Source organism: Periophthalmus magnuspinnatus, chromosome 8, assembly GCF_009829125.3.
Source record: "Periophthalmus magnuspinnatus isolate fPerMag1 chromosome 8, fPerMag1.2.pri, whole genome shotgun sequence".
Lineage (NCBI taxonomy): Eukaryota > Metazoa > Chordata > Actinopteri > Gobiiformes > Gobiidae > Periophthalmus > Periophthalmus magnuspinnatus.
In genome coordinates this window covers 28883548-29026639 of record NC_047133.1, presented here as the reverse complement: position 1 = coordinate 29026639, position 143092 = coordinate 28883548, and the positions used below count along the sequence as shown (strand labels likewise).

General features: G+C 38.1%; 11 protein-coding genes across 14 annotated transcripts; 8 read left to right on the top strand and 3 right to left on the bottom strand.

The window, feature by feature from the left end:
* Window positions 1-12143: 12143 nt before the first annotated feature.
* tlcd4b (TLC domain containing 4b) lies at window positions 12144-29317 on the top strand. The gene is made up of 6 exons (XM_033971389.2): window positions 12144-12295; window positions 18950-19039; window positions 24299-24357; window positions 24681-24775; window positions 24959-25032; window positions 25120-29317. Exons 1-6 carry the CDS (start codon window positions 12150-12152, stop codon window positions 25460-25462), a joined length of 807 nt encoding a protein of 268 aa, XP_033827280.1. The 5' UTR covers window positions 12144-12149; the 3' UTR covers window positions 25463-29317.
* Window positions 29318-37487: 8170 nt separating this feature from the next.
* Window positions 37488-47338, top strand: cnn1b (calponin 1, basic, smooth muscle, b). Its single transcript, XM_033970771.2, has 7 exons — window positions 37488-37760; window positions 43405-43526; window positions 43637-43703; window positions 44427-44564; window positions 44645-44761; window positions 45070-45216; window positions 45948-47338. The coding sequence occupies exons 1-7, from the start codon at window positions 37701-37703 to the stop codon at window positions 46191-46193; spliced, it is 897 nt and encodes a 298-aa protein (XP_033826662.1). The 5' UTR covers window positions 37488-37700; the 3' UTR covers window positions 46194-47338.
* An 87-nt stretch (window positions 47339-47425) lies between these two features.
* elof1 (elongation factor 1) lies at window positions 47426-49233 on the bottom strand. Its single transcript, XM_033971273.2, has 4 exons — window positions 49150-49233; window positions 48714-48830; window positions 48573-48643; window positions 47426-48018 (listed from the first exon to the last, which is right to left on the bottom strand). The coding sequence occupies exons 2-4, from the start codon at window positions 48827-48829 to the stop codon at window positions 47954-47956; spliced, it is 252 nt and encodes an 83-aa protein (XP_033827164.1). The 5' UTR covers window position 48830; window positions 49150-49233; the 3' UTR covers window positions 47426-47953.
* A 590-nt stretch (window positions 49234-49823) lies between these two features.
* tmem205 (transmembrane protein 205) lies at window positions 49824-58134 on the top strand. Its single transcript, XM_033971601.2, has 5 exons — window positions 49824-50060; window positions 50305-50335; window positions 51462-51566; window positions 51652-51815; window positions 55819-58134. The coding sequence occupies exons 1-5, from the start codon at window positions 50022-50024 to the stop codon at window positions 56119-56121; spliced, it is 642 nt and encodes a 213-aa protein (XP_033827492.2). The 5' UTR covers window positions 49824-50021; the 3' UTR covers window positions 56122-58134.
* A 4607-nt stretch (window positions 58135-62741) lies between these two features.
* On the top strand, window positions 62742-78768 carry rab3db (RAB3D, member RAS oncogene family, b). Of its 2 annotated transcripts, none has more exons than XM_033971003.2 (5): window positions 62742-63020; window positions 70056-70292; window positions 75845-75963; window positions 76126-76250; window positions 77114-78768. In XM_033971003.2, the coding sequence occupies exons 2-5, from the start codon at window positions 70056-70058 to the stop codon at window positions 77299-77301; spliced, it is 669 nt and encodes a 222-aa protein (XP_033826894.1). In that variant the 5' UTR covers window positions 62742-63020; the 3' UTR covers window positions 77302-78768. The 2 variants fall into 2 exon arrangements, with proteins under 2 accessions (XP_033826894.1, XP_055079568.1); XM_055223593.1 differs by having other exon boundaries at window positions 62811-63024; window positions 77114-78713.
* A 2704-nt stretch (window positions 78769-81472) lies between these two features.
* epor (erythropoietin receptor) lies at window positions 81473-85276 on the top strand. 2 transcript variants are annotated; one of them, XM_033971002.2, is made up of 9 exons: window positions 81673-81779; window positions 81866-82000; window positions 82239-82371; window positions 82520-82689; window positions 82768-82919; window positions 83270-83426; window positions 83505-83592; window positions 83673-83760; window positions 83921-84698. In XM_033971002.2, the coding sequence occupies exons 2-9, from the start codon at window positions 81976-81978 to the stop codon at window positions 84593-84595; spliced, it is 1488 nt and encodes a 495-aa protein (XP_033826893.1). In that variant the 5' UTR covers window positions 81673-81779; window positions 81866-81975; the 3' UTR covers window positions 84596-84698. The 2 variants fall into 2 exon arrangements, with proteins under 2 accessions (XP_033826891.1, XP_033826893.1); XM_033971000.2 differs by lacking the exon at window positions 81866-82000 and having other exon boundaries at window positions 81473-81779; window positions 83921-85276.
* A 13-nt stretch (window positions 85277-85289) lies between these two features.
* Window positions 85290-86917, bottom strand: swsap1 (SWIM-type zinc finger 7 associated protein 1). Its single transcript, XM_033971342.2, has 2 exons — window positions 86540-86917; window positions 85290-86296 (listed from the first exon to the last, which is right to left on the bottom strand). The coding sequence occupies exons 1-2, from the start codon at window positions 86810-86812 to the stop codon at window positions 85715-85717; spliced, it is 855 nt and encodes a 284-aa protein (XP_033827233.1). The 5' UTR covers window positions 86813-86917; the 3' UTR covers window positions 85290-85714.
* A 229-nt stretch (window positions 86918-87146) lies between these two features.
* On the top strand, window positions 87147-93120 carry znf653 (zinc finger protein 653). Of its 2 annotated transcripts, none has more exons than XM_055223588.1 (10): window positions 87147-87461; window positions 87540-87583; window positions 87814-88134; window positions 90130-90518; window positions 90828-91005; window positions 91227-91311; window positions 91518-91626; window positions 91706-91820; window positions 92045-92144; window positions 92290-93120. In XM_055223588.1, the coding sequence occupies exons 1-10, from the start codon at window positions 87166-87168 to the stop codon at window positions 92465-92467; spliced, it is 1815 nt and encodes a 604-aa protein (XP_055079563.1). In that variant the 5' UTR covers window positions 87147-87165; the 3' UTR covers window positions 92468-93120. The 2 variants fall into 2 exon arrangements, with proteins under 2 accessions (XP_055079563.1, XP_033827641.1); XM_033971750.2 differs by having other exon boundaries at window positions 87160-87461; window positions 91233-91311; window positions 92290-92934.
* Window positions 93121-93978: 858 nt separating this feature from the next.
* On the top strand, window positions 93979-99713 carry tspan34b (tetraspanin 34b). Its single transcript, XM_055223592.1, has 8 exons — window positions 93979-94046; window positions 96430-96507; window positions 97562-97777; window positions 97886-97960; window positions 98477-98584; window positions 98659-98793; window positions 99356-99448; window positions 99519-99713. The coding sequence occupies exons 2-8, from the start codon at window positions 96451-96453 to the stop codon at window positions 99570-99572; spliced, it is 738 nt and encodes a 245-aa protein (XP_055079567.1). The 5' UTR covers window positions 93979-94046; window positions 96430-96450; the 3' UTR covers window positions 99573-99713.
* Window positions 99714-100447: 734 nt separating this feature from the next.
* Window positions 100448-108101, top strand: zgc:158403 (tetratricopeptide repeat protein 39A). Its single transcript, XM_033971081.2, has 18 exons — window positions 100448-100746; window positions 101559-101663; window positions 102386-102517; window positions 103404-103459; window positions 103785-103852; window positions 103983-104047; window positions 104738-104837; window positions 104918-104983; window positions 105059-105167; window positions 105238-105305; window positions 106133-106192; window positions 106277-106438; window positions 106614-106705; window positions 106846-106966; window positions 107076-107187; window positions 107282-107396; window positions 107598-107714; window positions 107977-108101. The coding sequence occupies exons 1-18, from the start codon at window positions 100712-100714 to the stop codon at window positions 108083-108085; spliced, it is 1692 nt and encodes a 563-aa protein (XP_033826972.1). The 5' UTR covers window positions 100448-100711; the 3' UTR covers window positions 108086-108101.
* Window positions 108102-108812: 711 nt separating this feature from the next.
* On the bottom strand, window positions 108813-110041 carry gadd45gip1 (growth arrest and DNA-damage-inducible, gamma interacting protein 1). The gene is made up of 2 exons (XM_033971082.2): window positions 109623-110041; window positions 108813-109104 (listed from the first exon to the last, which is right to left on the bottom strand). The coding sequence occupies exons 1-2, from the start codon at window positions 110021-110023 to the stop codon at window positions 108813-108815; spliced, it is 693 nt and encodes a 230-aa protein (XP_033826973.1). The 5' UTR covers window positions 110024-110041.
* Window positions 110042-143092: the final 33051 nt, after the last annotated feature.

Genomic DNA, 143092 nt, shown 5'->3' with positions numbered 1-143092 from the left:
ATCACGTATGCATACGGCCTCGACCTTTGACTCCACGACTGGAGTTGTTTACGCTCATTCAAGGCAAACACAATGACAGCCACGAATATAAACCTATCTGTACTGACAGGGGCATGTTTAGAATATGGAGATGATTAAAATAAAGAGATTTTAAATGAAAGCCCTGCGCAGTGGGATTTGCCATCTAATCTGTCAGTGTCACAAGATGGGAGTGAGAGTATAATATGTATGTTTACTTTATATAGTTTTATAGACTTCTATGCTGTTGATGTTGGTGACCCAAGTCCATGCTAAAGATGTTATTCATCTGCAGTATGACATTCACAATGAAAACGTTTAAGCTATAGAACACACATAGTAAGTTTTAGTGTATATAGAATAAGTGAATATGTGTTTCAAGGATGCTCATTTTAATGAGCCTATTGATAAGTTTTAATCAATTAATAATTATAATTGGTGCAAGCTTGAAAAATGCCATCTACTAATACTACCCTAAACATGAATGCACTGATCATGTTTAGGGTAGCTGGATACTGACCAAGATCCTGGTTGAACATCTAGAGGGAAAAAAAGTATGTAAATTATCTATGGTCAATTAATTAAAAACAATATTATTAGATCAACTGGATTTTTGTTCTTAATTTTCTTTATGCATATGTTTTGGTATCACCCAATCATTAACTGTTTTACAAAGACACACGCAAAACATGTTGCAAGAGAAAATGAAGAATGGATAATCCAGCAGACTGAATAGTATTGTATAGAATCAGGTTTGTCAATTCGCTGTTTACAGTTTTGTATCATGCTTTTGTACATTTATGGAGAATTGCTGTGTGGGAGCATGGGTGATGTAGGCTTGTGGGCGGGGCATTGCACAGAATCACCTGTACGGAGGGTTCAAATAGGACCCTGGAGGGATTGCTAAAATATTCAAACCTGCATACATTTAGTTATGTTTTTGATGAGGGAACATCATAACATGGTAGAAAGATTAAAAAAAAAAAAAAGAAAAAAAAAAGTTGCATCATACCTCCTCTATAAAGAGATCACTTTTATCTTTTGTCAGCTTTTATCATCTTGAAAATGCTACATTCATCAAAAATCACTTATTAACAGTTTCACTTTTTTAACAGTCTGAGTCTTTCCTCCATTTGCTCTCCACGCTAACTCAAGTGGCGTGCATTCTGCTAATGAAACAACTGCACATCACATTAGATTTGTGAAGTTATAGCATGTTGTTTTGTATCCCACTTTTGCATATATATGGAAAATGGGTGACATAGGCTTGTGGGCTGAGCGTTGCATAGGTACTGCTAACTATAAGGACAGTTTGAATAGGGCATGGGAGAGATCACTAAATTACTTAAACATGCATTGATGATATCTACCTCTTCTGGCATGTTTTTGATGAGGGAACAACATTATAACATGGTAGAAAGCTCCAAAAAGTAAATTTTGTATAATGCCAGTTTTTAAGGATTAAATAGTAGTCATGGTGTTGATGAAAGGGTGGATGTCAGCCCTTGAAGGTGAAACCGAATTAAAAATGTAGTGATAAATCAATATTTTTATGCTTTTGTTCTAATACATGGCTCATTGGAGCTTTGGGATTGCCATTTTAAAACTGTGATTCACACTAGAGTGCCTTGGTAACTTATATATATTCATACAAGACAGTGCTAATTAGCAAACATTAATATGCTAACTGCACCAATGAGTGTTGCATGCATAATGTTGGAATGCATGATCCAACCACATTATACAGTCAGGCATGCTAGCATTGTGATTAGCTTTCCAGATTTGCATTCATACTTTTTTTTTAATTTTTTATAAATAATATTAAAATAATTGTGGAACTATTGAGAGTGAATACTAAAACAATAGGTGATACAACGATAGGTGATACGATTTAGCAACAATAATGAATGACCCAACCTAAACTTTTTTTTTTTTTTTTTTTTTTAATGTAGGTGATCTCTAGTTGAGAACCTATAACAGAACTCTAACGTTCAATGCTTTCATAACAGTGGATGTATTTGAATGTAGCTATAATGTGGCAGATACACAGCATAGTAGCTTCTATCTATGAATTATGTATCCAAGTCCTCATCGATGTCCGCCCACAGTGAAAGACTTGGCAGGTTGTTTCTTTTCTGCAGTGTCCCATCATCTCCAGCTCTGTCAACCATTTTACCAACTCAGCTCAGTAAAAAAAAAAAAAAAAAAAAAAAAGAAAAGAAAAAAGAAAAATGTATTGTTTAATATAGGACTGACATGAACTCATTATCTTATTTATATGGTAAAGGTGAGATATGGCAAAGGCTAGATGTTGCATAAATTTTATTGTCTTGGTAATTCTATTGTGCAATAAGCTAAGGTGCATTTGATGTTGTGCAGGAGGAGCTAACTTGATCAGCACTTTTGACTCTTGTGACCATTTAAGCAGAAACACACACACAGAAAATGCATGACAGGGATTAACATGTAACAGAATCAGTATGCATCCTGCTAATGAAACCACTCCACACTCTGTTAAGTTGGTGAAGTTGCAGTGTATTGTTTAATCATGTTCTTGTATATAAAAAATGCGAGAGAATAGGCAGAAGTGCTGCAAAGATTCTCCGACAGAGGCTTATGGGTTGAGCCTTGTACAAGAATTGTGGGCTCCTACTGCAAACTGTAAGAAGTGTTTAAATGGCGTCTGGGAGAGATTACAAGATTACTTAAACATGAATGAATGGCATATAAACCTGAGAGAACTTATTAACATGGTATATATATTTTGCATAATTCCTCCATATTTAAGTAATATCATAATTGAAATCATTCTTAATAAACTATTTGTTCGTTATGAGTTAAATCTTTGTTCATGCATTATTAAAAGTCCTATATTATGCTAAATTGAATCCTGTGAGCTTTTAGCCATGTTATAATGCTATTATCTCCTTCAAAACATACCTCGATTTGTGTTTTATTTCATTCACACATGTTTGAGTAACCCTTTATTTTCTGTTTGTTTACATGTCCAAAGCTCAAAATATTCTGTTCTAACTTGTGACGTCATGATGTGGTAGTTTTCAAGTTAGCAGCTAACTTTTACCTTTTGTTCCATAAAGATTGGAAATTCCAGGTCTGAAATTATTCTAGTGAAGATTTATGGAGTTAAAACACAGTGGAGCACTGCCTGTGTTACCACATGATGGCATTACAAGGTGGAACAGGGTGTTTTTTTGTTTGAGAGAAGAACTCTGCCTAAATATGCACAGATCATAGATCAGACAATAGCGTAATATGGGTCCTTTAAGGTGTAGTTAGTATAAAATATTACCAAGCCCACTGCTATGAAAAAAGACTTCTACGTTTGCCATACCTCAGTGTGGCATTTTTCTAACTCCCTGAGTGGCTGCCTGCAGACTTGTGACCCACCCCACTGCAGTCTGCCCTTGGCCCCAGCCCACAGCTTGGGAAGCAGCAGGGCCTGTGGAGAGACAAACTAGCCCACTGCACCAAACGTCTTTGCTAATCTATTAAAGCTTGTCACTGTTGTTCTCATTAGCGGTCATCATAACAGGTTAATTACGCTGGTCTACAGGGGATTTTACATGCTCAAATGTAAATCAGGTGATTGTTTACAGATTAAAGTGATATAATGTAGTGGATAACAGAAGCTCAATGGATTTTGCAAGCGCTAATATAAAACTGATTGTTATCAATGTGCATATTTCTGGAGATGTTTTACATAGTCAGAATACTTGTACAGTATCTTCAGTACATTTAAGTTGTGAATTATACACCTTGTTTTTACTTCCAAGGTAGGCTCCAACTGTATACATAAAACAAGTAGAACAATATGGGTTATGTTTTCTTGTGTGCTGGTTGTTGTTGGTAAGTAACTAAATACATGTACAGAGAATATGTATTTAATTCATTTAACTGTAACTGTATTCTGGTACAGTTACTCTTTCATTTGGTGATGTTCAGAATACAATTACTTTCCTAAAATCAAAAGAATACATGGCTTTAGTTGATCATGCAATTTAGGGTTCAAACAAAAAAAATGGAAAACACCAGCCCTAACACCAAGCCTACTACTATTCAGATAGGATCCAGATCCAGTACTTCTTCCTAGTTGTTCAGGCCTTAAAATGTTTGGTAAAAAGGATATATTATGTTTCAGCAGTGTATACAGCAATGATTTCATTAGAAAGGCAAATTGTAAGGAAACTCGATGCTACTTCTTAAGCAGCTTTAAAAACCACTGGCTCTTTCTGTTCCCTAAATGCCTCTACCATGCGCTGTATGTGGTCAACAATTATTTGCATAAAATTCTAAAGCATGGCCTTTAGGCTCTTACAGGCTGAGCATACATTTGCACAGTGTTGGCCGCCCCTACAGAGGACCCTCTCACACTGACGAGCCATAAGGGGACTCAAACCCAAAGAACAGAACAATCTGTAGCAAACACATGGATGTTGTTCATACAAAAGATAAAGCGTTTAATTGGTCAGAGCTGTAGCTGATGGATTTGTTACTGCTTGTCTGGTTCACCAACTGTGGCATGTGATGCACAAACTGTTCTAGATCTGGCCATGGTATAACAAAAAGATTTCTTCTTTCTCTTTCTTGAATGTTTGAAATCCATCCATCCATTGTATATAGCTTATTCTGGATGCACCAGTTTACAAGATATTATGTATATGTTATTACACTGTTGAATGTGTTGTCTATTCATGGGTTTCTGGCAAATTATTTTCTTTTCTGAATTCAAAGCCTAGTCAGTGACTTTTCCCTATTCAAAAGACAAAATATTTTATAGGAATTCTGTAATTGCTATGCTACAATAATGGAGAGGACTGGTGCTATAGCTTGAAAACTCATGAATAAAAAAACAAACAAATTGATGAAACAAGTGTAGTATGTTTCTGTGAATACTGCCTCCAGTTAACATTTTGAAATTCTTTCATTTAATATTAAACAAACATGACACTATCCCAGACCTTTGTGTGTGTGTGGGGTGGGTCCTTTAACACTAACCCAACTAGTTTTGCATTGTTTTCATTATTAGAGAGCATTCACAAAGGCTCACCTCTCCACCTACCTGCTTGGAGGTGTTGGTGAGATAGATCAGTTTAATGTTATACTGTGGAACATTCCAGGACCCTCCACTAGAAATGTTGCACCTTTAATGACAACACAATTATTCTGCCCTGTGAGGTTTACGAATGCCAGCGTGTTCCCAGATTGTGTGCTGGGTGGCAGAACCAGAAAGACAAGCTTACATCACAGTAATATTTCAAATCAAGTTGGACAAATAGTAACCATAACAAAGAATACACACAAAAATATTCTGTTAACTCCTCTCTCAAAACCACTTCCTTCCATTACCCATGAGTCTGGCCAGCTGAGGTCAAAGGTAAGGTGCATGCAGGTCCAACAGCATTCCAAAGTCTATAGTCTTTTCACTCTCAATGTGCCCTCCAGCTTATAAGTATTAAGTATTGTGAAATAATTTATAAGGTTCTTAACTACAAAGAAAGTCTGCTTTATTCTCCCACATGTCGCGATTATGTTGAAATAGAGTTGGGAAAGTGAGTGCTGAACAGATTGGATTGGACCATGAACTTGTTATGTAAAAAGGTGTAAGTTATTAATTATGGATATTTTTTTATTTTTTTTTACTGCACCATAGTGGGTCTCGAATTAAATGGGGCACTATGTAACATATCTGGGATGTCCTAATGTCGACCATCTGCTTTTCTCCCTGGATATATTATTGCTTTTAATGCACTGTATTCTTATCTTTTCTTTTGTTCAATCACAGTTGTTTTTCTTGTTCAAAAATCCAATGACAAGCATACATTTGGACTGTGAGTAGGGTTGTCACTCCACAGAGCAGGCCTGTAACTTGGTATAGTGGTGTCACATGTTTGTCTGAATGAAGATAGAATTAATGTCATTATGAGCAAGGCAATAACCTCTGGAAACAACAAGGTGACAAACACTCCACCAGAAAAGTTACTTAGTGCCCCTTTTAACTTATTCAAGATTATGGTGACGGTGAAAAAAAACCAAAAAAAAACACTGAAACTGCACTTCTGAAGTTTCTGATATTCTAATGGTGGCAGACTGGTCATTATACAGTGTTGGCTTTGTTAGACCTCACATCAGCTTTTAATACTGTAGACCACAAAACATTATTGCATCAGAATCTGTGGGGCAGTCATTGACTAATGTTGCTCTTATTTGAGTGACAAATATTTTTCTGTCAATAACATCATGTCTGAAGTGTCACTCTTGTCATGTGGTGTTACGCAAGAGTCAGTTCTGTGGCCTATTCTTTTGCTGATGCACAGCATATATAATATGATCTGTATGTTGATAAGATAGAGTTGTATTGTACTTTTAAAGAAACACAGCAGCGGCTATAAGACATTTTGCAGTGCATCTTTTATATCAAAAATTGGCTTGCTGAATACTTTTAGCAACTTAATGAAACTGTGATTTTGGTGTTGGATGAAAAAAAAAATCCTTTAATTAAGGATCACCTTAGCTCACTGGCTACTCAGTTCAGTCCAGTGCTTGAAATCTGGGAGTACTGTTGGACAAATCGATGTCTTTGTAGAGTCACCACTAAGTGGTAAAAAACTGTTTTTACCAATTACGGAATATCACTAAACTGAAACCAATTTTATCAAATGCTGATCTTGAGATGACTGTCCATTGTTTTATTTCATCTCATTTAGAATTTTGTAATTCTATATTCTATATATATTATAAAAGCAACTCAAGACAATGTTATTTAGACAAGCTTTTCATAAACTGTAATCTATCTTGTATATGTCATTTTATCATTGCACTCTGTTAAGCACTTTGAGATTTTTATCAGTAAAAGGTGCTTTATAAATAAAGTCTTAGTTAATTATACATGTATCTTTATTTTAAATGAGTGATTTTACAAAATTATATTGGCATACTAAGCATATACATATCACGTTATTACAATATAATTTTTATGGATCTATTTAATTATTTATTTATTTGTCTATTTTGAAGTGTAGAAGCGGTTTGGATGAGCAGCGTCTTCACTCCTATAACATTTTGTCCCAGTTGACGATTTAACTTTGGCTTTTACTATGGATCAGACGTGGACGACTGAGGGATTATACAGACACACTGTTAAAATGTTATACAGCCTACTGCAGAAGTTTAGAACACAGGAATGGCTAGAATAAGTCTCTGTAAATGCATTATGGGTTTGGCTAGAATAAGTCTCTGTAAATGCATTATGGGTTTATGAATTGATTGAGATCCTGTAAAACTGCTGGCTGTGTGCACTGAGGACGTACACTATCTTTATGACGGACTAATAATCAGCAGGTTTGCACATCTGGAGGTTATCACATTTTGTCCACAGTGGTCTTTGTTCCCCGTGGGCGTCTCCGTGCAGGGGGCGTGTGCGTGCTGACGTCACCGCTCGGTCCCCACTGTCAACGCCAAAATAAAAACGAGCCAAAACCTTTCTATCTCGCTGGTAACTGAAAACACATGGTATTTGGGCATCTGGGACTAAGAGACGTCGCGTTATCCCCGCCGGGATGAGAGGCTTGCTGGGACGCGGGGTTGTTGTGTGAGCAGTGGGCAAAGGCGTTCGTCTCTTCCCTTCGCGGAGATCCTTCTTGGTTGTGGGGTCTCTCCGCCGCGGCTCTCTCCTTGTAGCCGACTTGCTAGCTAACGTCAACTTGCAAGAAAGTGGAGAAGGCGGCGGCTTAAACGGCAGCTCCTCTGCCTACACAGGCATATGCGACGAAATACTAGGTAAAAATAATTTCGCCTGTACATTTTGTCTGTGTAAATACCCGCATAAGCAAGCGTGTTTGTATTAATGAACGTGCTGTTTATGTAAACGTTCCTTCCCGTTGCAGTCGGGTGTCTGGTGGAGACAGCAGCCCACGTAGCACTCCTCCTCCTGTCAGTCTGGCCACTAACTTTGCTCTTTAAATTCTCTTCCTTCCTTTTCTGTTCAGCTCCAGCCTGAACCAGATTGTGTGAAGTTGTAGACATATGCTATGCATATTAGCTTGTTGGCTAGTCGTTCATAACACCTGTGCTTGTATAATAATGTAGTTGTGCATTGCTGCAGAATAAGCGCTACAGGGATGTTACATAAAGCTTAACCTTTGAACTGTGAGCACAAGTTGCTACACAGCACACCATCCATGAGAATGCAGACCTGAATGCTAATCCGAGGCATCTCAATCAATCTGAAAGGAAAACTACAGTAACCGTGGTCTCCAAAGGCATCTTCTCAGGTGCCTGCAAGAGATCAACGTTATATGCGTCTTGAGAATCTGCTGCTACTGTTGCAATGCGTACACTGGGCAGTGTTGGATTTCCAAGGAAAAAGGAGAAAATTGAACCGCTATTATTTATGTTTGGTCGATATGTCAAAGGGTCATGGTTTGCTGACAGCAGCAGAATTGTCCGGTGGAACAAGGTCAAGCACTGACGGCCGAACCCCTCTCCCGTCCGGCCTGTCATCCGCACTGTGTGTGTGTGTGTGTGTGTGTGTATATATATATGTGTGTATATATGTATATGTGTGTGCGCGCGCATGCTTCCTATAGGCCGCCTGCACAGGGCTGCCAGGTGAAGAATGCCAATGAATTATTCAGGCACATGCTGCATATGATCAGCGTGGCCCTGGATGTGCAGTGTGTTGGGGACAATAAGAAGCTCTTGTAATGGTCATGTTCTGCTCTGCTTCCCCTGTACTTTGTGAAAGCGAAGTTGAACTCAGCTTTGAATAAGGAAAAGAAGTGTACAAGGTAAGGATACTGGATTTTGTCATTTTTCATGTGTTTAATGATATTAAAGAAAACGATGTTTATATTGTGGCCTTTTGAGGACCAGATTGTCATATTATTTTATACTTCTCTATGATGTACTGCACTACTATCTAGCCTGTTATTCAATTCAGTGTATAAAGTCCAAAAAGCACTTATCATAGAGGTTGACTTGTTTTTGTATTCATCCTGTGCAGCTGGAATATTGACAGCTGTCTACCCTTGCACTAATTTGTTTGATATGTAAAATTTAAAGTAAAAGTTGCTTTTAATTGTAAAAATGTAAAGTCCAGTTGTTTTAGACCATGATTATGTGTTGCACTATTATCAGAGAAAGCACTGTCTTGAAAACAACCACATGCTTAATGGTAAGAAACCTGTATTTGTGTCTGCTTCCTCTGTGAAGTATTGCCTCAGCTGCCCCAAGCTAACTTGACAAATGAGAGTCTGGTTTGGTCCATTACTTCAGAAGTGCTTTTTCTGCCTGTGCCTTTGTTTCCTGTTGTTCACACACTGGCCATCGCGGAGTATAAATAGCCTGATGTAGGCTGCAGTGCACATGCTTTAAGTGTCATGTGCTGCGAGGAGCTGGATGTAACCTGTAGCTTTGCCCAGAGTTTCTCAACACTTTAAACACTGTGCCAGGCTCAACCCACAATACTCCTGTTTGTACAATCCTAATCTGGAATAAGTGCCTGTAGATTGTTCCCTGCCTATGGCCTCATGTCAGGTTTATCTGAACACAGAGCTGTGGTTTGTTGCAAAAGCCACTTGTGTCCAAAGCACAAAGAGCACAAGTAATACAGTTTGGCCCAGTTTAGGCTGTATTACACTAAACCAGCTAATTTGTTGTATGGTGCTATTCTACATTGCTGCAGGATTGTGAAAAGGGCTCAAGGAGCATAACACAAGCTTTTCACACATGGATTTAGGGATTATTATTTTGTCAATAATTTATTAATTATGATTAATCCAGTTAGTTGCTGCACCCCTAAATACATGTGATGTTACTTTAGAGTTCATATTCAATTCTTTCAGACATTGATACAACTGTTAAAACCTGTGCTTCAGGAATTTTAATTGTCCCTTTAACTGTTAAAAAAAAAAAAACTGCAGTAAGCAGTACTTGAAAATTCTTGACTTTTGTTTATTCATATAAAAAGGTGAGGTAATCAGCAATAATGAAAATTTCCATAAGAATACCATTGTTACAGGATTGTACCATCATCTGCTCGTCCATCAGTGCAGTGTCCAGTTTGGGCTATGAGTGGCCTCCTCATCCCACCTCACTCCTGCTCCTGACGGGAGTAATCCCCATTCTGCCAGAGTAAGCCTTTGTTTAGTGCTGGCAGGTGCAAATGAGGCTGGCATGTGAAAGCACTTCCCTCACTGCCATGTTTCCTGAAGCTCCAGGATTGAAGGAGAAATCTGTCAATCACCAAAGTACAGCGAAATCATCTGAAGAGGTTTTCACAAAATTACCCTTTAAGCCTATGATTGTTAATTATGGTTTATTTCATATAGACTTTGGCTCTTCAACCCTGGCAGGTTGAGGGGCTAAAGTTTTAAAAGGAGAGTTGATTTATAGGAGAGTAGGCATCTCCTCTAAGGGTTCTAGTCAAGAGAAAGGCCTGGAGAGGATGAGAGGCGATTGGTTGAGAATCACAAAAGTAGACTCTATGATAGGTTAACAGAGACTGACAGGTGACAAGAGGATGGCACAGTGTAGAAAATGCACTCTTCCTTATTGATTATTTTACTCTTCAGCTTTGTGTGACACTAGAAATTGTTCCCAACACATAATAATGTCTGTTTAGAAAAGCATGTTGTTGATCCTTTGAGAACATATTTTTGCTCTATGTTTGTTTACGGCAGGAGTGGAGCATTGCAGTAGTCTCTAAACATACAGCAGATTGGATTACAGGGTGAGTGCTAACAGTCATCACCAGAGCAGCTCTGTTGACCCCAGTGAGATACTCACATGTGTCAGATGACTGTCTCCTCAGAGCTCGTGACACATCCACAAAATCCCATTGAGCGCAGAGGAATTAGTGACTCCTCATGGTTGTTGAGATGATGACTCTGATATGTTTGAGTTGGAATTATGTGACGTCATTTTATATCATGTTCTTTCACTGTAGCTGTATTAACGAGTAATAATGGGTCATGGATTGTGACATGTCTGTCTCTGTAGCTTCAAAATTGTTGAACTTTTGTTGGAATAGAATTGATATTCTGATTCGCATTAATTCATTTGTTATATTGTTTGTTCACATTTAAACATATGCCAATTTGGATAAACAAATTGTCTGCTGAAAATAAACCTATTAACCACCCAACATGTTTTGTACTTCACATAAACATTTGTACTGTAGAGCCTTTCAGTGCTACAAGAAAGATTCTAAAGCCAGGGCATTGCATTTTAAATGTATCAGTTACTATATTTATTGAAAGCATTATGGAATTGATTTGAGTTAATTTGAGTGATGCCATTACCTGTCATCTTGTAAGTAATTGTTCTTTCTGAGCTGGATGCTAAATTGTCTTTTTGAAGCCCAGCTTTGAAATGGTGGCAGCTGTCTACAGTCCAACACTGTGGGTCTGGAGTTGAACCCGTTGCTTTAACTTGACAATCCTCTTTACTTCCCTCACTCAGCCTTTGTTTTCTTCTCATGGATTTGGCTGTGTCCTAAACAAGTGGCTGTAATCCCCGTTTTACTAAACATGCATAATAATGCACTTCTTTCATTCAGCGGGTCAATGCCTTTGACGTACTGTACTCACATGGAAACACATACAGAGAGTTACTGTGGGGCTGCCCCTTTAGGCTCCTGTCTTATTCTCACCAGGGCACTGCTTTTTCACTTCGCCAGTCCCTCAACTTGTAGTAACTCAGTACTGTAAAACATATTTTAAAAACCTTTTATTTTTATATTGTCTTTACAGTGTGTTACTCTCTCTTCACAGCCTCCTCTCACTATGAAATTATGTTGTAATAATCATTCCCATTTTTCTCTCTTCCTGCCACTTGTGTGTCGTCCCTGCTTTAGGCTGAGTCACCCTCTTGTACAAATCTCCTGGACCGTCCTCCTGTCCAAAGCTTTATTGTCATTCACTGCAGACAGCCTTCATTCTGTCCACTCTTCCTCCTTCCTTTTCTGTCTTTCCGTGTCTGTGCCTTCTGGATTCCTCCCACCCGGCCGCTGTTACTGAATGATTGACAGCCATCGATTGAACCTGTCCATGTGTGTCCCCCTTCTTCCCCGCCCCCCTCCTGCCCCTCCCCCTCCAATCCGCAGGTGAGTGATGGACACGAGAGAGTTGACGGTGGTGGTGGGCAGCTTCGTGGGGTTCCAGCTCCTCTGCTCGGTGGTCAGCCCACTCCTCTCCACCACGATCTCCCCAGGATATGCTCAGCTGCCCTCCCACAAGCACATCGAGTGGAACTCCCGGTGGGTGATGCACACACTATTAGATTCAGGACCTGCAAATTCACATAGGGCTGGCATGGTGGCTTATTGTAAAGGTTTATTCCTAAAAAAATATGTTGCTATTATTCCCTCAAACATGTACTTTTGTAGCTGTTTGTTAAATTAAATAAGGGCTACAACAAAGTATGTTGTATTAAAGTCATTAGTTTAATTGGAGAACACTCATTGTTTGTCTAGATAGACTAAAGTCCCAGTCTTACCCCTCCCAGTCTACACAGGTGAGTGCTTTTGATCCATAAAAGGTTGTTGGCATTGCAACATAAATAATTGCTGAAAGCCTTATTAGAGTTTGACTTGGTAAATTATTGCTATTTATGGACTGGTATCTAAAGTGTTTTTCACTATATGTTTTCATTGGCTATGCCATTTTAACAGCTTTTAGACATTTATTTATCCATTTAATTTGCAGGGATATTTAAGAACAACAATTTGTCACACCATATTGGTTATGAAAACCATTGTCTAAATCCATACTTTTTTTAAGCTTTTGAAAAGAATGTTAATGCTGCATGCTGAGTTTTCAATTTGTGCCCTATAAATTGCTCCTTTGTGCTCAGTGTTTACCTGCCAGTGGATGTTCTGACACTTGAATAAAGTGTGTTTAATTTCACTTACATCAGCAATAAAAGCTCCCCGCCATCTCGGCCCAGAAGCAGCCTCAAGCCTGTTTCAAAGCATGACCCTGTTGTTCTGCAATTAACTACTGCTAAATGCATCATTATAAAGCCATCATAATGCTTCAAGTAGTGTTCATTCAACAATGTGGCACTGTCTGGGGGGTATTTGCTGTCCTTCAAAACTCTATTGAACATGCTGTATAATAGAATACCCTCAGTTATAGGCCTTGAACTACATCAAAGTTACAGCATCACAAACACTCCCCTGGGTGTTCAGACATTTTTTCTCTTTACAATAACTCAACAGATGATTTATCAGTTTATATTATAAATAATGTTTGCGATTATGTAGCAGAATCTCTCTTCTTTTGTTTAACACAATCCTATACACTCATCTGCGTTGAGACTAGTCTCTGCGATCAAATGACCCAACGTAAAAAAAAATCAAAGCAGAAAAAATATTTTTTTCAAAAGTTAAGTCTGCGGAACATTTTTTTACTCTTGGTATACACTTCCCAGAAATAACAAAATGCACCATAGAAAAAAAGGCTGCTTCACTTCCCATCCTGAAAATAAGTGAATCCTCCCGCAGATCTGATGGGACATGCTCTTTGTCCAAAACAAAGCCTTGCAGAGGTGTGACATTCTAATGAGCTCCACAGTTTGGGAGAGTCATCACCTCTGAGATGGAGCCCGAGGCAAACTCTTCTTCATTTTGTGTTAGTGCAGCTGTGATCGCATCTCCAAACTTCCAGCACAAACTTCCAGGGTCCAAGTTCACAGGGCACTGACCTCAGTTATGAAAGATGTTTTCCTAACTTTACAAATTGGCTTTAGCTGTATTCACATTCTTCTCCGTTCAGATGGCCTTGGTTCAACTTGTCTGTTCATATTTTCATTATACAGGCTATTGAACAGAATATTTAAAACCAAGTCAAAGGCCAGGTGCGGATGGTTCACTCCAAAGTGGGTTAGCGTTGCATAACATCCAAAACTCTTCTCTGTGTTAGAATCTTATGCAAGACAAAAAGAAAAAGTTGTTCATAGTATCTCTGCATATAACACTGTCACATCACGCTACCAGTTTAAACTTTCTCTCCTGATTTTGAAATTTGGATCTCTACAAGTTCATGTGAGTGCATTCATTTTGAACTATATAATATAAAAGGTGACTCAGTGTTTGTGTGAAGTTTCATAATGAAGCTGTTACCTAGGTATTGAAAATACACTTGAAATAATAGTATTAATAATAATTTGTCAGTTGATTCGCCCTAAGCATCACATAAAATTGTACAAACTTTTTGTCTTAATTGGTGCTCTACAGTCTTTTTAATAGGCTGAAATTTGATAAAAGTTTAACTTACTTAAAAAAAATAAAAACAAAAAACAAAAAGAATAAAAAAAAACACCCAAACCTAATGAATCAGCTGACAGTTGGCTCTCCTTAAATGTCAAAATATATTTTAATTATTCACAGTGTACTCTATGTGACAGTAAAAAGTTTTACATTGAATTATTTATATAAAACTACAGTGGGTAAAAAGTTGTAGCATCTAATTGGTACATACGCTTTATTTGGCTCTGTTTTACATGTTGAGTCATTCAGTATCAAAAATCCTAGTATATGAGTTACAAGATGAACTGCAGAATATAAAGAAATGTTCAAATCAAATATAACTTCAACTGCTAACAATTGTAATGCTGATTTATTCTTGAATACATTGAAAACATTGGACATGATGTTACTTTTATTTGGTGTTTTGGTTCCAAAACAATTATCCAATCATACAGCAAAATGAGCCTCATTTGAGTTTCTCGTTTGGGTTGCCTGTTTCAGTGTTGAAAGCCAGTTGGTTTAAACCTAAAATGACTCTCTGATCTGAATCTTTACCTAAACCCCAGCACCTGCAACCGATCATTAATCATTACCACTGCTGCTGCCCGATCTGCAGGTTAAGGCACTGGCAACCCAGGTACAGTTGTGTTTGTAGCACCTTTTCAAGAGTGCAAGCTACATACGGTTCCTTTTAATCACAGAATAGGCTAAATATTCAATTATAGTCACATTGATTCAAGCTCATGTATCCACAGTCAGTCCCTTTACAATCTGCTCCAGGCATTTAAACCATCTTTCTTTGGTAAAAAACAAAGTTGGAATGATATTATTTACAGAGCCAAGAACGGATCAAAGAACAGCTGCAGTGCTGGCAACATATTTTCCCTGAGCAGAAATATTGACACTGTTTCACACAACTTCCTCCTCCTTCAGCTCAATCCCTACAGCTCATTCCCTTCATAGACATTTACAGTGCCTCCATTCAGGCAGCATTGGCAAGTATGGTTCAAACAGGCTGTGCAAATTGTCCCATTAAAAAATTGGCACAATTTTCATTTGGGCATGAGCAAAATATAAATCTTTGGCAATATTACATTTGGATATATTCTGGATTAACAATAAGGGCTTTAAAGGTACACTATGTAACTTTTCAAGAGGGGAATATGCCATTGCTTTTTTGCCTAGAATGTTTAACAGTATGGCATTAAATGGGTCTGTCTTATCTTGTTGTTTTTAAATTCTAAATAATACTTTAAAAACACGTCCCTGCGCCTCCGGGTCGGGGACAGCTCTCACTGTTGTCAGCCTACGGGCCAAACAGCAGTGCGGAGTACCCGGCCTTCTTGGAGTCCCTGGGAGGGGTACTAGACAGTGCACCAACTGGGGACTCCGTTGTTCTCCTGGGGGACTTCAATGCGGGTAATGACAGTGACACTTGGAGGGGCGTGATTGGGAAGAACGGCCTCTCTGATCTGAACCCGAGTGATGTTTTGTTATTGGACTTCTGTGCTAGTCACAGTTTGTCCATAACAAACACCATGTTCGAGCACAAGGGTGTCCATCGGTGCACGTGGCACCAGGACACTCTAGGTCAGAGGTCGATGATCGACTTTGTTGTCGTGTCATCTGACCTCCGACCGCATGTCTTGGACACTCGGGTGAAGAGAGGGGCTGAGCTGTCAACTGATCACCACCTGGTGGTGAGTTGGATCTGCTGGCGGAGGAGGAAGCCCGACAGACCTGGCAGGCCCAAGCGCATCGTGAGGGTCTGCTGGGAACGTCTGGCGGAGCCCTCTGTCAGAGGGGTCTTCAACTCACACCTCCGGGAGAGCTTCTCCTTGATCCCGGGGGAGGCTGGGGACATGGACTCTGAGTGGGCCATGTTCTCCACCTCTATTGTCGATGCGGCTGCTCGCAGTTGTGGTCGTAAGGTCTGCGGTGCTTGTCGCGGCGGCAATCCCCGAAGAGGGATGCCGTCAAGCTGAAGGAGTCCTATCGAGCCTTGTTGGCTCGTGGGACTCCTGAGGCAGTTGATTAATTCCTGGCGGGCCAAGCGTGCCGCGGCTCGTGCAGTCACAGAGGCAAAAACTCGGGGTTGGGAGGAGTTCGGGGAGGCCATGGAGGAGGGCTATCAGACGGCCTCAAAGAAATTCTGGCAAACCGTCCGACGCCTCAGGAGGGGGAAGCAGTGCTTCACCAACACTGTTTACAGTGCGGGTGGAGAGCCGCTGACCTCGACTGGGGATGTTGTCGGGCGGTGGAAGGAATAATTTGAGGATCTCCTCAATCCCACTGTCACGTCTTCCGAGGAGGAAGCAGAAACTGGGGACCCGGAGGCGGACTCGTCCATCACCCTGGCTGAAGTCACTGAGGTGGTTGACAAGCTCCTCAGTGGCAAGGCTCCGGGAGTGGATGAGATCCGTCCTGAGTACCTCAAGTCTCTGGATGTTGTGGGGCTGTCTTGGCTGACACGTCTCTTCAACATCGCATGGCGGTCGGGGATAGTACCTGTGGAATGGCAGACCGGGGTGGTGGTCCCTCTGTATAAGAAGAGGGACTGGAGGGTGTGTTCCAATTACAGGGGAATCACACTCCTCAGCCTTCCCGGTAAGGTCTATTCCAGGGTACTGGAGAGGAGAATCCGACCGATAGTCGAACCTCGGATTCAGGAGGAGCATTGTGGCTTTCGTCCTGGTCGCGGAACACTGAACCAGCTCTATACTCTCCATCTGGTCCTTGAGGGGTCATGGGAGTTTGCCTAACCAGTCCACATGTGTTTTGTGGATCTGGAGAAGGCATTCGGAAAAAGGTGGTTTGCCCTCTCCGGGTGGGTGGTGAGTCTCTGCCCCAAGTGGAGGAGTTCAAGTATCTCGGGGTCTTGTTCACAAGTGAGGGAATGATGGAGCGTGAGATTGATAGGCGGATCGGTGCAGCGTCTGCAGTGATGCGGTCACTGTATCGGTCCGTTGTGGTAAAGAAGGAGCTGAGCCCAAAGGCAAAGCTCTCAATTTACCGGTCAATCTATGTTCCTACCCTCACCTATGGTCATGAGCTCTGGGTAATGACCGAAAGGACAAGGTCACGGATACAAGCGGCTGAAATGGGTTTCTTCCGCAGGGTGGCCGGGCGCACCCTTAGGGATAGGGTGATGAGCTCGGTCACACGGGAGGGGCTCGGAGTAGAGCCGCTGCTCCTACACGTTGAGAGGAACCAGTTGAGGTGGCTCGGGCATCTGCTCAGGATGCCTCCTGGACGCCTCCCTAGTGAGGTGTTCTGGGCATGTCCCACCGGGAGGAGGCCCCGGGGAAGACCCAGGACACACTGGAGGGACTATGTCTCTCGGCTGGCCTGGGAACGCCTTGGGGTCCCATCGGAGGAGCTGGAGGATGTGTCCGGGGTGAGGGAAGTCTGGGAGTCCCTGCTTGGACTGCTCCCCCCCATGACCCGGCCCCGGAGAAGCGGAAGAAAATGGATGGATGGACTTTAAAAACATGTACTCCTAATTTCCCATGGTGATCGGGGTTGCTTTTCCGCAAATCTGACCTGTAACTTGTCCATCTTTTTGAAGACAAACAATTGACAAGTTTAATGCCATACTGAGGTAGTGGACCCTCCACCAAAAAAGTCACAGTGTACCTTTTAAGAGGTATCTATCTTGTTCCAGTGCAGGGGAATGGTTCCAGACAGTGGTTTGAATTTTCACAAATCATATCTGGAGAATTGCAGAACTTTGTGCTAAAGTTTTAGTGACTTTCTAACCCAAAAATCCAACCAAGTTACTCATTGATTTTATCTGGGCTTCCAATGTGAAAGGGGGCAGTGCGACCAAGGTGCTGTAGTGGTTATGTACTCTTGGACTCCACTGACAGGAGGCAACTGTGACTGTGTGCCACCTCTGATAAGGAATATGTGCAGTGGTCACTCGATAAAGCGCTCCAAAAGGTCAGGGGTGACGCTGCACCAGACAAGATAAAGTGCAGTGACACTCACATGGATGGAGGAGAGAAAACAGACACTGATGTGTATTATCTATGTACTAGTTTAGTTTAAAAAAAACAGAAATGGGCAACTTGAATATATAGTAAAATTATCCCTCCAATCCTTATCTCACAATTTGATGAATAATTGCATTTGGACGTCTCCAGACTTCACATCAAAGACAACTTCTTTGGTCTTTAACAGATTTCTAATTGTTTGGGATGGATTAAACAAAAGCTAATTACTATTTATTTAGGTCTGCACATTGTCTATAGAAAAAAAGTCTAAAATATATTTGGTGTGATTGTCAAAGTTGTTCTGTTGTGCGTGTGTGTTATGTGTTATGTTAATGCTTCTTGATGTGTTAAAACGTGCACTGTGATCCTGATTTGAAAACATAAAATTGCTACTATAATGGACAGATTTTTTTTTTCATTTGTGCAGAAATGAAACCTCTTGAGTCACCTTTTTTTTGTACAATCCATTGCATTAGCATCTCTAACCAGACAATTAGGGTTAGCGATGTACATCAAGAAGAAAAATGCACCTCTATTATTCTTGACGCACCTGATAAAATTAGCCAAGAATTTGCACTGTGAACTTTCTGAACTCATAAATAAAGTGGCTCTTTAAAACAGCGTATTCATTTTTTTTTTTGCCTTTCTGTCTCTTGTTGTCTTCTAGGATGGTGTCCACTGTCCACGCCCTGATTGTAGGCTTCTTTTGTTTATACATCCTGTGGTTTGACGATGTAGTCAACGCCAACCCTGTCTGGTAGGCAAAACTCAACAGCTTTGTAGTGGCATTCTGAGGAGATTCTGTCTAACCTATACTATAATTAAATCCAGTATACACAGACATGCATTACTATACTTCCTATATTTCAGTTTTCTTACTGTTGGTTAACGTGGGAGTGAGTGGTGGTGTGGTCTGACACTTGCTATGTACTGGCAATTAGGCAGGGTATAAGCAGCCTCACAATCAAAACAGATGGGACAGGCTCCAACCACCCACAATTCGTAAGAGGGAGGAAGGCAGAGGATTCAATGAATTTGCCTCTGTATACGCAACAGTGAAGAACAATAGCACACTTACAAATACAGTATGTACCCACTAACAAATATTTGTTAAGCTATTGTCAGCGGAAACATTAGGGCTGTAGTCATTAGTCAACTAAAAGCGGAGTGTGGCAAAACAATGATATCTCTATGTATTTGACCCAAACTGCACGAACATGCAAAAATGTGCAAAAAAAGAACTAGGTAACGATGTATTTAAAGACTTGTGACTGATGAGTCAACCAAAAAAATACTTCAGCTAACTCACTCACCAACGTCTCCTTTCTGCTGTTGTCCCATATAAATCACTCCTACAGCCCTAAGTAATAGATGGATATAGCCTCATAATCTCTCTCAATGCTGTATTTAAGATTGCCTATTTAAATAGAATAAGATGTGAACCAGGTCAGCAAAATCCTTGAAGTAAATGAAGAAGAGAAATGTCTTCCTGCAACATTGTATTTTGTTTGTAAGAAAATTAAAAAGGAATATATAAGAAGGCAAAGAAGTGTACTGTGATGGTACTAGCGTGAGGCAGTGCTGAGGATGGATAGGTCCCCAGGGAGTAGTAGATTCACTAGATTTAGACTTTGATTATTGTCTTACTGTCTACACCCCATTTCCTCTGCTGACACTGGAATTTCTCACCAAATCCATTCAAACAGACAGATCTCGCCTTATTTCTAATGTCATTCATCCAAACGTCACACCGTTCATCTTCTCTGCCTAAAATCCCAGAATCCACCTCCACAAGATTTCTTTTCATAAGTGCCCCCCTCATGTGCGAAACAACCCCCCATTTTGTGGAACCTCATGCGACCCCTTCGTCTGGCTTGTGTGTGTGTGTGTGTGTGTGTGTGGGAGTGTGTGTGTGTGTGTGGAACCTCATGCGACCCCTTCGTCTGGCTTGTGTGTGTGTGTGGTGGAATCCGTTCAGCACATCTCCCTTAGTGGTATTGTGTGGCTCCAGTCTCCACAGCTGAAGAGAATGTGGGGGATGGGGGAGGCACATTCAAGATGCTCCTTCTGCGTGTGTACGTGTGACCAGTCGGCATGTGTGGCTGTGTTCTGAGGATCTCTGCAGCACACAGACTTGTCACACATACGTACACATGAGCTGCACTTAAAATTGCCATTTCAATTCATGGAGATACGCCACTTGCTTGTCTCCATAGAGATATGATTACTTTGCTTGGAATAATTCACAGTATTGAATTAAACTATCTCTATGGAGACAAGCAGTTGATGCCAATAGACCAAATTATTGGTCAGATATATGGGAAAAAAATGCGATACCAGCACAGCCATTTCAGTGGAGAGAAAACTAGTTCCTCCAGTGAATTACAGGTTTATCCATTTGCTTGCGTATCCTGTAAAGAATATTTGAAACTAAAGCTTAGCACTATTCAACATTTAATCATTTACAGTGTGAGAAAGAGTGGCAATTTAATTCCATCCTATTCACCCAGAAGTTGCCATTGTCATTCAGGTTGAATTATTTTGCATGGGACTGCCAGTCTTGATAGCACATACACACATTTTTAAGCCTCCCAGAGAATTGGTACGTTGTTGACTTGTTGGGTGCACGTGAACATTGAACATTTTGCACAAATCAACCTGCTATATTATATTTTAGCACCAAAACTTTTCCGAAATTCTCCAATGAAATGAATGGGATTCCTACTTAACCGGAAGTGCCACCACAAAGAAAGCACAGTTTAGTCGCATTTACACCACAAGTGGGCAGGGTGAAATAAGGTCAACAGATAGTTGTTACCACATAATTTAAGAGAGAAAACAGCTTATGAAAAGTCAAAAATCTTTGTTCCAACTTTTCTGATAAAATTTAGAATGGCAAACCGATCTTAGTATAAATGGACATGACACCCTATGGGCTCTACGTCCCTCTCCAGAGTCCAGGTGTTCTCTGAGCTCATTCGCTTCCCTGCCTTTTATCTCTGCTCTTTCCCTGCACTCCCCTGAGGACCAGCGGAACAATCTCCCTTTAAGACTCTGCTCTAGCGATCAATTCTCTTAGCCCTCCTATTTCTCAACCTCACCGGTAAAATGTTACCTTGTTGCAACAGGAAGTTCTAATTCCCCATCAGTCTGATTGTATTAGGACATGGTTAAGAGGTCGTGGACACTGCTGTTTGGCATTGGCATTGTTGATGGGTTTTGAAGCACATGGTTTGGCTGCCAACTCAGTCATAATCCATGCAGATGGGCATAGCCACTCGCCGCTGTCTTGGGTGCATTTGATTGGCTTATCTGGACCTTAACTTGAACACGCAGAAGGAAAGTGAAGGGGAGGGGGGTTGGGGTCGTCTGAGGAGAGCAGGGGGTAGTATTGAGTTCATTCCAGTTTAGTCCCAGATTTTCATTCCTTCGCCTCAGAATTGGAGTGGTTTCAAAGGTCTTTGTCAGTCGAGCTACTGGCCCAGTAAAATCGCCCATTAGACTTTCACACACAAACTTGGCCTTGTGTTGGTATGTTTAGTTAATACATTTAATAGCACACAGCCTTGCTGTTAACAGTTTTAAAGAGGCCCTGTTTATCTTAAAATGTGGGCAAAGTTTAGCTTTGTGTTGCCGTTATTTATGATTGATTCATTACACATTTTCTGTAGTTGTTTAGTATATAATATTTAATGTTGCATTATCTAACAAGGGGTGGGTGATTTTGACAGTTTTGATATTGTTGCAGCCTTTTTGCATAATTTATTTTAAAATAAAGTTATTTATACCACATATTGTAACTGAAACACTTTTCAAAGTGCTACCTTATTTGATGATATCTCCCACCTCGAAGTCGAACCTTCTGCAGTGCACTGAACAGTTGTACATCTAGCACATCTCTACTATAGACTTTGTTCGACCTCTGTGTAAAAAGAGCCTTTATATTTCATCCATGGCCAACTTCCTGTCAGTTAGGCTTCTATTGAGAGAAACTGTTATCGTTCCTCTACATTAAACTCAAGCTGGGTCCCTCTAATTGGATTATTGGGAAGGTTCTGCCAGCAGCCTCCAGACTCTTGGACTATCACTCCATCACTGGGCTATCTGAGCTGGGATTTGCTCCCTGCTTTTCTTTAAGTACAAGGTAAACTGATCCCTCTGATCTGTTAACAGTGTGTGTTGGGAGGCCAGAGAACACATCTCGTATAATAAATTCATATATTTTTCACTTTTTGTTATCATGACATTTAGCACCTCTTGTTACATAAAATTTGTATCATCACAGCAATGTATGTAACAGCCAACTAGAACTATAATTCACAATGATTTACAATGATCGAGTTGCTACATGACATGCGATAATTAAATCACAATAAACACGTGGGCTTTTTGCCCTGTAACAAAGTGTCCTTTTGCCTCCTTTGCATGCATTTTTTTTCCTGTATGTTTACAATCTCCCTCTCCAGAGCTCAGAGATCAAAATTCCCTCCTGATTCCTTTATGTCACACTGGTCATTCTCCATGAAGTTCCTCATCTCTCTTTTTTTTTTTTTTTTAAGTCAAATTGTCTTCACCAAAATTGTTCTGATCTTCTGCAATTTCAAAAGTTGTTTTTAGCTCACACCAACCACTTTTGATTTCAGTATTTAGCCAAATACAAGCTAAGCACCAGCTTCTGTTTTTATAATTACAAGTCATAGATGAACCAAAAAATACCAAGGCATTGGTTAAAATTTCAAAATGGTATATAAAAGATAAAGCATTTCCTTACCCGTCGGTTATCTGCTCCTCTGATATGCTGATTGTTCGTAGAGGGCTGATTTGTGTCGACTGTTAATCGATAAAACAGCCAATGGGATATTTCTTTATTTGCATGTTCACAAGCATGTGATGAGACAAGACATGATTCTTCTTGTTCTATAGAAAATTCTCTAATGACAAATTTAAGGAATAGAGTACAAGACATAAAATATTGGAAGCGTTAGTGACTAGATCCATTTCTGTATAACAAGCACATTATTCAAGCTAATTGGGTGAAACTATATTTTCATTGCTCACTAACATGTCAAAAGAGCTTCACCATTTAACATAGGTATTATGTTTTTATAGTGAGGGCCTTTAATTTATGCTAATATTTTCAAAGGGAGATAATGCAAACCTATGTACGCCAACTAAGCATGTGTGTCAAGTTTGTTTATATAGTAAGGTGCATGCAGGCTAACTGTTACATAAAACGCCCTACCAGCCAATCACCATTTGACCCACGCCACTGATACAGGGATCTGGTGTCTAGTGAGGCACCGACCTGGGTTGCTATTTCTAACACGACATGGCCAGAGCAGGTGACGTGTACAGAACCAGCTAGAACCAACTCTGTGTTGTCTGTGTTTAAACTAGCCTATACCAGAGGTTTAAGACATGGAAACGTTTTAGCCCTGGCCTGTGGGGCAATTCATTTACTCCCAAATGTATCTCTAACATATATGGGTGGGTACTTTTTTGGGTACCAGCACTTGAACCATACATGTTTTTTGGTACCAGCACCTGAACAACAGTACATTTTGGTACCTATTTCCATATCAATAATTATAGAATGATTAAAACAGGACTACTGCTGTGGTACAGCACCAGCCCTACTAGCATTCTGATCATATTTTATTTCATTTAGTATTGAGTTAGCCTCTCTACTAAATTCATGTATCATCAGGCTGGCTGATTTCAAAAGTTAACGTAACAAACTACAAATGTGACTTTGTTTAGCACTAGTGATTTGATATTATAGTTTCAGGATTTGGCCTGTCAAACATGTGATTTTTATTTTATTTTGAATGGATTATAATATTCAACAATACGAGTATTTTTTGAGCAGCAATAAACAGAGAATAGACCACCTTCATTAACCTTTCAGTGTAATCCATGAGCAACATTTTCCATCATTGGGCACTGTTTAGTTATAGTATGAGATGATGAGTTTGATGAATTCATTATAACCCAGAGCTCTGTGCTTCCTCCACAGGGGTGACCCCAGCCTCGTCAAGTTAAATGTAGCCATAACATGTGGTTACCTTCTTTACGGTAAGCCCCTAGTCTGATCATTAGCAGCAGTGTGGATGTGTTGTGCAGAGAGAGTGTGTTATGGTTTTAACCTAACTGGTGCAACTACCCCTCAGTCTACAAAGGGGCAGTTTGTGATGCAATGTACAGTGTTACAAACTGCTACCCTCTAACTACCCTCTGTACACTGCATTTTAAACTGCCCCTCTGTATGACGTGTTACAAACTGCCCCTCTGTACACTCCATCAGTGCCATCTCTGTGTGCTGTGTTACTAACTGTACCCTGTGTTACAAACTGCTTTGTTGTTTGGTCTGCCCTCACCGACCTCTGCTCCATTTTCAGACCTTGTGCTGCTGGCCTGTAACTGGAGCACTATGGGAGACAGTTTTTTCGTCTGCCACCACTTGGCAGCGCTCTATGCATATGGATATGTGCTGGTAAATCTTATTTATTATAGGAAATCTATAGTTTTAAACCAATTATGAGAGTTTGAAAACAGAAAGTCAGACTTCTTGGGTGATTCAAAAATAACGAGAAATAGGATTACATACACTAGTATGCAACTTATCCTATAACCCAAGGAAAAACAACTCCCAAACATAAGTTTGTTTGTTTTCCAGACACGTGGTGTGCTTCCGTACTTTGCAAACTTTCGTCTTATTTCAGAGCTTTCCACCCCATTTGTAAACCAAAGGTATGTTTATTACATATTACACGTGTTGGACTTTTCTTTTTTCATTTGATAAAAGTTTGTATTGATGAAACTTGTTGTCTGATGCAGGTGGTTCTTTGAGGCATTAAAATACCCACGCTCACATCGTATGGTGGTACTAAACGGATTGGCCATGGCTGTCGTGTTCTTCTTGGTGCGTATAGCAGTCATGCCTTCATATTGGGCCAGTGTCTTTGCCACTTTTGGCACTCCGGAGTTTGAGCGTCTCGGTTTGGGTGCCCAGGTGGCATGGATCATCTCCTGTATCGCCCTGGACATCCTAAACACCATCTGGATGTACAAAATCACACGGGGAGCTTACAAAGTGCTCATGGGCACAAGAGGGAGGAAGGGGAAGGACGCAGCCGAGTGTTTGGACAAAAAAGACCACATCAATAACCACACAGACTGAGACGCCACAGGGCAAATGTAGTGTCAAGCAGAACTCGATAAACGTCCTTCAGTCTTCTGACAGTAAGTGGCGTAGTGGGCTGGGACTCCTCAGGGTGCTCCCCAACAGGAGGCTGTTCTCCACTCCCTCTGGCACCAGCTGTAGAGGTCTCAGAGGTCGAACTGTTCCACTAAGTGGTATGGTACACTGTCACATGATGTACAGTATATGAAATTAGAAATCAGGCTTTGTTGCAAACAGCTTCATCAAAACCTGGTTTAAAACACATTTCATGCTTTAAATATTGTTCATGGTTGGAATCCTACTATATAACTCAGGTGTTTTGCCAAATCAAAGTAGCTGCTAATAAGATTGAAAGATTTGCTTGAATCTTTCCAGAGCTTTTTCGCATTGATTTTTCACAGAATCAAACATACTTCAGTGTCTTCAAAATGACTCCCAAATGTGTTTTGAAAAAAAGTCTGCGCATAAGGTTCACTTGTTTTAAGTGCTTAAATTTGGTTTACTGGTATACCAGTAGTATTTATACATTATTATTATTATTATTACTATCATTATTATTATTTTAAACCTTTTTTTTAAATTATTTTCATCGTTGGATCTGGATACACAAACAAAAATGTAGCTGTACAAAAGTATAACAATACAAAACATTTCTGCACTACTGGGTGGGCAGGGCAATATTCATTATATTCAGTGTCTGTTATGTTTATTATTATTGTGGCCTTGCATTCCAAATAAAGCTGCAGCAATATGTAAATATTTCACATTTCAAACCACTTTGGTTTGTTGAATGAGATCTGCAGATGTACTGTACCATTTGGTGGAAATGGGTTATATAAGAGCTTAAAGCACACTTTTTCTGGCTATGTCAATCTCTCTCCCCTCATCAGTCCTGTCCACCATAAACTTCAGCCAAAGTCCAATCCTCTGAAGTGCCTGCGGACGACAGGAAAGCAATAACCCCCAGCGCCGCACCTCTCCTTCTGCCCAGCCAACACCTGTCAGTGCACAGCCCTGCACAGTCTGGATCTATAGTAATCACTAGTTATCTATAGGGCTCCTGTCTCCCACACTTGACACGTGGCTAACTGTAGACAGAACAACACCACAATGCCTCACCTGCTGGTGCCTCGTCCCTCAACAGAATGGCGCTGCCTCGATCACCAGCCCTCTGGACTCTTTGTAAAACTGTACATCTTTTATGAGCAGACTATATGCATGTCAAAATAGAAGCATGAAGCTGTCATATTAACACGTCGGACCATGTTGCCTTTTCAGTGTTCTTCATTTGCTACGCCCTTCATAACATGTTTTGGTTAGTTGTGAAACAGCCTCAAAATTGACACCAATGCTCTCACATCTCATTTCAATCGCATTTTGCCTTGAATTTGTCTTATGTTCTACCTCTCTCATTGACAAAGACTCTTAGCGGTACGTACTATTGTGGTGGTTCAGAAGGTTTACCAGTTCATCTCTACAGTTGATGCCAGCAAATGCAAAGAAAAAGCGCTACCACTTAAAGCACAAAGCTCCCTCGTACCCCCAGCTGTGTTTCTCCTGTTGCGCCAAATCTCACTGAAATGAAAAAAGGATTCCTACACAGTATGGGGGGAAAGTTTGGAATATGATTTCCAGTTCAGCTAAAGTTTAAAAAAGAAATGGGGCTGAAAATGTTTCCAAAATATTCTCCGTAAACCCCATGACACTTTGGATTTAAGTGCAATTGTCATAACAAGTCACACTGTGCTACTGGAATTGAGTGCTGTTGCCCTTAAACAGTGAGGTGGCTTGACTAGCAGGGAAAAGTAAATACGACATGCAACAAAACAACAAAAACAAGTTTTATTATTCAGTACAACTGTAGCAGTCTCAACTTTAATGTGTTGCTGGTAAATTCTATTTATGCAATATCTGGATACAGGTCAGGTGCATTTTCATGATCTCAGTCTAATGCACTTCTTTTACTAGTATATTGAAACGTATGCTTTGATCTCAATATTGAGATTTGGACTGTTGCCCATATTTGGCTTTGAGTATGTAAGGTTAAAGATTACTGAGCTCATATACATAAGATTATACATTCAACTTTCAGAATGTAGATTCATGCCATGATTGCGCACCCCATTGTACCGCTTAAATTCCTATAGGAGCTCTGCAAATGTTTCTCTGCATTTGTTGGCTGTACAAACCGACTACGGTGCTTCAAACCATCTGGATGAAGTTCATTGTAGCCCATTATAATGTGTACAAATGTAAATCATCTATAGAGCATGGAATGCTATATTTTTGTGGCACCTTATTAAAAGTAATGGCAGTAATCTGCTGACACAACGCCTTTTCAGACGCTTGTTTGGCCCTGTATGCATGTTCTTCTCTTCATTCCCTGCATGCTGGAGTATACTGTACCTTTCTGCATGTCGATCATTTGCACCAGTCTGTATTTTGTAGAGAACAATCGCTACTCTTTTTCCAGACAGAGATTTCAAACCAGTTCTTTAATCTTTTCTATAATGCTTGCATGTTTACTCTTTATGCTGCAGCCTGTCCTGATCTGAGAATGTGGACATTCACTGTGGAACCCTAAAGCACACTCCCCACGGAGCAATATTACAGTATGTGAGCTCCTGTAATTCTGTCTGTCACCACAGAGGGGCGCTGCAGGATCTGTGCCTTTTACAAACCCTGGCTGTGAATGATGCAGTTGAGTCATAATTGCATGAACTTTATATATCTCCTGTCCTTAAGTCTGATTTGTTGTTCCACTGGAGCACTATTGTATGACTAACTCTAGTGTTGACCTAAATGTTCAAAGTAATTTATACTTTGATATTACAGAAAGTACAGGTAAACTAGTGGTGTCATAAGATATTTTCCACATGTTAATGTTCTTCCCATTTTATAGCAACAACTTTAATCACTCGTACGTTGGATGTCATACCAGTTTACCTTGTACAGTAGTGCCCCGGTGGAAAATACCCATAATATGTATTCTAATGTGTATAGAGTTTTTATAATCTGCCTGCACAATGAATAATCCGGCCAAGTATTATTAGAATCCAAAGCTGAAGCCTGGACTATTTCTGAATATGTTGAACTTTACGTTGCATTACCGCATCCAAAATCCTAATCTATTTTTGCAATCTGTAGATATTTACACACAGGGAGGCTCATATCTCACTTCTATCTCCGTGGCCTCCTCCTTTCCAAACTGTGAATAGTTGTAGAATCAAACTGGATGCTGCTGATGACTGCGGCTCCCGTGCACAAAGACTAGCATCATAATAATTCTATTGTGACGAGGACTGGTACTGCAGGGTTTTTTATTCTTATGTATTTTAACCTCTATTCGAATTGATTAAATGAACAAAAGTATATGCTTGAATAAAAAGGCTGCTGCTATTAAAGGCTGTCTTGTGTTCCAGTGTACGGAGAACACTTTGAGAAAGACTTTGATGATTATCTGAAAAACGGTACGTCCAAGTTTGAACAAGTACAGCTGGTATTAATATATTGCTGTATCTATGTCTGTATCTATATTTTGTTGTCTCAATGTACACAACATTGATTTTTGTAATAATATTGTACCAATAACTGTAAGACTGCAACAGTTATGCTAATCAAATGGATTGTCTTATGTTCCTATTTTATTTTGACTTTTAAAGCAATGCAATTTTTGATTATTTTGATCCATACTTGGGGAATTTTAATGTGAAACAGGCTACACTACTTCCAGGCCCAGATGAATGGTCGGAATGAAATCTACAATGACCACTACTAATGATGATGGTAGATCTGTAGTGCTGAAAATGTACTTGAAAGTTTTGCTCTTCAATAAAGTTGAAGATAATTTAAGATGTTTGAACATGTGTTTGGTTCTTTTTGTTTTTTTATTTCTTAGACACGTTGGTAAACCTTTTGATAAAACCTTTTGACCTTTTGGCAAAACATTGTCAGATTTTAACATTGTCAGATCTTCACCTTGTTGCTAACAACATCTTAAAGAATGAAGAATAGTATGACTTTGGCACAGGTGTGTAGCACCAAATTCTGGGCCCTAGGTAAAAATCATCTTGTGGAGCGCACAATACATATTGTCTTGTGAAAAATGTATGCAACAGAGTTTGTGGGGGGACCCCTCCCTACACTGGGCCCTGGGTAAACCATACCCTTTGTTTCTATTGCCTAGCTTGGAATTTTCACAGTATGACATTAAACTTATCTATGTTTAATGTACGGTGTACATTTGGGGTATCCAAAATCATCCAGGACACCAAGTCAAGTTACAGATCTGGGAAGAGAAATGGTACCGTAATAATCCATGTTTTACAATTTTATTTTTAGCAATAAATCACCTGTGGTTGAAAAGATGCAAGTTCTAGGCAGCAAAGCAAAGCCACCCTCAAGCCCCAACATCTCCAAAGAGCCAAGTAGGTGGCAGACTTTCCACCAGAAAAGTTACACTGCCTGGCCAAAAAAAAAGTCACATCTAGATTTAACTAAGCAAATAGGTACAAGCTGAACTGAGATGGTAAATTGGCCAGCATGCATAGGCCCACTGATCCACCTGGGGGCGCTCAAACACTTGATTGGAAGCTCTTGACTTTTGCTCTAGGCTGACCATGGGAAGTAATTAAGCCAGTTAGGTCCCTGAGTCAAATGTAATCAACATGTTTACAACCTGCTTCAAAGCCCTGAGCTAGTCTGTAGAACTAATTTGACTTCTTTTGATATTTTTCTTCAAAGAAGCTTTATCATTTTTGAGTGGTTAAAAGTGAAAAAACATCTTCATATATATAGAGAGAAAACCTCCAGCCTAGTCCACCATGGCATGTTAACTACTTATAAAAAGCACCAGCAGATGGTACTAGTCCTGTATCTGCTGACAAGTGAAAGTGAAATCAGAATGAAACCTGCAAAAAACAAAGCTAAGGATGCAATATTTCCTACTGATTAATGGATGTAAATTGAGCATAAGTTTGACTAAAAGAAAACAAATGACCTCCACTGAGAATGACGAGTGTGATTTAGGGAGAAGCAGGTCCTTTGGGCTTTGGAGGACATCACTTAAGGCACAATAAATGGACAGAGGCGAGGACTTGAAAGTCATGATTTGGACTCGAGACTCAGCTTGAGTCACTATTTGATTATTTGAGACTTGACTTGATAAGAAATGGATAAGATTTGGGGACTTGAGACCAATCTTGAGGACTTCAGGAACAGGCCTCCTCCTGGTGCCCAGAGTCAGGACTAAACATGGGGAATCAGCGTTTCAGTTTTAAGCAACTAAAACCTGGAACAATCTTTCTGAAGATGTGAGACAGGCCTCTACTTTGACACTGTTTAAATCCAGGCTCTGTACTCTTCTGTTTTAATGCTAATTTTATGAAGATTATTTGTGATTATTTATGTTTTGATTTGTGTGATTTTAATGTCCTTCTTATTCTGTAAAGCACTTTGAATTACTCTGTGTATGAACTGTGCTATACAAATAAATTTGTTTTGCCTTGCCTTGCCTTGTCTTAAAGGAACAAACTGGAACATATCCCTCCCTCCCATAGACTGTATAAAGATATATACAGTCTATGCTCCCCACTGATGTATTTGTTACTAAGGATGTTAGAGTAAATGAAATACTGTGATATTGCTTGTCGATGCGTATCGACAAATGTCTCATAATAAGGGGACTGTCATAATAATTGGAATATAAAATTCATAATTACTGTCATAATCCAAAGAATTAAGATTTGAAAGTGGTTACGTCATGGTCTATGTAGTTCCCTCTAACATCTTTTATAAAAGCAAAAAGTAATATATCTACAAATCTGTAAGTCTACAAAATATTCCAATAAATATCATACTGAGATTTGGATATTGTTACATTCCTATTTGTTACGATGACTTTTAGGTAGTACAATTTGGTTTGAAAAACATATAAATTGCAAAAATGCAAATTGTATTTGGTAGTTTGGTTTTAAAGACTTGAAATTGCTTGAAGCTCAAAGCAGAGGACTTGGACTCGACTTGGACTTGTGGGCCACTGACTCAAGACTTGACTTAAACCTGAGACCAAAGAGTGAGACTTACTTGACACTTTCAAAACAATGTTGTTGTTGTTTTGTTTTTTTTCATTTGCATTATCCAGGCCCCTTAATAGGTTTGAGTCTGGAATGGTATCTTCCTGGAGTAAATGTATGTCCAAATTGATCTTTTTTATGACTATACAAGAAATGTGAGAAGTTAAGTGCTCTGACTAACATACATTGTATGCATATATTAGGCTTTCATATAGGCTCAAAGAAATATAAAAGATTGTACAATCAAATTTTTATACCTGGTAACAGCTAGCCTTTATTCATTTGGTTTTCTCTGTAGCTATTATAAATCAGATTCATGACAATCAAAATCCCCTTCTTAAACTGCTCCAACTGAAACCATCCATCAGTCATCTGGAGCTACCACTGCTCTATGACACCTGACTGGCACACTTTCTCCTACTCGTGTTTTTAATAACTGTGTGTATTTAACATAATGAGCAATTGAGCTGTTTTATCAAAGTATGAGATAAAGCTTTCGAACAGTGGCTGTGCTGAAATAGGGATGAAAGTTGGATATTTAGCACAGGGGAGAGGGGGAGACAAAAGGGGGGCCAGAGCAGCAGTGATTGAAACCATCTTCTCGGTGTGCTAGCTAGTGCGCGCTGATCGGTCAAGGGGCTCGCTGTAAGCCCATGCCTGCAGAGTTTTACCAAACATGGTCACGTAAGAGGCGCTAGAAGAGTTTCCTTTTGCTACTGGAACTCAGATTCATTGTCTGGGCTCCATATAGCCACCTAGCTTTTTGAGGTTTGAACACAAACTTTAAATAGATTAGGAATTCATTTTAACATTTATATAATAATATTTAAGGTGAATTGTTTAACTATAGCCTACACGCATTACTTTCAAATCATGTCTGTTTACAATTACTACTCTTTTCATTAAGCCTTCTTTGTATGACATTTCGATTTGATGACGCTATGTCTGTTTCCCCCTCTTCTAGTTTACTATGAAAACATTAAATATAAAGGAATTTATATATCAGAGCTTTCCAATACCTAAGGGAATCAAAACATCCAAATCAGCATTCCAGACACTGGGGTTATGGGTTACAGCAATAGCCTATACAAATTTTACAAGAGTTGATGAGAATAACTTGTTAAATGTTTAGCTAATAAACTGAACTGTCATCACCAGGCTTGAACTCATGAGCCTGTGATGGTGAGTAAGAGACAGCCAATGGTGCTGTGTTTTAATGATAGCTAATTATATGGTTACAATGCAAATGTTAACCAGAAAAGTGTTGCAGGTAAAGTGTGATCTGTTCTGTTTTTACAGGCACCCACATACAGGCTATATTACTATTTAGAGCAGTAGGATACACATTTGAAGATCAATGGGATTGAGCAGGTTAATAAACAACTAAAATGATGGGGACCTTATGTATGTCACTTTTCTGGTGGAGGGTCTGCCACTTGCTTGTTCCCAAGATGTTATTGGACTGGAATGTTCCAGAGTGGGGCACCAAAATGTGCTGTCATTTTCAGTTAGTATGGAGTGTTTTATTGCTAAATAAATAAATAAATACTTGGATAAAAACATGCATTCATACTGTAAGTAGACCTGCCTCTCCACAGATCTGACCTAACTTGACCTGATAATGTTAGCGGCTTGTCCTCTGCTAGATACATTTATTGCTGTGCTGTTGAAGATTCCAGGTAAAGCAACAACATCTCATACATGAATGCATTTGTTGCAATTGAGTCCTCAAAATCGAATTCATCATAAAACCATTTAACCTTGTTAAAACATAAAACTGATATCTTAAAGCCACAGTAACGTCTTTGTCAAAAAATAAACTAAAGTATAAGCTTGTTTTTTAGACATTTAGACAAATTATTTAAGCGCGCTAGAGTAGAACATTGTGATGTGTACACCATAGGTGGATATGGTGTATTTCATTGTCACATTTCCTGTTCCTGTCCCACAGTCTGCTCAGGTTGAAGTTCTGATGTCATCTAGTGAAGCTCCCTGAGATCTCGAGTCCTTACCATAAATAGGCAGATACCTCAGGACGAGTGGCTAGGATCAACTACAAAAGATCCATGTGTTCCTTTATAACGCTTCTAATCTCTCTACATGTCCTCTTATCTGCAGCACTCTCTGCCACAACCGTTTGTGCTTCTCTCATCAAGTCCTTAATGTAATGTTCAAAGTAATTATTAGCGATGGATCTTCTACCATTTTGTAATTAAAAATTGTTTGTTGTAGCTATTTCCTATCATGAGATGAAGTCATGAGTTTCATCTGTGAGATAGAACTTTTGAAACAAATTGAATATTAGGCTTCAGATTGAAGAATATGCTTCAAACAACTTCAACTGCAATTGTAATGGCAGTATTTTTTTTCACATCCCAAGTGTTTGAGAGAGCTTGAACAGAAGACTGAAGGCACCAATTTTCTTCTTTTCTACATTTCAGGGACTCACTCAACGTCTGTTTACTGTGTGTTTTTATTTGTTAAGCACATTTTGTTGTGCTCTACCGTCTTTTCAAACAAGGTACAATTTTTGCATTGTTGTTATCACTTTTTCTTCCCTATTGTGTTGTGCAAGTAAAAATGAGCAATATGAAGTGGACCAGGGTTGAACAAAGTTGTTGTATGGATGTGCTCTTAGGGGACAAATAATGATAATACAAAATCTGACCAAACCATGCTATGCAAAAGTCTCTCATTGGAGTTTCAAAGCTGAAATCCAGCTGGTTTAAACTAGATCTTCACTGGGTAAGCACCAGCACCTGCAGCCAATCATTAACCAATGCTAGTGCAGCCTCCGCAGCTCAGTGATAGAATTCTGCAGATTCTGAACTTTTACATGAGGTGTTCAATTGCAAAAAAAAAAAAAAAAAAAAAAAAAAAAAAGTATATAAAAAGTTCCTCAGTAAATTGATTCTGAAACCGTGAAACTGAAACAACTAAGCATATTTTTTTCCTCTGAGTCTTTTAGAGGGTTTTATAGTCCATTTTCAACTTTATAGTCCCTCATACTAACACGTGTAGTGCTTCACAGTAACAACAGTGACAAACAGCCCTCTCCAGAGCTGACATCTCTGACAGATTTACTGTCAGTACTTCACCCCTTTTAATCATTCTCTTAACAACCCCATTCCCATCCATTCAAAGTGCAGTAGCATTAGCCACAGTAGCATTATTCGCTAACATAGAATGTAGTGAGAGCCAATGTAAACAATGACGCAGGCAGCACACTGCAATCCACAGTTCTCTCTCTGGTATTTTTAGAGTGAGGGATTTCTCTCTCATAGAACATCACTCCATCTGCCTCATGCCCAAATAAAGAGAGCACATTCCGTCAGTGCTCCTCTCAGATGTTTAGAAGACCCGGATCCACTGACACTGAGGAGTCTATAAGTCACATTCTGGACTCGTCTCATCGGTCTGTGTGAGATTGGTATGCTGGAATATAGGTTTATATGTTTTAGAATATAAATAAACTTCACTGCGGTCCCCTCGGCGTTATCAAATCTGATGAGTGTGTTGAAATTAGTTATTCATATTTTAGTTATTCATATTTTCTTGTTCTTGAAAACCTTTTACTTTTGCCAAGATTGTGTTGGGTTTGGTGCATTTTTATTGGTTTATAGGAAGCAAAAAAAAAACAAAAAAAAACAAAAAAACATTTCCCTTTCCATTGTGCTTTATGAGTGGTCATAACTTTAAAATACAATATCTCAGAACTACCAAGAAAGCAGGTCGAACCCTTGAATTCTAAGGTGGTGTTATAGGCTCACTGCAATTTGAGGCAGGCAGATGACCAAAATATTAGTAATATTGTGAATGCTGTTTTAAAGAATTGCTCATTTTGAATATGAAACAGAAAAAACAGAAAAGGATATAAAGTGATACTTGGCAGATTTGTGGGTAATTTTACAGTCTGTTCATATTTGTTCTATACGGCAACTAATACATTTGTGTTTTACATTTCTTGGTTTGATATAATATTGTCAGAATATTGTTACTGGTTTATGGTAAAAATTGTACATTATAACCTTATCATTTTGTCAATATCGCCCACTGCCATGGGTTAGATCCTTGGGTAGGCCAAATCTGCATGTCCTTCTTGTGTTTTTTTTGTATTCTTCTTGCACTAAAAAAATATATGTAGATGTTGTACACAAGTTAGCAATAGCTCTAACAGTGTAACTCTTACTTTGCACTTTGCAAAGACAGAAATAAAACATAATTCCTTGAGAGCTAATAGAGAGGCTCGACCATTTCCACTATGGAATCTAAACTATCTGAACTCACAGTTGTTTACATTGTACATTAAATAGATTTACAATCACGGTTATCAATGTTACATAAGAACTTTCCAAACTTGCAGCATATTTAGTCATCTGTTCATTGCAAGAGTTGTTTGAAATGGAATTATCATTCTATATTTATGTTTCTGCCAAAAGCTGGCCTGTCTCCATTAAACACAGGCAGTCAAAGGTGTCATGTGTCATTTGTGCATAGTGGATAATATCTGCATACATTCCATTTACATTATTGCATCTCCTCCTTTCTGTGTTTGTGTTAAAATGTTAACATTCAGGTTTAAAGTTCTAAACAAAAGGGTTGTATGGCCTAATCTTTAAAAAACAAAATAATTGTAGTCCATGTAAATAGGTAAAATTTATATTGAAAAACTATTACAATACCAAATGTGTAAGTAAGTTGTTTTGTTGTTTTTGTTTTTTGTTTACTTTTAATTCTACTACATTTTTCACATTTGACTGAATGTGTGTTATGATTTAAAAACCTTTGTGTTGAAACTTTCCAATCCCAGGTTCTCTGCTGGTTCGGTGAGCAGAATCATGTTTATGCTCTCCAGTTTGACTCCTAATGTAGCGACTTGTCATGGCTCTGCTCAGTGAAGGTCTCTGCTGCAGAACATTGTGCCCCACTAATTATTCTCATTAGACCGTGACCTTGTGCTTTGTTGCTAGGAAACAGTCTGTGTCCAGTCATGTGACATTTGTGCCCTTTTATTGTCCACCGTATTTACCAGCTCCATCTATCTCTAACTAATCCATGGACCAGATTGTTCCGACACATGGCATGCTGGATCAAACCCTCCTGTGTGCAGTGTGCTGTGACTCATCGTAATGTTGTGGCCCCAGTGACTCTGGTGCATTCTTGTACATGTCACAGACAAAGCAGAGACTGAGCCGACACACCAAGTAAAAGTGGAAAACGACCTCATCCAGCCCACTGTGACGTAAGCATGTGTAGTCTACTGATTGCATTGCCACTCTTGTTACAAAAAGCCCCAAACTGATAAGCCAACTGTACAAAATTACATTATGTTAATTAGATGATCCCAAAACAGTATTAGCACTATAACACTAACATTGTTTCATGTTTTACCTGTGTGGGTTTCCTGACAGGTTGTCCAGGTGGAGTTTTTATTTATTGTTTTTTTTTTTTTTTGGATCCCCACTCCTGGGGTCCTGGGGTCTACGAGAGGAACATCTATAGCCCACTTTTACTGTTATAAAGCAATTGATTCAGTTTTTTTGTTTTGTTTTGTTTGTTTGTTTGTTTTTCTTACACAAAGGATAGGCTATAGCACAGAGGTTTGAAGATAAACATATGCATTCTTGTATTATTTTAGTTTATTTTTTGTTTTGTTTTTTGTTGTTATTATTTATTTATTTTTACTATAGCCTAGGGTAGGTGTCTGGATGATAAATAATCCTAATGATTGCTGGGCTTTTGCCTGTACTAAGTAGACCTACTCTTAATAAAGCATTGGTGTGAATTTGAGTATGACATAACTCCAGGCCCTGCATCCCGACTTCCCTCAGAGCATCCTTTTCTCTCGCCTGAAGCTGGAAAAATTGACACCGATTAAAGCCCTGATGCCGCAGCGGTGACATCACTCCCAGATGAGGGCGCTGCGTCCTGATTGGAGCGCGCTCTCAGCCAACTAGAGCGCGCACGCGTAGGAAGAGTTTAAAACATTTCGGAAAAGTGTCGTAAAGTGATCAGAACGCGTCATACGCACGCCACAGTGGACTGTTCGGGACTTTGGAGCGCGTTAGCCCGGTTTGGACTGATAGCTGCCGTAATCTGCCGTTTCCAAGGCCTCCTCCGTCAGCCCAGCTCCGCATTGCACAGAAAGAGAGCGCAGCAGCATGTCTACACACTTCAGGAGCGGCCCATCCTTCGGCCTGTCCGCGGAGGTCAAGAGCAAGGTACGAGGGGACACTGGAGGACCAAATGTGAACTGTGTTACAGTGTTTGCTCTGGGGAACTAGGGACATTTGAGTAGGCTAGTACAATACCTGCACCAAAACGCAGAGTTACTATGTCCATGGTATTAGACTAGAGATAGACATTTACATGAATCCTTTTCCTTTTGGGACAAATAAAAATCTAAAACCCCATACATAGTCTAATTGTATTGCATAATGGTGTAAGCCAAGACCTTTGGTGTGACAGAATCCAGTCTCCATCACTTACTTGTATGTATCTTTATGGAGACAAGCAGACCAGGCCAAGTCAGATCTGTGTCTTTGAGCTATAGAATTTAATGTCCCTAATGTGAATTTAATGCAATGAAGGATATAATTAGAGTTGTCAAAAGTATCAGTACCCAGATACTTATCAATGCTAAAATTAATCAAAACTCCATACTTATTTCAACAAGTATTGATACAGAATTAAATGCTTAAATAGAGAACAGGATATCTTTAATTGGTTATTTTAAGGTAACCAGAATTATTATTAGTTAAAAGTCACATTCTATTCCACATGTTATTGTGGAATAAAAAAATTGTTTTGTGTATTGAGTCTTTTCCTGAGTATCAAAATTAAGTTTTTAATTTGAGTATTGTGACAACTCTGATGCTAAGTAGATGTGTTTGAAACTATGCTGGAGAACATTCCAGGCAAATTAGTGACATCTCCACTGAGACAGATTAACTGAAAAGTTACATGTAACGAAAAGTAACATGTTTGTGAAAAGTTCAGGTTAATTTGAATTTGAGTTCAAGTTATTAGTTATGTCAGTGTGTATTCCTCTTGGATGTCAGAGATCAGACAGGTCTGCTCTAGCATCTCTTTGATTGCACTCGTGTTTTGGTGTCTTCCCTGAATAATAGCGTCTGTCAGCACTGCTTTAATCACACTGTATAAACGCACATTCCTGTCACTGGTCCGATTTACCTCTCAGCAGGCTCTTAGTCGCCGCTGCTCTGGCCCAGGTCTAGTGCTTATTATATGTTGCTCGATTATGTAAACAAAAGAAAATGTGCAGTGGTCTCTGATTATTGACTAATTTCCAGGTAACATGAACTAAAGCTTAGAGAACAATAGGGCCAGAACCTATACATATAATAGGTGGAAGTTGGTCAAATCAATGAAGAATGGTAGAATGAGTGAATTATCTAAATGTTAGTCATGACACTTTTCCTGTATGTGTAAGACAATAGAATAACAGTTTAAATTTTAAACATGTCGTTCGATTTAGTTTTGTCAGTAGTTGGCATTTCTTTGAATCTTACACACAAACTATATAATTCTAGTATTTCTAAACCATTTAGGAGGAGGAGGTGGCAGTGAAGGAGACTAGTCTACTCAAGCTAGACTTTTTTTACTTGGGGACACTAAGTAAACATTGGTTGACATTTTACACCTGTCCCGGGATGAAAAATAGCCCTCAGGCTAATTCTGGCATATTTACATGCAAATGTTTATTAATGTGCATTGTCCCTGAAATAAATAAATAAATAAATAAATAAATAAAATAAAATATCTAGGTGAAAAAACTACACTATGTAGAACAATTAATTCAAAATATAATTGAGTTAGTTAGTTGAGTAAGTAAATGATCTGCTGTGCCAAAAGTGTTTTTTAGAAAAAAGGAGGGTTTCACAGACTCCAAACTAGTCCAAGTCTTCTTCATTTGTAGTGTTAAAAAACAGTTGCCAAATGTTTCAAAATTATATCTCAGAATGGGAGGAGTAACGAAGAAAACGTTACAGTAACAGTACAGTAGGGGCCATATAATGATTGTTATAGCTTACAGAATCTAGTGGAATACGTAGTTAACGCTTGAGTCTGACTGGCACTCTTATTTTGCTACATTGACATATGTAAGCTATTGCATTGCTGTAATGTCCACATATTCTTTAATGTCGTAATAGTTAAGTAGCAGCAAGAATGTGTGACTGCATTCCAGGCGTGTGACTTAGAGCAGTATGGATGCACCAGGACACTGTCAGGTACATGAGCCCAGTCCCCTGCCTTTTAAGGATGCAGCAGCCTCCCCTCTGTGCAACGCTCTGTAAACAGTTTACATGGACTTCAGGGATGACAAAACATTGTCCTGACACAAAGCAGGCGCATGGGACAGTGACACTCCAACTGTGCCAGCGCTGTAATCCAAATAATATCTACACCAGCATTGTGCCATCTCAATAATCTCCCTTTTATGGTTTGCTTTAAACAACAGTATGCAGGTCAACCTATTGTGCTTTAGCTTATGTGTGAAATGTGACAAACCCCTTTTACATTTTACACATAGTTATGAACAAGGCAATATTATTTACAGCTTCTAAGTTACTTAAAGTTGTACTCCATAAATTTTGGTGAAGGATCTGCCACCTGCTTGTCTCCATGGATATTTTATAGCTTTGTCTGGATTGTTCCTGAGTATGGCATTAAATTTATCAACATATCTTTCTCCATGTGTTTGGCTAGTGATGCTTCTCAAGGTACTGGTACTAATAATGAAAACGCCTGCAACCGAAGACATTCAAGATAGACTTTAATGCCATTCTGTGGAACATTCCTGGCATCATTGACATCTCTATTAAGTCAAGCAGGTAGTAGACCTACAAAAGTTACATAGTGAACCTATAAATTAGATAAATTAGATATAAATTTGTTCATATGAACATACAAAAGCTACACACTTCTTTTAAAACATTCAGTCAAATGATTTGATAAACATACTGTACTGTGTATTTGAGTATTTGTGTATTTCGCCCCAGGCAGCCATCATGGGAAACACAACAGAACTGCACTTTGAGGAGGTGCACTCCTCACCTGTATATTTATGACATAGTTTATTGTGACCTAAAAATGGTTTAAAAGTCAAAAGCACCTTGGTAAGTGGCCACTTTTATTTTGGCTCTTCTGCCTGTTGGCCACTCATTGCACTTTATATCACGGATTCACTTACACACACATTCATACACCAATATACACAGACATTATCAGTCAAAAGTTTGTGACCACTTTTCATAAATTTTTCTTTATTTCTATGATTATTTACATTGTAGATTCTCACTGAAGACATCAAAACTATGAATACACACAGAAAATAACTCAAAATAACTCAAAACTTGTTTTAGATTAAAATAATTTTTAAAAGACACCCTTTGCCTTGAACTGCAGTTTACATTTTTGGCATTCTTTGACCTTGACATGGCAAGTGGAAACCGTTTCAGGTCACTTCATCAAGAACCTCATTGAGAGAAGGCTAAGGACTTGCAGCGCTGTCAACAAAGCAAATCTTTTTATTCTTTGCTATGTAATTCCATATACAGTATTTTGATTCATCAATTTCATGTCTTCCATATGTCTATAACATGTAGAAAGTAGTAAAAACATAAAGAGAAAAACACTGAATGAGAGTGCGTGGCCAAACTTTTGACTGGTAGTATTGGAGGCAAGGTGGTTTAGTGTCTTGCCACTAATCTTTGCATCCATGAATTAACACTTGCTGAACTGCCTCCCATGTGACTAGACTTTTGCTCCCACTAAAATGTGTTGAAAAGTTAATAAGTACAAGCACAGTTGTGGCAGCAATGTCTATACCGTTTGCTTCTGCTCATACTACACTAGTATTATAGAAATGAATTTCTGTGTACACCATGCCAATTGACTTGTAATACAAAACTAGTGTCTGCTCACGTGGGGTAGAAATGTAAATTTGAAATCAATGCCTGGAATTAAAACTGTCTATATTGGCCTTCCTTTATCAGCCATGTTCAGCCTGAATAGTCACTGTATAAGGCCAGGTTTTGAGCAAAGCCAGGAGAGTGAGAGAGAGAGTAAGAGAGGGGGAAACCTGAGCGGGTCCAATGAGGGGAGCGAGTCAGGCAGGACAAGATGATCAGAGGGAGGGAGAGAGGGAAAGAGAGGAGGAGGGAGAGGGGGTGATGTTTGGGAAAGCATTTTCTCCCTAGTTTGGTGTGATGGAGTGGAGGCTATACAAACCCTTTGAAATACATGCTTTTGTTGGCCACTGATCCCAGACTGAGAGGACTTATCTGCAGAACATTTACAAGTATTCCATGTGTGTGCACGTGTGTGCGCGTGTACATTACTGGACAATAAGGGTGTGTGGTAGGGCTGAATGATTTGGAAAAATATCTGTTATTGCAATTTTTCTGACAATCATTGCAATTGTGTTTAGACTTTGATGCCTTGTTTCACATTCATATTTGAACCACATCCAGGAATATTAATATCTGAGTGAAGACTGAAATATTAAATGTTTTAGTCTGACTTTGTAGAAAGAAATTTGACATTTTTTGTGTTAAATGGCAGTGATTAAAAGTCTGTATTGTTTATGTTCAGGAAACTATTATTTATTGTGTTATATTGCCCTGTCCTAAGTAAGGATGTCAGAATTAATTAGTTTTACAATTAGATATTACTCCTTAACTGAATGCCCTCTCCAAGGTAAAAAGTGTCTACAGGTCACAAAAAAAGTATATTATAATTTACAGTAAAAAAAAAATGAAAGCACTTTTGTGTAGGACCACGACAGTGAGGCTGCCATGTGTCTGAGCAGGAATGCCACTGGCCTTTTTCATTTCTCCTGTTATTTTTATACCCCCACATCTCTTCTGTTTTATTAGCCAATATGGTCCACTGCTCCATACACAAAAGATTGTCTTTCCTTATGAGAAAGGAGTTATTTTAGTCGCAAAATCCTCCATATGAAACCAGACATTTCCTAAGGCAAGCTGTGTGTCTATGTGGACGTGCAGTACTGTACTAGCCGAGTAATGTTTTTGAGCGTGTACATGCTTTTATTTGTTTAATTCTCTTGTGCTCTTTAGGGTAGGATATAGGACAGGCAATTCATTTCTTTATAGGCCTATAGAAAAACACATTGTGTTCAGATTCAAAATACTGTACTGAAAGTTCATCCAGGCCTCCCAAAAGAAAATACAGGAATATTTCTAAATTAGTTCTATAAAAATGCAGAAACAAAATACAGAAACAGGAACACTAAATGTGTGTAAGTTTTAATATGTGCTTCATTGGAGTCCCTTATAATTCTTTACTGATATGTTGTTACCCTTTATTACCAAAATACTTTAAAAAAACAAAAAAAAAGTGGAAATGGGTCTTATTGTCTGACAATAATACCTCTGCACATCTGCACCAACATCATTCATCTTGTAATCCTCCTTGACCCCTTGTGAAGATCTTAAAAGGTTATATAGATGATGGCTATTGTGCATTTTTATAGAAGGCAATATTGAAAATATAGAATTAACGGGAACATTGAGTAGCAATAATGCTATTATAACAAAAAGCAGAAGTGTAAATTCAACCATTTCTCCCCCTGATGCCTGTCAGTCAGTCAGTGCATGCTACCAATCATATATTGAGTCATTAAGTCATCTCCTCTACAGCAGCAGAACTACCAGCCACCTCACCTTCCCTATGCTTCACTACTAACTAGCACGATAAAATCATACTCCTACATCATTTGTGTGCCCAAGTTTTAATCTATTCAATAAAACTACTCATTACACATCAGATATTGTGTGTGTTTAAGTGTCTTTGAACTGTATTGATTTTATTTCTCAGCTGGCTGGAAAGTACGACCACCAAAAGGAGGAAGAGCTTCGGTTGTGGATTGAGGAAGTGACCGGTCAGAGGATTGGGGACAACTTCATGGAGAGTCTCAAAGACGGAGTGATACTATGCGAGTAAGTGTGCTCTTGGCATCTTAGTATTTTATTTCACCATAAAATAAAATAACTGCCTGTTTATAACATTATCAGCTTCACCAACCTTTCTATCTGCTGCCCTTTTGTAGGCTCATAAATGCTCTCCAGCCTGGCTCTGTGCGAAAGATCAACCACTCCAATCAAAACTGGCACCAGGTACAGCACTAGCACTACGGGGCACAAAGAGATGGGGCTACTGTTACTTTTCTGGGACAGGCTTCTTTACTGACACTGATAAACTTATTATCTGCTTTTAGTGCTCATCATTTCAAAGCACATTCATTTTACAATTCTGTTTATGGGCCCTTTACAAGGCACAAAACATAAACAAGGATTTTAATAGATAGACTTGAAAGCCCGGTGAGAATTCTCATAGGGATAGTTCTTGGAGAGCTCATTTAAAAGCCTATTTCTGGGATCTCACACACAACAAGGCATTTATCAACCACATAAAACACAGCTATTCTTAATTGTTCTACTGTTTTGGACACTGTTGTCCTTTTTACAATGTGGAAGTGCAGTGTAGCAAATGTTAAATTGATGCATGCATTTTACAATACAAAAATACTGATTATATTATGAATATGAATGTTATTGGTTTATATGGTCAGGACAGTATAAATAATTGAATATATGAGATGCATGTAAACACATCAAATTATTGCCATGGGCTATTACACTATAGTTAAAACATTTTCCAAAAGTATTATACTATAAAAGTAAAAATATTCTGTCCTGTTTTGGAATCTAGAAATAGTGGCATTCACATATTGAATGAACTATGACAAGAATTCCAGTCTGTACTGTACTCATACCACAATAACCAAATATTCCATTTTCTTCAACTAATTAGATTTTCCGCTTTCCTTTTATGATCAGCTGGAAAATATCGGGAATTTTGTGCGCGGCATCACAGAGTACGGCCTGAGGCCTCACGACCTCTTTGAGGCCAATGACTTGTTTGAGAATGTCAACCATACTCAAGTTCAGTCGACACTCATCGCTCTGGCTGGAATGGTGAGCATTGTCATCTACAGCATGAGGGTGAAATCCTATAAAAGCCTAATAGAAAAAAACATGCTACTTTTCATATTCAGGCCAAGTCCAAAGGTTTCCATTCCAAGTATGACATTGGAGTGAAGTACGCAGAGAAACAACAGCGGCGATTTGCTCCAGAAAAGCTCAGAGAGGGACGCAACATCATCGGCTTGCAGGTCAGACAAGTCATATGAATGAGTGGGATTTTTTTATATAGCCATGTTTAACTTTTAAGGAAACAGACTTAATTTAAACTGAGTGAGAAGGTCTTATTACAAACATTGGTATTTTTGTGTCTCTGTATTTTAAAAAGTATCTTGAAATGTGGCACTATATTTCATCTTAATTCATTGAATGTATATTTTACTATCCTTCTGATAATTGTACTGTGTATGAATTATTTTAAATGTATTTGGGCAGCACTTTGGGCAGCTTAAATTGTATTTTAAACGTGCTATATAAATTGAAATGAATTTCTCTTTAGATGGGTACCAACAAGCTGGCGAGTCAAAAGGGCATGACGTCCTATGGCACACGGCGCCATCTCTATGACGCAAAGATTGCAATGGACAATCCTCTGGACCAGTCCACCATCAGCCTTCAGATGGGCACCAATAAAGGAGCCAGTCAGGTAGGGCCTTGTGCTGTTAGAGTTTATTGAATTTACAATTAACCCTTAAGGACTTAGCACACTATGGACCAGTATAGCTCACCTAGACTTTTATTATTTTTTTAGCCATAAAAATTATGTTAAAAGAAGTATCAGAATTTACAGCATTTTTTCACACAACTACTTGTATTTTACACATCCATCCGTATTTTTTCTTTTACGCATCAAATAAATGACTGGGAAAATCCCTGCTGCACCTGCCCTCTCATTCGTCACCTTCGAGGGACAACAGAGGCAGATTACCGTAATGATGGTAAAATATTTAAATAGCCCCATGCCTCTGTTTTGAGATGCCGTTTGAATTTACATGAGAGCACGACTGGGCGCGGAGTTACGCTACTGGATAGTCCTCAACCGCGCTCTATCGGCGACGATATCATCCGACGCTATCGGGTTAATGGTGATTTATAGGTGTCACAATTTCACTGTGTGAATTGTAGCTACTAATACCGGATATAGGCATAAGCATGAAAAGGATAATCCAACATGTAAATCTGTCTTTCATCACACATTTTCAGCGCAATGACATAAAATTCTAAAATGAGTTTGTTGACATTCCTAGCCTAGTTAATTGTTATGATCTAATTTTTTCTGAATCACAATTTTTTTCAATAGTACCTTGATGTTACTGCTATAAATTACCATGAAACATTATGAACCCTATGTATTGACAGTTCCTTTCGTTCTTGTAGGCTGGCATGACTGCCCCAGGAACCCGGCGGCACATCTTTGACAAGAAGCTGGAGCTGGAGAACTGTGACACCTCCACCATCTCTCTTCAGATGGGCACCAACAAAGTGGCTTCACAGCAGGGCATGACCACCTATGGCCTGCCCCGCCAAGTTTACGACAACAAGTACTGCGCCAATCCCACCGAATACTTCTATGACAACGGCGACGCAGTGGAGTTTGATGGCTACAACCAGTACTCTGACTGAAGACCCCAAAATTTAACCCCTTTCTGCAGTCTTGCTTCAAACAACCCAACACCACTGTCACCGAGACTATTATTTGTCCGGCATTGATGTCATTGTTGATTCCATTCCCCACAGTTTTTCTTCTAAACAAGCATGTTGTTTGTCTTTCCTTGAGTAAAAGAAAATGGTGGTTTACATTTATAAGAAAATTGGCCAACTTTTTGGAAAAATGCCTTGACAATTTGTATTTCGGTCAATATTATCCAAAGAGATGTTTTATAATTTTTGCTATTTATAAGTTGTTCTAGTGCTTTTATTTTTGCCTTTTAGGGAGTTGTTTTCTTGCCACATTCAAGTGAAATGAATGCTAAGTGGATAAACGTTTCATGGCCATCTTGGTGCTAATGAGCTTTTTGTATTTGCAGATTTATGGTAATTTTTGTATTGTAAGAACCTGCGTTGGCTTTCTCTATGCTCACCTGCCGGCTTTAAAGTGATTCTATTTGGCAGGGCAAGATTTATGATAGTTTTGTTCAGCTTATTGAGGGATATTTGTTAAAAGATGGGGGAAACCAAATGCTTTTGACATTGATTGTAAGTAATACATTATGGTTTTATTGTATGTTTAGTTTTACATTTTTGCTCTTCTTGCCATTGCTACCTAGCTTCTTCACTTGTGTGTAATTAACAGCAAAGACAGAAGATTGAGGTGTGACCAGAGCATGGCAGAGGCGCATATGTGTTTCTTGCTTCATACTGTTGTTAACCCACCGAACGACTTGAATGTATTGTGTGATGTATTTTAGGGCTGAAGCTCCCCCTGGTGTTAATTTCCACAATGACAATACTGTGTTCTTTGCGGCAGAGATCATTTGAGGTTTGAAACTACAACTAAGTTGTTGTTGTGCGCCATCTAGTGTTGTGAGATAATTCTTGCCATTCTTTGATTTTACTAAATTAAATAACATTGAAATTTTAAATACGATTTCATAAAACTTAGATTTTTCTTCTATAAATTATATATAGATTTATTGTATATTGCTTGTTTTTATTCCCATAATTGTGAGAGAAACTTTATGTAAAATGTATTGCAAATGATTCATCTTTGGTATGTCTGTCACTAAACCTGGCATTTGTGCAATAAAACACTTCAAATATAAAAGTGGATTCTACTCTTAATCTTTTAATCATTACTACAAAATTCAGTCAGTTTGTGAAAAAGAAATGTGTAAGTAAAATGATTTAGGGGAAAATTGGACAAGACAAAGGTCTAAAAAATGCATTGGCAAGGAATGTGAGTACATCAGTGATTATCAAATACAAATGCATAATTGTCATTTCGAAGAAGATTAAAAAAAAGACCTATATTTGTGTGTTCATACCTAAAATGTTATAAATACCTGTGAATGTAAAATGCACATGGTTACGAAGTCTCACTTTCTAATGAGGTAAATCGTCATGGAAACTTGTACTTCCTGCGTAAATATCCATGTGCCCAATCACAGACAAAGTAGGAAATACAGCTGATTCCCTGGACCTGAGTTTAGTTTGGTCTGTACAGGTCGCAGAGACAAGTCAGGAACAGGTGAGACAAGATTTAGCCTGATCATGGTGTGAAATACACAAATGTGAACTGAGGCAGTGCTCTGATCCATCAAATAAAACCAATGTAGTTGCAGGTCTGTTGGTTTGCTACATTGTGACCAATACATGTTGTGGATTCTCAAGACTGGATCAGCAGTCGGGCAAAACTCCAACAATGAAGTTGAAGGAAAGCGTCACTATTGATTGGCTGCTTCACAGGCATCGATCCAGTCACTGTAGACATCCACTGGTTCTGACAGATCTGCACATAACATGGTCAAGGTATTTATTTTAAAAAGCACAAATTAAATATGTTAAAGTCAGTCCAAATAACATATTTTAAGTCATTTACTTGACCAATACTCTTGATACTCTCACTTGCACTGTTTTTTGTATTGCCTTATGATTTAGAAAACAAAATTTAGAATATGTAGATTTTTGTATTTGGACACCTACTACTATTTATATTAATCAAATGTACTAAATTGCAACTAATACCATATGCTTAATATATGTGATATCCAGCTAAAGCAGCAAAAAAAAAAAAATAATAATAATAATTAAAAAAAATAAAAATAGCTATTTAGTGTCACTTGACTCATTCAACACATTACATAGTTTAACTTTATTATCTATATTGATGTATTATATGGTCCATAATATCAAATATACTTTCTTGTCTCATGCATTAATTTCTATCAATTTAATTATAAAATAATTACACAACATAGCTCTAAAATTATGAGCAGAACTAACTCATAATGACAACTTGACAGTAGTAAATAGCACATTCAGCATACAGTGTGAAAAGGATACATGTTATAGGGGTCTGAAACTCCTCCAAACATACGCTACATGATATAATTCCTGTGTTTCGAGTTCTCTCCCTGAAAAATAAAACTAAAAATAGATTACACATTTCTTAACTGATATTTTCACTCATCTAAACAAACTAACATTTTCACATCACAGGACTTCTCGTGATTGCAGAAGGGACAGGTAAACTGGGTGTCCAGATTTCCAGTCATCTTTTTCTTGGGAGGGGGCTTTCTCTTTGACTTTCTGCGACCCATCCTAGAGTGATAACACAGAAACATTCAACACAGAAACAATCAACATGGAAACATTCAAATGCAGCCAATGAAAATGGGTTAAACGGGAAAGAGCACCGAGATAAAAGTTTACTTTGGTGAACACTCTATTGGAAAATTATACGTAAAATAGAAATAATTATATCAATGAACCAAAACAGCTACAGAATAAACAACGCTAACTTCGAGCTAGCAATCTATAACATCGTGTTGCATAATGACAGAGTATGGAATATGTGTGGACAGACAGAGAGAAAACTGCATTATCGTGCATAATACAGACAAATGCTTACAATGATTACCTGGAGTTTCCTTTCTGGTGTTATAGAGCACTTATAAACGCAGGAAAAGGATGCTCGGTCCTCGGTGTTGCTCCGTTCCGCCGGATGATGCTGCGGCGCTACTAACGTCGCGGCTGATTGGTTCGTAGGAAATCAGGTCGGTTTGTGATTGGTTCACAAATATGCCTACTGACAAATCAAGCCGCTGAATATTACAATAGCAATCGTATTTTGTCTTAAACTATTTTGTCTTAAACTATGTGTAAATGGTAAATAATCGTAAGATGCACACCTCATGAACATGCAAATTTTTGTTCTGTCCTTTTACTTTCACTTTCTCCATTAGGCAAGGCAAGTTCATTTGTATAGTACAATTCGTACACAAAGTAATTCAAAGTGCTTTACAGAATAAGACAAACATTAAAATCACACAAAACAAAACATAAATAATCACACATAATTATCATAAAATTAACATTAAAACAGAAGAGTGAGGTATACTAACCTTTATAAAAACCCACTCAGTCGTATCCACAGCTAAAAACAACTGTTTTGAGCCTGAATTTAACCATTGTCAAGAGGCCTGTCTCACATCTTAAGAAAATTGTCCCAGGTTTAACTGCATATATTTGAAAGACTCCCCATGTTTAGTCCTGACTCTGGGCACCAGCAGGAGGCCAGTCCCTGAAGTCCTCAGAGTGTGAGATGGTTCATGTGGCACTAACATGTGGGAGATGTACTTTGGTGCCAGGGCATGCAGAGACTTATACACAAGTAGAGCTGCATTAAAGTCTATTCTCTGAGCTACAGGAGCCACTGCAGAGACCTGAGCATAGGACGCATGTGTGAAGTACTTCCTGGTTCTAGTCAGGACCCGGGGAGAAGTGATCTGGATGTACTGCAGCTGTGTTAAGGCTCGTTTGGAGAGAACGGTGAGTTTTGTGAGAAGCTGTGCTATAGCCTAAAATCTGTTACAGTAGTTAGAAAATTAGGACAATATCCTATATCGATGAATGTGTATATGTCTTTGAAGCGTTCGTTTACTATGTGCTTTACAGCGCCACGATTGGCTTGTTGCTCTCGTGTGGGCGGGATTTTGTTTCAAAACAATTGACCCAGGAAGTAGCGCTGTGTTGAACCTTGTTCCATTTAACTATTTATTTACGTGCATTTCAGTGTTGGACATCGAGGAGAAAGAAACCCCGAGGTAAGTGTGTTCTGGGACTGTCTCTGTGCCTTTGAGCTCGTATAAAAATGCATTTTGTTGTTGTTTTTGTTGTTGTTGTTGTTGAAAATAGTTGTGGGTAACATTCAACGATACATCCATTAGTAGCCAGGGCCTGCAGACCACTTGTGTGCGATACATATTAGACCCTATTGATGTTTTGAGTAATACATTTGTAATGTCAGAATTACCGTAACTATTTTCCACGCAACTATATACGTCATTTCTCTTATCTCACTGGACCACCTCACCTCTCGTCTGAACCACCCACCCCAGCTCTTTGTGCCTGTGTAGTTTGCAAATGCCAATGGAGGCTAGCTAATTCCAGAATGTTTGCTCCACTATTGGCTAGTCATTTTTCATTTGTTCAAATTAATCTAAAATTATGAATACATGTGTTAGTGCATGTTCTTGAGTGATATAGATATTAGTTCCACTAATTCATAAATGTTGAACATTTCTATTAGAGCCAAGAACTCACTGTATTAGCACAAGAATCTGCAGTTTAACAATATTAAATAATTAAGTTATTAGCCTGTAGCTCGCAACCCAGCCCCAGATAAGCGGAAGGAACTGGATGGATGGATCCCCATCTGTATTACTATAGAATGTTGTTCTGTGCAGAAACCCAGAAACAGAGTGGACAGCAGTTGGTTGTAGTGGGTTTTGTCATTCAATCTAAGGGGCATCTGCTGTAAACAAAAAAAACAAACAAAAAAACAGTCCACTGGTCATAAAAACATGTTGATGAGAATATGATAAAATGGCTGGAATGATTTGGTAGAATACAAATTAAATGGCTCTATAAAGTGAGTTGTAATAGTAAATGGTTAATGATACAATGATTTTAGTTATTTACAGTGTCCCAGCCATTGGAATGAAACAAGCATACAAATGTATGTGTTTTTATTTTTCCATTTAGCACATTCCCACTGTAAAAACAAACCAACAATTACATTTTTTTCCCCATTTCAGCTATGCGCTAGGATTTTCACCATTCAAATTTAAGGAGCTCTGGGAACAACAACATCAGGAAGTTACCATAACGCAACCGCTACTTTTCAAAGTCCTTTACATTATTTTTTATTCTATGCTTACTTTACATGAGGCCACATGGCAACTGAGGGTGAACCCACAGACCTGATGAAAGTCCTACACCTGCTCGTGCTGTCATTCACCTGGGGCATGCAGCTTTGGGTCACATTCATTGCTGGTAAGTAGTAGCTTAGTAGTAGATGAATAGATTAATTAGCACTGTTTCATTGACTTTGACTAACTTCCTCTTTAAATATGGTTAGGTTTTGTCCTGGTGCGGCAGGTTAGTCGGCACACCTTTGGCCTAGTGCAGAGTAAACTTTTCCCTCCATATTTCTACTGCTTGCTGGGGAGCAACTTCATCAGTCTGTCCATGTACGCTGTGTACCACCCCAGAGAGCTGCTGGAGACCCATGAAGCCATACAGGTAAATGTAACTGGGCATGGTAACATAACATCTTAGCTACGAGCTTGTAGAAATGTCTATTTTAAAGTAGTTCTGTTTCAGTAACAAATTTGATATAACATTAATATTGAAACTACTTTATGCCACTGACAAAATAACTCTATAGCAGGATATTCTCAGTGAACTCTTTTCTAAATGTATAACATCGTAAAAAAAATAAAAAAATAAAATAATAATAATAATATTAAAAAACACAACAAAACGTAGCAGAACAAAACGTAGCAGAATGAAACCCCGTATAATTACAGATATTGTTTTACTCTTGACAGCTCAAATCTTATCACATTAAAAATAATTACCCCACAAGTGCCAAGAAAAAATCTAGACATGATTAAATATAGAACCACACAGAAGATTCAATTCAGGTTTTATTGTAAAGCCCAATATGACAACAGCAGTTGCCTCTTTGGGCTTAACAAGATTATTGATTTAACTGTAACACCCCTACCCTTGAGTGGGCTCTGGTCCTACAGATTTGAACTTCATCTGCAAATGGATGCGTGTCAGTCCTGGACATCTGCTGTGCTGTGAATTGGAGCTCTTGGTCAAATAAGTCTCCAAGGTTCCTAACAATAGAGCTGGAGGTTACACTGACATTGTCCAGAGTGCCTTTCTGGTCAGATAGAGAATCTCACGGGCCTTTGGGGCCTAGTACAATAACCTCTGTTTTTTTGGGGTTAAGAAGCAGATAATTAAGTGTCATCCAGGTTTTTATGTCCTTCACATAGTCACTAAGTCTGTCTACTCGATCAGTCTGATCTGGTTTCATTGATAAGTACAGCTGTGTGTCATCAGCATAGCAGTGGAGGTTAATGCCATGTTTTCTGATGATATTGCTTAACTGCAGCATATAAAATGTGAACAGGATTGGAACGAATACAGAACCCTGCGGCGCACCTTAAGTTACCTTAAAACACGGTGAGGAGCTCTGGTTTACATTAACAAACTGGTACCTATCCGATATATAGGATTTAAACCTGCTGAGGGCCGCACCTCTGACACCTATGTCACACTCTAACCTCTGCTGTAGAATGTTGTGGCTGATGTTGTCAAACAGTGCACTGAGGCCCAACAGAACCAGGACTGAGACCAGTCCATTGTCAGCAGTTAATAACAAATAATTTGTTTCTTTAAATAGCGTAGCTTCTGCGCTGTGGTGAGCTATGAATCCTGATTGAAAAACTTCAAATAAGTTAGCCTGTAGGTGATGACAATACTGTTTAACTACTTAAACTCTTTCAAAGATTTTTGAGACAAAGGGAAGATTAGAAATGGGTCTATAGTTGGCTAAAAGATCAGGTTCAAGATAAGTTTTTTTTCAGAAGCAGTTTAATGACTGCATATTTGAAGGACTAGGGGACATAGCCATTTTCTAATGAGGTATTTATTATATTAAGGATAGGATCTATAATTAGAGAGGGGATTTCTTTGAGGAGTGCTTGGAATAGGGTCTAACAAACAAGTTGATGTTTTAGAGGACATGAGGACAGTAACCTCTGCTTGGTTGACAGCAGTAAACCTGTCTAGACTGCTTTCCAAATTATCATGCAAATGATAATTTTCTGTCATCATTTAGAGTACAATTTGAATGTTATTGAACAAACCTCCCAATACTGACTAACAGTATTTTTTCAAAAATAAAAACTTAAAATCCACTGTTCCAAATTATTATGCACAACAGAGCTTCAAACCATATTACTGTTGTAAAGAATTGAAAATGGTCATTTGTTTATTTTTCAATTAGACGCATTAGCATATTACTGAAATTAAAAGCTATTTCAATCAGAACATCTTAAGTTACATTTTAGGTTAAGTTACATTTTACCATAGGACCCCTTATTTGATAGGAGCTTCACAATTGCATCCCTTGAACATGCGAGTTTGTGAAGAGTTTCTGCATGAATTCTTTGTAGGATCAGAAAAGCCTCTCAGAGCTGCTGTTTGGATGTGAACTGCCTCTAAAGGTTCTCAATAGGGTTGAGGTCAGAGGAGGATGAGAGCCACACCATGAGTTTCTCTTCTTTTATGCCCATAGCAGCCAATGATGCAGAGGTATTCCTTGCAGCATGAAGGATGAAGATGATTTTGCTACGGAAAGCACAGTTCTTTTTGTACCATGGAAGAACGTGGTCACTCAGAAATTCCACATACTTTACAAAGGTAATTTTCATACCTTCAGGGACCATGAAGGGGCTGACCAGCTCTCTCCCCATGATTCCATGCCAAAAACATGACTCCGCCACCTCCTTGCTGATGTCGAGACTTCTTGGAACATGGTGGCACCAAACATTCACCACTCCATCCATCTGGACCATCCAGGGTCGCATGGCACTCATCAGTGAACAAGACATTTCTGCTTGTGAGCCTTGGTTAAGGTTGGCCTAATAATAGAAGGTTCATGCGTAACTTCAAGCCTCTAGAGGATCCTACACCTTGATGTTCACGGGACTCCAGAGGCACCAACAGCTTCAAATACCTGTTTGCTGCTTTGTAATGGCATTTTAGCAGCTGCTCTCTTAATCCGATGTATTTGTCTGGCAGAAATCTTCCTCATTGTGCCTTTTATCTGCATGAATCCGTGTGTGCTCTGAATCAACTACAAATTTCTTGATAGTACAATGATTGCAGTTAAGTTTTTGTGAAATATCTAAGGTTTTCATACCTTGTCCAAGGTATTCAACTATTTCATGCTTTTCAGCACTAGAGAGATCCTTTTTCTTTCCTATATTGCATGAAAATGGTGATTAATAGTGTGGAACATTCTTCTTAAATAGTTTTTCCTTTAATTGGACTTACCTGGCAAACTATTTGGCACAGGTGTCAGGTGTCTGAGATTAATTTCAATGACCCAAAGAGCCCTGAGACACAATACCATCCATGAGTTTCACTGGAAAACAAAAAAATTGACATTTATCACACTTGCATAATAATTTGGAACACAGTATAGTATCACTGGTGGTTTTAGGTGGGATACTAGTTTTATAGCTTGTTTTTACTCAGTACTAATTGTTTGAGTCATTTTATTTAATTTATCTCTAATGGTTGTGGTTTTGTCATTGTAGCTTGGCGTAGCAGGGATTGAGGGTTCAACTGCACTATGGCAGTTTGTCAGCTTGGTTACAGTGCTAAACAGAATCCTGCTGTTGTTTTTGTTTATGTTTATTCAATTTGAATAATATCTGGTTTGGGTCTAGCCTTCTTATAAGTCAATAGGCAGATTTTCCATGCCTTTAGGGATTGCTCAGAGTCTAAATGGCGCCGTGTACTCTAATTTTCTGACCTTTTGTTTTAGTGAGCACGGTTCTTCATTGTACCATGGGACAGGAGGTCTGGGCCTATTAGTCTTCCTTTGTTAATGGAGCTACAATATCAAGAGCACTTTTCAGGGAGTGCATAGATCTGTCAACAAACTTGGAATGAAGTAGTTGGACTAAAGCTCTTCTCAGTAGGGTCACATGACATGTCCCTAAAATATTGGCTTTAATATTTATTTGAACTTTAAAATAGATTTTTCATTATAGTTTTATTCTGTGGGGCAGGATAATCTTTAAGTATAAGTTGAAAGGTAATTAGGAAATGGTCTGATACTATGGGGTTTTGAGGGAGGACATTTAGGTCTACACCATATGTTACAGCAAAATCTAAGATGTGCTTCTGACTGTGAGTTGGTTTTTGGGTTGGAATATTGTTCCAGATATTTTTAGTCAATATAGTAAGTTTTTGTGACAAGCCACTCTAAAAGTACAATTTACAATTTTTAAAATCAAATCAAAGTGTTATTCTAAAACATGATACCACTATAGTCATATAGTAGGCATGCTATAACATAATGAACATATGGGACTATTAAGGGACTACAGTTTAGTTGTTTAGTTCAGTTCAGTTGAGGGTGCTAAGTTGTAGAAATCTGTCTCAAAATGTTACAGTTCTTGCTCACTAATAAGATTTTTGTATCTGTTTGTAGATGCTGCTGTACCTTGTAGCCCTGATCACAGCTGGTTTAAATGCTCAGTGGTTTGGCCCCTCCGGTACAGAAGTGATGTTCCAGATGTGGGAGGTGGAGAAGGAGCACGGATTAGGACAACAAATTGGACTGGGCAGCCAAAAGGAGGAATATGCCAAACTCAAAGAGAAAGACCCTAAGTACAGAGAATACAGGAAAGTTTTTGGGCGTTACCATGGGCTATCCTCTATCTGCAACCTGATTGGCTTCATCTGTGCCACTGTTAATTTAGTTTACACAGCTATGAATCTGTCCACCATATAGAAACAAAATAGACTTGATTCAGACATTATACTGCAACTGTGAAGTGGTACATTTATTTAGTTTGCTTTTCTTAATGATGTTTTAAAAGAGTATTGATTACCGGTAGCTATTTTTAGGCAACCCTATATTGTCATACTAGCAGAGGGCAGTATTTTGATGAAATAGAATTCAGTGAACTATTAGTTTTTAGGTCCAATACTAATAAAAAAAGATAATTTTAAATTTTCACCATGTTAGGTGTGTTCTATCAAAAATGACGACTGGAATCAATCAGTTAAAATCACAAAAGTTTATTCCCTGTTCAATGCAATTCTAATACAGAGCTCTGGGTCAGACCATTGTCCCTAATAGCCTATGTACACAGGACTTAAGACAGGCGCTCTGATTGCCTGCCTCTCCCTAGACCAGTGGTTCTTAACCTGGGTTCGATCGAACCCTAGGGGTTCGATGAGTCAGTCTCAGGGGTTTGGTGGAGGTCAAGACTCATATGATTCGTGGACTGCGAGCGTCTCTAGATTCTGGCCGTGTCCCAGTTCGACAAATGCACCCTTTAATGTGCCTATCGAAGTACCCGCCCAACTTAAATGAGCAGTTCGAACGGCATAAAAAAATGAAACGACATAAAAACTAAGAAAAGGAACAGACTTTGCTGTGAAAATGACATGAGAGTGGCCAAGAAGCCATGCATTTCTGAACTGGTCTCTCAAAGGCAACAGCAGAAGTCACACTGATTTGCAGTAAATATTCATTATTATTCTAGCCTGAAGGAAATTAGGTGATGGGTGTGTGTTAAAATGTTAAAAATAATAAATAGCTCATTATTGGAATACATGAGGTTAAACATTTTAATTATTTATTAGTGTGGTAGTATTAAAAAAGGTGATGTCTTTGTAAAAAGGTGTGTATGTAATTTGGTGTGAGTTCATGCATTGAACTGGTTTTATTCTTTGAACACAGTGATGTTAATGCATGGTTCATTTTGTGCACCAGTAAAACATACTTATGTCTTGAATTTGAAAAAAATAATATTTTATTTTTCAATAAAGAAGGGTTTGGTGAATGTGCATATGAAACTTGAGGAGTTCAGTACCTCCAACAAGGTGAAGAACCACTGCCCTAGACCCAGAGATAAAAAAAAATAACAATATGAATATGCAAATAATATGTTGAGAAGGTTCACGCCTTGGTTCCTCCTTCCGACCTCTTTCACTTCACTGTTTTTGACCTTGAGACATCTCCGGCTGCCTTATTTCTGTAAAGAGTTTCTCCAAAGCATACAGCTGCCTTCCGTTATTCAGAACACACAATGTTGCCTTTAAAGGGCACTATTAATTATTTCAGTGTTTAAGCATTAAAACAGTGTTTAAATCAAAGTGTAACTTCATTAAACAGTATTCAAACAGCTATATAAATTCAGTGTTTTGATATATACGTGTGATGCATCTAAGAAGCTTTATTACTTGATATATCCTTCAACCACAAGTGCTTTTGAATTATATTTTTGTGAGTTTTTGTGTCTTTTTCAATGTTAGTAGCAAAGAATGAAGATATTTTTGTAATTAAAGTTAGTCATTGTTTCAATATCAGGTCAGAGAGTGGCAGTAATATATTGACAATAATAATGACAATATATTGATGTTGAATAATCAAAAGGGATAAATGATGTCACATTGACTTTACAGGCTTGGCAAAAACTATGAAACTTTCACCTAACTTTAATATATGTCATAAAAGACAAATATTTTTGATCAGAAAAGAGAGTTGGTGTTGTTTTTCTTCTTCATCTTATAAAAATGGTACTGCTGCGACAGTTGTTTCCCCAGTCTTGCCTTATCAGTTGTTAGTAAAGTCATCCTTAAAAGTATTCAAATATCAGTAATCAAATTCATCTCATCACTGAAACAATTTTGTAGAAAAAAAACTTTGTTTCATTTGTCAGTATAGCTTTAAATATTGTTGTGATTGCATTTGTTTTTGATTGTGTGACATATTCTTATAATAAACTTTGAGAGATTGATTATCTTGCCTTTTGTACCACTCATGTTTGACAGGTGGATGATGGATTTATCATAAATAAAAAATCTACCTCCTTGAGAGTTGTCAGGGTTTAATTCAATTACCCTGAGTAGTGACACACATCAGATTTAGAGTGGCAAAAGAAACAGCAGGTCTCACACAGCTGATAGGTGAGGACTCCACTGGCTCTCAACAAACTCCATATAATAGATTAGGACTAATGGGTGATTTGTTCATCTGTTTTGACATGAGGTTTAGTCAAATGGCCTAAATGACCTCTATACTGTAAAACCAGGAAGGGTTATTAACAGTAAATTACAGGCAAATAGGCTGCCTGTAATTTACTGTAATTAAACAAACGGTAAAATACTGTTGGAAATTGGCCGTGCAGTGTTTGTGCCCTACTAATGTATGATGCTGCCAGCCAATTCATTTGTGCTGCACATTTATAATAATGTCCCTATAGTCAACAAATATCCTCCAATTTGACAATTGGTGGAGACTTTTGGCAGAGACTACTGTTCAGCAGTGGTGCAATATAACGAAGTAAAAGTAGTAAAGTACTGTACAAATTTTAGGTATCTGTACATTTTTAGGGGGATACTTTTTACTTTTACTTCACTACATTTGAGAGCAGTTATCTACTTTCTATCTAACTGTAAAAGTATTTTTTGTTTTTGTTTGAGACATGCTGAAAAGGCTGGGATTATTTTTTGAGCAAACAAAAATACACAAATAAAAACAGCTAGCATGTGTATAATTGCAGGAAAAGAAAAGATTCTTTTTAAATTCCTCATTTCCTTGTTCGAAGTGAAGCATGAGGAATTGTGGAAACAAATGAACATGGGTATATCTACAGCAGACCAGCTGTTGACACCAACAAAACTCAACAAACAACAAAACAACAAAAAAATAAGTAATGTCTGGATTATATTGCACTTTACAGGCCCAAACAGCTTCTGAAAGTGCTTTAAAATACTGTATTATTCATTCACTCTCCACTCTTGTCTACGTCTGTAGTCAGAGCTTCCCAGAGACTGAAGACAACATGGTTGCCATTCTATTGAAGGCGTGTGATGTGTCACACACAAAGTACACAATAACAGAATTAATTAACCTCGAGAATCTGAACTACCAACCTTCTAGTTACAAGCTTGTGAAATGACTTTGCATGTTACACCATTTTGAGATACAGAGATGGCTTAAATCTTGTATATTCACTGTTCATTCAGCCTTGCTATGTTACATATTGGGGTGAGAGCATATTGTTATAGTCTTAACTAGATATATAAAGCAAGGCGAGGCAAGTTTATTTGTATAGCACAATTCGTACACAAAGTAATTCAAAGTGCTTTACAGAATAAGAAGGACATTAAAATCACACAAATCAAAACATACATAATCACACATAATCATTGTATTAGCATTAACAGAGAAGAGTGCAGAATAAAAACCTTTCAGTCGTATGCACAGCTAAACAGAACTGTTTTGAGCCTGGATTTAAACATTGTAAAAAGTTATAAGTGTAGAAATATATTTTATGAGGTGGTCTCAAACCACTTCTGATTTGCATCTGTATCAAGCTAAAAAGTAAAATTGTTATTTATTTTTATTCTTAATTGCATTTTTCTAACTTTATTTGCAGATAATTTCCAAAATAAAGGGCCCATATTACATTATATTCTGATCTATGTGACACAACTCCAGGCATGTTTTTGTTGAGGAAATAACGTTCCTCATCAGAAACATACCTGGAGTTGTGTTTCGTTTTATTCACATGTTCTTCCTGCATATTTAGGAGTCCTTTTCACTGTGTTCTTAAACTCCATATATCTCTACTAAAATAATTTTTGATCATTTCAGCCCTGGAATTGCCAATCCCTACTGAACAAAATATAAAAGGTAGCTGAACAAAAGGTAAAAGGAGCTGTTAACTTGAAAACTACTGCTTCATGACATCAGAAAATGAAACAGAGCATTTTGAACTTTGGAGATGTAGACAGACTAATAATAAATGGTTACTCAAACATGTGTGAGTGAAACAAAACACCACTGGAGATGTTTTTATAAATAAGACACAATACATAGGAAAAGAATAAAACATCTGACTAGCTAGTATTAAATGGCAGGAAGAAGAGGTGAGTTTTCAGTCTAGTCTTAAATTGTGTTAAAGACCTGACAGGCAGAGAGGCTGTTCCACAGTCTGGGCACTGCAACAGAAAAGGCTCTGTCAATTAAAGCTCACAAGAGTCAAGTTTGCGTTTAAGATTTATTTTGTTTTTTTTATTTATTTATTTATTATTTTTTTTGCAGATATTCTTATTCAAAATTCTGCCTGTGTGTTAATTTCCTTGAAGACAAGGAGATCTTGAACAAGATCCATGATGGGAGGGACGGGGGAACCTGCATCTTCATTGGAGGAAGAAGTCCGGACATGTCAAATAGTCTATACATACCGAGTCTTTAGAACACATTTAAACAACATTTTCAGTGCATTTGACAGGTTTTCATGTTTTCAAAGTTAATATGTTATAGTCACTCAGTTGTCTTAATAGTGGGGACTTGTTTTGATAGAAAAATGTCATCAATATCACAAAAATACAGTGGCTTGCAAAAGTATTCATCCCCCTGGAACTTTTTCAGTATTCAGCCTCCCTAAGTCAATACTTTGTGGAACTGCCTTTTGCTGCAATTACAGTTGCAAGTCTTTTGGGGTATGTCTCCACCAGTTTTACACACCTACAGACTGAAATTTTTGCCCATTCTTCCAGGCAAAACAGTTCAAGCTCTGTCAGATTTGATGGAGACCATTTGTGAACTGCAGTTTTCAGATCTTGTCACAGTTTCTCAACTGGATTTAGGTCCGGACTTTGACTGGGCCATTGTAACACGTGAATATGTCTAGCTTTAAATCATTCCATTGTCGCAATGCTCTTTTGACTTCATTTTGTGGTTTACTCTCCGACACTCTCTTAACAAACTTCTGTAGCCCTCACAGCACAGCTGCATTTAGAGACAAGATTACACACAGACAAGACACACAGGTGGACTCTTTTTAGTCATTAGTTAAACATTCAATCTTTCCAAAATCATCAGGCAACTTCTAAAAGCAATTGGTTGCATTCAAGAAAAAGGGGGCTGAATACTTTTGCACGCTGCACTTTTAAGTTTTTTATTTTTAAAAAAATTGGAAATCTTGTGAAATATTTCCTTCCACTTCACACTTGTGTGCCATTTTGTGTTGCATTTTGTGTGTTGTGTTCATAGAAAATGCTAAGAAAATGTATTTAAATTTGTGGTTGTGTGTAATTTTTGTTGTAATCTTTTCACTGTAATGCAAAAGTTTTTCAGAGTGCTTAGTTTTATGTAACTTTAACCTGCTTAGGTGAATTATGTAACATTTTTGGTGGGGGGAGGGGTCCGTCACCTGCTTCTTTGTGGAAGTCTCATTTATTTATTTATTTATTCAATTACAGGTATTTTTATTGTTAAGGCACTAGTCCTCTCCTCGGTAGTGTTAATACAGTCATTGTGGTGTAGGTGTCAGCAGGGGACACGTCTCACTGAGACACAATGACTCTGCCCCACCCCCTGCCCATGCATGTGTGACTATGGCTCTCATGCAGCCTGAATCCTGTGCATGTACCATAACTTCTAGACTTAATACATTGTGGAGTATTCAATAAACATTATGTAAATGCTTGTCTTAGAAAGACAAAAAGGAAAATAGGATAGGAAACTGGTCATTTCAAAGAAAATAGGCCTATCAACTTTGTAGAACAACTGCTTTTTAAAAGTTGTTTTTTACTACTTTCTGTTGAACTGTATTTGACTTCTGGAGACACCAGGTTTAGGCCTTTAGGATGCAGGCCAGATAGTTCCTCTATAGTGGTCTGTTCACTGCTGCTTCTTATTTCACTGCATTGTTCAATTGCATAACACAGAGGGCAATGAGTTTCTAAGTTTTACAGTTATTTAATGTGAATAAATCACTTGGATGTCCTCACACTGCTTTAACCTCCCTCTTTATGTGGAAATGTAGATCTCATTTGATGTGGAAGATGGTTATGATGGAGCGCAGAGTGGATAGAGCTGATTATTCTAACACACACACTCTCTCCCTCTCCCTCTCTCTCTCTCTCTGTCTCTCCCCCTCTGTTCTCTCTCTTTCTGTGTGTGTGTGTGTGTGTGTGGGGGTGTGCGTGTGTGTGTGTGTGTGAGTGTATTATGGGCTCCAAATGGACAGCACTTCATTATTCACAAACACACACTCTCTCTCCCTCTCTCTGTCTCTCTCCCTCTCTTCCTCTCTCTCTCCCTCTCCCCCTCTATTCTCTCTCTTTCTGTGTGTGTGTGTGTGCGCGCGCGCGTGGCGTGTGTGTACGCGCGCGTGGTGTGTGTGGGGGGAAGTTAAAGTAGCAAACTAGTTTATATTTTTATATACAGTAATCTTTGAAATATGTTATTTCAGTGCAGAATAACCTAATAGGCTTCTAACGCTAAATCTATAGACCTAACGACATGAATTCAAACAAACTGCTGTGTGCGTAAAGAGGCGTGTGTGCAAGAGGTGTGCTCGTTTACGCATGCGCCAAAGCTATCCCGGAGTTGTGTGTGTACATTGTGCGTACATTGTGCAGAGTCCACGCTCTACACACCCCTCCCTCTCTCCTCTGCCCCTGTGCGCAAACCACATCCCCAAAACAAGTGGATCGAGCTGGAAAGGACATTCACCAACTGTGGCTGTGGTTTTGGGGCATACACGATCATCTTTTGCTGGCGCATTTGTCAAGAGAACTTTGTCTGGCATTTTACAAACAAAGAAGTGGACGAGCATAAAAGGCGAGAGGCGGAAACAGTTCGGATCACTTTAGCGCACTAGGGTAGGTACGCATCTTGCATCACACAGCAGCATATGCCAGCAAAAACTTCACCAGAAAAGTGCAGTCTCAGAAAAGACATGTCACCACATATGTATTTTAGTCTATAGTCGCTATAGAGCTAGTGAAAAAACACATGTCTATGTATTTGCATGCATTATATTTTAACAAAATGTAATTCAACTACCGTCAATTATCAATCTCTTCTTTTAAACAACTTTGGGAAATCTGTGTATGCATCTTATGACACTATTGTAGTGTACTATTGTGTAAAACTAAAATAAGCCAGTGATAAATGCATTGGCTACGTACATTACATTTTTAACAAAACAAAGCAAATATCCTTGTTAAAATGCTGTTGTAAACGAGCATGATTCAGGATTCAACATAATATATTTAAAATAGCCTATACATTGCCTATATGTTCCACAATAGTCAGTGAAATTAGTTTTGTGAAACACTTCATGTCTAGGCTACTTACTTTGTTTAAATACCTAAATAGGTTAACAATAAATTTATATATATATATATATATATATATATATATATATATATATATATATATATATATATATATATATATATATATATATATATATATATATATATATATATATATATATATGTATGTATGTATATATATATATATATATATATATATATATATATATATATATATATATATATATATATATAGTTTGGGTTTTTTTGTTTTTTTTTTTTTTTTGTTTTTTCTCTAAATGATATGAACTCTAGTAATCCAATTTTGTCAGTGCATAATTTTTATTCATGTAATTTCATTAGCACTGGTTCTCCAAGGCTTTAGTACTCCTTATTTTCCTTGTTCAGTATGCATGTATTTGTTTCTGTGTGGGGTCTAATGGGCGAGCAGATGTGATAGCGGCCTGCTAATCAATAGTGGTTGTTTGCCGGTCGCACTGGCTCAGAGTAACAGCTCATTGTGCCAGCTCACCAGCCTGGCTGCTCCACTGTATTTGTTTGACTGCAGATAATGCCACAAACCATAAAGGAGCTGATGATGTTGTGATGTGAACTGATATTGCACATGCAGCAGGTGGAGACACTATCAGGGTCATCTCATGTAGCAGTGCACAGTGACAGAGGCAGATAAAGGTGGTGACAATAGGACCACCAGCACGTAATTACTCTCTACATGCGTCCAGATGTACAAGATAGTGTGTCCTGGTTTGTCTCACGCAGGATGTGAGTTAATTAAAAAGGCCTGAAAAGACAACTACAATTAGGCCTGTCACGATAATTACTATATTGTTCAATATATGGCACATGGAACAATCATTTTTGGGGGGCAATATTTATCGTGGGCACTTTTTCTTTGCACTAGTGAGACATTTTTGGTTATTTTTTTCTGCAGATATGATTTGAGCTGTTTAAGGTTGAATTACGAACATAAAATAATTACTTAAATGTTACATTCTATTATTTACACTGCAAACTTACAAAAAAAAAAAAAAATTGCTGGATTTAACTACGCAAATAGATACGAGCCTCCTTTAGTTGGTCAGGTCTAGGTTCAGCAACAGTTTGTGCTCAAAGAATAAGGTCAGCTGACACCTGAATATACTGAATGACCAGGTTATTCCATCAATGGATTTTTTCTTCCCTGATATTCTAAGACACCAATACCAGGATTCATTGGGCACAAATTGTGAAAGAGTGTTTCAGGAGCATGAGACATCATTTTCACACACAGAGTCCAGACCTTAACCCCATTGAGAATCTTTGGGATGTGCTGGAGAAGGCTTTGTGCAGTGGTCAGACTCTAACATCAATGCAAGATCTTGGTGAAAAATTTATTCAGCAACAATGAATTTAAATAAATTTTGTGACAATGCAGAAACTTATTGAAACAATGCCACAGTGAATGAATGCTGTAATCAAAGCTAAAGGTGGTCCAACCAAATATTAGTATGTGACCTTTCTTTTGGTGGCGGCTTTTTTTTTTTTTTTTTTTTGCCAGGCAGTATATTTATTACAGCTCACATTTTTAACAGTATTGTACAGAAAATACTTTTTTGTGGATGATTCTGCTTCATGGTTTACACAGACAGTTTCATGGTTTGGTTTGAAAAGAAACTGATCGGCCTGTCAGAATCTGGGAGATTTTTTAATCAGTCAATAATCAATAACACATGTTCATTGCAATTTATTTTTGTAAAGGCCAAATCACAACAGTAGTTGCCTCTTAGGGCAAAACATGATAATTGATTTAACCAACAGAAAGTTAGAAAATCAACAATAATACAGAAACAGAACGAGCATCAATGAAATATAGAAATGTAAAGGTGTTTTTCAGCAATGGTTGAAAATTGGGATGTAATAACCATATTATTGTGATATAGTTTTATTATGGGTCGTCAAAATATATCATATTACAAGCCTCTGCCTAAATGTATTTTTTTTTAAATGCGTTTTGTTGCAGAATCAGCTAAAATCTGTGGGAACTGCATAGACCATGATCTTTTTCTCCATTTAATACAGAAAACGTGACTTTTATATCTTATTTCTTTGGAATATTATAGTAATGATAGCACAAAATGCTTGCCAAGAATTTTTAATAGAATAAATAGCATATCCAAAAATATCCTCTCCAAAATATATAATTAAATATCATACATCATGGGATAGTTTCTTATTGTGGCATTTGGATATTGTTATATGCTTATTTGAAATTGGTTCATATTAGGGGTGTGAAAACAGTGGACAAAGGTAATTTTCATTTGCAGTTGACTCCTTTATTGGCAATAGCTCTCTCCTCTTATATATTCAATGTCACTCACAGAAATACCTATTTATCCACAGAGGTACAAGAAGAAGAGGTTTGTGTGCTGATTCTGAAAATAGTACCCCGGATGTGGTTTGAGACATGAGACATCATTTTCTCATGCCAATCCATGTGTGAAAATGATGTCTCATGGTTTGAAAAGCTACCAGCCTGTGTTTAGGTGTTACTGTCACATAGTTGTACCCGACCATCCTGTGTTTAGGTGTTACTGTCACATAATTACTTCTATTTCCACCTGTAACATGTTTAGGATGAAGATCAACATATATGCAATAACTGAATTTAGCAACTTGAGTGAGTGAAATATCTTTAACAAAAAATATAATTTGAATCTTCATCTAAATGAGATTCTTATAAAACATAGCAGGCAAGTCTTAAGGCTTAAGTGAAGCTGAGGGAAAGTCAGAGGTAATGGAGTTTTGAGAGGGGGCATCATTGCTATGACACCCAGTATTTCTGCCCAGGAGCCTCAGGACATGTGACTCAGGATTGTTCAGCCATGTCGAGACAGATTAACAACTGGTTTTACTTAAACACTGGACTTTATGTAATTCCTTAAAGACACAGTGAGCACAGTTATGAAAGTGCTCTCTTTGTTACCCTCCTGTTGCAAGACTAACCACCATGCAAGTCAGTGCAAAGGAAGACACCACAATGAAATAGCTGGAGAGAAGTTGCAATTTGTCTAGCTGAAGGCGTTAAGGCAGAAACATAATGTTATAGCCTTTTGAGACAAAGGAGACAACTAGAAAAGCTGTAAGCTAGCTAACTGTGAGTTCAAATTGTTTAAATAATTGCATGGGTTCTGATTTGCAAAATTGTGAACATTCAAATATTTGATTTTATTCCAACCAATCTTACAGCCCTAATATGATTTCCTTGGGCGAAAATTCAGGCAGTTTTAAAATCTGTATACCTTACTTAGTACTCAAATTGCCTATCTCAGCTTTGAAGCCAGCAGCTATTATTTTTTGCATTATTTTAGAGCCCTTCACTAGTCTGGGTCTATTTACTTTCTTTACACATATGCACAATTTTAGGCTATAAAATGTTAAAGTGTCAAAAAGAAATTCAAAAGGTTGAAAAGTACTGGAAATTACTTGCCCAAAATTTTTAGCCTACAAAAAGGCCATTAATGCAATATTTGTTTTCAATAGCTACATAGAGCTTAACTGGTTTTGTGGTCTGGCAGCAGTGTAACACTATCTCCTAAATGTCAGCCCAGCTAACACTCCACATCCCTGCGTCCACAGGCCCTGGTCATGCCCTGATAGATAGATATCTCACTTTCAGCCGCTTCATCTGGACAGTTAAAAGCCCTGCAAACTGACTGGCCTGCCCGCTAATGGCTCTGCGTGGCAGCTGGGACCTGGTTGCCGCGGCGACACCTCAGGGGCGGGGCTTTTGAGTGTCTGAGAGGATAGAGCAGGCTTTTAGGTGCACTCTCGCTTTCACACCCACAGACTGCTGCTTGAATGAGGGATGCTGCCAGGCCTAATGGGGTTTATAGTGATATTTGCCCCATACTTGGGTTCATGTGAATGGTGATCAGATGGACAGATGGCATGGCTTCACATTGTTTGTTTGTGTCTGTCTCATGGAACAGCTTGTATGGAACAGAATTGTATTGAACTGAACAATTAATTAAAAGTACAATATAATTGTTGTTTCTAGTTATAACTTCTTTCTTTGTGTCCCCCCTTCCCAATGATACATTTGGGACACCAGTCAGATACACACGTGGACAAAATTGTTGGTACCTTTCAGTTAATGAAAGAAAAACTCAATGGTCACAGAAATAACTTGAATCTGACAAAAGTAATAATAAATAAAAATTCTATGAACTTTAATCAATGAAAGTCAGACATTGCTTTTCAACCATGCTTCAACAGAATTACTTAAAAAAATAAACTCATGAAATAGGCCTGGACAAAATTTTTTTATTTATCTTTATTTATACAGGGGGACCCAAAGAGAGCACTTGGGCTCTCTTTTTCATGGGTGCCCTGTTTAAAATACAACACAAACTGAAAAAACAATCAAAACAAAGTCCATAAAAAACATCAATAACAAGTGCAGGTGTGTGTATAAAAGTTTGTTATCAGATTATTAAATTGCAATTGTGTCACCAACATGTCCAGTTTTGCTTTTCCTTGGAGCATATTCCATTTTTGTGAAGCAAAACAGCTAAAAGCCTCTTTCCCATCTCAGTTCTGGTGTGGCTTGTCCTTAACCTTATGCATCATGTGATCTGGTGTTAAATGCTCCGGTATCAATAATTAACAAGCAGGTGAGGTATTCTGGCAGTTTTTGAAGCAATCCCTTATAGACTTACTAACTTAATGCAGTGCTGTTCTCTTCTAAGTGATGATGGTACCCCTAGAAAAGACTGAAAATAATGTGACCAAAGGGACATGTTAATCTAAGGTGTGTCCACTAATTAGCATCACAGGTGTCTACAATCTTGTAATCAGTCAGTGGGCCTATATACAGGGCTACAGGTCGTCACTGTGCTGTTTGGTGACATGGTGTGTACCACACTCAACATGAACCACAGGAAGCAAAGGAAAGCGTTGTCTCAGGAGATTAGAAAAAAAAATTACAGACAAGCATGTTAAAGGTAAAGGCTATAAGACCATCTTCAATCAGCTTGATGTTCCTGTGACTACAGTTGCACATATTCAGAAATTTAAGATCCATGGGACTGTAGCCAACCTCCCTGGACGTGGCCTCAGGAGGAAAATTGATGACAAATCAAAGAGAAAAATTTAACTTTTTGCCAAGGCATATCAGCTCTATGTTCACAGATGGAAAAATGAAGCATATCAAGAAAAGAACACTGTCCCTACTCTGAAACACGAAGGAGGCTCCGGGCTCCGTTATGTTCTGGGGCTGCTTTGCTGCATCTGGCACAGGGTGTCTTGAATCTGTGCAGGGTATAATGAAATCTCAAGACTATCATGGGATTCTAGAGAGAAATGTGCTGGCCAGTGTCAGAAAGCTTGGTATCAGTTCCAGGTCATGGGTCTTGCAACAGGACAATGACCCAAAACACACAGCTAAAAACACCCAGGAATGGCTAAGAGGGAAACATTGGACTATTCTAAAGTGACCTCTATGAGCCCTGACCTAAATCCTATTGAGCATCTTTAGAAAGAGCTGAAACATGGTGTCTGGAAAAGGCACCCTTCAAACCTAAGACAACTGGAGCAGTTTGCTCATGAGGAGTTGGCCAAAATACCTACTGAGAGGTGCAGATTCAGATCATTGACAGTTACAGGAATCGTTTGATTGCAGTGATTGCCTCAAAAGTTTGTGCAACAAAATATTAAGTTAAGGGTACCATCATTTTTGTCCAGGCCTGTTTCATGAGTTTTTTTTGGGGGGGGGGTTGTTTCTTTTTTTTAATTCTGTTTAAGTATGGTTGAAAAGCAATGTCTGACTTTCATTGGTTAAATTGAATAGAATTTTTTATTTATTATTACTTGTCATTATTACTTGTCAGATTCTATTCAAGTTATTTCTGTGACAGATTGCATGACACCCACTCTGGGAGGTATTTAAAACACTGGTGTAATCTCAATTTGATAGACTCTGCATTAGACTCTGCATTTGATTCTGCTTTGAATTTTGCTGTATGCTGCCTTTAACCCGACTGTACAATAAACATCTACAGAACGATTCCTGTGCCTCCGCCTGTTTGTCATGCTACAGAACAGAAATCGACACAGTGGTTACATGTCTGACTACTACTTCATGTTTAAAACCACCCCAGTTTTAGCTTAAGGGGTTCCAGAGTTTAGCGCCCTGGACAACATAAGAGCATGTTTTGTTTTTTGTTTTTCATTTTGGTTGTGTTTATTCAACTGGAAAACTTGTGTCCTCGCTATGAGCTATGGGCTTTCATCACTACAAACCTGACTCTCACATGAGGAATGACTTCTGCTTGTTTCCATTGAAATGTTGTTTATTTGGCTATAAGTTTCCACAGTGTAGTATAAAATGCATCCTATTTACATGATTTTAACCTTTTATTTCTATTGAATCGTGCAGATGATGGGTCATCCCCCAAAGTCACATTCTGCACCTACTTAAAGTAAAAAAATAAATAAATAAATAAAAAAAATAAACTTCTCTCCAAAATTTCATCATATTGTACAATCTTCCTAAAAATATATATAACATAATTATTCTTTATTTGATATTATTACTAGATGGCATCCAGTGACTCAAGGCTCCAGCAGCAGCCCTCTCAGAAGGATGCAGCCGACCAGAACTTTGACTACATGTTCAAACTGCTCATCATCGGGAACAGCAGTGTGGGCAAGACCTCCTTCCTGTTCCGATATGCAGACGACTCCTTCACCTCCGCCTTCGTTAGCACTGTGGGCATCGACTTCAAGGTCAAGACCGTGTTCCGCCAGGACAAGAGAATCAAACTACAGATCTGGGTGAGACACCAGTGGACTTTTGTGTGTTTGTGAGTAGAGCTGCAAAATGAGTTGAAATCACAATTTGAATCGATGCAGTTTTTGAAGTAGTACCCTAATTTTATCAACAGCAAAATAAAAACAGTCTTATTCTGCATACAAATTAACTGCTAATCCAGTAATGTGAATGTGTACAAACATGTTCTGAAATCTGAATCTTGTATTAGTTTGTCAGTTAATATTTCAGTTTTGCCAATTCTTCTGGATGCATTTAATTGTGAACCCTGAATACTGTCATTAAATTCTAGTTCCAATCGTAATTCTGCCCTTTTTGTGAGTGGATAATCACACAGTAGAAAGTTATAAAGGAAGTTTGGAATGCTCATAGCTTCAGTGACACTCCCATTCAGTCAACACTGGGACAGCTCAGTATATCCATTGTAAAACATTCAGACTGTTGCTTTGTAGCAACTTAAAAGCAGGATTTCCTCATAGTTTGTATTTGTACTTAGATGTCTGAGCTCTAAAAGGTACATATGTGCAGTTATTAAGTGGTTATTAGCTGTTGCTTCATGTACTTGTAACATATTAAGAACATTGTTGAATTTGAGTCATTTTCTAGTTTGCCTGTATGCATGTTTGATGAGTAGGTTAGGTTTGCTGTCAGTAAGGGTGGATGATGTTGACAAAAATGAATATGAAATTTGTTTGGATAATCCTGATGACGATATTCAGGCAATATTATAGATAGTATAATATTTTATCTATCAGTTGTGTACTCACGTTTACTTTTGTTTTCTTGCTTGTGTGTAAGAAGATATACATATGACGTCCAAAACTACCATTGCAATATTATTGATTTTTAAAACAGTATTTATCTCCCATCTGTAGTTGTCAATGTAAAGAACTGTAGGACTTTTAAAGCACATATCTTTTGCAGTATAACACTATCTTGCAATGTATTAAAGAAATAATGATCAGGCCTGTAAATGGGTAAGGGTAAATGCTTTTGTTTGAAATGGCACAAAGACATTATCTCTCGCAAACCTCAATAATAGAAAATGTATTAAAACTGCTTGGATAATTTAAACCATTTATTTACCAATTACAAATAGTTATATTTATACTTTGTGTTCAAAATGCTCAGGTCCACCTTGTGAAGTGGTAGGTGGTCGTCTACTCTGTGTATATACATATTCGTTCTAATGTTATTATTTAAATTGCCTGTAGAATTAGTTCTTTTTAAACCTCATAGTAGGTTTAACTTTAGAAAATGTTTTTATTCCTCCATTTCAGTATGTTCGGACTGGTTTGTATTCACCCCAGTCTTATCACACTGGTGATGTAGAGGACATGGCAGCTGGTGCAGTGTTTGCCAATACAAACACGGACCCAGATCACCGGACTAATCTCAAACATTACCTTCAAGTGCATAGAAGAGTTCACATCAGGCCACAGCATCAGCAGCTCTTTAGTTACTTTCTCATACCTCATAATTAGCTTAATGACATCACACTAATGACATGCTCTTTCCAGGCCTGTACAATTGAGTTATGTTACAATTATTATAACTACGACCTGTGCTCTTTTTACATTAGCCTAATACCTTGGGTATTTGGTTTTCATGCTGGATTATATAGAATAATTTCAAAACATTTTTGGATGAGTAATGCTTATGTTAATACCATATCCGTGTATTCATTTTACTTGTATCAAACATTTTAAACTACTTCTATACTAACAGTGAATGAGCTTGGTCATAATTCATAGCTACAAATCCAGACACATCTGAAGCTGGCATTGTCTAAATAGTTTTGGTTAATTTCCAACAATATAATATAGGGTTTTTTAAAAATCGAAATGCAGATACTAATTGATATTAAAATTAGTTAGATACTCATTTGAACAAGTATTGAAAAAACAACCTTTTCTGAACAGGTTTAGAGATGGTCTTGAGTCTACATCAGAACCAGTATAAAGAAACTGAAAATTACAGTCTACTGTCTAAAAATTTATTTTTTTCTAATCACTGTGTATGTATTGAGTATCAATATTATTGAAAATTGGTTTTATTTTTTATTTTTTTTGTATCAGGACAGCACTACAATATAGCCTACACTGTAAAATAAATTGAACATGAAATCCAACAAACCAGTGCTGTCTGAAACCTGACCTCTGTTCAAAATCTGACCAAACTAATCCCTGTAATATCATATTCCATGAGACGTCTGTTTAACTTTCCACAGCACATTTCCTATAGCACATAGAGGCAGTATCTCTCCACTTATGCTTAGATCATGTAAACAGGTGACTCACTTGAGCCAACACTGTGTGGGCCAATGAGTGATGACCAAATGTGTGAATCAGAGGTCCACACCTAAACAAACCTCCGGTACGCACTACCTGATCAGAATTGTCACTGCTGTACACTCACACTATCAGACACACAGCTAATGACTGTGAGACACATGCTGGGGGTTAGGGAAACAGTACACAGTGGAATGTGCATTGTTACATGCTGCTTTGTTGACATATTAAATAATTCATAACAAAATTAACAATTAAGAAAATTATTGAAATATGAACTGACAAAGTGATACAAGAATCACATTTCAAAACATGTTTGTACAGATCTAAACTACAGGGTTAGCAGTTTTTATGCAAAATAAGGCTATTTTGTTGTTTGTGGAGTAATTTTTTTAATTGTGTCCATTCAATTTTCGATTGTGATCAGTCTTGTACCCCTATAAGACACCTTTTAAAACAGCCAAAGCTTACTTAAGTGCAGAAAAGACCATAATACAGAAGAGTTGGTGATAAGGTTGGTTAATTAAAGATATATTATGCTTATTTCCAGGTACAATTGGTACTAATGTGCTCAAGTACAGCACAGGTAAAGAAGGAGACTTAAGGAGTGCCTTTTAAGATTTTTCCAGACATTTGATACTTTACACAATTACTCAAATCTAATGCAATGTGGATTCTGTGACAACATGTTCAGATGTGATTTGAACATTGTGCACTGCATCCCTACTCCCTATTCCTACTATCCTGTAATAAAAGCAAGCTAGGGCCTGATGTAACCGTTAATGCTGATTTATGACTAAGAAAGTTGGAATTTCCTCGAATCTACAAATAGAGGAAATCCCTATCAACAGCTGGCCCGCACAATGCAGTTACACAGTATTCAAAGGATGTGTGCGCCTATAAAAATAATGTTAATTATCTACTCCACTCTATATATCGTCCAAACCACATCCCAGAATATGAGAATGGGAGAGGCAAGGCAAGGCAAATTTATTTGTATAGAACAATTCATACACAAAGAAAATCAAAGTGCTTTATAGAATAAGAAAGACATTAAAATCATAATACAACAAATCAAAACATAAATAATCATAAATAATCATCATAAAATGAATGTGCTGGGAAAGAGATATAGAGAACGGCAGGTCTTTGGGGCACCCATATCATTTAGAACAGAATTAAATTAATTGTTTTTGTCAATTCTTTTACACAATAATGGTAATCACGAGTAAAGCTGCTCTCCTCTAGGTGCTGCCTATGCTTGTTTAGTCTTAATCTATGGCATTGTATGGCAACAAAGTAAAAGTAGTAAAGTACGGTACTTAAGTAGAATTTTTTAGGTATATGTACTTTACTTAAATTTTATATTGGGTAGTTTTTACTTTTCACTCCACTACATTTTTTTAACTGGACTGAAAAGTAAAATTACTTTTCATATGATTTGAGGGGTTATTTTTACCATGTTCATGGAAACATCCTGACAAGTTCAACAAAATAAATACAGGAAATTCATTAAACTATTTAATAAATTGATTCGTATTGCAACTGTTGACCAAAATAGTTATCTTTTTTAATCAGTATCACTACATTTAATACTTTAACAAATAAAAAATACTAAAAATAAGAAAATAAAAATAAGAAATACTTTTACTTTTTACTCTTTAAGTACATTTTTAAACAGATACTTTAATACTTTTATTTAAGTAGATTTTTTTTTTTTACTTTTACTAACTTTTTCCCACTGTATCTGTACTTTTACTTAAGTAACAAAATTGAGTACTTCATCCGGTCTATAGTTTAACCTTTTTTTAGTCTGATTGAGTCATCATCTTGGTTTGCCCCTGATTTTTCAGATGCTGGCTCATTTTAGTATACTATCAACCCTGCGTCTGTGTCAAGAAATAATGTATTGTTTTTGAAGTGGCTAGCCACCCCCCTCCCACAGACATAAATGTAATGTATTGTCAGGGGTGAATGGTGCGTGTTCTAAAATAGACCTAGGTGAGTGACGCATGTTTAAAGATCGGGCTGCTGACATCAGAGCCATTGTCCACTGGGAATGGAGATAGACCACCACTATGAATAATACACTTATCTACTTTATCAGAGAGTTCTTGTCCTATGCCTCTGCTTGCAAATTGATATAACAAAATATGTCAGGAATTGGCAAGGTTATATTTTTTCCAAATTAAATGGGATGATTTGGTTGGATTATTGCCAGATTGGTAGTTCAGAGAAGTGCCTGGTTTGTGCCTTAAAGCAGCTGAGACTGTAATGGAACATTCATAAACACAGATAGACCTGTTACCTAGATACCCCTGCACCCCTCCAATCCTCCACCTCTCTCTTTTCCAGAAAACACTGGGTACATTTACATGGCCATAAAAAATCAGATAACTAGAATAATCCGATAACCCACTACTAAGATTTTATTTTTTTCAGTTTCTTTACATGCCTGAGATATTATTATTATTATTATTATTATTATTATTATTATTATTATTATTATTATTATTATTATTATTATTATTATTATTATTAATAATAATAATAATAATAATAATAATAATAATAATAATAATAATCTCTATTTATTTTTAAATAGAGGGTTAGGGTTAACCCTTACCCTTTGTAACATTAGTTTGTGCTTTTTTGCATAATTTTACTGAGAGCTTTTACTGACAAATCAGATTACTCACATCAATTGTAACTGTTTACATGACATTTCAGTGATCTGAAAGCTCCAGAAAACAGGTATCACATTTCTCTGGTATAAATGAATGAAAATCACATGCACTTTTCAAGTTACTATCTGAACCTATTCTCCTTAAAACTAAATGTTCTGGTCTGAAATCACTGGAGGCATTGACTGTATGACAACATAATAAACTAGTTACACATGAGATCAGTTACATGTAAAGCCAGACATCTCAGTGCGGATCCAAAGGCCATCTAGAGGCAGATAGATGGAGGCGCGAGTGGCATTTTCATATCTGAAAGGCAGCGAAAAGATAAGATCTTTGGTCTAGCCTGGCCTGTCAGGACATATTAGTTAGTGTGCCAAGCAAACATAGTTTAACTCCATAATTCTGTTTGTTTGCCTTTTAATAAGAACCACTGACATTTCATTGCTAGACAATATTTATCCTACCATACCAAATATATCCCTATATATCATTTGAGAGAACTCATTCTGTCTCGTTGATGATCAGTGCTGCCTCCTGGTGGTGAACAGGTCTATTCTTAAACATAAATTGTGTTTTCAGGATACTGCTGGACAGGAGCGTTATCGCACCATCACCACAGCTTATTACAGAGGGGCTATGGGCTTCCTCCTCATGTATGACATCACCAACCAGGACTCCTTTAATGCTGTGCAGGACTGGTAAGAGAACAAAACGCACACCCTCACACTGATGGGTGTGTTTCTTTTATGTTACAGTGTTATATATTGCACATTTCATAATAGGTTAATTGCAAAATACAGAAAAAAGAAAGTAAAAATGTCCATTGTTTAATATAAGGTTTGTTTGTGTCTTTGCTACAGGGCTACTCAGATTAAGACATACTCGTGGGACAATGCACAAGTGATCCTTGTGGGGAATAAGTGTGATTTAGAAGATGACAGGCTCATCCCAACAGAGGACGGACAGCGGTTAGCAGAGGACCTAGGTAAATACTCTACACCAACTTAACCACAAGTGACATAACACAAAAATGGTAAGGGGTCTGATAGTAAACAGGGGTAGATAGTAACTAATTACAAATAGACTTTTTTGGGTAATTATAGTTTTTTTAAATCTATACTTGAAGTTGTAATTAAGTATAATTCTAGTCATGTTATTGTAATTTGCTATATTTAAAAATCATAATAGTTTTTCCCAATCCCAATCATCCCAACACATAGCTCCTTTATATACTGACAAACATACAAAAGAGCACTGCATCACTGTGTCTGTAGCTCAAACAATATTTAGACTGCTGTTAAAAGCAATTAATACAGCTTTACAATGTTTAATTACTAATATTACAAAACAAATATGAATATGAATTAATAAATAAAAAATAAGTAGTATTTTGTGTGTGTGTGTGGGGGGGGGGGGGGGGGGTTGTGTTATGTTTGCTTTGTTTTGTGAGAAAAAAAAGTGAAAGCCTTCAGACATAATTTTTTATCCTGTTATCTGCTTTAAAAAAATATATCTTAAAAATCTCACGAGTGTACAATAGAAATAATCTTTTGATTTGTTGAGTAATAAAATGAATCACTTACTAATTGACTATTTGCTTATGAGGGTGTGGTATTTCATAATTCACCAAGTTTTGCAAATGGATTACTTTTCATCTAGAGTAGTAATTTTTACAACAAGTGTATTTGTAATTGAATATTTTCCCCAGATTGTTCAGTTCAGGAGAGTGCATTTATATAAAATGATTCAGAGATCATTGGTTGAAAGACCTGATAGCTGAGGTAGGAAAGCATTAAATATTATATTACATCTTCTCTATGAAGCTTATTTGACTGGAAATGCTCACAGGTTTCCAGTTCTTTGAGGCCAGTGCCAAAGACAACATAAACGTGAAGCAGGTCTTTGAGCGGCTGGTGGACGTCATCTGCGACAAGATGAACGAGAGCATGGACGGAGACATGAACCTCATGTCCAACCACAGGACCCAAAACCTGAAGGACATGTCCTCAGAGAACCAGGGCGGCTGCTCCTGTTAGGATCCCTGGGAACACTGGGATACCATGTGGAGACCAAACTACCCTGTGTGCCTCTGATGCCAACCACTGTCCCGGACCAGACTGTAGTTCCCTTCACCAATTATGGCATTCCTATTATAATCTATGGTAATATAGGTAACTGTTAGTAAGCATATATTTGCAGTTCTCCAGTAGTGATTTTTGCCTTGGAGATTTCTGAGCTACACGTTTGTGCTGGGAGCAAGATGTATACATTAATTTCAGGCTTTACTCTTATACTTCATTTAGTACACAAAATTGGAAATACCTGATTGGAATATTTCATGTTCATACTAAAAACTAACAATAAATCTTTTTCTTAATCTTTTTTTTTACAAACCAAAAATGTGTATATACTGCTCATTCTAGTTACTGTGTGTTTTATTCTGTTGTCCCAGTCAAATTCTCACCTGAGCTGCCTTAACCATTAGCTATTTTACATTCACAATACTGAAATGTGTTTTTATTGTCTGGCTCTCAGTACAAATCTCTGTATAACCTGTTTGCATGAGTTGTAATTATGACTTACGCTAGAAAATATTTATTTGCACAACCGAAGCCTCAATTCATAATATAACTTTATACTGGGAATTCACATCGGCTACTTAATATCACTTTGTTCTTAGGCGTGTTTTTAAGCCAAATGACTGCCCACTCCTTTTCCTATTTGTGTATCGTGTGTATAACGTTACTTCAAATATCCTCAAATATCAAAATACAGTTCATGTTTGTCTCCCCGTAGTACTTATGCCTTTGGATAACAACTGAATAAGAAAATGGATTGCATGACAAATCTATACTTGAAAATTCCTGCGATGAGATAAACGACATTCTGGTCTTGATTTGACAAGTGAATAGTCACTTTTTTCAAAACTGTATTCTAGTCATTATTTATGAAACTGTTTAACTTTGTGGATACTTTTGGAATGTCATTTTAAGTATTAAAGTTTCTGCAACGGTGCATGGCAAATCAAGAAGCCAAGTGATTATTTGTATACTTTCCAGTGCATTTTTCTTTTGCATACTGGTAACATACTGTCAATTATTGTTAACCACAACAGCGGTTCCTCTTTACTTCTCATGGTCATTCACCACTCCCCGATTTTGCTGTTTACTTATCTCACTGGTCACTACTGCTGCTAAACAATGATAGTTCTAAGAATGTATTGCACATAGAATCTCACTTGGACCGGGTGAACTCTGGAATAGTATCATCATTACACTAAATTATATCTAAAAGCGTTGTGCATTTCTTGTCTCTGGAGTCAGCTGTGTTGAAAGATTTTTCTGGATCACTTTTGTGCTGTTGTGATTTATAAACTGTATTTTGGTTGGGGACCATCTTAAGTGGTGAGGTTTTATGTTTTTAATGTATGTTTTGAATGTGATTACTGTTTGAGGAATGTATGTATTGGATGGAAAATACAATAAAAATGAAATTGAACTCTTTAGGTTTATGTATTTTAGTTTAAATGGTTAATGCTGTAAATGATAATAGTACAACCCCAATTCCAATGATGTTGGGATGTTGCTGTGTAAAAAAGAAAAAAAAAGGAAAAAAAAAATACAGAATACAATGATTTGCAAATCCTTTTCAACCTATATTGAACTGAATAAACTATAAAGACATGATATTTAATGTTCAAAATGACAAACTTTATTGTTTTTATGCAAATATTCGATCATTTTCAATTTGATGTCTGCAACACGTTCCAATAAAGCTGGGACAGGGGCATGTTTACCACTGTGTTACATCACCTTTTAGCAACAATCGATAAGCGTCTGGAAACTGAGGACACTAATTGTTGAAGCTTTGCAGGAGGAATCCTTTCCCATTCTTGCTGAATGTACAACTTGTTTCTCAGCAGTCCGGGGTCTCCGTTGTCGTATTTTGCGCTTCATAATGTGCCACACATTTTCAATGGGAGACAGGTCTGGATGGCAGGCAGGCCAGTCTAGTATACACCCTCTTTTACTACGATGCCACAGTGTTGTAACACGTGCAGTATGTGGCTTGGCATTGTCTTGCTGAAATAAGCAGGGACGTCCCTGAAAAAGACGTTGCTTGGATGGCAGCATATGTTGGTCCAAAACCTGTATGTGCCTTTTAGCATTGATGGTGCCTTCACAGATGTGCAAGTTACACATGGGCACTAACACCCCCACACTATCACAGATCCTTTTGAACTTTGCGCTGACAGCAATCCAGATGGTCCTTTTCCTCTTTGGCCCACAGGACATGACATCCATGATTTCCAAAAACAATTTGAAATGTGGACTCGTCAGACCACAGCACACTTTTCCACTTTGTGTCAATCCATCTCAGATGAGCTTGGGCCCAGAAAAGCCGGCGATGTTTCTGGGTGTTGTTGATATATGGCTTTCGCTTTGCATGGTACAGTTTTAACTTGCACTTGGAGATGTAGAGACAAACTATGTTAACTGACAATGGTTTCCCGAACGCATGTGGTAATATCCTTTACACATTCATGTCTGTCTTTAATACAGTACTGCCTGAAGGATCAAAGATCATGGTCATTCAGTGTTGGTTTTCTCCAAATTTTCTGAATCTTTTGATGATATTATGGACCGTAAATGATGAAATCCCTAAATTCCTTGCAATTGTATGTTGAGAAACAATGTTCTTAGACTGTTGGACTATTTGCTCACACAGTTGTTCACAAAGTGGTGAACTTTGCCCCATTCTTGCTTGTGAATGACTGAGCCCTTCAAGGATGCTTCTTTTATTCCCAATCATGACACTCACCTGTTTCCAATTAACCTGTTCACCTGTGGAATGTTCCAAACAGGTGTATTTTAAGCATTCCTTTCCTTTCCCATTCTTTTGTTGCCCCTCTCCCATCTTTATTGGAACGTGTTGCAGGCATTAAATTGAAAATGAGTGAATATTTTGCATAAAAACAATAAAGTTTATCAGTTTGAACATTAAATATCATGTCTTTGTAGTTTATTCAGTTCAATATAGGTTGAAAAGGATTTGCAAATCATTGTATTCTGTTTTTGTTTTTTGTTTTTTTAGTTTTACACAGCGTCCCAACTTCATTGGAATTGGGGTTGTACATAGTTCACATAATACATAATTTGTAAGTTCAGGTTTGTTTTCTTTTTTTCATACAGTGTTCTCATTCTGTTGTCTGTCCTCTTACAAAGATGGCCTGGACGTGATCAGATAGTCTTGTAAGCTTGTGTGTCAAAAATACATTATACTGTTTAAATCTGGCAAACTACCTGCCACCATGCATGCATTTGCTGGCCTTGTGATATAACCTTAAAATGAAACTGAATCCCACGGTTAAAAGATGTTGTCTAGTGGCACAGTTCAACTGTCACACCATGTGCTTGTGGTGAACTTCACAAAAAAGTAATTTATGGTTTTCCTGCTTCCTTCTGACCTCCACATCATCAGGCCACACATTTATCTCCATCTCCAGAGAAACCACACTACAGCATTATACTCAATCAATAAAGATTCCCCCATCTTCCCCTTTCTGTGAATGTCATCACACATTCTGGACAATTCTAATTTAAACAAACACTTACACAGGTAATCATCAGAGAGTACCTAGGCCTACTGCATGTCTCCTTTAGTTTATGGAGACAGTTGATGTTGATTTGGAACGACCCCGTGCCATTCGCCATGTAATAAAGAACTACTATTGCATTTTAGGGGATGGGCTTTTACGCCCCCTTTGTAGTTTATCATTCATGTAAAAACATCACGCCTGCTGCTGCGATAAGGTCAGCCAAACGATGAGTACATGCATGTGAGCGATAGAGATAAGAAACCGTTCTACATTAGCGACAGAGGTGCGCGTACTATTTGTGGTTATTCAGATCTGGGCCCATCTATTAATTCATAAACTTTGAATATACGATTTGTGCGTTTTGGCCTGTTAGACAATTGTGCACAACAAGTACTCCTTGTGTTTGTGTTTATTTACTGATTTTGTCTGGTCTAACAACCCAAATAAAATTAAATCACAGGTCAATAGTATCGTAATCTAAACTGTGCCACTTTTACGCGCGCATTTACGCAAAGCGCACCTTGTAGTGAGTCTTTACGCAGCAGCTACTTGTCAACATCAATGAGCGAGTGATTCCCGCCCATTTGCGGCGTACGTCCTCGCTAAACTTGCAAGTTGTAAACACCCCCGTATGCTCACCTTATCACCCCTCGACAGGCGTGAAAAAGAGTTATGCTATCTTCAATATCTAAGCAAAAACAAACCTCCCCATACAGAAGCGGAGACACGCGCGTCAACAGCAGCCCTGTGCCCAGTTATGCAGGAGAACAACGGGGAATCAAAGCGTTTTTGTTCTCAAAAAGGAGTGAAGGATGACCTATGATTACTTGAGACGGCTGTTGGCGGTTCATGTGGTTCTGTGCACTATAGGAGGTGCGCACGTAGTCCAGGGGGCACGTGATTTCGAAAAGAAAGGTACGTTTTGAGAGTGCAGGGTGTCATAGGGTTGTATGCTGTCCAAAATAAACTATTGCATACTGTTGACTTATCTATTTAATTAGGCCTACAAAATGCTAGGTTGATTGAACTATTGGGCATCCAAGCCATGCCTCTCTCAATACTTTGCGACAAGGTGGACAAATTATCTGGGACACAAGATATTTCCTGATAGATGGATATCCAAGCTATTATATCAGGTAGGCCTATTATTTTAATCTAAATGAACGGATTTCCAAGCTAACAAAGGTCAAAATAAATACAAATACATGAAATGTAGAAAAGGGAAACATCATTTTAGGAGGCTTTTTAAAAAAATCATTGTAAACACAAATGTATGCAGTAAAAGCATGTTAAAATCACTAGAGATCTTGGCAATGTGATTTTATAATGACTTGTTGTGCAAGACAGACCACATGGTGTTCTCTCTGTCTCCAGTGTCCATGCTACTCCATGAGGAGTCAAAAAACCCCAAATGTTTCGCAGAAAGCAGGAAGGATCTGACATGTTTCTGGGAGGAGAATGAGAAGGCCGGCTCTGTGGACCAGTATTCCTTTGTATACAAATACCAGTAAGCTCATGCTCATAATGGCACTAGAAAATATGATGTATCATATTAGCTCTGACTGTCATCATTTTCTAACCCAGCCCGAACACTAATTTTAGGTCAAAGTTTGCATATTGCGTTCATAATCACGGTGTAACCTTTTTTGTTGTAGAAATGATCGCAGTGAAAGTAAGTGCCCACTGAAGGCATTCCATCTCACAAGTGGAAGAAAACTGTATGTTTGTCACCTGAACCAAACCCAGTTGTTTGTGCAAATGGATATTGAAGTGAACCGTGATGGACATCTCATCCACAACCGCAGTCTTCTGATTGAGTCAACCTGTAAGTTACAACAATGCAGCATTTGTCATTTTTTATAACATTACATTTGTAGGTTTTATGGTGTCTATCTCCCTGTAGTTTTATTGGATCCACCTGCTAACGTGACCGTAAGCAACGGCGCAAAGCCAGGACAGGTCAATATCAGTTGGATTCCTCCTCCCGTAAAGTACATGGATGATAGCATGATGTACGAGGTCTTCTACAGCCCTATGGACAGTCACATCGGGAAGGTGCGCCATTAGCATTACTATATGTGGTTGCAAAGCTCATTTTAATACAAACAATCTTTGACCAGTCTTATTTAAGTTCACATACTAAGGAATACTAAGGAAGGATTATATATCACTGGCTTAGATACAGAAACAATCCAAGTTTTATTCATGAACAAGAAAATCACAATATTTTGCCCCCAGTTCACAGTTTCACACTTGCCGTCAGCACATCAGTGTACACAGACACTGTACACAAGGTGAGAGTGAGTGTTTTGCCGAAAAACACCATAGCAGTGTGCATTGCTAGTAGTGGGGATTGAACCACCAACCTGACTGGATCATTTTTGAGATTATTGTGTTTTTTGAAGGTGGAGGTGGCCCGTGCTTCTTCAGAGCTGGTTCTCAGAGGTCTTCAGCCAGCGACTAGGTACAAGGTCCAAGTGCGTGTGAACCTGGACGGTGTCAGCTACAGCGGCTACTGGAGTGCATGGAGTGACCCGGTCTTCATTCTTACGCCCCCTGCAGGTGGATAAAGGAAACACCAGGAAGACAAGTTTGATAAAATAGACATTGCTGCTTTAACCACTTTTTTGCCTTTTCCAGATCTTGATCCACTCATCATATCTCTCAGTGTGATCATCTCTTTCATTTTCTTGGTGCTATCTCTCACAATGCTAGTATCCCATCGCAGGTCTGTAACATTAGAGACTTTCTCGGAAACTGCTTTCAGGCAAATTTCAATATATTGCATTATTTTCTAACTGTTTACAGATATTTGTTGAAAAAGGTTTGGCCTACTATTCCAACTCCAGAAAACAAGTTCCAGGGCTTATTTACCATTTATGGTGGGGACTTCCAGGTAAATGCCAATGTTTCATAATTTCATTCTAATATTGGTGTTTTGGAATTGCTAGGACTTTATGTTCCCATTAGAAGCAATTGTGTACTTAGCCTCACTGGACTGAGGTGCCTGCAACTTTTCATGCTCATGTTACACACATTTTTCTATTTTGCGATAGAAGTGGTTAGGACACACCGATGGAGATCTGTGGCAGAGCCCAAATGTATTCTACCCCGAGGAGGGCCCCTCACCTCTGGAAGTGCTGTCCGAGCTGCCTGTGAGCCCCCTGCTGCAGTGCCCTCCACTGCCCCCTAAAGGCTGCAGGGTGCCTCAGGAGGTGAAAACAGAAATGGACATGGGGCCATCTCTACAAAGAGAAGATTCCACTCAGAGTGAGGATTGGACAACCAAGTCACATGATCACTGGCTCATGGAGCGTCTACAAGCACTCCAGCAGCACCCAATTCCATACTCACAGGAGTCCCAGGACACTTATGTCACCTTGAGCCACAACAACAATGAAGATGTGCAAGATAGCATCCCAGTGGAGAACGTACCTCTGGAGGTTCTGTTCACTTCAAGGAAAGAGTCAGAATCTCCCTCGGACTTAGGCTCTGGGTCGGGCCAGCTGTCATCCCAATCCAGTTTTGAGTACTCCAACCAGGAATGGGCCCACAAACCCCCTGGGTATACATACATGGCTGTGGCCGACTCCGGGGTTTCCATGGACTACAGTTCTATGAACAGACTGGAGGATATTGGGAGAGTACCTGTATTTACTCATGAATACAAGAATGACATTGCTTTGCGGAGAGCCTTTGTAACCAGGCAACACCACGTTCACAACTATTGAGCATCTATATTAGCCTTGTTTAGACCAACTGGTGCAGTACTGTCAATGGGGATATTTTACTATACAGCATAGTAACTACGTTTGCAACATATACTATTATTTGACACGTATCACTTTTTTAGCCATTATATGGAACTGTTTTTTGTTTTTTTGTCCAGATAATAGTTTACAGTAGTGAAGGTCCATGCTAGTTTCACATTTTAACATTTCACTGGGATATCACGGGACATTCAGGATTTCTTATTAGATCCAGATACATAAATCAAACATAGCTACCAATTTTACTGAGTTACTGGAATGATAAGCAGTTTGTCACATATCAAGAATATAAAAATGCATTAAACTAAACAGAGTTGGTATAATAGTGATGAGTACTGGTAGCTTATTGGCCTCCAACAAGCAATTATACATTTTACAGCATTTTCTGGGGGTCTGCCTGATATAGGTTTTGAAACTGCAAAAATTGTATCAGTATCAAATGAGTATCAGCTTTCATTTCACACTGTACCAAATGCACTGTACTTTTGGTAAAACAAGGCTTAAGTTGCTCTGTGTTGGATTTATATCTATATTATATAACTAAAACTGTAAGAGGAAAGATTAAAAAAGAATAAGCTAGGAATCACACACAGTCCACGGGTTGTATATATATGTCATATCTCTTTTCTGTACAGAAGGAAACGAGGTTCCTCAAATGTGTTGATTGTATTTACTTGTGTTAAAATTTTACATACATGAAATGGGAATTTAAAAAAAAAAAGAATGAATGGGTAAATTCCACGATGTGAACCTAAATATAACTGTGAATACTGACAGATTAAAAAAATAATAACTTTTTACCCCACACTAAATGTTGTATTAAAAACAATGTGAAGGCCCCAAGTGTCCATGAATCACTGCTTGAGAACTATAGAAATTAGATGGGTCTCTGGACTTCTAAACCAATTACAATCCATCTTTTTCCTTATTATCACATTTTTAGGAGTGTGTGAATAAATACTCTAGTTGGGTATAATTTTAATGAATCACCTAAAACATCTAAACATCATAGAGTCTATTCTAAAGTAAAGCTTTCAAAAGCAAAATTCATAATAGTTTAACTGATAGTCGCATACAAAATCAGTGTTTTTGAGCCAGTTTAAACTCCATCAGTCCATCAGCTGACAGCAGCAGTCTCCACTCCTGAACAGGCTGTTCTTCTTTGCTCTCCATATCGTCCTTCTTACAGGAAGTCTCTTTCACTTCTAAACAGGAGGACAGGTAAATGTTCCAAACTTGCTGAAGCCCACCTGACGTCGACTCATAACTCCTGTCCTGGTCCAGCGTACACCTCACCTGGAAATATCGATCAAGAACATCCAACACAGAGTCCACTGAGGCTTCCCCACTCTGCTCGGAGTTCCTTTGGGGTTGGTAAGAGGTGATAAGGCGACAGGGAGCGTGGGCAGACCCATGCTTCTCCAACACCTGAGTGAGAAAGGAGGCAGTGTCACAGAGCAAAGCAGACAAGTGGGCCGCAGAGCACTGTTCACTGGTCTGTAGTCTGCTAGAAGTGCAGGGGGCTGGGGAACATAGGTAACATTCCAAACCATCCACTATGATCAGAGCGGGGGAGGAAGGGGGGGAGTGAGAAGACTCATGAAGACCTGCCACCTGGACAAGCAGCTCCTCGAAGGTGCGAGGGTAGCAGAATTTGATTTTCTAGAATGGAAATAAACACAAAACAATTTTTATATATATATATATATAAGCTTTTTATAAACCCAACAACAATTTAAACCCGTGTAGCCCAACTATGTAACTTTTCTAAGGGGGGCTTAGCCTTGCTGTCACCTGCTTGTTTCCATGGAGATGCATTAATGCCACACAGTGGAACATTTCTGGCAAAGCAATAACAAACAAATGTTACAGACTAGTGCACCTTAATGTGACTTGCTCATCTACCTTGAGAGCGGCAGGGGTCAAACCAGGGACCCGGCTATGCAGCGCCACCGGGAGGCTCTGGATCTGAGTCTGGGTGAGGAAGAAGACCCTGAGGCCGCTCTCGGAGGCAGCGGTGACAGCGGCCAGCAGCAGCATGGTGCGGCTCAGAGCGCGCTCCCCCACCACCAGTGCACTGCGAGCTGGAGCTACTGCAGAGAGGGACCCATCATCTACCGCTGCTAACTCACCCCGCGACGTCAAAGTTTTAAACACGAGAGTTAAAATGTCTGTCATCACTTTAAGTTTTTAATGATGCACATAATCAATTATTACAATTATTTTTTCGCTAATAAATTAATCAAATTACAGCATCCGAAGCTATTTTGCCGCGGTTGTTTATGGCGCGCTGGTGCGTCGTTTTTTGCGCCCCCCTCAAACCACCCCGTTCTTCAGTTCCTATTTAGGTTAATTTATGCAAACATTTAGTGCCAGTGGATATGATTACTAAATATATTCACCATACCATGATCTTATTATCTGGTTGAATTTGATATATGTTCTGGTGTCGATAATCATATTTTAGTATGCTTCCTCTTAGCTCGCGACTTCCGCTACGTCATGCAATCACAACATCAGCTGTAGCCAAGATGGCGCATGCAGAGGCAGATTTAACGGTTTCTCATGGCTCTGATCCAGAAGTAGAGCATGAAATAGGGGTGTATAGGCGCTGCAGAGGGCGGCCGAGACTCACAGACTCGGATCGAGCCAGGAGACGACATGAGTCCCGCAAGAAATACGATATTAGGAGAGTGTACCTCGGGGAAGCGCATAAGCTGTGGAGTGAGCTGCGCCGGAGAACCAGCTTGAGTGATGCTGGGCTGGCAGAGTACCTGATCCTGCTCCACTCTACTCATGGAGAGAGAGACCAGGACAAGCACTGTGGGTACGTCCATCTACACAAGAAGGTAGCTTTTAATGTGGCTGTTTTTTCTGTATTTGCTATAATCCATTATGTTTTTAGGGAGAAGACTGGAATAGAAGACAACTCATCAAATCAGAAAAGTGGTAGGCCATGCACTTCATGTGTATTATTTTTTCAACTCACTCATGAATGGTGGTAACTTGATAGCTGATAAGTCACAGGGCTCTTTAGAAACCCACACTAACACGTAGCAATTCACATTAAGTCTCAAGGGCCTCAATAGAGTCATACTTTCCCTACTTTTATTACCAAGCATGATCTCTATTCTATACAGGCTGCAAAGGTTTACATGAGTTGTACTTTTGTTTTTTAGACAGTAGGGGGTGTGTGTCCAGCCTGCAGAGTCTTGTCCACTGGTACCAGGAGCACTGTGAGGCCTGTCTCCTGGAGCCCGAACTCAGGTCTCTGGAGTTTCAGCCTGACTCGCCCACAGCTGCTCTGTGGCAGTGTGATTCTGGGCACTCTTTCACTCAGTACCTGTACACCCCACAGTCTGCTGAGGCCAGTGACTGTGAGCAGGACGAGGTGGGGCACACGGAGGCGGAGCCACTGAGCACAGCGGGAACTTCAGTCTCTAAAGTTAAAAGATCTGTGGGAAGGAGGAGACGAAGACGGACTCGTAGAAAATCAAAAGGTAAAGTGTGAACATTTTCATGTCATGTCTTCTCTCTCATTAATAAAAAAAAGTATATTATTTCCCAAACATCAGAAATAGTTCACTACAAATAAGAAAAAAATCTGCTGTGATGATACATATCACATTGCAGATTTAAGTAAAAAAAAAAAAAAAAAAATATATATATATATATATATATATATATATAAAATGTGTGTGTATATATATGTGTATATATATATGTGTATATGTGTACATGTATATGTGTACATGTATATGTGTATATGTATATGTATATATATATATATATATATATATATATATATATATATATATATATATATATATTTTATATATATATATATTTTATATATGTGTGTGTGTATGTATATGTGTATATGCAGTGTTGGGCATCTTACTTCAAAATGTAATTAGTTATAGTTACAAGTTACTTCTCCCAAGAAGTAACTGAGTTATGTTAAAACAATAAAAACACAACAGATGTGAACCTTTAACATTTATTTCACTTTAACAGATTGCAATTATATTGCATTTGTCTCCAAGTAAATTATAGAATGTATCAAAAATAAAAAATAAAAATATATAAAACATTTCATTTGAAGTGCAAATAAATCAACATGTCGCACAATTTCAGACAACTGAACTTCAAGTATTTTCTTCATTAAAATAAACAGTAACAGTGAACAGTGCTTTCAGTATAATACTGAAAAGATTCATTACCATGTTTTGCAAAACTAAGGCATTCAAATGTAAACCATGTAAAATAAGACAAAACCTTTAAGCTTCTCTGGCCACGCACTGTAATTCTCTGTCCATTATTCAAATATTAATCACCTCTGATCTGAGCCTGTTCCTCTTTGGAGAGAACAGTCACGTTTCTGATCAAAACACAACTCGGACCCAATCCGCTGTGAATGCACGTGTGGACAGGACATCATGTCCCATCATGCATTAAGCGTTTGTAGTCCATGCAGGCGGCCGCAGTCAGTGGCAAGTCGGTGGCATCTTGGACCCAAAACTAACCGGCATGCACCGCGCACCGATCGACGGCAATGTATCTGCGCCCGCCTCATCTCAAACAAGCCTTTTATCTCACCCCAGCCTCCTCTTTCACCAAAGAAACACAACAGCGTTGCAGCTCCTTGGCTGAGAGATTCTGATGAAGAGCAGAGTGAACTCAATTAAAAGTAACGCGCTACATTTTATTGTCAGTAACGGTAACGGTGTTAGGACGCTGGGAAAAGTAATTAGTTAGATTACTTCATTACTGAAAAAGTAACGCAGTTAGTAACACCATTATAGTTTAACTCCGTTATTCCCAACACTGTATATATGTATATATATATATGTATATGTGTATATATATATATATATGTGTATGTATGTGTGTGTGTGTGTGTATATATATATATATATATATATATATATATATATATACGTGTATATATATATATACGTGTATATATATATATACGTATATATATATATACGTGTATATATATATACGTGTATATATATATACGTGTATATATATATACGTGTATATATATATATACGTGTATATATATATACGTGTATATATATATATATATACGTGTATATATATATATATATATATATACGTGTATATATATATATATATATATATACGTGTATATATATATATATATACGTGTATATATATATATATATACGTGTATATATAAAAATATAAAATTCACTCTGGCTACAAGATTACTCAATCTGTATTAAAAAAATGTGGGTGGATGAGAAAAAAATATTTACATTCTTATACATTTCATATTGTTTATCCCTTAATTGTAAACACACGTATAAAATTTAAAAGGTTACTTACAGAGTTTTGTAAACGTGTGTATTTCCGTCAGTTTTAAACTGCATCCAATAATACACAGTTTTGGTTGATGCTGTCATACAGTTGAGGTAACCATAGACTGCCTGGATTAAAAACCTAAAAATTGTTCCTCTTTTTAGGCGTGGAAGAAAATGAGCCTATTGCAAATGTTCAACATGACTCTCCACCTGCCTCTCCGGATCCGTCTAGTGCCATAACAGAGACAGAGCCCCCCCCGGTTTGGGACATGGAGGGGTCCCCTAGTGCCTTTCATTCTGAGGATGATTGTCAAGACCTGAGAGTAGCTGAGGACAGAGAATTGCAAATACACAGGAATGTGCCAGAGGGATACCGGTGTGTGTCTTTGGTGAATAAAGTGGACGGCATGAATGCGGAGTCAGTACTGAGTGGATCTGTACCTCCATCCATGCATGTACAAGACCAGACCACACTCTATGGCCCTCAAAGTCTGCAGAGCATAGTCAACTGTGAGCTTCCTGACCAGAGGAGCGCGTTTGAAGCCTCGCAGGTAAGAATTATTGAAAGTGTGTGTAGTATAAAAAAAACATAAACCTACCTATATTAAACTAGGAATGGAGGAAAGTAAATCATGCATCTAAATTTAACATTCTTTGTAGTTGGGTTCAGGCTAGGAGGGCAGTACTGAAGAAGAGGTAGAGCTGCAGATAGCATATCTGACAATACTGATGTTCTTTTTGGTATGCATGGATAGATGGGATAAGAGGGAAACCTGAATGTTTTATTATTATTATTGTTGTTGTTGTTGATGATGTTGTTATTGTTATTATTGTTATTTTGTTGTTTTTGATGCTTGCAGTTGATCATCATCACAGGGCCCAGCTATGAGGCATTAGCATCAGAGGGTATTCAGCTTAACATGACCAATGGAGCCAATATGGAGGAGGTCACCTGCACTGTCATTGGAAATGTTTCCTACAACCAGATCTGTCCCCTGGACACTAAACCCAGGATACTGCAGGACCATTCTGCAACTGGTGAGGAGTCAAAAGAACAAAGCAATTTATTGTCAAGTAGAGAATCTGTAAAATTTCTGTAAAATGTACACGTATTCTTTTTCATGACCTGTACCCACGTTAATTGGACCATCTACAACTTTAGACCTCTTTTGACCTCTCTGTGAAATAAATGTTGTTTTTAAAGTTGCAAGGTTTGTTCACAGTTCACCCAGTTAAACCCAGTGATAATTGTCTTATAGATATAGATTTGAGTGCCCAACAGCTGCATCTGAAGGCTGAAGACCCTCAGGAGATGGTCCCTGACAGAGAACTACACCGGAGCAGGTGTGTCTCAATCATTATACAGTTATTTAAATTAGTTGCTCAACAATGACCAGTTAAGAAAAAACAGGCACAGGAAAAGAAGGAACATGTAAACTCTCCAGTCTCAAACAAAAAACTAGACATTTTTTTACTTAATTGACATTTTTATAGATACATGGTGAATAAATGTTAAATTACTGCAATTTCATAATAATAATAATAATTAGAAGAAGAAGTAGACGTGGTCCAGTGATTGAGGCAGACGGGATGTTGAAGATGTTCCACTGTCCTTACGAGGGCTGCAGTCAGGTGTATGTGGCCATAAGCAGCTTTCAGGTAAAATATGCTTTACATCCAACTCTACTGGATGGTTTATTCTTTATATTCTGTGATGTATGAATTTACCCCTTTGTAGAATCACGTCAACTTAGTCCACAGAAAAGGCCGAACCAAAGTGTGTCCACATCCAGGGTGTGGGAAGAAGTTCTATCTGTCCAATCATCTCCACCGGCATATGATCATCCATTCAGGTGGGTTCAGAGTTTAAAGTTACAATATTATTCTTATCCCACTTAGTTCCTTCTCTCACTTAACCATGACCAAGAAACAACTGACTGGGATCACACATTTGTTTCCAAATGCCCTATACAACAAAAATGTATCAGACAATATACTTCAGTTTCATTTTATTTCACAAATGGCTGCTTTTACAGTTTGAAGAATAATAATTTATAACTGTAATTATGAATCCCAGGAGTTCGAGACTTCACCTGTGAGACATGTGGGAAATCATTCAAACGCAAGAATCATCTCGAGGTCCACAGGCGCACCCACACAGGAGAGACCCCACTGCAGTAAGTCTATAGGTTTAACTTGACTCTGATGCTTCTTCATGACTCCTATATACAAGTCCATTGAACTAATATTCAAGTACACTCATTGCCAAACTGGAATGAAAAAAACAAACTAGTTATTATTTTCTTTTTGTGTTTTTCTGAGGTGTGAGATCTGTGGATACCAGTGTCGTCAGAGGGCCTCCCTGAACTGGCACATGAAGAAGCACACCTCAGAGGCACAGTACAACTTCACCTGTGACTTCTGCCATAAGAGGTTTGAGAGGCTGGAAAGTGTCAAGTTCCACAAACTGAAAAGTCACCCGGACAAACTATTGACATGAAATGTGCTATACACACTGCTGCTGCTACTGCTGTTCACACGCAGATCCAGGTTTGAAATATGGAAGGGACAAAAAGAACAGTTGTGCAGGACATTAGCTGTCTTTACAACCAAAGCATGTTTTGGCATGAACAATAATAATAGAGAACATTTTCAATTGGGTTGTATGTGGTGCTTGCAGAATAATAATTTTGTTCCAACGTCTCGTATTATTACTTTATTTAAAAGTGCAAATTGTCTCCTACTGGTTTGTCAGACATGCTACTGTTCACATAATGAGACATAGTATTAGCATTTGAACACACAATAATCTATAAACAGAAATTATTTACAAGCACTCTATGCAACCTTATTAAAATGGCCAATGAATCAAAAATGTGTGAAATTATTTAAATTCAGTTTCTACCTCTAATGGATTTAGACGGTACTCTGGTTGCTGTTGACTTTGATAAGGACATTTTTGATATTTTCCCACCCATGTTTCTCCAAAAGGACCTTTTGTAGGCCATTTTTGTTTCATTACCTTGAAAAATGCTTATTATACATATAATTTACTTGTACAGTATTTGTTCTCTCAGTATTTAAACACTTTTACAAAAGATAAATTATTTTGTAATAGAAGTATTTATTCTTAATAAAACGTATGTGATAATTAAATGTGGTTGTCTTTTTGTGATGAGTTTGTTGCAGATGAGTGAGTCCGCAGTGGAGCTATGACAACGGACTTCCTCTTGGACAAGCTCTGAGTCCAGCCTTCAAACCTTGAAGCTACTTGTGTTGTTTATGTTTGGAAAGAGGCTTTTTTCACTAATTACTAAGTACTAATACGAACACCCTGAGCACTGTCTTGTTTATTAATGCAGATTTAAGCTGTCGCTTGAGTATTTCCTGTAGTTATTGTTAAAAAGGAACTTAGATGTGACAAAACAGGTTCTTCTAGTCTCTGAATTTACTTTGAGAATAAAAATCTCAATCATTGCTGAAGAACAGTACTTATTCAGGTCTTAGACTGGGAAAGTCTCAAACTACAACCCAATGTTACATCAACACAAATGGTTTTAATGGTTTCAACCACACTAATAGACTAATAGACAACACTTTAGCTGTTATGCCTAATTTTGTATATTTTCAGTATTTCCATACTTGACGTATATGAAGAGAAAGATCAGCCCCCATTACAACCCAAAAGTCTTTTTTTGTGTGTTTTACTGACTTGCCCATATACGGTTACATATGTGTGCATTCAAACAGGTACAAAGGCCTAGCCAACAGGTGAACATCCTTTCTCTCTTCCTCCCCCGGGTAAGACGAGCCCAGAGCATCTCCATGGTGATGAGAGTTACTCTGCTTCTGTGGACACTCCCCATGCACCCTCCTCTCTGCACCTATAAACACAACAGAGCTAAAATCAACACAAAAAAACAAGAAGTCAGCATTGTAACCATCAACTCAATTCATTAAGCAGTTAATTCAAAGTTTATTGTATGCAAAATTGGATACACATTTTTCTCATACTTGTTGTTTTATCTGTATAGTGAAGCCACAAGGGACCAGGCCTCTGAAGTTCATCTGTGATAAAGGTAAGCTTTGATTTAAGATTATTTTTGATATTTGAAAAGAGAAGCAACAGCCCATCCAACAATGACCCTTGGTATCCAGAGACTTGCCTGCAATTAGTGCTCTCAGTGGAATCCTTTGAAAATGTTGGTCTGTGTTTTCATAGAGACTGGATGAATCATGGATATTATTATTATTATTATTTTATGATACTCTGGGCAAAATGTTAAACAAAAATGCAGATATAGGCAAACAGTGAAAAATAGAGCAGTTTAGTTTGAATAAGTGGGATTACTAATGTTGGCTGCCACTTGTATATCTGCATTCTTCATAACATGAGATTATTATGAACAGGTGTTTGAGCAATTTAATCCATACTGTTGTCAAAAAAAAAAGAAGTAGTGGTAGTAGTAGTTGTTGTAGTTAACAGTTTCACACAAGGATGAACATTACTCACTGTCTGGGGATTACATTAGTTTGGTTCAAACTGTTTTCCAAATCTTTAAAGATATCCCAGTTGAGCTCGCAGTCAACTCTCTTGGCCCTGTGTAACTCTTTATTTAGGATTGTTTAGTATCTAACCTGTCTAAGGCACATAGTTGCTAATAGCAGCAGGTGAATAAGATAATACAGAAATAGGGAACGTATGATTAAACCTTTTGGAACTACACTTTACAAGTAAAATTGACAACTGTTAGTACTTCTTAGACTTAGGTAATTCATTCACACTTTCTTGTACTAAAGTTTGACGTAAGCAGAAAGCTAATTTAGCACACGGGTATTCGTCATTGTCATGTTGTCTTGTTAATAGCTCACTTGTTTGTGACAGTGCAGATTGTGGAGGATGGCTAAGTAAAGACAGTGGTGGGGGTCCAGTCTCTGTGATTCTTGGGTCAATGATCTAGGAGCACATTATTAACTTGAAGCAAAACGGCTTACTCCAACAGGCTGGGCATGGCACTTCCTGTTGTCCAAATATCAGAGTTTAATACAGTTTTGCATTAGGTCATTATGTGAAGAAGTAGTATACTAACACAACTAATACCTTATAATATGTAACTTTTTAGCATGTGGTTTTGTTTTTTATTTTGTTTTTGTTTTTTCATTTTACTTTCATTTCTTTTTGTTTGGCCAATGTATAACTCAGCACAGTCTAGTTTATTTTTCATATCCTTATCTCCAGTTACAGCACATTAATGGATATTCATCTATAAAACTAATACAACATGTTACTGGGCATTTGCATCATAATGTATTTTGAATTGTAAAAAAGAAGTAGCTTGTTTAATTGCAGCAACTGTTCTATAATTTAACTTCTTTGCTTGTTCAACAGTGTTCCCTAAAAGTAGTTCTTAGATGTGGTCTTCGATTGTATTTATGTTCTCTAAATGAACATGTAAATCGCAAAGAATGAATTTCATTATGTTTTACTTTGTACATGAACTTAACCATGTACAAGTTGAACAAGTCATAGAACTTTAAAGTATTTGCTGTGATGAACAATGAGTTACAAGGTGAATCATAAGGTGTATTGTTTATCAGGTTAATAGCATTTTTTTTAATAAAAGGATTGGATTAGTTCTAGTTTTATGTGTTTCCCCTAATGTTAGGACTATATGTTAGGTATGGTGTTGAGAGAACAAAATCTACAAAAAGTAGATGCAATGCATTTTTGTTCAGAATACACTGCAGTTTATATACAATTTCAGTAGTTTTAGACACTTTCTTCTGTACATTTTGGTTGTGTTTATTGCACTGAACTTAGAAACATGCATCCTTAATCAGAGCGGGCTTGCATCTCTACAAACCTGGCCCATATAGGAGGAGAGCCTGCATGTTTCCATGGTAATAATCTTCCACAGGCATGCCACCTCCAGAAAGTTGCATACTGTAACTTTAAATCTGATTAAAACATTTGTTAAAGGTGTTTTCTGTTATAAAGTAATGGACTAAAGCACATTTGTGATAGCAAAATAAAGTGTCTTTTTTCAGTGACCCAGAGTGATAGTATCGTCAGAGTAACCACACATTTTCCCATGCAAACATTGTCACATTTGAGTATTTTCCATATCTGTCAAACAGGTTTCTTGTTGTTAGTTAATGCTCATTTGCATGGTGTTTGGATATGTGTCTCATTATTGGAGGCTAGTTTCCATATTTTAGGTTAGAATTGTGATGTATAAGTTTGCCATCAGTGATTGAATAGAACACTTTTATTTGGGTTAATGCATAGCCCAAACATTTTATTTTAACTACCAACCTATAATAGTTATACAGTTTTGAAAGTGTTCTGACCCAGTCACATATCTTGTTTATAACATGCCCAATATAGAATACATGTCAGTCTTTGCTCATTTAGTTATATTACTATTTTACAACCGTATAATACCTTTTTTTTCTTCACAGCTTCAGCGATCAGCAGCAAAGATGTCTTGTGCCAGTTGTCTCAAGTTCCTTATGTTTTTTTTCAATGGTATCATTTTTGTAAGTATACAAGTATACTTAATCCTAATTAAAATATCTTTTGTTAATAATTTTGTATTCGTGTAGTCTACATTTCTGCAGTGCTCTATATATAATCTTTCCAGCTGTACATTTATTGAGTCTGTTGCAATAACTTCAATATGAGGGAGTGTTTCCATTTCCATTTGTTATGACATGTTATAACCTGCATATGGCAGTGTTGAACTGAAAATGGGTCTTGCACATTGTGTATTTTTTGTTTGTTTTGTTTTTTCAAAAAAAAAAAAACAACCCAAAACACATGGATCTAAAAACAGAAAAAAAGTCAAAGAAAAGTTCTAATCAGCAAGGTCAATGGCTGCCAAAAGGGTATCACCAGAGGTACGCAGAATAACCTAAGGGGTACGCAAAGAGGGAAAACCATAGAATGCCATCTCATTTTAATAAGAATTTTGATTATTTGTATTTCCCAGGCTAGCCTAAATGTTTACCTGTAATGAAAATGCTTCAATATAATAGCACATTTAGTATTTTTTTTGATATTGTGTAATGTGTACAGCGTCCACTCCACAGACAAGTCTGTGTGAGTAATCATCAAGTATTTGATGGAATACAATAAAAAAAAGTTTGGAAAACACTGACTTATGTGTATTAATAAATGTTTGACTGGAATTTAGATAATACAACCTTTTTATTTTTTCACAATATGCTGTTATTTCTTTTCCAATCATTTTTTCCCCTCTTCCTTTAATTTTAGTTGTGGCAAAGCCAAAAGATGCATACATATGGAATGGCTCATTACTAATTTATGTTTATGCTGCACTGCCACAGACAGTTCTAGGGGAAAAGGCATCAAAATAACAGCAGATGGCAGTCTAGATTTTACAACTTTACAAAAACACTATAAGTATTCCAACGAGTACAAATGACTTTTGTTATTTTTACACTTAAGATGTATTTGATTTATGATTATACTTGTGCAGCCTGTAAGGGTAGGTACAGCAGAGAAAAGACGGAGGAGTGTCTTGTGTTGTGGCACCTGATGGCACGTGTCTACCTTTACCTGTCTCCTCAGCTGGCCGGAGCAGGGATCCTGGCAGTGGGCATCTGGGTAAAGGTGGACAGTGGTTCGATTTTCACTTTTTTGGAGAAGATCCCGGACGCCCCATCCGAGCTGGGGCAGGTGCTGAACGTGGGCTACCTGCTCATAGTCCTGGGGGGCCTGCTGCTTATCATTGGCTTTCTGGGCTGTTGCGGGGCCATGCGGGAGAGCAAATGCATGCTGCTGCTGGTAGGGACCTGTTAATCTTACTACGACACGCATACTGTATGGACGAATGAAGTTAGTGTAGAGCCAACAGAATTTACAATTCAATTTCCTCTCCTATCTTTTCCATAGTTCTTCATTATAGTGATGCTAATCTTGTTGGCTGAAGTTTCAGGAGCCATAGTGCTGCTGGTGTTCAGACCATTGGTAAGACATCATTTTCTGAATACTTAATGAATTTTATTTTTGCCAGCGAAATGAATTCTTGCGATTTTTGTGAGTTGATAAACTCTTGAGAATTTGTCTTGAACAGCTCCAATTGAATCATGTGCATGTGGTGGGTGCACAGACTGACCCACCACAGGGTCGCCCTGTGATGTAACCAGCGCTGAACTAACCAAAACAAATAAGGCGACGCCGACAGACATACTTAGACCTATTTTAGTAGAAAATACGGACTAATAAGGACTATTTTGTTTGTAAAAAACGTGCTCTGCTTTTCTACATTTGGATTGTTCCGCTGTTGTGACATTTCGACCAGTCAACGTGACGTCTTTGAACGCTCCGATCATCAGTTCCGATCCCTTTAAGCGAGAACTATCCCAGATTGATGTGCAGAACTTAATTCAGAGGGCTACAGATAACAATCTGGGAGAGCCAAGTTAAATGGCTTTCACATTCTGATCAGTTTTATACTAACATCCTTATGTCTTGTATGTCCAGGTGGACAGCTTATTTGTAAAGTTTGGACATGTAGCAGTTCAAAACATCAAGACAGACTATGGGAAGAACTCTGACATCACAGGACTGTGGGACACCATTATGAGCACGGTTAGGCGCGCTCTCAAAGTCATTTCAAAATCACATTTTCAGACTATCATTTAACATGTGCTTTACTTCTTCAGTTAAAATGTTGTGGATACAACAACTACACAGATTTCACCAACTCATCCTACCACCTGGAGAAGGGATATCCACCAATGTGCTGCCAGGATAGTGGAGCCCCATGTGGCAACAGCTCGAACAGCACTGGAGTACCAGTATGTACCAACAAACCAAAAATTGTCTTAATTAAAATCCACGTAGCAATATATACATGGATTTTCTTCTAACCTGTACCTCCACATATTGTGGGCACGGTCCATGATTGCATTGCCACAAAATCATCAAAATCTATGTCTTAATTTAATTTAATTTCTCCAATCATGGGGCCGCTTCCCAACTGCTTAAGAAGATTCCGGACACCTGTTCAGGGCTGCTGGAGTGGCCATTATGCCAATTTGTGTGTCTCTTTTGTGGACAAGTGACTTTGTGTTGTGAGACACTTCGTTGTCAGTACTGACTCTGTTCGTCAAGATTTTGTTACGTTATTGTGGAATGTGTGTTTTAGTTGACTTTACCTTTTTTTTTTTAAAACCCTTACAAAGTACCATTTGTTTCAATTTTGTTTAGACCCCTTTTTTAGTTTACCCTTAACATCCCTCTACATTAAATTATTTTTTATTTAAAGGTTGTTGTAAAAAAAAAAATAAAAATCTAGATACATTTGCTGATTGAGTCTAAAGTAAAAAAAAAAAGCTTTATCATTTCTTTGTCTCTTAGACAGTGCCTGGCTGTTTCTCTAGGATTAAAGCATTGATCGATGACAACAGTGTGGTTATTATTGGAGTGGCTCTGGCAATAGCAGCTTTGGAGGTAAAACATATATTACATATATTACACATAATGACTCATGCCATGTTAATTTGCTGTATGTTTTCTGCAGCTGGGAGCTATGGTTACCTCCATGAGCCTGTTCTGTAAAATCAAGTCAGCCTGAAGCAGATCCTTCTTTCCACCAAAACCTTTTACAAACCATAAAAACTCAAAAGCCAATAAATAGACACATGCAACTTCTCCATCAGAAAGTCTTTAAACTTTGGATACTTTAGGCCTACTGCAAAATCATATCCACTCAGTTATAAATATTTAGATGATTCAAAAGTGATGATGAAAGGCATTGCATTACACCTGATAAATATGTACATATTTATATATTTGGATTGTTCCAAATAAAATTCATTTGTAATGTGTTGACTATGTGTGATATCTTTTTGAGGCCATCACTATCAACACTACTTTTATCAACAGCATTGGCATTATCCAGACCCTTAGGCTATAGTCATTGTTTTCACGTTATAAGACCGCTAGACAACTTTGTTTTTATGTTTTATTATAAATAAGAATGTACTAAATATAGATGTAGAACAGATTTCATCTCTACAGATGGAGGTGGGCCCAATCAAAAAAGGCCATCGTACCATTAGACTTACTCGTGAAATAGATGAATTGCATTGAACACAAAATGTTTATTAATTTAGATATTTTGTGAAATGCAAATGCTTTAAGACTGGCATATTCTTTATAATCCACATCTGCCCTGTCCTTTTTCAATGTTTTTTTTATCTGAATGCTTTTAACTGTATGTTCATAAATGTTGATTTTAACTGTCTGTATATGTATATATTGTATGTAAGGTGACCTTGAGTGCCCAGAAAGGCGCCCTATAAATAAAATGTATTATTATTATTATTATTATTATTATTATTATTATTATTATTATTATTATTATTATTATTAAGTTTACTGACAGTTTTAGTCTGATGTGCACGGATGTACGTTTGAGGCTCGTACATGCGTGGCAGTGTAGTCAGAGGTGTCGTCTATCCCTCAGTGCGCATGCTCCAGCTCAGAGCATCGGCGTACACATACCTTCACCTCACTCCGCTTTTCACTACACGCCCCTCACAAGTGGTGAACCTTTCGCAATTTTATGTACCACCATCCTCTCAATTCTTAGTTTTTTGGAGTAAGCGATCAACTTTGAAATAGTCTGGATTTTGTGAAGAGCTTGCTTTTACCACGTCTTCCACCACCGCTGCTGCTGCTACAGGTGTCTGTGCGCACCGACCAGAGAACATGTCCAATGGGAAAGAAGCAAATGTTCCAACAAAGTGAGTGAAACACGACTGGAAAGAGTAAATACAATGACTTTACTCAAGATAATCCATGACTTTACATTTGTACCACTACTACATCATTAGTCCTTGGTAGCTTTTGTTGCGAACAATTTTGGATCAGAAAGTATTAATTTTGGCCAGCAGCAACATTATTATAATAACTAATACATTCGGTCAAAACAGTTGAGGTTAATATTTCAAGTGCAAACATATTGTTGAATTTTGTTGCACGATTTTGTGCAGGAGACCCACCTTATTGCTTGACTGAATACCATAACACCTACATTATATAAAACGTTCACTAGAAAAAGTTATTTTGTTATGTGTAATTATCACTATGCTTCTGCTTGTTGCCAAAGTGGTAGTTATTCATTCGTTTGCTCCAGAGAAAAGTTATTAACAAAGATCTTCCCCAAACAAGTGTTCTAACCAGAGTAAGACATATAATGAGTCAGATAAAATTTATGTTATTTACTCAACAGGGGTTGGTTTTCCCTTTGTTAATTTACTGGCAAACAAAATATGGATATTTGATATTTGGAAATCTGAATGAACAGGGATTATGCAAGGATTCTGTATCCTCCTTGTAAGCATGTATTAATTACTTTAATCAACGTATGTCATCGTAATATGTAGTTCTTAAAATGTGCATTATTTCACTATTTGTAAAGGGTTTCCAGATTCTCACTTAAGCCTACATCCTCTTCTATACGTTGAGCCTATAAGTGCACATTCCTAGTTGTTCAGCCCTCTCTTAGCAACATCCTGGCACTTAAGCTAACTGTTTTTGTGTTTCTCAACTGCAGCCTCCCACAGATGACCCTCCAAGAGTACCTGGATGAGTGCATGGAAGCTTTGGACCTCTTCCTTAACAACCACTTCAATGAGAGCTTAGACAGGCTTAAGCCAAGGTAACCCATTTTTGCAACACACCAGAGCATAGACTGGTAACTTAGTTTTGGCCTGCTGATATGATGTCAGCACAAATGGTAAAAGATAAGAGCGTTTTGTGGCGATGAGTGGACTGTGTAAAAGTAGTTCCTCAAAGAAGTCTGCTGGGCCTGCCTTGGGTTGCACCAGTGACTTCAGGATATGAAGTGTTTACCAAAGATGACGCCCAACAAGTATTGGTGAATCAATAGCCCAGAGAGTAGGAGTGCTGAGTGCAAAATAAACAGTACAGGAAAAAGAGAGAGAGGGGGAGGGAGAGGGAGATAGGAGTGGGAACTCTGAATAATGAGGCTTATCTCTGCTGCAGGGAAATGTCACACAGAGGCTTACTGTGCTAACTGTGGCTGAGTGTTGGCTAACTGGTCATCATATGTACTTCATTATGTACTTCAGGTTAACACTGTAATTTGGATAGTCAAATAAATATTGTAAAAAATATCTAAAATAATTTACATAATATAATTGAACAATTAAGACAAACAATTATTTTGTAGATTTTCTATGTTTTTTGGGGGTTTTTTGTAAATCTGTAACATCTCTTTTCATGTTTAACATTGCAACTCTAAAAGCACTAAAAGCACTACTACCATAAAATCTCAGACTTTTTGTGATGAAAAGGATAAAAGGGGACTATAAATGTTGTTAATTTCTTAGAGGTAATGGAATATTGTTTTGTGTGCAGGGTGAATGAGAGCATGTACCATGCTCTTATCTATGCCACAGTGCTGGAGATGCAGGCCATGATGACATTTGAGCATGAAGACATCACTAACGCTGGAAACACCATGAAGAGTGCCCAGGAGGTCTGCCAGAGGTGAGCCCGGGGATATGCTCACAGAACTGAGGTACAAAGCAGTGACAATAACTGCAGTTAAAATACATTTATTTTATTTAAAGACACACAAAGCTGTCGAGCCAATAGTCCTCAGGCTTGTGTTGTAACAAGAAATTTACAGTTCCCAATACTAAAACAATGGAGATTTACAGATTTCAAGACTTTTACTATGGAAATTATTTGGATTATGACACAGTAGTTGCCTAAATGTTACTGTGATCCAGTAGTTAATGGGGTTTTTCTATGTTTGCTTTTTATATTGTTGTAGCTAATGCATCTCTATGGATATTTTGTCTGCTGACAACTATTATTGCAGATTGATGAGTTTGATCTATAATTTAAGATCCCACTCTCTGGAGGACTAGTGTCAGCTAGTTTTTGGCTGTATTTTTAGTAAGAAAGTGTAAAGTAAATGACAAGCTGCCACTAATTCTAAAGGCAAACTTTGAAATTTAACTTTAAAATGACACTGTTATATACAACAGAAACGATTCAAACTACGCTTTGACACAAATGATGATTTTTTTTCATTGCAGTTTCCAAAGTTTTCCAAAGTTTTATTTCATTGGCTTAAGTTCCTAAACATGTTTGTTTTGAACCCATTTACAGTCAAAGCAAAAAAAAAAAAAAGTATCTGGCACTATTTTGAATGTAGTTCTGAGAACCTACAGTCACTTAGTTGTATTACTCATAAAAGTCAATTGCTTTATAACCCTGCTTCCTCTTAAATGGCAAGAATCACATTTTCATAAGTATATTTACATTTTCATACATCTCAGCAATTTGACTGTGGTTTGCATTATCTACATATGCATTAATGAACAGAGCAAGTTCACAGACACTAATTTACAATTATTTATTTTAGGTTTCGAAGAAAATCTCAAGGTCTGAGTAGTAAGACTGGGGATTCTTTGTCTGAAGGTAACAATAGCTGTGAACATGTGTCAATTGATATGATTTATTTTCAAACAAGGAAATACATGGGATGGATCTTTTTTTTCCATTTAGATTGTTCATCCTCTTTACTGACCTTCATTTAACACTGTCTGACTGTAGCTTTTTATATTCTGTTTGTAACATCTTTTCTCACCACATTTGAACATCTTTGATCTTCCTCTTGGCCCCCTTCCTCTCCAATTACTATTACAGCATACTATTTATTAGCCTTCGACTTTATATGCCTGAACCATCTTAATCTCCTAATTGTCTCTGTGTTTACACAGTCTTGGTGTGTGTTTTTCCGCAGTGCAGCTCCATGCTGAAGTATGTTACGCTGAATGTCAACTGCAAAGAGCGGCTCTCACCTTCCTACAGGTCTGATATTGTAAATCTACAGACTAATTCAACAATGATTATTTTTTGTATATGTATATGTAAGCTTGAGGTGTTGTAACATTATAAAACACATTATGTCGTGCCCTAACACAATGTTTTATTTTTATAGGATGAAAATATGGTCAGTTTTATCAAAGGGGGCATCAAAGTACGAAACAGCTACTTGATATACAAGTACGTCATGCACTAGATTTTCTGAGCCTGATGGTATGAGCCGTTGTAAATTTAAATAGAGGGCACTTAAAATGTTAAATTCTATCAAAGTAAAAAACATATTTTTCTGTTGGCCATCTTAGACTTTTCAGATTATATAGATTTGGTAATGTCAGGACATTTCTTTATCAGGAGTCCTGATACTTGTTTTTATCTTTTAGCAATTAGTATTTTAAAGTTGTTTTTTGTTGTAGCACTCTGGGATTCTGTTGAATGAAGAGTGCATTATAAATAAAATGTATTATTATTATTTTTATTATTATTATAGGGCTATTACCGGTAATCAAATTTTTATCGACACTGATGTTCATTCATTTCTGATTGCGATCTGTTATTTTGTTGTATCACACAAGTATCCTTAGGTTTAACTACATTTAAAGTTGGCATAAATGCTTTAGAATATGTAGTATGTAGTAGTCTGTGTGTGTGTGTGTGTGTGTGTGTGTGTGGGGGGGGGGGGGGGGGGTGTGTGTGTGGGGGTGTGTGTGTGTGTATATATATATATATATATATATATATATATATATATATATATATATATATATATATATATATATATATATATATATATAATGCCTCAATTTCAATTCAAAACAAGCTTGAATTACAATAGAATTTGTTTTTTATTTTGTGTCTGTCCCTGCTCCTCAGAGAACTACATTCCTTCATCAAATCCCATAACTGCCAGAAAGGAGCCAGCCACCTGCACTTAGAGGGAGGGGTCTCATTTGGAATAGGTGCCTTTAATCTGGTATGAGCGTGTTCTTTTTCAATTAGCTAACATCTCTGATAAATGTTAATGTTGTTTACCCACAACAATTTTATTCACAGACCCTCTCTTTGTTTCCTCCTCGGATACTAAAACTGTTGGAGTTTGCAGGTTTCTCTGGAGACAAGGTATTGAAATAACATTTTTTAATACTTATTTACTTGGCTAGGTTTTTAATTAGTGTGTTATATTTTCTTCATCAGGAGTTTGGTCTGTCACTGCTCAAGGCTGGTGCCACAGGGATGAACCTCCGCTCGATGCTGTGTGCTCTCCTATTGCTCTGCTACTACACATTTCTGACTATTATTCTTGGTACTACTCCATCCTAAATTACAAAAGTATTTACACTGCACACTGGTGTAAAAAATCCTTTTGTTTTTAGGCACTGGTGAGGGAGAGGTGACTGAAGCTGAGGAGCTGCTCAAACCTTTCCGCCTCCGCTACCCACAGGTACATTCGCTGTTTGGCTCAAGCCTCCATGCATGCATTTAGACATTGTCTTACACATTAAAGGCAAACAATAATTCAATTGGTGATCCCCGTGATGTTATGAACTAATCAGATTGCAAATGCAAATGGATTTAGTTATGCCCAGATCGTTTTATTTTAAATATCTGAGATCTACGCTCAGATTGCAGTATTGAAAGCCCCAAGGCATAACTTTTTAATACAAAAATAGATACATTATTATTATTATTATTATTATTTTATTTTGGATGTTTTTATTGCATCTTTGCTGTGATGAGACTTATATCTACTTAAAACTAACTTTTATTTTACCTATAATATTCCTTAGTATGGTAGAAAACGTATCATTGTATTCCAAAGTATGGTTTTAACTTTCCATTTCCAAGTAGAAAGTTACACGATGTTTCTTTAAACATGTTTGGTCTGTTTGGTCATATTCTTTTTGACAGATTTTGTTACTTTCTTTAGTAATTTCGCACTTTGTCATTCAGTCCTATGCACTCCATTCCAGCCACATACACACACACACCCCCGCACACAAACATACCATAGTGCTATCACTAATACATTACCATCCCTGTTCCACTCCACCTTCTGCCTACAGTTGCCCTTCCCTCTCTGCAAACTATACATATTCAGATTGTACATTTAAGATGTCAAATCCCACAGTTAGTTTACCTAACCTAGAATACTGACTTTTCACATACACTTCTTAGACCTTGTTTGGGGTTTGCTTTTTTATTATGTCACATAATACTATTTTTATTGATAATTATCAACCAAAACATATTAATATTTTGTCTTACCAGGGAGCAATCTTCCTCTTTTTTGCGGGCAGAACTGAGGAGATTAAAGGCAACATTGATGAGGTATGTTCAATCCCATTTCCAATTATCATTTTCAGAGGCAGTGTTAATATTTGATCTTAGCTGTGAGTGGTCTGCTGTTTGCAGGCTGTGGCTTTGTTTGAGGATGGCTGTAAGGCGCAGCAGGCCTGGAAGCAGTTCCACCACATGTGTTACTGGGAGCTCATGTGGTGCTTCACCTTTAAGAGGGACTGGAAGATGGCTTACTTCTACGCAGACCTCCTGAGCCGAGAGAGCCGCTGGTCCAAGGTACAGCCTCCTGCTGGTCTTTGTGTTTTGAAGATGAGCAATGTTTTAAAACAACAGCGTTTTAATTATAGTGTGGTTGACTGTTCCCTTTTTGTTGATTGCATCAGCATTTTTTTAAATGCATGAAATCCCAAAGCAAATCTGGCAGTTGTTAATGTAGTGTCTGCTCTCTCAGGCTATGTATGTGTACATGAAAGCAGCATATCTGAGCATGCTTCCAGAGCAACAGGCCAGACCGTTTGAGGAGGACGAGGTACTGCTCTTCAGGTAAGCACAATATTCCTAAGAATTATAAGACTATTATTATAAGAACAATTATCTAGACAAAAGCACTAATTGATTTATGATTTACAAAGCCTAAATATTTGAAAACATTGTTTTCATAAGTTTTATTGTATTTCCTCAAGACAAGTGCCCACCTTCAAGCAGAAGATCGCAGGGAAGTCTCCGCCCACAGAGAAGTTTGCAATCCGTAAAGCCAGACGCTACAAGGCTCCCAGCCCTGTAAGACTGCCAGTGCCAGCACTGGTAAGGTTTACCATTTTTTTTTAACAGTTTTGTTCATTACTGTATGTTATGTTAATTTTTGAAATCTAAATTTTGAATGCTTTTTGTGCTTCAATTTGCTGTCTTTCAGGAGATGATGTACATGTGGAATGGCTTCACTATGATCCGGATGAGACCTGAGCTGAACAATGGCATGTTGGAAACTGTACAGGAGGCAGAGCGTACCCTAGAGGATAGCCCTGGTAACAGCACAGATTACACACATGACTCTTCAGTGGTTGTGAAAATCGTAACTGTGATGTTACCATAGTTACCTCCTCTGTCTCCCCTCTGCAGAGCATGAGTCCCTGGTGGATGACCTGTGTTTGGTTCTACTGCTGAAGGGAGTGTGTCTGAGGAACCAGGGCAGTTTGCAGTCTGCTCTGAACTGTTTCAAACAGCTGTGTGACAGGTGAGAACCTGCTTGTATTATTATAGTTATAACATTAGTTATAACATTAATAATTTATATTTAGTGTGGGTGTGTATATATGTATATACGTGTGTATATATGTGTGTGTGTGTGTGTGTGTATATATATATATATATATATATATATATATATATATATATATATATATAAATAAATATGTTGCTCCCTGTGTGTGTGCAGTGAGAAGAGGATCCGCTTTGATCACTATCTGGTGCCCAATGCTCTGGTGGAGATGGGTCTAATTTATATTGACCAAGGCGAGAGGGATAACGCCATCAAAGTACTGCGCAAGGCCAAGTATGTTTTCTAATGACCACCTTTGTACTCCATCTTATAAAGCAGTTGCAGCTAAAGATGACTATGCTTTGAACTATTACTTGACTTGATAATAAATTGATGGGATCATATGTAGTCAAAGTCCTAGTATTGTTACTCTAAGCTTAAGTGGTCAGATAAATAACCATAATAACCATGATATAATAGTCAGGATTGATTATTAAATTATACATACAATACAACAATGGTAAAGATTGTCAGAGATTCTTCTCGTGTGTTTCAGAAATAGCTACAAAGATTACTCCATGGAGTCCCGAACACAGTTCAGGATACACGCTGCTCTAGCCAAAATCAAGGCAGAAAAAGTAGAAGATGAGGACACGCATCTGTGAGAAGCTTCTATTCTGTAAACTCATTCTCAATTTATGAACTTTCAAGTTTTTAGCTTCACACTGGCAGAGGACAGAAGACTTTCTGTGTGAATTCATGGGATATTCAAAAGACTGAGAAGAACGTGTGAAGTCAAGAATACCTTTTTAGCAAAGGGATTTTCACCACTTGGAGTAAACTTAATAACACAGACCTGATCAAATTCACACTTTCAAGTATTCCTGGACAAATCAAAGTGAAAATGGATGCAGATGTCTTACAGCTGAAAGCCAAATTATTAGGTACAAAGTCTAACTTTAATTGGCGTAGACATGTCTTTACATAATTTTAGTGGTTATTTTAATGGACTGTAATAGGAGTTGATCGGCACGCAATAATCGTTTAAAGTTTCATCTAACAAATATGCTTTGATGGTAGGTCAACTGAATTCTTGTATTTGTTATTTCATGTATTGTCTTGAAATAAATTTAAGCAAATATATTTCAGTAAGTAAAATAAAAATAAAAGGCAAACCTGAAATTGCAGGACAATTTATCTACAATGCAGAAAGAGAATCAACTTGAACAAAATTTGATATAAATTCATTCAATCACTGACAAGAAAACACAAATTTGGTAATTTTTTTTGATAAATGGTAACCACTAGCAGAGCATATAAACATGTAAAACAAAAGTGAAGGTTTATGATGGTTCAAATTATTGTCCTTTTACCACAAACATTCTGCCCAGACTATGAGGAGGCAGAGGGAGGGGTGACAAGCACGGTCGCCTGCTCCTCTCTCTGTCTACGCTTCAGCAGTTTCTTTTTCTTCTTCTCCTCCTTCTCGATCTCAGCTACCATTTCTAAGAATTTGGGGCTGCGGGGGTCCACATTGTAGCCAAACCGCTCTCGGGCCTCAGCCAACAGCTTTGAGCGCCGGGCCTTCTCCTCTTTGAGCTTCACTTTAGCCTCTCGCTTCTCTCTTCTCCAGTCTGCAATCATCTTAGGCATTTTGGCCATGTTCGCTGTAATAAGTTTTTCCCTGTAGGTAAATATAAAAAAAATAATGTACTGACTAAAAACATCAAACCCAGAGTAAAAATGGAACAGTAATGTATGAACAGCATCCAGATTTAGCATTTTCTATAACTGTAAATTTTGCAATAGACAATATGCAAATTTCAACCTTGTTATTTCTCTTAGTTTTAGTTGAGTTTATGTTTTGACTTTATTCATCAGGAAGATGTGCATTTCTAAAATTCTACATCAATACTCAAACTCAGAGTTTTCTCATTCATCTTTCAGTAAGGACATAAACCAAACCCAAATGTATTTTCTATAACCTTATAACATTTTTTGAAGAATGAAGATGTATTGTAATGAAGATGAAGTGTTCACTGTCCCATCCGTGGGGTTCAGAATGAAAGATAAGGGCAATTTAAACCTAAATAGGAAATCTTTTAAACGGACTAAAGTCCGCAAAATATGACTATAACAGAAAGCTGAAACCAGCCATGGAGAGGCGTCCATTACATTAGCATAGCTGACCTCACTACTCACTTGGCCAGGCGCTTTTCCGTCTCTTCCTTTTCTCTAGCGGCTATGTTCTGTCGCATCACTTCTAGAGTAGGATACCATTCGTTCTCCTCGGCAATAATCTTGTCTAGCTCTTCGGGAGTAGGCCACAGCGAGGCCGGATCGATCCCTGAAGCCGAACCATAGCGACCGTACAGCTTCCTATCATAGCGCGCTGTCTTCTGCCACTCCGGCGTACTCTCGCTCTCTTTGTCCGGTATATACGGCTCACGGAGGCTCAGTCTTAAAGGTTTGGGGTTGTACGAGGCTGTTTGGAAGACAAGTCCATTATTTGAAATGCAAGATAACACGGGTTTAGGCGTTGAAATCCAGTTTAAAGCCCTGCTCAAAACGGCTGCCCTCCTGAGCCACACGGAGGACGCCATGTTTGTCCTGTCATTGGAGGACCCCGCTGAGGTTGACCGCGGTGGAGCCTGTCCGGAAAAACAAACGCATAAGCTCAGGAGAGCAGAGGAGGGACTGGTATGAGCTAATTGAGTAACACGGCATTTTAATTGAATTTTAACTTCAGTGGATGTGTGTAATATCATTTTTGTGAGACCGGTTTATAAAATAAACTAATGAAAAATGATGAGGGCTATGCCTGGTGGTCTGCAGCTGTCTTGTTTTTTGTATGCCTACATAAACATCTGATTATCCTAGGATTTGCAATAGGTTTTAATGAATTATGAAGATCTATCTGCCACATAAAAAGATATGACTTTTAGTAACGCGCCCTGTACCACCTATAGGGGGTGCCATTTAGGGCCTTCTCTGCACGTGCACGAATTTGAGGTCTACACGCATAAATCGACTTTGTGAGCTTCTCAGATCATATTGTAAATCATAATTGGGGTGTTTTATGTTAGCTGGAGAACAAAAGTAAAGGTGATAGGAGCATGTAGCAGGTAAGACCATTCACACGTTTTTCACTGGGGGACATAGGGTCATTATTGTGTCTCATCCCATTAGTTTCTTCTAAATGCTGTCACTGACTTTGCTGTCTATTGATCAGTTTCCAATGTCCACAGTAACTTGGCTGTATTGGCGAGCAGGTGTGTAGTCACAGCGCCAGAGCAAAGAGGGGAACTAACAATCTTTTAATACCATCTTTGAGCATTTAAGGACCACTGAGCTTTGGAATCAACCTTGGAGAGAAAAGAGCTTTGTTTTAACCTCTTTAGCCCCGCCCTTCTTCTTTTTTAAGGCCTCCACCCTCCCACAACTTCTAGATTTAATTTCCTTTCAGCATGCATATAGAACAAATGTGCACTGCTCTGGAGTGCTGCACTTCCAGAGACAGATGTCATTGCTTTTGTGTGCTGCATTAAAGATTTAGGGTTCCCATGGCAGGGGTGGCACAGGAGGGGGAGGAGGGGGGGGGGGGGGGGATCTGGTGCCAGGCCAAGCCATCAGGGACCACATGACTGTCAGACTTGTTAGCAGTGGAAATAGGGGAGCAAGCAATATGACAGGTCTATTTGTGAGGGAGTGAGGCAGCAATGAGATAATGTGCCCTGTGTGCAGTGCAGTTTTACACACAGGATAGAAGCTGCAAATTATCATGCTGGGATAGTAAATTAGTAAATAAAAAATAAAACGCAAGATGATGTAGTTAGAATCACAATTTTCTTACCTTAGATCACAATATTCAATTTATTTAGTCTTAAAAATAAATGAAAGTGGATTGCAAAGTAATTTTCATGAACACAAACATGAACAACACAGATTTGTAATCGTTGTTTTTAGCTTAAATCCCTTACAGTTCTAACTGAAAGATGTTTTAGCCACTTGAGGGAGACAGATACCAGTCTTAGCCCCTCAGCACCATTATAAAAGCTCATGTTTTTTTGCTCTACTTTATTTGTTAAATTTCACCTGTTTTGTGCAGGTGCTATTTCTCTCCCTTCTGTAACCCTGTGTCATATTCACTGCTTTACTGTTATTCTTAAGGAGCAGTATATCATAATATACATCATAAGATAGGAAGGGCTAAGGGAGTGCAGTCCCTGTTTGTCTCTCTGCTTAAACTAGTTAAAATGTAGTTGGCATCATTTTTAGATGAGATTGGATATCCTATGAAAAGGGGGCAAAATTTTTCAGAAGCGGGGGCTCCCGAAAGTGACTCTGGAATTCAACACAACTTCTTTAACTTTATAACTTCTCTACCTCTGATTGTTACTTTTAGTGTTTTCCTTCGTCACCTGTTGATTCTGTAAAGTTCCCATTTATCTTGTTTCCAGGGGCTGGGTGTTCATCTCTGAAGTCTCTGAAATCATTCCCAATTCAAAGTGCTAAATGTAAGTCAAAGCTATTATTATTGTCACTGCTCTACTGACACATTTGTTTTCCGTGTGAATTGTCTGACTGACAAAAGGAATGAAGTATTTCAATCTGTCTAACTTGTTCCTAGTTCATTGATAGATCACTAGTATTCACAGACATGAACTTTCAGGTGCGTGTACTGCTTTAGAAGTGCAGTAGTGTTGTACTGACCAGTCGGTTCTCTTTCAGCATTTGTCTGAATTTTTTGTTGCGGTTTGATGTGCTCACAAAGTACTGCTGTTACAATATTGCATACTTTATGGAGAACAAACACATTTTCTACAGATTTATCAAACTAAAATCATACACCACCATAAATTTCAAGCTTTTTGAGGGACTTAAATTTACCTAATCAAATAAACAAAACAAGAGTCTTGCTCAAGTCATTGATAAACTCCATCTGTCAGAAATAACATAATTTCAGGCAAAAATCACTCAAGCACAACTTAAGTTAAAACACGGTGTCTATTTGATCAACTAAGAATTTTGAGCTCATATGGCGTCATTACCATCCTATTGTCCCCGCTCGCCATCACAAAGCAGAAATCATAATAAATCCACTGCAAATGAAGCTTTTGTTGGCTTCAAACAATGATGGCTTTGCTCAGAAATTTGGCAAGAAGAAACCAGATTTGTCAGCATTTTCCCCTAGAACAAGGGATAAGGACGAAATCCAAAAATATATAAAAGCGCACCCAAAATGTCTCCATTTCCTGGTAATGACAGTAGACCACAGCGGTTAGAAAAAATAAGGGATATTAAAAGTGTGTTTGGTAAGATGATTCCCCACAGTGTTGGTGATGAATTGCAGCCCTCCTCAAGAACATAAGAATTAATAATCGCGAGGTAGAAGGTGTTGTCCTTGCCAATGCGGATATTACAAAGTGCCTTCAGACAACTTAAGCTTGCTCTAAAGTCTCCACATTTTTATAGTCGCTGATTTTACCATTTGGGCTTGTTTGAGAAATGAGCAACAACAAAACCCCCCACTCCTCACTAATGTTAAACTTGGACCTGTGCCCAATGCGGAACTGCTATGGTAAGCATTCCTACCCGCTGCGAAGGGAGGGGGTTCTAAAAAGAAGACCCAGGGACGGTAAGCCTTCAGTGAGGAGCTGTGGAGTGTTTTACAGTAATGAGTATACCACATGGAGATTTGGTTAGCAGTGTGCGAAAGGCAGGGGGAGCCTTCACCAGTGGAAAAAACAGCAAAGGCCAAAGTGGCTTCCGGAATGATTCATCCCGGGGACACATGGAAGATTTGATTTCTACTTACTTTGCTATAGGCTGAGACTCCCAACATGTTTACTGACACATGGTAGTAGAAATGGTTGTAACTTTTGAGTTATCTTGTTTGTTTCACCATCTTGCAATCTCTATATAATTTATTTTCCCCCATATTCCATGAGTAAGTTTGCTACTTTTCATTTTAGACTTTCACTATTTATAATTGCAATTTGCAATTATAAATAGTGTAAAATAGCAAATATTGCACTGGAAGTTTTGTTTTTTTGTTTTTTGTTTTTTTCAACCTCTTTTCAGTTGTTGCTATGAGTTGAAATTGTGATCTCATACTGGGATCTTAACTGCTCATCAAGCTGAAATAAAGTAAGATGAATAGCCAAAGTTTTCCAACAGGGACATTAAAGTCAATATTTATATTTTTAAATAAATGTATATTTTATTGCAAAAAGAAACTTATTGTTGATGTCACTAATATCAGTGTCATACACGTAAATATATAAACTCACAAACTGTTCATAATTCTTCTCCAATATTCCTATATAAAAGCCACATTATGCCATATAGTGGTGATATCGGCTTGTCAAATCTGATCCCGTCAGATCTCAGAAACTAAGCAAGGCTGAGTCTGGTTAGTACTTGGCTGGGAAAATCAGATGTCACAGTGGGGTGCCAGTGGCAAAAAGCTGTTGTTGTGTTCTTAAGCAAGATACTTCACTCACATTGCCTATGAAAGTAGTGAGTGTTGGTGGTGATCAGAGGCTCAGATTGGCAGCCTCACTTCCGTCAGTCTGATCCCAGGATGGCTGTGACTACAATGGTAGCTTACCACCACCAAGTGTGGAGTGAATGAGTAATGCACTGCATGTATCTTGAAAGGTGCTATATAAGTTAATTGATCAATTAATTAATATCTATCTATTCAGTCTATGTTAAATATAGATTAAATATAGATCTATATTAAATATAGATTTAATATAGATTAGAGTAAGGACGAAAACAAGGCAAGTGGCAAGAACATACTCCATGTATAGACTGAGGCTATATGCAAATCCTTCACTCCTCACTGTACTAAAACACTCCATTGCATGACACAAAATGGCTCTAACCCTAAAACAATCATCCCTCCATCTCCTGTAAACACTGCTCCATACACTCCCATGCACACAGCAGGTTTACATAAGTATTTGGCATTTGTTCCAGGCTCATAATGCACTGGGCTCCCATAGCGGTAAACAAACGTGCCACTGTCTGCCCCTGATACATTAAGATTTTCTCTACAAATCACCACATCGCCATGGGAACAGAACAGCTTGCCTCTTCGAAAAATACCTATACTATGAGTGCCCCTTTTTGACAGATTTGTAAACAATGTCGGTGGAAGATTATTCCCAAAATGTGCGTCTGTGATTGGGCTCGTGGAGGCTGAGGGTCCTAATGCGTTGATTAATGGGTGCGTCAGGAGTGATGGAGGCGCCCTATTCACAAGTGACTGCTAATTTAAGTGGAGATTCATCAAATGTGGCTAGCCTCTCGTACGCACCTTCACGGAGCAGAGCCGGGGTCCGCTCAAGATGAATGAAGGTAATTACGGGCGCTACCTGTTCCCTCACTCCTGCAGAGTCAGCCTGGATACCTGTTCACGGGAGGACTGAGGGGCTACTTGTGGTTTTTGTGCTTTATTATACAAGAATAAAATAGGCCTATTCAATTCACAAGAAATCCATTGTTGAAATTAGGACTGGCCAGTTTTACAATAAAAATCCAAAAGTGTTCTGATACCTATGACAACATGATTCAGCGTGTGTCTGTTTAATGTAACTCTGGTGGTCAAGAACATGCACTTCTCCCCAGGGAGAGACAGTTGGATTTAACTAGTCACAGTAAGTGTGAATTTTTCAGATGATCATGAATGATCAGGCTCCAAGAAAATTGTCATACAATGGAATTTTAAAACAGCTCCCACAAGCAAACTTGCTTTTAGTAACATTTTTTTCTTGTACCTTAACTACATTCATTTTGATTTCAAAAAGTAGTGCTTGGTAATATTTTTTAAATCCATATTCATAAATGACCCCAGATTAAAGTGAGAATGAATTGAATTTATTTTTCAATATATGTATTATCTTTGTTGCAACGAACCAATACTGTGTATTCATACTTCAGTGAGCCCCATTTCACACAGCCATATTTGTTTTCTTGATAATGGGTATGTCTTTCACCACCCTTAACCCTTTTAGTGTATTTAGTGCAGCAATGGCTAGCTATCATCTCTTCTTTAGCTACCATCTCTTTTCTGATTCCAGACAATTGTGACAATTCACCAGCACAACTGTGGGGGGCTAGTAAAAATATGTAATAAAGTACTTATACAAATAGATGTCTGCAGCATCCCCGTGGAGATTAGAACTTGAATGTTTGCTAATGATCCAATCAGACTGTCTCTCCTCTTGCTGCCGTAGGGATAGCAGTGCCACAGCTCACACAGGCTCAGGGCAAGCGTGTGGGGAAGGCTGTTTGTTTGTCCAGTTGGCGTTGTTGGTGGTAAATGTCATTGGTTTGTGTGAGACAGACGTGCTGCCAGTGACTCTGAACGTGCCTGTCCTGTGCCAAATCACCAGAGTAGTGTGGAGTAGCGACCACTGATGGAGCAGTTAGAACTAATGTGACTGAAACATCCTATTCAGTGAAGGACACAGGCTTTCAGAATCACAAAGTAATATGTGGGGTTATACAAATAAAGTGGACAAAAACTAAATCAAGAATAACATGATTTGATTTGTTTACTACATAGGCACAGAATCCCTATGACACTGTCAGCTCTGAGTTTCTCTAGAACAGATGAGTAGCGGCTTCATTCTAAGATCTTGACAAGATAGTTGTTCCAATAGCATAACACAAGTAAAAAATGCGGTTAGAACCACTGACCAATCACCAAACTAGGGATGGAACCAGATCTCTTGAGATAAAATTGCCAAGATTTTGTGCACATGAGAAGAGTGATCTCATGAAATATGTTTACATTTGGCTTGGTCAAAAACGATAAAGCAGGTGAGTTATACTTGAGTGCGACTAAAAATAAATAAAAAACTGTGAGGCCATTGTGAACTCCAGTGAAATGCACATTTAATTTATAGTAAATTATGTTAAAATCTCTCATCTCGTCTTTCATCTTGTTTAATTTTATTTGTTAAAAAATGTACATAACTACACTTGGCCTGCTGTTTTGTTTGTTGTTTTTTTTCCTTTATGGCAGCAATAATTAAAAAAAATCTTCAGTGTATGCAATCAATGTATTGCAATTCCATATTTTAAATGGAGGTAAACATGCAACAGTGTTCTATAGTCATCAAGAATTGTTAAGAAAAAAAAATAACACTTTAAAGCAACACTTAAAGAACATCTCTAAAATATCAAAACACTGAATGCTTAAACTGTGAGCAAAGGTTCAGACTTTGTTATAAAATCCCCAGACAATAATAGACTAAAGATGTGTGTGGTGGGATTTGTCTTGCTTTCCAACATGGCAGCCACAGTCTTCATAGTGCTCTCTGACTGGCCAAATCCATTTGTAAATGTCACACGCTCCTAATCAATCCTGACACATGGGCTTCGTCTACAAAGACACGACACTTTTCCACTTCTCGCTGTCTCTTTCCAAACATGAAGTCATCTCTATGGGAACACTCCCAAAGCCTCCAAGTTCTGCTGCAGGTCCAGTCCTGACCTCCTCATGTTAAAAAGGAGTATAGTGAGAGGCCAGAATTAACCATACAGTCAATTTACTTTTACTATTACAAGACCATATAGTTCTGATGTTTAGGTTCAAAATAATACACTACATATAGAAATGTATGCATACAGTTATAGAAGCCTGTGACCTCCATATGGAGATTTGGATTTTGCAAGTCAGATCAAATAGTTTTGTCTCATAAAGACTCCATAAACATACAAGTGATAGAGCAGTCAACTTATAACCGGAAGAATGGCAGTTCAAATTCAGCTCTGTTAACGTGGTTGTTGTGTCCTTGTGGTTAGGAAGACATTTGCACAGATTGAAAGTCAGCTCCATGGCAGCCGTGGCAGTAGACTCAGACTTGTTCATCTTTTTTTTCCTTTTTTTTTTTAAGTTAAAGCATTTTCAGATTGTGGCTGTGGACTCAATGATATTTTTAAACAATACAATGTAAACACTTATACCTGTTCTGAGATTTAAAAAAAAAGAAAAAAAAAACATACTAAAACTATTCAGGGAAGGTTACATTGTGTCCTATTTTTGTATTTGTTGTTTCAGTATCAATACTTATCAATATGAAAATTTTTTGACAACCACAATGATGCAATATTATAGGGAGACCTTTCTTTGGTCATTACTAGTGAAGTAGTTAGTCCCCCAGTCACATTACAACAGGGGCGTCAAACACATTTTCACCGAGGGCCAAATGAGCAAAATGGCTTCCCTCAAAGGGCCAGATATAAAATAAATCTAACTACTTTTTTAACTTGTTAATTAACTCTTTCTATATTTATTACTTATTCAAGTTACAGATATTGTATATGCATTTGCCTAGATGTAAAAATATATCTGTGTAACTGCGTATCTCCTGATAAAATTACATTTTAAGACCATCATACCTTTTAATTTACACACACACATAAAATGATGTGGAGGGCCACATTTGGCCCACGGGCCTTGAGTTTGACACCTGTGCATTACAATTTAAAGTTGCAATGTGTGTGTGTGTTGTTGTTTTTTTACTGTTTTGTCAGATGGCATAATAACAGAGTGCTGAGTCACAGAACATGGTATTGACTATGTACACTATCTTTAAATAATGACATGCTCACAGCTGTTCTGTGGTTCTGGAAGTGCTCTCCTCTGTACTGGGGGTTTGGTGGGGGTTTGTTGGGGGTTGGTGGGGGTTTGGTGGGGGCTTGGTGGGGTGTAGACATGGCTCCCGTTGTTCCCTTTGCCGCGCCAGACCATCTGTCATCTGCTCCAACATCTGCAGACCCAAGGTGCCCCTGTCACCCAGCGTTACAGCACTGTGTTTGGCTCTCCCATTAAAGACGCCTGGAGTGATTCACAGAACAAAATCTATTAGAGTGAATCAGCTGGGCTCCTACATTAAGATTTGGACCGGTCTTTGGACAGCGCCACCCGCCTGTCAAAGCATGTCTCTACATGTCTGCCTGTGTGACATCTCATCTCCTCTGACTGGCAGTTTGGCCCACAGATATGGTCTACATGAGCTCCGACTCCTCTGGATTTCTTCTGTCTCAGATTCTACCTCAAAACAGATGGCTTCCCCCTTCCACACGTTTAATGGAGCTCCTCTTGGTGCTCTTGAGCTAAATAATGGGCTAAATAATGTGTCTGATTCTGTACAATATGTTCTGTGAACATTTTGAAAAGTGCATGTTCAGATCAATTCAGTTGTTCAGAAGTACTTTATGGGGATGATCCAAATTTGGCTAATTGAAAACAACAGTAATTTGCATATGGGATGTAACGTTAACGATACTGGCATTGTAATTTGCTGGCTCAGGCTTTGGGGTCAAAGATATTGGTTCAAAGATATTGATTCAGCCTATACGTTATAAGACTGTTTATGGCCAACAACAAAAACAGTTGGTTAAACACTTCCTAATCTCCAGCAATGCAGCCAATCATTAATCAGTGCTAGTGCAGGATCTGCAGCTCAGTGAGTGAATTTTGGAGCTTTCACATGAGGCATGGTCTGTCCTCTAAATGCAGGTAACATTCACAGGTTTAGTTATGATTATTCCTTCCTTTTTAAACAATTGCATGCGCATGCTACATACTCTTACCTTTAAGGAAAGAAACATTAATTCTATGTATGAGTATTGGTTGCTTGAAGTAGCGATATCAATATATTGTATTTTATGCTTGTAGAATTCTAGATTGATTCTAGAAGGTTTGCTTTTCCAAAAAAAGGTAAGATGAGATAAGAGTAAAACTAATGCATACAATTATATCTGCCACACTGATGAAGACAAAAGACCACACCACCAGGCATCTACCATCTGGTGTCAATCTACTTTTTCCAGTAGATTTCCAGAAAGCCACAAACTCACTATAAGCCCTCTTAATTCCACAATTGTCCACTTCACTTGAGTACAAATACAGTACTGTGCACATTGTAGTTGGTCTGATAGCGCAGAGATATTTTGAGGTACAAAGAAATGCGTTGGCAGATGGATTGGTGCATTAAGACCGGACGAGGCATTAGTCTTCTCTCGAGAGCGCCACTGTCTATGGCATATGCCTCTGATCTGGATTACGCCAACAAGATCACAACAATATGCTCATTGTCCAGCAGCACGCAGGGCTATAATCTACGGGATTATACTCTCCAGCAAACTGGCAGCAGCCTTTGAGGATGAGAGCGACTGATAGAGGAGCATCCTTTATAAAGATGGGCTGATTATCCAGAGTCTGATTTCAATTGTGTTTGTCGATAATAGATGTGCTGTTAGTAGAAACACAAATGCACACAAACACACGCATATGCACACACACAGACACTCTTTAAAACAGACTCTATACAACAACAGAATCTTTGATGCGCAGTGTACTTTTTAGGAATTACCAGAGCCAGCGGACAATCTATTGAATTTTATTTTTAGAGATGTATTTTGCTAAAATAACTGTTAAAACGTCAGAAGTAATAGAGTTGTGTTTTGTTTCAACGCTGCATGCATCTGTAATATGTGTACTATTTAGTCTCCATCTAATCTGAAATTTCGTGTTCCCCGCTGGTATATGTTAGTTGGTATTAATCTATGCAGACCTTCACAAGAATGGTCATTCAAGTGCTCAACAGACGCTATAGCTGCCATTGTTTTAAGTCACCAACAAACTATTTCATCCAAGTTCTCCAATGCGTCCAGAGAGAGGCAGACCTTGTTTTCCCTTCTGACATTTTGTACACACAAATGTCCTGGCAACTAAGACACACTAGCAAATGCTAATGCTACATTGTTCTGAGTACTCTGTCCTGAATAATACATTTGTTTTCAAGTCTCCCTAAGTAATCCAATTTCAGTATCATGCAACCTTTTTTCTTTTCTTGAATTGGCAAATTGAAAAGTGTATCTAATTCACTAGCAAAAGTAATACGCACCTTTCTCTTCACAGCTCCAGTGAAAGTTTGAAAGTCCAAACACACTCTCTCACTGGGAGTAGTCGTGAACAGCCTATTGTGACATATGGTGAGTCTGGAGAAACCTCTGTCCAGTTGGTGGTGAATGAGAGAGAGAGAGAACAGTGTGTGCCCTGATCACACAGAGCTGTTGCCCACTGGCCTGGCACTGGAGTATGGGCCACATACAAACACTTCTACTCACTAACAGGCAGTAGTAGTAGAAGTAGTAGTAGTAGTAGTAGTAGTAGTAGTAGTAGTAGTAGTAGTAGTAGTAGTAGTAGTAGTAGTAGTAGTAGTAGTAGTAGTAGTAGTAGTAGTAGTAGTAGTAGTAGTAGTAGTAGTAGTAGTGGTGGTGGTGGTAGTGGTAGCAAGAAGAGGAAATTGGTTAGAGAACAGTTGTCAATCTGGTATCAAAAAAGTATATGTTTATATATTTGGCTGAAATATACATTGACGTGCATTGCAGCAAATGCCAAGATAATGAAAATCACAGGAGAATTGTAATTGTAATAACTTAAGAAGGCATGTTTTAAATCAAACTAATTTCTTTGAACACTTCATTAGCAGAGAACTCGGCTTAAGAAAAGAAGGGACCCTGGCAACTGTGAAAAATAATATTGTTAATAAACCCTCCACCATTTCACTTCACTGGCGGTGACACCAAATCCAAACAAGACACTGGCAAATCCTCTATGTGAACAAACTATTTCCCTTGTTTGTGACCCTTTTTAACTTGATCATGCAATTGAACCAAAAACCAAAACGGACCCAAACAAACTTTTTGGAGAGTGACATTCAGTACAGGCCAAGAGAGTGTGAAAAGAGCACCTGCGTGGTCCTTAGTGCAGAGACAAGCGCTCACAAGCTCTTAGCAACAACATGTACTTAAGTCTGGAACAACTCAGAATTCAGCGTCTACAACCTTGTCTGGGATCCTTAATACACGGCTTCTTCAATACTTGATACTATGAAGATGTGAGTCTGGTCACCGGTGAATCTCTCAGTTTTAATATGGGCATGATTGGCAGGTGGATTAGCCAATCGGGGACACGCATAGGCCACGGTATCGAAAAAATGAAGGAACTAACTATCATGGGGGTCTTAAAAACATGACGGATTTCTGCAGAATCAGTGAGTGAAGCCCTAAACTGTTAATCTGAGGTGAGATAAACTTGATTTTATTTGTAAATCATAGGTGACCAATGAGCTCTTTCATTTCACATGTGTCACTTAAAAAACAAATCTGACTGCACAATCGCGTTTGACCAGGTCAGAGATACAATAGGGGACGAATCTAATATCAATCTATATTAAAAAAATTGAGATATTATTCCAGATTTGCCAGCAATCTAATCAGCACAGCAATGCCGAATTTTTCCTTTCCACTAAAATATGTCAGTCAAAAGACTATAAACTAAACAAAATTAAATATAAACAATAGGGTATGACATAAACCTATGCAAAAAGTGGTTCAATGTTGTCTTGAACCTGTGGAAGGGCAGTTGCTTTAAATTCAATCAAATTAATAGAAAAGAGAGTCATTCAAATCAAAACAATTGAATGGTTCTACTTTGGTCCTTTGTCTTTCCGAGCCCAAAAGCAGCCAGCCTAATTTGCACTATTATTTAGTGAAGCTAGCAACATGGATCTTGCATGAATGAAATTAATTTGCATTTAACCTGTAATCAATTTTACTTGTCTGGGCTGACCTAGTAAAGCTCAAGAGCTAGCCTTAGCAAAGTAGTTTTTTGTTTTGGTGGCCAGTTATGCTTAAAATTGTCAGGTACTTTTTCAACTAAATTACCAAACAATTAAAGCTAGAAAAATATTATAATAATAATTTCTTTATTTTGTTTTTTTATGAACAAACACTTCAACTACAATTACACACTGTTTTCATGTTTAATATATAGCCACCATGATAGCCACTTACCATCAGCCTTTTAGCGTTTGTCACTTCTGGTTTTCTTTGTGCTCTTACATTTGTCCTACCAGGCCCATTAGCAGCTGCCTGATTTGCAGCAGCACCATTTTGTGAAGCTAGCGACACGAATCCGGCGCCGTGCTTTAAATGAGCCTTAACCTCTCTGCTCCCCCAAAAGAGCTCCACACAACAACAGACAGCCAACAGTATGTTTTAACTCTTTATGGATTTTCATAAGTCATCTAGTGGGCCATTAAATAAAAATGATACTATGAAAAAGTGGTGGAGGCTAAAATTAGATCACCCCCCTGTAGTTGTGGCAGGACACACGGTGCCAGCAGATTTGCAACATGGGTAGAAGTTTTAAAACATAACATTTTCAAAATTTTTGGTAAGTGAAAGAAGTTTTGAGTTCTGCATGCATTATATTGCTGTAAAACTCACAATCAAAATTCTATAACACAGACACGTCATAATTTCACAATTCACAGTACATTGTTGGTTAATAGGCCTACTGGTCAAAACATATATATATATATATATATATATATATATATATATATATATATATATATATATATATATATATATATATATATATATAAACTTGGTTGCAGCCTTGCAGTACAGATACACAACACACAATCAAATTGAAACAAAAGCTTGTAAATGTATTATTTTCCTCATTTTAAAACTAATTACAGTTGTAAGTAGTAGCACAGCACATGTAACCATATAACTTTATATGTGCGTGTGATAGCGTTATTCTCATAAACACTGATCTCCTCCTGTCCTTTGAGCATATTTGTTCACTAATGCATTTACCAAACTTGTTTTGTATCACCGTGCGTGCAATGAAAATGTCAGATTAAATTTAATGCGCATGCTGTTTTCACATCAACATTCAAAATATAAATATTCAGCTGCAGGTACAAACTCAGTGGAGTAAAAGAAGTATGCAGATTTATATACATTTAGTGGCTGCATGTTGACTAGTCATGAATAGTACATAATTCACATATAATACTTTGTAAATTGTCCAAGTCAGTATCCAAAAAGTCACAACTTGGAGAATCTTTGTTGTTCCCTTTTGGCTTAATCTCGATTTTTTTCCTATGCAGACTATTAGAGCAAAATGTTTCTTTTCCCAGTACAGATATATTATAAGCAGCTCTTGAGGTCAAAATAAGTCTGCTGTGTACTGTTTTACAAAGCTTTTTATTATCCGAGAATTTCAAAATGTGTAGTTAGCATGCTAGTTGTTATTAGCATTACCTTGATGTCAAAACTCTGCTTTGGCCTCTGAATTTTGTGAATAGCGCTTCAAAACTCATCACTGTGACTAATTAGGATGCTTGGATCAATAATTTAAGCAAGAAATTACTTTGGAGCTCTGCAAACCATATAAAAGGCACGAGTTCTGTTTTTTTAAGACATTAAACATCAGACACAGGAACGAATTCTACTGCTATAAAGCCTTACTTCAGCAGATGTAGACATAGTATAGTCAAAAGTCAACATGTCAATAATTGGAGGAAAGCAAAAACATATTGAATAGTGGATTATGTTTAGGTTAACCATATGCAATATTTGAATTCATTGAGCACACTGTTAGCCTGTTCTCATCACTGCCAAAAGTTTGGTTGCAACCAAAAACCAACATTTTTCATTTTGTGTCAAATGAGTTATATTTTACCAAAACCTCATCTAACAAACATGACATTATTAAACCTCCTTTTGATTAGACCCCCTCCTGCCTCCACATACTTCAGGTAGCTACAGGGTGGGTGCCAGTGCAGGAGGGGGAGGGTCCGGGACACGTGATTGGCCGATGGGTTTGGGCAAGCGAGAGAAGAGGGGAGAGAGAGGGAGGTAGAAGTGAAAGCAGATGGCAAAGCTGGCACCTGTCTCCCACTAAAATCTGTTCTGGGCCCCGTAATTTTCTGCCAAAACAAGACTGGTAGTTTTAACCCTTCACGGCCAGTACTCCCTCAACATTTTTTGTTAGGATTTAACTCTCTGCGTATGAACAGACTACAAATCTTGTCAGCTTATAGGCAGCATTTAGAACAGGAAATAGTTTGAACCTCTTATTCATAGCATTTATCAAAAGCATAGCGAGATATTTTTTGTTTCTTGTTTGTTTGCCTTAGTCAGTTGCAAATGCCTTTACTACACAAGATTTTATCATTTGTGCCGTGTTGCTAAAAGCCATGCTATAATCATATAAATGTTCAATCCACTTCCCACCGTCGCTACTAGTGACACTTAATCCAAGCGCTCAGTGTGGAAAGTGAAAAACAGCTCATTTCTAAAACGGGCCATCCATTATTATACTATTTCCAGTTTGAAAATGTGAAATGTTTTTGCTAATAATTCCCAAAAGCCTGACATATGTATTCTACAAGCCAGATGCGACACAATAGAATTCACATGCACCATACACACTTGGTACTCTGGTAGACACTCTCAGACAGGAGCTGGCGCCAGGAGTGCGTGGGGCAGACGTGGCACACATTTGGCACACATTTGGCACACATTTGGCACGGGAGGCCGTCTGTTCCAGGTGGCTGCTTCTATAAGGTAGATCCCTCACTACACTCCTTCACATGACACTGCAAGAATTATGCAGAAGAAAGACTGGCCTTTTGGTTGTGTTTCCTGGATAAGGACCAGACTAACAGGACCAAACCAAGTCTACTAAAGGGACTAAAAAGACAAAAGAATGCTACTAGGTTTTAGTTTACTATAATAGGTAAATTAAGCTGGAACACGTCAGCCTAGCCCAGGGTAACTGTGGCTGCAATAGTAGCTCACAACCAACTGAGTGAATGAATAATGCTTGAAATTGTAAACTGAATTTGAGCAACTGGAAAAAGTGCTGTAAGACTGTATTGTAATTTAACTATATACCAAACTATATGAGATCATATGGAAATACACTGGCAACGTAATAATAACCATATTTGATTAGCCTTTACGAGGATAAACAAATACTTATTACATAATGAACAAACTATTAAGATTGATTCAGATTTAGTGATAAATGAATACCTTGCTAACCCTAATTCCTTAATTAAGTAGCCTATAGTAACCCAGAATCTTTAGTGGTACTAATACAATTTCACAAGTATATATTTTTGTAGTTGTAAGTGATTCACTGATGAGGAGGACAGCTTCGTAAATGTTTGAATGAAATGGAATGAGGCATATAGAGGCTTGTCAGTCAAACCAGCCAAAACACTTATCGCATCAAAAACATGTCAAGATGAAGGAAAAATCGCAATTATTATTATTTATCAAATGTATTGTCTTATCTAAAATAATTTATGGAAGATATTTTATCATTTCACTTGCATGTGCCTGTTAAAAAAATACCAACTTTTATCAATTTGGCTGTAATTTTGAAACTGACCAGCAGAGTGCACCACAGGACCCACTTCTGCTTATCTCTTCTTCTTCACCAGATAATTCAAGTTCAGCCCCCACGTGCAAGCCTGTTACCTTGACCTTCATATTAAAAGTTAGACCGAAGTTAGCTACACCTGTTATCACCAACTTGCTTCAACTCCTTTAAAACTTTACTCAACTCAATGTAACTCCTTTCCTACTTTCCGTCCCTCCTCTCCTTCACTTTCACTCTCTTTTTTTCTCGTTTTTTAAGGGAACCACAAATTGTATCCAGACTTTCGCACATAGTAACTCACTGTTTTGGGCTATTTAGAAGCGTAACAATTATAAACAACCCTGCAATGCGTTTCTGGGCTAATGGCGTTGACTGCAGTACAGCGAGGGGATAAAAACCTTCCCTTGGGTTATTTTCAAATTGCGGGCTTATTTTTGTAATTGCGGTGGCTATTTTTTAAACACCACATGTTTTGGGGCTTTTAATGAAAATGAGCTTTCAGGAACAAGCAGTTTTGACATTCATTTCTTCAGTGCTGTAAATATAATAGTATTAATAACTTACATATTGCGAGCTGGGAGTTTCTTTGCGGTGTGCTGACAGAATTACAGAGCCAATGGAAAAGTGTGTGTCGGAGGAGATAAATGATACACCAGACATGCAGGTATAGAGAAGAAACGCACGTGAACAAGTTTAAAATGGAAAACAGATATGGAATTGAGTTTTATGATTTTTTCCAGATTTATAATTATTTGTTGTAAATCTTTTTTTTTTTTTTCCCCAACTGTCAGTGTCAAAGAAGCTGTGACAGATGTTCATGCACTGTGTACTTTGGCTCTTTTCTTTTATGCTATTTGAGATATGTTGGTAATTTAAAATGAAATCAAAATAAATAAATAACATTATTTGTATCACCACCTGGTGGTACATTTATGGAGTTTTTAATTATTTAGTTATAATTGACCCAAATTTTTGCAGATATAGCATAACAGTATAGAAATGAAACTAGCCTATTTGTTTAGTCCATTGGGCAAATAATAAAAATAAGAATTTAAATTAAAGGTGCACGATGTAATTTTTTTGGAGAGGGGTTCTTCACCTGCTTGACTCCATGGAGATCTTCATCTTCATCAGTACGGCCTTTTTTCCCCTTTTCAAGTGGTTTTATTGCTAACATGCAGCCTTGTGGTTAGCCGGGTCACCTCACCACAGATCTGATTTGTCGTTGTCTCCATGGAGACAGATAAGTTTAATGTCACACAGTAGAACAGAGACATGCAGGTGGCCCACCCTTCATCAGAAAAGTTACATAATTAAAATCTCTAAGTGGCCTCTGTACATTTTATGGCTTTGAATAAAACAGACCCAGTTTATGGTCTATAAGTAATTAAGTAACTAATATGTATAATCCAGTGTAATTTTTTTCATTTTACACAGGGTAGTAACTTTTCCAGATTGGGCCTTGCCTGGTGCAGTTGGCAGTGCCCAGGGGTTGTTGCCATGCAGTTGAATGTGGTTGTCCCATAGACACTTTTTTACACACACTCAAACACACACTGCCCGCTAACAATGGTGAGCTTTATGAGGTGCCCACTGGTGCCATGGTAACCCCACCATTCTGGGCAAAGACGGCCCAAACGCTGTGCCAAAGAAATGCCAGGCTCCCCTTCTCTCCCCTTTCCTCTCTCGACCGCGCTGCCCAAAAAATCTTTAGGAACTTAATGAGTGAAACTAGTGGGCAGACAAATTACAACGGCAGTATGAGCTAGAGGTGCTGCAAAGTTTTACAGTGTGCAGGGCTGGGCAAAGAACAGGGAATGTTTTACTTAGATGAGTACAAATTATAATTGTTTTCTTGTTTTGTCTTGTACGCACATTCATTCATTGTTGAATTAAGGAATAAAGAAACACTTTTACTACTCATAGCTAATGCAGAGATAACGGCATAGTAGCTGCAAACTTATTTATTGGTTATTGAAGTAATCTACAACAATTTATAAATGAGTCATCATGATCAGGATTATACAAACTATACCCATATTTGCAAAGTCACAATGCTACTCTGTTTGTATGTAAATATGCCCTCTGTGGTGCTATGGTTTTGACTTATATGGTTCAAATCTAGTTTAAGCTATTACATATTCAAGCACCTTTGTGACAATGGATTTATCAAAATGACCTAATGGACAGGGTAATTACTGACTGAGTCATTTGGGACCTTCCAAACAAAGAATAATTATTTTATGTGTTGTCTTATGCTGTATAGATGTGTGTACAGTTTACAGTTGGATAAATATCTATTTTTCTTTTATAAAGAGGCATTTTATTGAGCTGTGCTTAAGTTTTTGTTTTTCCTCGAATGATGCAGAAAGAAGGGAGCCACTATCTGTGTGAATGGTCTTGCATGTTTATAGTATGTTAACATAAAATGTTTATATATATATATATATATATATATATATATATATATATATATATATATATATATATATATATATATATATATATATATATATACACACACACACACACACACACACACACACACACACACACACACACACACTTTTTTTTTTTTTTACTTCTTTTTTTCAAACACATGGTCAACAACAAAAGCCAATCATATTACTGCAACTACAGTTGACTACAGGTGAGTTAATCCTCACCTGCAAAACTGAAGATCATGTTTTGAATATTTTTTACCTTTTACTACATCATTTCAATCTGCAACCCCAAAATAATTGTTAACACATTTTGTTGGCTGTTAGAAGTATTTTTCCAATAATAATTATGTTAATTATGTTATGTTTAAAATTTTAGTTTGGACCTTGAGTATTTTATTTAATTCTAGTCATCAAAAATGAACTATGAACTATGCAAAACAATTCCATGCTAGCTTCATTATACTTTACAATCATATACTATTTCCAAACACGCAGCCAAATCAAGTCACATTTATGAATCAAACTTTTGGAGTATTTCTGTGCAATGTGAGCTCTTGACCTATGCGGTCACTCATTCTGGCACAGTTACATACGGCATAAAGGCCTCACACTGATCACCGCTCCTCAGGTGAGATGGAAACTTTTGTATGTTTATAAATGCAGAGACTGCGTTTGGAAATCACCCCGGGTCGTACAGGCACCCAGCCCAGTCTCTGGCACTGCTCAGGCCACACCATAAAGACTGTGGAGGAGGTGGGGGTCACAAAATGGAGTCGCTTCTAGGGCTTTTAACATCTCTGCAAATCCATGCCAAGTGCAGCCCGTCCAACAGACTATCATGTTAGAATTGGTGTAGTAATTGCTACTTGTCCCTCTCCTTCACCACACACCCTTTACCCTGTTTCACTATGAGCCGCTAACATGTAAAACAGCTGGGAATATAGGCTGTGCATTCCACTGGTTGAAGACATAAGTGGTTACTGCATTTGTGCTCAAATGGAAGGAGGAACATCAAAGCAAGGTGCGGTCATGTGACAAGCAATCAAAAAATGTGCATTTTCCTTTATAAAATAATAAACAAATGATTATACAACATCATTTAACCATAGAGTGAGGTATGAACATTAACACCCAAGGACAACATTGTGAGTATGTTAGATTTTTAGAGGAAATATGAAGAGGAGGAGATCGATAGGTTGAGGAAGCAAATATGCATAGATAGGCAACAAATGAAAAATAAAGGGGAGAGAGAGTGCATTTAACAGGGGAAAGCTTGAATATTATATAGTGTATCTTAAAATGCTGCAAAAAAAGTTTTGTTTTTTTAAATAAAAAGATATCTATGCTGCAGTCTTTCAAACAAGAGTATAAAGTGATTTCTGCACATGAGTCATTTTACAGTCCCTTTATATTTGTATGATACTTAAACCCCTACATTTAAAGAAACATTTTTAAAGAAACAGATGAGATAAGAGCATTTTTGTTTACTTTAGTTTTGATTTATCCTTTCTGTCTTAGATTATTTGAGTACTTTTTCATCAAGAACTTCATTTGAGCTCATTTGCAGAAATCATCACACATACACTCACAATGAAAATCCTCCAGTTTCAAGTTCCACACTGTACCCAAGTGAACTGTGTACCCTGATAGGAAACATTCCTAACCAGCAAGTCCCTCATTGTAGGGACAGAAAAAGCAAACAAACCCATAATGCATTTTGTCTTGTAAATAAATCCAAGGTTTTGTTTTAAACACAGGCCTGCCCCACTTTCACTGTCTGACTGCTCTTATGTTTCCTCTCACAAGTATGTCTAAATCAGATCTCTATAACGCTGCCCTCATGGATTTTGACTTACTGTTTACACCGCACAGGCAAATGGCTTTGCTTTGTTTTTATTGTGCTCATGAGCTGCACATTTTCCTCTGTTTTCAATATACTCCACACAAGCAGCCATTTCAACCATAAAGATTGGGTCTATGTATTACAGTTAGAGTGGTCCACCCCAGTGAAGAAGGACCCACCATATCCTCTGTAGATACATTTTTTCGATGTATTTTAACAGTGTATTTTATTTTAGGCTAAAGAGGGACTATACCTGGAGTTAAAGTTTGTTTCCCGATGACATTTTTAAAGGATAAGTTATAATGTTTATGTATGTCAAACACACCAATGAAAAATATAATCTTAAATATATATCTAAAAAATATATCTTTTGTTCATTTATGTATACACCCCCCCCCCACACCCCCCCCCCCCACACACACACATATATATATATATATATATATATATATATATATATATATATATATATATATATATATATATATATATATATATATATATATATATATATATATATATATATATATATATATATATATATACACACACACACACACACACACACACACATATGTATATATATATACACACACACATATGTATATATAATTGGCCACTACTAAATAACTAAATAACTAAATAATTTTACTATCCTCCACCATATCACACAATTTCACTCTCTATCCATACCCCCATCATATCCCCATCATATCCCCATCATCACCTTAGCAGAAGAACCACTGTCCCCCATCACCACCTCAGCAGAACCACTGTCTCATCACCATTTCAGCAGAAGAACTGTCCCGCCACCACCTTAGTAAACCCATTGTCCCATCAACACCTCAGCAGAGCCACTGGCCTCATCATCTCAGCAGAAGCACTGTCTTCATCATCTCAGCAGAACCACTATCCCACTACCACCTCAGCAGAAGAACTGTCTCACCACCGCCTCAGTAGGAGAAGCATGTCTTGTAGGTAGAATTTAGTTTAGTGTTTATGGACATGCAGCTGTGCTTGTCTGCAGAGGAAAACCACACTCAGGGCCTTTGGCTGTTTGCGTGTTTCCTAAATGGACCAAGCAAGCGCAAACAATACAAGTTTGTATCATATTAAAATATTGTTTGACAAAAGGAAGACAATTTTGGTGTATGTCAATTCCAATATACGTCTCGTTTGTTTGTGCATGTCAAAACATGTCAAATTAGAGTTCCCAATCTCGTTTCCAAGAGCTCTTTGTGTGCAAAACGGGGCTTTTGGGAATGTAGCAACGTGACCTTTGACACCATGATATTGCCCTAAAGATACCCATACACACAAACATGTCATCTTAAAAGATGGTGAACCAGCCAAAATACTCAGTAGACATTAAACATAACCCTGGACAAAATATATTTTTTTCAGTTAAAAGGCAAATTGGACCAAAGAACTCTCAGCAGTCATCCAGCTCAGTTCTACCCATATATGTGAGATAAATAGTGAAATTAACAGTAGAAATTTTGTTATACATCTCAGGCAAGTACACTGCATCCATTTTACGGCATTTTTCATATTTCTTATCAACTTTCCTGGCTGCAGTGTTTGGCTCGTAGGTGGGATAAAGCGTGTTTGGCCTCATTTGCATATTTGTGATCACACTGCTCTTACATGGGCCCGGCACTGCCCCTCTTTTGGACATGTCCCTGTGTTGGAGTGATGGGCGTGGGTCTGGGTGAGGCCTGGGTGCCACTTCTCTGGCTCTCCCTCCGCTCGCACCGGCTGGCTGTAAATGAGCAGCAGAGCGGTTTGGCGCAGGAGAGCTTGTCTTTACTGGCATGTGCTTATATGGGAGACTTCTGACTGCTGTGGTGGGCGCGAGCTGGACCGGACCAGAAATGTTCTTTAGAAATGTAGTACAAGTTTTAACAGCAAAGACGATATTCTGTGTTCAAATCGATTTTAGTGGATGTGTATAAAAAGAAAATAAGATTCTATACAGGCCTATAAATGTAAAAATATTGTTGTAATATCCCATGGGTTTGATGTCTCACAATACATGTATTGGAGGTTTTCTGACTCTAGACTTATATTTCCAGATTGAGTACAATAGCCATTTTCTGTATGAATACTCACTTGAAACTTTTTCCCATGAAATATCCACAAGGTAAATTCACATGTTGGACCTGATCGTTTATGTTACTGATTAGACCCCAGAACTCAATAAAACAACAAAAACCTGCATTTTAATACAATTACGTCTATCTGTTTTAAATATTACTGGATAATTTCATTTTCATGTAAAACTGTTTAATAAAATACTTTGTCCAGATATTGTTTTATGTTTTTGTATTTGCCAAAGAGACCTATAGTAGCAGTAAGTTTGGCAAGTCCAGTCCATTTAAAGTACATTGCAACCATGTTTGTTGGTGTTGATAAAAGGGAGTTTATTACATTCATTGTATTATGCTTTGATTCTCCCTCCAATACAGTGTCCAACGGGCCCCAGTCTAACCTGGCTCCTACATCTGAGCCTGGCCTGGGGCCTCCTGGAACCTGCCTATCACACACACCACTTCCCTATATGCTCATACATGTTTCTATACTTATCAAACTAGAACTATCCTATAATGCCTCATGTACAATACTATTTGACCCAAAGGAATAATGCTATCACTATACAGATTAAGATAAGTCTTCTATGGCAGGAGAAGACAGTTGGAACAGGGGAACAGTGAGGCACAGCTGCTTGGAGGAGACTCATCTCGGACTCCCCTCTTCATCCAAACATGCACACACACACACACACACAAACACACATCACAGATCATGGGCGACATACAGTATATACCAGCACATGCACAGCCCCGGTCCCAGTAACACAGCTAGCCCTGTTACAGATAGGCTGAGTTGTTGAGTTCGGCTAGTGCAGAGGAAGAGGACTAGAGAAAATGGCGTGGGAGAGGCACAGTGACCCGGGGCTCAGGTGGCAGCTCTGTTATGACGTTTCAGCGCGCTCGTGGTGGATGGTAGGACACGCACTTCCTGTATTTAAATTTGTCTATTCTTGTTAACTGGAGTGTTGTATTCCTTTGTGTTTAAATGTTATGTTGTGTTTGCATGTGGATGTCTCACCCGCACAAGGATTGGAAAGGCCACAGCTGGGCCTGCTAGTTTCTGTAGGCAAGAGAAAGACAATTGTAAGTACATCTGCAGTAATATCATTAGCACTCAAGTAGCGTAAATTAATTTTGCTTTTTAATATAGCTTTTTAGTGCTAATAGTAATGGCATTTATAGTGGTCATGCTACTTTCTACCACTAGGTGTAGTTTTGAGTTGTTGCAGAGCTGTATGCATCTAATGAAAGCTGGCTTTTTTTTTTTTTTTTTTTTTTTTAATAAATATGTAGAGTAATTTTAAAAAAATGTTTTTGGGCAAACATATAGTTATGGGAAGCCTGCTGATAACTTAATGAAATAATTAGGTGATGTAGGTGATGTGTCCACATGTAAAGAACATTTTTTATACTTGAGAAGCTGAGATATACAAGTCTTCTTCCTGAATACTAATCACAGAATCATCTATTGAGTACACTGGTGATTGACTCAATCGCACAAATCTGGGGCCTGTCCCAGAGGAGAGCAGTTTTTAATTAAATCCTTCTTTACACCAGAGAAACGGATGGAGCATTTTATTAAGGCCATGGATGGAGCATTTTATTAAGGCCATGACAGAGTGGACAGTTTATCTGCTCAAAGCTGCTTCCGATCAGTGCAAGTGAATGCAGTCAAGGACAGGCCAGGGAAAGAATCTTCGAGCAATAGAAATGTTTGACTCTATAATATTTTTTTTCTTTTCCCACATTTAGTTATTATGCCATACATGTGACATGGGGGTGGCAGGAGTGGCAGTGGCAGTCCAGTATTGAATATAATGATTCTCTTAACAGCGTGTTTTGCATCACATATAATGAATGAAACTAGTTGTATTTTGTCATTCTGCTCTTTCTGACACAAACAGCCACAGTTGTGAGATCAGAGAGCTGAACCCCAGACCCCCATCTCACTGCAGTGACAACATCAATCAGGAAGCCCCTTGATACTCCCTGCCCCCCTCATACCCCTGCCCCCCTCACACCTCTACCCCCCACTACAGCTCATGGGCAGCATCTCGAGGCCTGACACACTTAGGACAGTCCCTGCGCAGGACTGCTTATGTAGGCCAGGAAGACACCCTCACTCACTTGGGATACGCAGGGATAGGGCTGGGCAAACCTCATAGTCTACTTTTATCTTTTAACTCCTTAAATATTTTTGTCCATAAAGTGGTGCAAAAAAATATTTTCCCCCAGTACAGATATACTGTATTGCAAAAGCTCTCAGGATCAAAATAAGATCACAGCACTATATGCTGTCTGCATCTAATTATAAAGCCTTTTATTGTTTCAAAGCCAGAAAGTGTGTTGTTTGCATACTAGTTGTATTCAGCATTATTTTAGGATCGATGGCAAAACTCCCCTCTGGCCTCTGAAAGTTGTGGACAGTTATAAATGGTTTAAAATTAGCTACTTTATTTTTTTCAGATTTTTCTTAGTAAAAATGAAAAGGAACTGTACCTTTTAATTTGTATTATTGGATCTTAGGAATGATCAGATTTATACTTATTTTTTTCCTGACAAGCATTTCAAAGCACTTGGTGATGATAAGCCACTTTTGTAGCCCTTGACAAAGACATAGCAGCCATTCTGCACCAACAACTTCTGAACATCACGAATCACAGAGTGACACAATGACAAATATACACCTGTGTCTGTCTGAGATCAACAGTGTGGACGCTTCTCCACTGAGCTACCACATTTAAATACTATCAGTAGTACTAGAGGCAATAGCTGTATATTAGTAATAGTAATTGATGGTTTTCAGAGAATGTGATGATGTCATACTCCCAGATGGGGAGCAAAAGCTAGTTTTCAGTATTGATCACATTGTACTTTGGCATGAAATATCCAAAAGGTAAATGCATAAATGTTGAATCTGATAATTTCTCATGGTGCCTAGACCCTATACCTCACTGTATTACAACAAACATCTTTATTTTAACAATATTCATTTTAGCTGCCCCTATCTGTATTAAACATTATTGGCCTTATTGGAATGTTGGAATTGGAATAGGTTATATAAGTAACAGTTTTTTTTTTCAATGTTATCATGAAAAGACGGCAAAAATGGCAAGCAGATTTGAGGCCCCATGCTGGGATATAAGGCCAGAGGGTGATGGTGGTGGGGTGCGGGGGATGAGGGCTGGGTTTTGGGGGTGACAGGGTTCTTCAGCGGGCAGTGCGAGGGTGACGGGGGCACAGGGTGGGCACAAAGCGGGCACAGGCTGGCAAACGAGCAGTATGTCTGTGGAGGGGGGCAACACAAAGGAGCCTGTTGTTGGGCAGATTCAGGCACCATTCTCATGATTTGGACTTCACGAGTGGCTGTGCTGTTTGGTTTGGGCGTAGAGCACAGAGAGCGGGCGGACAAAGGCAGCAGTACGGTGAGACATTCTGTGTGGCTGTGCATGGAGGAGACATCGTGTACACGGCCATAAATCTCATGTCACCTATAAACGTATGTGCACATGCTGATACAGAGCATAGAACTACTGTCTCCAGGCAAAATGCTCAAAGCCATTTCAACTCACTATTTAACAATTCTTTTCAGTGGGTCAAAGTTATAATGGATGGTAATCACTCATGTGCTCTAATCTGTCAAAGCTCAATGTTCATTGTTTGGCCTTAATTGGGAATGATTTGAAGACGTTTGCTCAAATAGTTCTCACCATCAGGATTGCAAGGGTTTATTACCTGCAACCAAGCATCTGTTTTTAATATTTAGTCTGTAAACTCTTTTTTTTTTTTACATAAGAAGAAGTACTCATTGTCAGTTGCAGCAATTTTAAGGAGATATAACACACATAATAACAGTGTTTCCTCATTATTAGGTTTCTAAGAGTTGTAATTCAATGGATTTCTTTAAGTTTGGGTAATCCTTTATTGTCCTGCATTTGAGACTTGAGTGCTCAGAAAATATCTGCTTTCCCATGCAGGGTTACATGTAGTGTTAAAAAATGTCAGGTAACGATTTTTCAACAATAAAAACATGTATGTGAAAATCTGTTGCTAGCTACGGTGAAATGCCACACAGGAAGTCAGTGGACCTGTTTCTATAGCTAAGCCATTTTAGATCAATTCTGTGATTTACAGTGAACAAGAATATGTCCTCGTTAAGTTATGTTCATAAATGATCTAACCGTAACAAGTCTCTAACCCTGCTCGATTTTGACTTTGCTCTATCCCAAGTGCTATTTGGCCCTGAAACTGCCCTGAGGAGTGGGATGAAATGAGTATTAAAACTACGCCTTTTAGACTGCCAGTGGATGGAAATGCCAATGATACAATGAAGGGAAAGACATATGTTATAAAAAATATTTCCCCTTCTCATGTGGTAGGGAAGAAGAGCAGATGAAGGCTAAGGTTGTGCTGCTTCGGTAGACAAAACTAGATAAATGAGTAGAGAGAAAGTGAATTTACTGTTTGGGACATGATTGCGGTGACAGTTGACAGGTGTATTCATTTGATAGAAACACATTTGAATTCCCATTCATTTTCTAACTCATGCACTAGTACTTAAAACCCGACATACGATTTACCTTCATCCTGCCCTTGTTCTTCTTTACCCTCACTGCCCCCTGTGCCCACCACCATTACCTACCACCCCCCTTCTACCACCACCCCTTACTCCCAGACAGTCCCTCCCTCCGATGCCCGCGTCCCTCTGTCTGGCCCGTCCCATTGCTTTTCACCCTCCTGACCCTTGTGCCACCCTGCCCTTCTGTCTGTCTGAGTTCCTTCTTTTATAGACCCAGATTCCCCTCCGCACACTCGCCCTCCACCCTGCCCAAAACATATAGCAGCCTTCACATTCGCCATATAATTTCTCCATTCTTACCATTTTATATGTATCTACCAGCTACTTTCTTCGTGGTGCCATCTTTCTCTCTCCCACTGCACAGATGCCTGGCTTGGATCGCAACAGCTGTCTCACCATGTGCCACCGACAAGTGTTGCCTTCCACTGTGTGTGTGTGTGTGTGTGTGGGGGGGGGGGGGGGGGGGGGGGGGGGGGATAGGGGGTGCTGGTGGTAGTGGTTGGGAATGGATAGCAGAGTAGATTAGTTATGAATATTCATGTTCTTTTGGATGTGGCACCAACCCGAAAATGGCACTGCAGTAGAGGCTCCTCCCAACCCAAATATCAGCTAGGCCTAGATACAGCCAGTTGGTCGAGTGGTGGTCCATTCTAGGCTATTGTTAGTATTTCATATGCACACAGATGTTATATTGGTGGATGAATAGAGTTTGTTTTTGTTTGAAAGTGTGTTTCTTTATGAAAAATTAAATCCACTTTGGTCTAAGAGGGGGGAAAAATATACACATAATATAAACTAAATATATAAAACAAAATTAAAATGCATCACCAAAATAATAAGTCAGTGCTGTATAATTTCATTACATTAGTGTATCTGTTTAGTGCAAGATTTCCAACTAATAGTTTATGTTTTGGGGTTTTCTTAAACTTAGACACCATAGCTTAGATGTAAAATAAAAAGACTGGACGTGCAGTTTGACTCTTTTCTACTAGATGGAGTAGGGAGCCATTATAATGTTCAATTAATGAATGTGCTTGATTTAAATGGTCACACACCAACTAGAGTTAACATGGTAGAAAAAACAAAGATGGTCCAAATGCAGTTCCTCTCATTACACACCTGTTTCTCAAAAGATAAAGATGATCACAAATAAATACATACAGAATTCAAATTGTGTTACTTCGCAGTACAGTTGGTCCTTAGTATCTAATGCTGTTCATTTGGTTCATTTGACATGGTAATCAACATACATGATATACACGCTGTAAACATGCCATGTAGTTGACATGGGCCATTGTCCCGCATTCATTCTCACAGATACTCTCCCATCCTTACCTAATGTATGTATGTGGACACTGGAGGCAAGGTGGATGAAGTGTCCTGCCTAAGGACACGACAATATGTACTCATTTGAGCTGAAATTAATTCACTGATTTTTGAGTTGGTGGACAAGCGCTCTACACTGAATCACTGCCGCACGGCGCCTGCTATTCCCAAATGAAGTAGCAAAAGTATAAACTGAAGGCAAGATGATGACAAAGTTTTGTTTGTTTTTTCCAAAAGCCTTCTCTCATAATGAGGAAGTGGCTGAAGGATGAAGAGGGCTGGGTGAGACAGAGCAGTTGGGGTGAGGGGCAATGGATCTGAGAGGAGCAGGACTCTGGTGGTTCACACTTTCATTCAGAGCCAGGAAAGCAGATTATAGAGAAAGAGGGAGGGAGGGAGCTATACCATACAGCAGCACTTCAACACCACTCTGCATCTCCCACTGGAGGACACTCTGGTGCATGGACCAAGACCATGTCATCCACTCCAAAACACAAGCAAAAAGGAAGAAGGAAGAAGCATACACATCAAGATCTCATTGATTCTTGTAACCTCAGACCAACATGCAGAGTCTTTTGGATTTTTCAATTTGTTGGTTATTTTTATTAGGTTTTCAAACAGTAAATTATAATAATATTCAAATAAGATTAGCAAAACCAAGAAGTTATCAGGGCTTCCATGAGAGGCCGTTTTGTGGAACATTCCAGGAAAAACAATAACATCTGGATGGACATCTGGATTAAGACCCTCTACCTAAGACATAGTCCTCCTTTGAAAATCTTCTGAATTTAGCGTGCATGAAAATAACATTTGGACAGATTGAAGTTCAATTGAATTCAAATCATTGTGTCCATGGACAAGATTCCCATCTCCCCTTGCCTCACAAAGTCTATGTGGTGATTCTGAGTGTAAAGAGTAACAATTTAGTGGTTTGAGGTGTGATCACTGTTGTGTCCTTGTGTCCTTGAGCAAGACATTACCCATCACCATACCTTCCCTCTCTGTATTTATGGGTTTCCACTTTCTGTTTTATAGGTATTTTGAAGACTTTTCACCATTTTAAAAGGAAGCTATAATATTTTGTTTTAAATTATCAATTGCTATAGCAACAGTCCTTATTTTTCATCACAGGAACCCATGGATAAACTTGCAGTGTGAATGTGTTGGTACGCTGAGAGGCCATTGGCACACTATAGCTTAATCTGTAATTCATTCTTTCATTTTCATTGAATTTTAATAGATCTCTGCACTCCAGCACTTGCAATAATGTATCTATTTTACTGCTATTAAACACACACCTGCCTGTACTACATATACCACTGGCGTGTGCACAATCGCCCCCCATTCACTCTGCCCTCTCACTGCCAGACTTAATCACACGTATAAATCCGTCTTGCTGCTGGGAGATAAGCCCCCAAACCTCCTGAGATACCCACTCCGAGCGCTGCAGTGGAGGAGCCCTGATAAGCACAGGAACACACACACAACACCACAACCAATCAGGGATGCTCCAGGCTCCAAAATCTACCAATCATATCCCAGCAACCAGCGCTAATCCCTGCACCTCAACCCGCAAGGTAGCACGGGAGAAAATTGCAATCAGATAAGCCAAATAATCAGAGGGCATGTTCTAAAGCGCCGCTGTGTCACCTGTAATTGCTTAATTGTTTATTATGTTATGAATCTCGGGTTCTAATGAAAAAGTAATCTGTTGTTTTAGAGCTCTGATTTGACAGGGAGGGCTGGAAATCTCCCAAAAACTGTTGGTGTTTGTATCTTAACTCACCTTTTTGTTCAAAGCCATTTTCTCAAGGGGGTTAGAGTAATTTAAAATACAGTCAGAAGCCTAACATGTGTTTCAAGTCATTCTATAAGCTGTGGAAATTGGGTGATATATAGGATATGACCATTGGGGAATTTATGAAAAGGTTTGTAAAGATATTTTAAGTTCAAAGCTGCAGCTTAGGGGATTTTTTAAGTACACTCACTGGTAATATAGATATACATGTGTTGTGATTGCATAGAGCAAATCAAAACCTCAGAAAAATGTTGGTATTGGATGTAGGGAGCATGAATAGTTCTTTCAAATTCTGAAAAAAATTTAATTCTGCAAGTACATGGGTAAGAATCGTTGTTGATGCAAGAACTTTTGGAATAAAACATAATTGTTTAATCAAGTCCATATACTGTACATAACTCGTTCCCAGCCTTATTTTTCTCGAGTATACCGCAAAGCTGTGTCTCACTCTCTGACCCTTACCAATCCTGCTCTCTAAGTTGTGTACAGGTGATACCCTAACCCTTACCCTTTAAGCAAATAAATCATTATTCACAATTATTTATTTGATATTTTCTTTTTTAAGGATACTGACATCCAGTTTCTACCTACAAAAACATTCTTAGGAATCTAAAATGTACTATACATCTTTATAATCTGAAATGATTTAAAGTATACCTGGTTGGACAACACAAGTACCATATGCTCCTTTGTGGACACAGTGAGGTCCAACATGGCTTGATCCAATAACATATTTCAGTGTATGGATTTTAGTCTCTGGCTCTCCGGAACGTAAAGAGCCTGTGTTTTAGTTTTCTGTTGACCAGGCCCTACTGTGGATGTTTGGTGGACAAAGCTGGCTGAGACGTGAGTGGTCATCTCCACTGCCTGGTAACAGAGGTGGAGCTAACATTGGACCATAATCTGGCTAAGGTTCTGACCAATGCAAAACTCTGGTGCGGTTTTGGTCAGACAATTAGTCCTGTGCCATATTATATCAGGGAGATGCAGTGCTTTTCATTTGTCATGTGAAGCTATGCCAGCTCATGATTGAAATATACATGAATTTTTAACTGGTTCAGTTCATCATATATTGCACTAAACAAACAAAAACAAAGATCTCCTGAACAAACTTTGCTTCTTAAAACACCTGAATTCTATTGACATCTGGAGTGATGTTCTGTGTGTGATTAGTAAAACCTTTGTGAAGAATAATATCAACAGTATTTAATGAAAGCATAGATTACATTTTTAACATACACACTGTTAATCTTCTTTTCACTAACCTTGATGATTAGTTAAATATGATTACCTCAAAAAAACAAAAAAACAAACAGAAAAAGTAAACGGAATTTTTTTTAAAAAAAAGGTCTTATTATTTTGAACTTCCTTTAACGTATGCGTATTTCTTTCCACTCTGAGATGAATAATACAATAGGCTATAATTGAATTAAGACCCATGTAATTATGGACGCACATGTTTTAGATGTTGTGTCATCTTTTTTGTAGAACCTGCTTCCTGGTCAGGTCGCCATTGTTAATTAAATTCCTAATTAGGCCTACTTTAAATTTAACTAACCAGAAATATTTGGATGGATGGAAAAAATGGATGAGGACTTTTATGATCACCATTTTACCATAGAAACTCGTGCCTCTCTGCTTTCCCCTTCAGCCTTCCTGATGTATGTCTTTCTCATTGGCTCCAACCTTTCAGTTCAGCGAGTTCACTCCTCATTCATCCTATAGCTCTATAACTGTCCCGCCTGTGTCTGGGCGCATTCAGCTCCTTGGATTCGGCCCGGTCCCACTGGCCACTGCCCAGGTCAGCATTCCCCGCCGGGACGTTGCTTGGTGGGACTTTTGTCTTGGTTTTGGGCAGTTTGTTCTTATAGAGTCCATTTGCGATCCAGGAGTGAGTCACAGGGTGTATACGTCTCACTTAGACACGACTTTTCAAATAACTATATGGGACGCAAAACAGGTTTGTTTATTACACACATTATTTGTTCTGAATGTTTGCTTCCCCCGCAAAATCAGAAACAAACTCTGCTTTTTGCTCCATTTATTTTTGTAATAAACTCTTCTAGAAAAAATATCTCATCATGTTTTGCATCAAACCGAACTTTGTTTTAAATGGCTTGCTCCAAAGAAAACCAATATAAACTCAAAATTTAGGCCCAACTGTGGCGGTGCGCTGATAAAGTTGTTTTTTGTCTTTTTTTTTTGCTCCTCAGAAACTCTTCGGCCTGTAGTTTGGAACAACGCTCTGTAAAGCTGCAAGCTTCGGGCCTATTTCATAATAGTATTGAGGGGTCAACTCGGGATTATGTAAAAAATTTAAGCGTTCAAGTTTGTTAATGATATCGTTTTGAAACTTTTTTTTTTTTTTTTTTCCCCCGCCGCCGCACTCGGACATGAGACTAATCGCGCGCGCGCAGGCCTCCGGTGCAGGCCGCGCGCAAAAGGCCACACAAACTCTCTCCCCACCCACACATACACAAACATCAGCAACCTTAAGTCCTTCATGCTTTAATAATAAGATGTTATATTAATATTATTACAAATAAAAGTAATCATCACTGCAACTTCGTTATAGCGAGTGGAAAGTACTTGGCCTTTTTCCAACATTATTTTTCATTGGTTATGATATCAAATAATAAATACAAATTGTACCTCCTAATATTATAGTCAGAATTCATTGCAGAATAAGGAATATATTGTCGAATTTTATATATATATATATATATATATATATATATATATATATATATATATATATATATATATATATATATATATATATATATATATATATATATATATATATATATATATATATATATATATATATATATATATATATACACATATACACACACACACGTGGCTACAAGTGAACTAAATAGGCCTATAGCCTGGGCCTATACAAATATTAGCTTAGTAGACTTAGACTTACATCTCATTCCATTCTTGAAAACACAACGCCATACTTTGTTTATACACTTAATATGCTATAGTGTAAGGTTGAGTTTAAGGTACACACAGGATCAAACGGATCATTCTCATTGGCTACCGTGTCAAAAGCACATTGTAGTTACTTTTACAAACTATAGGCCTAAATCAATGATGAGTACATTTATGAAGAAACATAACACAAATGAAGAGCGTGGCGTTTTAGAAAATCTGCTAAAAGCTTGAAACGCCTGATGGAAACTTGAGCCTGCTCTCACACTTGTATAAAGTCCAACAACCTTATGGAAGTATCAGATACGAACTCATTATCAAAACATACTTTTCATGTTTTAATAAAATACATGCAGATACTTT

Bases quoted from the DNA above. Each gene is read 5' to 3' on its own strand.
- znf653 (XM_055223588.1), top strand. From the start codon at position 87,166: ATGGCGCATGCAGAGGCAGATTTAACGGTTTCTCATGGCTCTGATCCA. The intron at 87,462-87,539 runs GTACGTCCATCT...TTATGTTTTTAG, and splicing joins GACCAGGACAAGCACTGTGG to GGAGAAGACTGGAATAGAAG. The intron at 91,627-91,705 runs GTAAAATATGCT...ACCCCTTTGTAG, and splicing joins TGGCCATAAGCAGCTTTCAG to AATCACGTCAACTTAGTCCA.
- elof1 (XM_033971273.2), bottom strand. From the start codon at position 48,829: ATGGGTCGCAGAAAGTCAAAGAGAAAGCCCCCTCCCAAGAAAAAGATG. The intron at 48,644-48,713 runs GTTAGTTTGTTT...TTTATTTTTCAG, and splicing joins AAGTCCTGTGATGTGAAAAT to GGAGAGAACTCGAAACACAG. The intron at 48,019-48,572 runs GTATCCTTTTCA...TGTTATGTGCAG, and splicing joins GTTTCAGACCCCTATAACAT to ATCTGTCAGAACCAGTGGAT.
- gadd45gip1 (XM_033971082.2), bottom strand. From the start codon at position 110,023: ATGGCGTCCTCCGTGTGGCTCAGGAGGGCAGCCGTTTTGAGCAGGGCT. The intron at 109,105-109,622 runs GTGAGTAGTGAG...ATTTACCTACAG, and splicing joins ACGGAAAAGCGCCTGGCCAA to GGAAAAACTTATTACAGCGA.
- swsap1 (XM_033971342.2), bottom strand. From the start codon at position 86,812: ATGACAGACATTTTAACTCTCGTGTTTAAAACTTTGACGTCGCGGGGT. The intron at 86,297-86,539 runs GTAGATGAGCAA...TTTCCATTCTAG, and splicing joins TGACCCCTGCCGCTCTCAAG to AAAATCAAATTCTGCTACCC.
- rab3db (XM_033971003.2), top strand. From the start codon at position 70,056: ATGGCATCCAGTGACTCAAGGCTCCAGCAGCAGCCCTCTCAGAAGGAT. The intron at 75,964-76,125 runs GTAAGAGAACAA...TCTTTGCTACAG, and splicing joins TTTAATGCTGTGCAGGACTG to GGCTACTCAGATTAAGACAT. The intron at 76,251-77,113 runs GTAAATACTCTA...AAATGCTCACAG, and splicing joins GCGGTTAGCAGAGGACCTAG to GTTTCCAGTTCTTTGAGGCC.
- zgc:158403 (XM_033971081.2), top strand. From the start codon at position 100,712: ATGTCCAATGGGAAAGAAGCAAATGTTCCAACAAA. The intron at 106,706-106,845 runs GTAAGCACAATA...TATTTCCTCAAG, and splicing joins GACGAGGTACTGCTCTTCAG to ACAAGTGCCCACCTTCAAGC. The intron at 107,188-107,281 runs GTAACAGCACAG...TCCCCTCTGCAG, and splicing joins TACCCTAGAGGATAGCCCTG to AGCATGAGTCCCTGGTGGAT.
- cnn1b (XM_033970771.2), top strand. From the start codon at position 37,701: ATGTCTACACACTTCAGGAGCGGCCCATCCTTCGGCCTGTCCGCGGAG. The intron at 37,761-43,404 runs GTACGAGGGGAC...TTTATTTCTCAG, and splicing joins CCGCGGAGGTCAAGAGCAAG to CTGGCTGGAAAGTACGACCA. The intron at 44,762-45,069 runs GTCAGACAAGTC...ATTTCTCTTTAG, and splicing joins GCAACATCATCGGCTTGCAG to ATGGGTACCAACAAGCTGGC.
- tmem205 (XM_033971601.2), top strand. From the start codon at position 50,022: ATGTACTGCAGCTGTGTTAAGGCTCGTTTGGAGAGAACG. The intron at 50,336-51,461 runs GTAAGTGTGTTC...ACTTTACATGAG, and splicing joins GAGGAGAAAGAAACCCCGAG to GCCACATGGCAACTGAGGGT. The intron at 51,567-51,651 runs GTAAGTAGTAGC...AAATATGGTTAG, and splicing joins TTGGGTCACATTCATTGCTG to GTTTTGTCCTGGTGCGGCAG.
- tspan34b (XM_055223592.1), top strand. From the start codon at position 96,451: ATGTCTTGTGCCAGTTGTCTCAAGTTCCTTATGTTTTTTTTCAATGGT. The intron at 97,961-98,476 runs GTAAGACATCAT...TTGTATGTCCAG, and splicing joins TGCTGGTGTTCAGACCATTG to GTGGACAGCTTATTTGTAAA. The intron at 98,585-98,658 runs GTTAGGCGCGCT...TTACTTCTTCAG, and splicing joins GGGACACCATTATGAGCACG to TTAAAATGTTGTGGATACAA.
- epor (XM_033971000.2), top strand. From the start codon at position 81,677: ATGACCTATGATTACTTGAGACGGCTGTTGGCGGTTCATGTGGTTCTG. The intron at 81,780-82,238 runs GTACGTTTTGAG...CTCTGTCTCCAG, and splicing joins ACGTGATTTCGAAAAGAAAG to TGTCCATGCTACTCCATGAG. The intron at 83,593-83,672 runs GTCTGTAACATT...AACTGTTTACAG, and splicing joins ATGCTAGTATCCCATCGCAG to ATATTTGTTGAAAAAGGTTT.
- tlcd4b (XM_033971389.2), top strand. From the start codon at position 12,150: ATGGACACGAGAGAGTTGACGGTGGTGGTGGGCAGCTTCGTGGGGTTC. The intron at 12,296-18,949 runs GTGGGTGATGCA...GTTGTCTTCTAG, and splicing joins CACATCGAGTGGAACTCCCG to GATGGTGTCCACTGTCCACG. The intron at 25,033-25,119 runs GTATGTTTATTA...TGTCTGATGCAG, and splicing joins ACCCCATTTGTAAACCAAAG to GTGGTTCTTTGAGGCATTAA.